Genomic DNA, 144179 nt, shown 5'->3' with positions numbered 1-144179 from the left:
CTGTTAAGACACTGTTATGTCTGGTTTTACATTTCCACTGTAAAACATCAGTATTCGAGTTGTAACAGACAATTGATTTATTTCGTATTATGAATAAAAGACTGATTTCTGAATTCTGTACTCTGAGGCTGGTTGTTTTCGAATGTAAATTTGAGAGCAACGCCGGTGTCAACCAACCCCCGTCCCGGGGCGTGACATTTTCCATTTGATGCATAAAATTATGGGGATCACAAATTTGCTTTGTCGTGCCTTGCAACAAAAATCTATTGATATCATAAGTACAATGGATTTGGTCTCTACGGCTAAAGAACTTTTCCTGACATTGAGAAATGATGGTTTTGATATTCTTTTTTTGTATGTAAAATCATTTTGCACAAGATTGGATGTCGATATACCGGAGATGAGTTCTCATTATGAGCATTCTATTCCTTCATGCCGGAAAAAGGATACCATCATAGTGGAACATCAGTTTCATTGTGATAAATTTAATGTTGCAATGGATTTTAGTTGGAAGAGTTAAACTCTATATTCAGTGATGAGACAGTAGAACTTCTAATTCTCAGCTCTGGTTTGGATCCAAAAGATAATTTTAAATGGTTCAACATTGAAAATATTTGTACTCTCGTTGAGAAGTATAATCCCGAGGACTTTACTGAATAGGAAATGCATTATTTGAGGTGTCAATTACAATATTATAAGCTCGATATAGTTTGTCATGAAGATTTTTAGAAAATGTCTATTATCTCATAATCGTGCCGAGGGTTATTTGAAACATAAAAGTTGCAACATTATAATTTGATTGACAAGTTGATCTGTCTAGTTTTAATTTTGCCTATTTAAAGGCAACTACGGAGCGTGCATTTTCGGCTATGAAACGTGTTAAAACAGTTCTTCGCAATAAAATGTGAGAATGTTTTCTGACAGATTCTATTATTATCTACATTGAGAGAGAGTTTGCTTCAAATATAGACTCATATTCTATAATTGATGAATATTATACTTCGAAGAATTGTAGATCACAGCTTCAATAGTAAGATTATGTCTATACATGTTATCTTTGTATATTTTAGTTTAAAAATATTTAATTTAATCATCTAGCATTAAATGAATGGTTTTAGAGATATTCATTTTATTTGATCTTCATTAATTTTTATGGCAGGACTATGGAGATATAATATTACATTGTCAATGTTTTGTCGGTTTCTGAATCTTACGAGTTCAATACCGAAAATATTGAAGATCTTGTTAATGAGAAACTTTTTGAGACTACGATGAACATGTATCATAACTATGATTTTAATTGTTATGGATTATTTTGTATCTCCGGTTAACAATTGATCGGATCTCTGTAGTTCACCCATCGGCGGTGACGGTGTTTCAAGTGCCTTGCTTGCATAACTTTCTTTTCCTCTTACTTATATATCCAATTATCAGTCGCAAGCAGTTGGAAAGATTCCCTTATAACTTGTCCGATTCTTGATCCTTATTGGATTTGTGAACAAAATTAAATTAAATTAAATCGAATAATAATATTTTTAAAATTTAATAGCATATTTATCAATATGTAATATATAACTAAATTTGATATTAATTCGACTTGATTGGTCAATATATATCTCATGTTCCTATATTGCTCTACTGGAAAAGTTTAAAATGTCATGTAAGCAATTTCTTCGACACCTTTAATTAGTTGTTATTATTATTTAATAACAACAACAATAATTGATGATAATTAATTTGTTTTACATCTTATTAATAAGCCTTAATTCCAAAATTATTTTAGTTAAAAACGAAAAAAAACAGAAACTTTCGCTACATTACATATATTAAAAGATATAATTAATTATTTAAAATAAAGAAAAAGGTTATAATTAATTGGTGACAATTAATTGCTAACGTTGCTAAATCAAATTCAATTTTTCTTATTCATGTGACACCTATAATCGGCTTGGTAGATGTGCTCTCATTCATACAGCACATGACATGTGTGTTGAGTAATGAGTCGTGATCACTAATAAAAGTATTATCTCTCATACTTGACCCGTTCGCTCTCTCGCTCGCTCGCTCGCATTCATCCCATGTTGTTGTACTTAAATACTTGAATTTGTATGGTTTCCATAATTTTTTAAGGGGAATATGAATCGTATTGTAGATATTTAATTTAGTCTATAAGCGATCTTCACAACGAATATCTTCGAGAAATGTAACAATACTTCGATGTTGTACATGTCTCATTTTGAGGTTACATATGATAATAAGGATGGGAAAAGAAGAATAAACTAAGCAAAGTGTCACTGGAAAAATCACTTGTAATTTTCTTCAGAGTGATACACTTGGAAATTGGCAAGATCCATGACCTGCATAAAACACAAAAAAAGAAAGAAAGGTAAAAGAACACAAATATCCCATTGGAAAATTTGAGATAATTAATCAAAATACACAAATCAAATATTAATTTCCAACCATGTTCAATTCAAATATTTTTTTTAAAAAAATTATGTATTAGATAAAATTTGAAGAAAAAGTACTCAAATTTTTTTATTTTTGTAACTTACTTGGATCGGTGGTGGTTTGGGTAGCAAGGCCATTGAAGTAGCAAGATGCACCAGAACTCCTGAACTTAGACCAGTATGAGCTGAATGCATAGTTTGCGTGTGCCATAACCGAGACTGGCTCGTAGCATGCTTTGCCTGGTGCGAGTGCATCGCATGTGCCATTGCCCTGCCTGCACGCAAAATCCAACGCTGTTTCCAAGTCCGTGAGATTCGGTTGGCTTGTCACTACGCACCATATTTGCCCTTTGTATGGCTTGTTACTCGATGGTGATGATGACAAACGGGTGCCCTCGTTTTCGGGGTGCTTCCCGGTTAAGTCTATCTACAAGAGTTTCGAGAATTTTGATGGGATGACGGTCAACATGTTAGTAAACAACTTCATATGTCATATTACATATAACTATAAATATACATATATATATATATATATGAGAATATTTTCGTGTCTGTGAATTAGTTACCTCATAAATCGGCTGCCCATTGGGATGTATTAATCCCCAGTGCCTTTCTGTTCCTGGCCCTGGTTTCAGATTCTCATCATACAAGGAGAAAATAAACGTCGGAATCACGACTCCGGGCTTAGCAGGTGTCCCGAGCGGTGGATCAGCTGTCATTTTCTTCACCAAATTCCGGTTATAAGTTGCTGCATTGTACGTGTTTGCGCCCACTTGATCAATATCACCTGCATTAGGCCAACCTGTCTCTGATACCGCCATCATGATATTGTCAAACCCGAGTTTCCTCATTGCGAATACGACCGAGTCCAGCATTTGGTCTAGAAGATTCGTGTAAACGAGGCCGCTTTTTGAGTCCAAATATGTCTGATTTCCACCCTCAAGCAATGCATAATCAAGATTGATGTTTGTTGGGTTTGAAGACCATGGAAAATAAGGGTAAACATCTAAGAAGAAAAATGATTTAGTCCCATTCAAGAATTTCAACAATGGTACCATAACTTGGCTTGGAATATCAGATCTAAATTTCCCACTTGAAGGTGGAAAACTTGACTCCAATACATCCATAGCCAATGGAGTCCCAACTTTTATGTTGTGAATATCATGTCCCTTCAAAGATTTCTTGATATTTCTCATGGCTGGCACAAGATCAAGCCACATTTTCCGATCATTGTTGCTTAGAACTTCGTTTCCAACAAGTATGAATCGGATCTGTGTGCTCGGGTAGTAAGCTAAGACGTTCTTTTGAACCCAATTTTCGGCCTTCGATTGGCTCGAAGCTATGCCCGAGATTTGTTCATTCGTGACCATGATCGAAACATGAAGTTTGGTTCCGGATAGGAGCTTTAGGACTTCAGGGTTGGCATCATAAAGTTTAACACGTCCGGCGTTCATGGATTCAAGAAAATTTATCGAACGGTATGGAGACGGGATATTCGTCCCTACTCGACCATAGTTTACACCGATCTTGCTTGAAATATTCGATGCATCTGCAAAAGAAAAGTAACACAAAAAATGAGTAAATTTGAACATTAGAATTATGCAAAATTAGAAATGTTAAATGAACTTACTAGTGGAAGTGAGAATAGAACATAAAAAGAATGCGAAAATTGCTTTGTTTGTGTACATTTTCAAGCTTATCGATCTCTTAATTGCAAAATAATTGTCATAAGGTGAAAGATTTATATAAGTAGTGAAATGGATCAAGAAACTGTTGAACTACCAAACTTAATATTTGATGCAAATTATGTTCTTCAATGATCTTTGTGGGAATTTGATTAAAGAAGAGTTGGTTTCTAAATTATTGTTGCTATAGCAAGAAAATGCTAATGTTGAAAGAAAAAAGGTAAAGATTATGAGAAGCCAACACAAAGATTTACGTGAGAAACTTGTAGGTCTCTTGTGAGACGGTCTCACAAATCTTTATCTATGAGACAGGTCAACCCTACCGATATTTACAGTAAAAAGTAATACTCTTAGATAAAAAATAATACTTTTCATGGATGACCCAAATAAAAGATATGTCTCCCAAAATACGACTCGTGAGACCGTCTCACACAAGTTTTTGCCAGAAACTTTCTACGAGAAAAAAGTCATGGCATAGTATAAAAATCATTATATCTAAATTGAGTATAAAATAATATATAATAACTTATGAATTACTGAAATGTATCATTAGTTCTAAGAATTTATAAAATACTTATCTTTGCCAAATGGGCACTAAGTAATACACATTGTCTTATCGAAATTATGAGTATTTTATCAAAAGCGGTTTTAAACTAATGCTTTGTTAAATAAAAACAAAATAATTTTATTTTAAATTTTTTTTTTGTTTGGTCATGTTAACGACCGGAGAAGATAGAAATGCTAACACTTGTAATTTTAAGTTTTCTTTCATTTTTCGATTATATATATGAGGTTGTATTTAGATAGATTGAAAGATTTAAAATTTATGGATTTCGATTATATTTTATTTTAAATAAAGTATTTTCTTTGAGTTATGCCGTTTAAAAACGAGAACAAAAATTTGTATGCAAAAAAAAAAAAATTAAGACTTATCTTTATTATATTATAATATTTGAGATCATTGAAGTAACCATTTTTTAATACATTGAAGTAACTACACCAAAATTTCTTTCCATTTTTGCCCTAATGATTTAACTCCTATACATTAGGTAAATCATTTTTTAAATTTATTTTTCACATCATTTAAGATGTAAAAAATTATAATTAAAATAAGAATTTAAAATTTTGAATTTTTTGAAAATCAATTTTTAATTTCACTCGCTTTTTTTATAAAAAAAAATCAGTTGATTCAGTTAACTCGGAAAAAAATTATTTCATTTAATTGTGAAAATTTTGGTTTGATCGGCAATCGAATTAACCGAATACGCTCTCGAGAGGCCCAAAATGCTTTCTTTATCGATTAATCATATTGGATGGGGCTTTCTTGTTGATGTAGTCCAGTGGGCCTATTTTGCATCAGCCCAATTCTCCATGTACTCCTCGGGCCTTGACTAGTTGTCACCCTAGTATTTCTCTGTGGGGGGTTAAATTGCATCTTGTATTTTTAATGGCAATCTATTTCCTTCATTTGATGTTTTGGTTTCTACTTGGATGGACGATTTGAAATGACTGATTTCAAATTCATTGAATAGTTTGGATTGATAAAACTCAAGTGAATTTGAATTCATTCGATGTCGAGTTAATTCATTCCAATAATAATTGTGGTAAATTTTAAACACACTCGTAATTTAAATTCATTTATCAAATTCTTTCTTAAATAAAATCCAACGATCCAAGCACGACCTTAGATTATATTAGAAAAAAATAACAAAATATTGAGAGGCGATTGCCGTAGTCTTAACTCTTTAGCTTTCTGATCACCTCAAGATTTTGATCAAGCAATCCCTATCATATATGAATTTTATGATTCTCAATAAATATTTTTTGTGTAGTTGCACTTACTAGCAAGGTTCTAGAAAACGTGAAGCGTTTCAAGAATAATTTTATACTAGTGTCCATATGCACGTGTTGCGTGCTTGTACATTTGATTTTCATAGAGTTTATTTCTTTAGTTTCATCAACTTTTGTAATTAGTTTGTGGAACATGACTAAATTTATAATTAATTTGTAGAAAATGGGTAAAATTGTGATATCAATAATGAAAAGAGATGTGAATTGGAAGAACAAAATTGGAAAATTTTTGTCTCTATGAAACTGATATTTGATGTTACATTCAATTCCCCCTAAGAAAGAAGAATGGAAATGTTTGGTAGATGACTTGACTACTTTTCAATTATTAAACTATATTATTGGAATTTAATTTAAAACAAAGGGTGGGTTCCATAATCTAAGGCGCTTATTAATGAACCACATTTATTTTGGCAGCAATTTGTGGAATTTGACCCAAATTGAAAATTGCTCCACAATTTCAGGAACTTGTTACTGTTCCATAATTTGACTTGTTGATGGTGAGATATTCATGACATTTAAGTTGACTCAAAAGTGAGAAATAGGGATGATGATCACATCTAACACTAAGCAAGTTTGAAAGAAAGAAGAAAATTCGGTGGGAATACTCATACCTGATAAGAAATTAAAATGAGAAAAATCATTTTTTCTTGTATTCATGAGTGAGCAGATCTCTTATGAGACGGTCTCACGAATCTTTATCTGTGAGACTGGTCAACCCTACCGATATTCACAATAAAAAGTAATACTATTAGCATAAATAGTAATATTTTTTCATGGATGACCCAAATAAGATATCTGTCTCACAAAATTGACCCGTGAGACCGTCTCACACAAGTTTTTGTAGAATTGTCATTCACACTCTCAATTCTTATTTTATCAACTTTTTAACTTAATTATTTTAACTCATATATTCATCGTGATGATGATAATATATATTATGATTACTATTTTAGGTACTTTTATTTTTATAATAATTATGATAATAAATAAAACAATTACTTAAGTCATTAATATTTAAGTCATTACTGAGACAAAACTTAAATATATGGTGAAAGTAGTGCTAGTTATAACAATTAGTTAATGTGTAAAACCATGAAAGATATATGATATTTATAGAGTTTTGGGGAGCTAGCTATCTTATCTTATAGGAGATGAACTCTTAGTGAGACAAGTCATCGAAATACTAGATTCATGGTGAAATTTGTTATGATTTGACCTTATCTTTAACAAATTATAAATTTTGAAATGTGTTTTGATATCTTTGAAGTCATATCTTTATCATAGAAGATTGTCCAGATGTTTTATATTAGCGGGACTGTATCTATATTCGCCACCATATTCATTTGGTCTCTGTTTGGACAACCCTGTTTTGAGCTCGGCTGCTCGGTCATTTCCATCTGGTGAGATATTTTTCTAAGTAGAGAATAGTTCGGACTCCGTATAAGGCGTTATTTCTTACTCTGACTTAATGGTATCTGATGCGATCCGAGAGATTTAGGTGAGCTAGGTCGGGGTAATCCACCGGATCTGACAAGAGTTTTGTTAAGCGAAAAATGAGCAAGGGGATATATCTTGTGGAGAAGATATATATCTCTAATATGTCTTCAGCTGTAACCTACAAACAAAGAAGTGAACTCGTAAATGGGTGCCGGATGGGTGTTCGGCGTGGCCACTCCAATATTTAAGTCAGCATGTGAAGGATGAAGAAGAAAAAAATGTACTATGTGAGTGAATATACGCGAATGCTCAAAAGTTCAGAATCAAAGAAAATGTCTCCCTTCTTACATAACATATCTGCTATTTATAGGAGAAAATCATATGATTACCTTGTTTTCAGTGCCCACCTGCTAATTAGGATAAAGTGGTTGCACATACCCTACCTCTGATAACTTCTCTGACATGCCAAACTCATGTGGTTCTGACAGTAATGATTGTCAAGCATAACGTAGCCCATATTGATGTACTTGAGTGAGGTGCTATTTTCAAGGTAATCCGGGTGGAATACCTCCCGGGGATTTGTATGAGAGCCCGGGCTTCTGGTAGCCCGGGGAGAAGATGACCCGGGCATCCACCTACCCGACTTCTGAAGAATTCATCCTGCAGATTGATCCTGATTTGGGATATCCATTTAATATCCTGGCTAATCTATGACCCGAGCTCTTATGGGAATATCACCACCCCAACCTCAAATAGTCGGGCTAGAGTCATACTCGTTGTCTCGATAGTCATGCTTGGACTCCAACAGAAAGATTATCAATCCTGGCTATAAAAGAATCAGGGGCTTCATGTCTCCCAGGGATGGGATGAGGTGTTGGGGGGTCTCATGTCTCCCAGGCTTGAGATAAGATGTCGGGGTCTCATGTCTCTCGGACTTAATGAATGATCGGGGTGCGGAGCCCCAAGCCAGAGTACGGATCCTTGAACTTACAGAATAACCAGGGTACGGAGCCCTGGGCCAGGGTACGATCCCTGGACTTAATGAATGGTCGAGGTGCAGAGCCCCGAGCATGAATACGGATCCCTGGACTTACTGAATGGTCGAGGTATGGAGCCCCGAGCCAGGGTACGGATCCCTGGACTTACTGAATGGTCGAGGTGCGAAGTCATGGGCCAGGGTATAGATCCCTGGACTTACAGAATAGTCGGGCCCTCATATCTCCCAGGCTTGAAATATGGTGTTGGGGCCTCATATCTCCCGGGCTTGAAATATGGTGTCGGGGCCTTATATCTCCCGAACTTTAAATATGGTTCTGGGGCCTCATATCTCCCAGATTTTTAACTTTTCTGCTTCTCCTGCTATATTAGTTTTATTAAAAATCAAATCACTAACCTGGAAATACTGAATCCGAGTTCATTTTCGGTAGAGTAAAACCTCTCTAATTGAGCTATATTAGGTGACTAATATAGATGTATGCTACTGAGTGCATAGTAAATACTTTTCCACGTCAATCCGGAATAGCTGTTGAGCTTCGAGCCCATATGAAAATCTCTATATAAAATCTGAGTACCGAGTTGGACGGACTTATTTTTGAATGGAAACCATATCTATGTCTTGAGCTCAATTTCCCACAGACGGCGTCAATGATGCGATCCGGGTGAATTGGACGAGCTAGGTCGGAGTAATCCATCGGGTCTCATAAGATTTTTGTTAAGGAAAAAATGAGCAAGGGGATATATCTTGTGGCAAAAATATATCTCTCTAATATGATTTTAACTGTAACCTACAAACAAGAAAGTGGACTTATGAATTGGCGCCAGAGGGGTGTCCGACGTGACCACTCTGATGCTTAAGTCAGCATGTGAATGATGAAGAAGAAAAACTATATATGTGAGTGAATATACGTGAATGGTCAAAAGTTCAGAATCAAAGGAAATGCCTCCCTTCTTATGTAAAACATATATGCTATTTATAGGAGGAAATCATATGATTACCTTGTTTTCAAGGTCCATCTGCTAATTAGGGTAAGGTGGTTGCCCATACCCTACCTCTGATAATTTCTCTGACACGTCAAAGCATTGTGGTTCTGACAGTAATGATTGTCAAGTATAAGGTAGCTCATACTGATGCACTTGAGTGAGGTGCTATTTTCGAGGTAGCCTGGGTAGAATGCCTCCCAAGGATTTGTATGAGAGCCCGGGCTTCTGGTAGCCCGAGGAGAAGATGTCTCAGGCATCCACCTGCCCGGATCTGAAGAATTCATCATGCAGATTGATCCTGATTTGGGATATTCATTTATATCCTGAGTCATTCATGACCGGGGCTCTTTTGGGAGTATTTACAACATATATGTGTGTAATGATGGATCGAGACCAGATATCGGTGAGAATATCGAAGAGTTTAATTTTTCTCTAATAATTTATTTTGAAATTATGAAGATTTTAATAATTTGAAGTGACTGGTTTTATTTATCTTATATTATTATCACAAATTAAAAAAAAAAAATTGACGCAGATTATATAAATTTGATTTATAGTTAGCATAACCACTCCACATGTCAATTATTAAACACCGAATATTTATTTTAATATCGTGTCATAAGTTTCCACGTGTCAATCATATGATGTTTGGTTCTTTGAAAGTGATTAAATAAAATTTGTATATGATTTTATTACCCTCAAATTATTATACTAATATAATTATTAAAAATTGCTACAAATCTTACAAACAGATCAGCACAATAATAATAATAATAATAATAATAAATAATAGCAATGATCTATGCAATCTGTGTAAATCTCGTGTAACAAAGTTAAACCAATTAAATTAAATATATTATTATTTATTCATCACTCTTCTTCTTTTTTTTTATAATGTGAGAACCGACGTACTACCCTATAAACTTTGTTACTCAGGTAAATCATATTGGAGAAACTATGGATGACAAGCTCTCTCAAGAAGATGTTGCAAAAATAATCGAACTTCTTACTATTGATCAAACTTTCGCTTACTCCAACTCGAACAGTCCTGCTATCTATCACTATTCTAGGTTTAATGAATTTAATAATTCCAATATTAGTTATGTATACATAATCCTATCGCTTCAAGTAAAGCAAAGATGGAATAAAAATCAATGACAGAGAGAGCAGTATATTTTACAATCTTTTCTCACTTTTATTTGTTTTGATTATTAATTATTCACAATATTAAAAAGATCTCTAAATTATTCTCGCCAAAATTTATATAGTACATTTTTCTTTAAATTCTTTATTTATTTTAACGGGACAAAAAATGATCATTGTATTTCACACACACAGATTTATTATATTTTGTTTATATATAATATTGGTGTATTTAATAATTCGTACAAACGAAACTTTTTTGAACAAAATATAGTATAATTTGAAATATAAAGTGAAATAAAGGACTCTGTTAGAAAGATAAATTAAAGATTAGCGAGGAAAAGGATAAAGGGCACGTGCCAGCTAACTAAACAAATATAATTGACATTTTTTAATAAAGAAATATGATGAAATCGCCATCAATTAATATGAGAATTAGGACATGCATACTATATTTGGAAATTAATTAAACCTTAATCTTTGTGTCATTATCAATTTATTTAATAATAAAATACTCTTTTTCTCGCGTTATGAAAAAATTTCTCGTTTATATAACACAAAAACTCACGTGAAACAGTTTCACAGATCAATTTTGTGATATACATATTCTATTTGGGTCACATATAAAAAAATTTACTTTTTATCATAAATATGATCGTGATTGACTCGTCTCACGAATAAAAATATATAAGATCATCGTCTTACAAACATATACATCTATATTTATATAAAAACAGAGTTTTTGCCAAAAATAGTAATTTTTCGCCAAAATGTCATTTCTAAAAAAGGAAATATATATCATAAATATTGAAATATGTGTACTGCAATAAATGATAATTTTATTTATTGTTTTATTGTTTGCATTGATTATATCAATTCATTTAGTTCAAATTTGAATTTAATTCATTTTTATATTAATTCAAATATAATTTATGTATTATATGTCTTTTATTATTATTTTATTCAAAATGAAACTAAACTCTATTAAAAACATAAACTACATTAAAACTTTTTCATTAATTATATCAATCAATTTAATTTGTGATATGATTTGAAAAAAGTATTTCTCATTAATTTTATTAAATTTGATTTAAAAATATTTATTTATCACATGTTAAAAAAATAATAATATATATAGTTTCTCAGAAATTAAAGAATTAAATATGTATTTAGGTTGGTGGTCGACATTAATATTTTAAACACGATAAGAACCATGTCATTGCCTTTGGGTAATACAATTAATCGACATACATTTTTATTTAAGAATTTTTTTCAAGATTAACGAAAAAATAGTTTTTTATTTTTATTTTTTTATAATTATATTATTTTTTTTCAATTTAAATATCTACTATTTTTTTATAATATCATCCCGTGCATCGCACGGGTTAAATACTAGTTATATAAATAACATGCTTACACAAACAAAAGGTAGAAAAAAGACAAAGTGACTCACAACATGTGAACCTCAAAAGACAAGTCTCAATCTTTAAAATTTATATTAATTTCTTACCCACATTTTTTCCCATCCCTATGAGTAGGGATATAATCGAGTCGAGTCGAGCCGAACTCTTGAATGTTTGAGCTTGGTTCGTTTATAATCGAGCCGAGCTCGAACTTTATTTAACGAATATATGCATGGCTCACGAGCTTATTCAAGCCTAAACAAGCTTAATAAATATGAATTATACATTTAAATTTTCATTAAATTAATTAAAAAATAAATTATATATTTACAGAAAAATATATTATTCTTATTAAAATTTGTAAATTTATTATAATAAATAAATTTAATAGATTTTTCTATATATTTCATATATAATATGCAAAATCAATAAATCAAATATCAAAACCAATATTATTCATCTACAAGATTACTCATGAACTTACCAACGAACATGTTCACGAGCTAACGAGCCGAATACTGTAAAGCTTGAGTTTGGTTTGTTTATCTTAACGAGCCTCATTAAACGAGCTCAAACGAGCTTTTATCGAATCGAGCTTCGAATAGCTCACAAACGGTTTGGTTCGTTTACATTCCTACTTATGAGAGATATTATGCATGAACTTATTATGTTTCTTATTATAATTACTTAAAAAAATTAAGTTTTTAAATATGAAATTAAATCTATATCTATATAATAATTACCTTCGAAACACAATCGTTTTTATCATCGAATTAATCTTTTTTTTAGAAAATATAATACAAGAAATAAAATTTCAAACAAAAAATTGATGTAAAAAAATATTTTAAATCTATTTTTATATAGATTATATTTTGTACTAAAATTTAATACATGCACTATTGTGTGTAAATATATTAACTAGTTGGGCACAAAGCAAGAGACTCTTTATTGATGTCTGCTACGTGGAATCTTTGTCTTTTCGTACCTTTTTTAAAATTTTAATTTTAAAAGAAAGACATCAGCAAAGATTTTTAAACTTTACAATATAATTTCTTTTGTTTTTTTTTTTAAAAAAAATTGGTTGTAATATCTTGCTAATTTATTCTGTTTTTAGATAATAAATTTTTTCATTAAAGGTAATTTGTAATTTTTTAATTTCCAAATTTAAATATATCACAAATAAACTCATGGCAAAAACTTGTGTGAGACGGTCTCAAGGATCGTATTTTGTGAGACGAATCTTTTATTTGAGTCATCTATGAAAAAACATTACTTTTTATGCTAAGAGTATTACTTTTTATTGTGAATATCGCTAGGGTTGATCCGTCTCACATATAAAGATTCGTGAAACCGTCTCATAAGATACATACTCTAAACTCATATCCTAAACATTATTCTACGCATTAATAGTTAAATCTAACGTTACCAATTAGCATATCTTCATAACACAGAAATATTAATTGTTGATCTAATAAATATTTAAAAAAAAAATTAAAATATAAAATACAAATTTTAAAAAAATTAAAGCCCAATATAATAATTATTATATCTGCTCACAGCACTCTATCGACCATGATAATAACAACAAATAAAGTCGATAGAGAGAAAAGCTGTACCAGACAGCTTTGTTACAGCAAATTCCATAAATTTTTAATTTTTTATTTAAAAAATAAAATATAAAATGTCAGACTGAATAATTTTCCCATCCCGCTGGCAAGAACAAAGGTATATATATATATATATGTGCTGACTTTTCTTCTACACACGGCTGAAAACTTTGTACATCTGTAAATTAGCAAGACAGACATACATTCCATTTAGAGAATTTAAAATTAAATATATATAAAATTATAAATATAAAATTTAAATGTATCAATATTTCAATTTCAAATGAAACATCAAATTTTCTTGCTCAATTCTAATGATAGGGGTAAGAAATTCATAAATTCATAAATACCAGTAAAAGATGCTCTTTTCAATTTATAAGAGTGATTCGACCTTAGATTTTTTTTATGTCAAATATGAAATGATTTGAGGTAGGTTTTAGTTGATTAAGAAAGATAATTATTAAATTAAATATTTTAGTATTCTCTAACGTAAATATTCTAAATGTCTCGCAATCAATAATATAATATAGATAGACCACAAAAAAGCAAGAAATTGTTCAACACCTCTAAATACTTGTCTTTCTTTCACTTTCTTGACCTTTCACAATCACAAGGTCTCACATTTGATATTTCAACTTGACAATCTATCTACTCTTCAACTTCCAAGACAATCCAATCAAATGCAAGAAAATATTCTCATCAACTCAGGTGATGCTACATTACTACAAGAAAAATGTCAAGTACAAATCAAGAAAAAAGAATAAATTAAATACAATTTGCAAGCTTAGTACCTCCGTGGTGTTGAGAACTCAACTCGATTCATCTTGCACCCGTCTCACACAACTTGTTTTTCAATATCATTTGTTCTTTCTCGTGCTACCTACAATCCGTCGAGCTAAAGCTGTCTACGAATCCGGAAGGTTTAGCTGGAATGCTTGATTGCGATTGGCTGTACGAAAGATCGTCGAACATTCTTGAAGTACCTTCATTATCTTGCCATCGTTGAAGGGCTTGAGGAAGGCTCATATGTAGATCAATGCCGAAATTGTCTTCTTCTTCGGGTTTAGAAGGTTTCCATTGTTCGACGAGCGGGCCCAGGATATTGACGGCATGCCCCATGTCAGGCCTTTGATATGGCTCGCGGGCTGTGCAGTGACCGGCAAGTTCTGCAGCTTTGCAAATGCTATCGTACGTTTCGTCGTCAGGCTCAAGAATAGGGTCGATAGACTTCCGAAGGTTGTCTTTGTTGATGAGGACTCTGCGAAACCAAGTGACTAAATGAGACCTATCGTCTGGCATTCTTTCGTCTAGCGCTTTTCGACCAGTGATGATCTCCATTAAAACGACCCCAAATGCATAAACATCCACTTTTGTTGTCACTCTGCCAGTAGCTGTAAATGGAAGTCTTTAATATCTTACATGACCAACAATTTACAAAGACCGACAAGACACTTACGGAAACTTGCAAGATAAGAAAGAAATAGCTCTAGTTGTACGCAATTTGTCACCAAATGCAAATAACCACCACTACAAGCAAATTTAGGTGTCATAGGCTATTCAAACGCTTATATAGCTTATTCTATCCCTGAACTTGAAAAAATGAAAGAAATGAAGCAAACAACTTCTCAGCCATATTTTCTTGAAACAAATGTTCATGATTTGATCGTAATAATTCAATATGTAATTGCCTAACAAAAATAACAGCCAAGATTTGGTGTAGAAGTTGCATAGGAAACTCTTACCAGCATATTCAGGTGCAAGATAGCCGAATGTTCCAGCCAACCGAGTCTCAAGCGAATATTTGCCATCAGGAGCATGTTTGACTAATCCAAAATCTGCTACCTTTGCTCTCATATCATCAGTAAGAAGTATATTTGAGGGCTTCAAATCTCTATGAATGAAACTTTGCTGAGCCAAGCTGTGAAGATACTCGACACCTCTACCGACGTCTAATGCTATTGTCACCCGCTGTTTCCAAGTAAGAGGCTGATAGCCAAGTTCTTCCCATTCAAACAAATGCTGGCTTAAAGTTCCCTGAGGCATGTACTCGTAAACCAAAAGCCTCTCGCTCCCATTAATACAGTAGCCAAGAAGAGCAACCAAATGCCTGTGCCTAACTTTGGTGAGAACCGCGATTTCCGCTTGGAACTCATTCATCCCTTTCGTACCCATTACTCCGGATTCCATTCTCTTCACAGCTATCTTCGTGCCATCGTGCAATTCGCCTTTGTAAACGATTCCAAATCCTCCTCTGCCCAACACGTTCTTGTCGCAGAAATTGTCCGTAACTTGCCTAAGAATTTGTATCGAGATAGCAACGTTTCCACCTTCAAAAATAGGAATTTCACTGTGATCACCACTGCAATTGCTATGTATCTCACTCGGAACTCCAGCATATCCTTGTACACTATCAGTTACATTAGTTTTCACCATTTCTTTCCCTAATTCAGATCCCTCAACCCTCCCAAACCTCTTATGGCGTCTCTTCATATAGCACTTATAAGAAACAAACAACAAAACTCCAATGAATAACACAACAGCTATTACCACCCCTGCAATCATACCGGCCGAGCTAGACCCTTTGGATGATCTGGATCCGTCCAACCCAGAATTCGATCCACCCCCTGGCGCCCCACTAGTTCCACCACCATCACTCACATTCTGTCCAAGAAACACATTCCCAGCATTATTAAACTTCACACTTGCAGGGAAAACAGGGATCGGGCCAGATAAATTATTATTAGACACATCAAAAGTTTGAAGCTTGGACAAAGTAGTCAAGACAACCGGGATTGTCCCGGTTAGGTTATTATCATTCAACATCAAAGTCCTCAAAGACGTAAGATTCGCAAATGCAGGCGAAATAGTACCAGAAAAACCTTGCTTCCCCATGATCACGACCACCACATCACCCTTGGTATCACAATTGATAAAGCTCCAACTACCAGGACAAGCATTATTTCCTGTCCAAGATTGGGCCAAAGACATAGGATAACCTAAAGCACCAGCAACATCTAGAAGTAGACTCACCTGCGGATCACAAGGGCCTGGCTGTTGTAAGCAAAAGCTATTAGTGGTGCCAATATTGGTTTGAACATTATCAGAAAACTTTGGATAAGGCCCTTGCAACTTATTATTCTGCAAAGTTATATTAACTAAATTTGGCAAAGTCATCAAAGAAGGTGGCAACACACCAGTAAACTTATTATCCCTCAACTGCAAATCAAACAAATTCACACACTTAGACAAATCAGGAATCCCACCAGAGAAACCGTTTTCCTGTAACCACACCTGAGTCACCTGGGCCATGTTAGATAGCACATCGATGGTACCAGATAACCCCCCTTGCTGCTGATTATTGAGCCAAAGATTTTGAATCTCCGATCCGGAAAAGGACTTCGGCAGGGTTCCATTCAAGTAGTTGTAAGACAACCTCAAGTTTTGCAAATTCGGGAATGACCCAAAAATATTCGGAATGATCCCATAGATACTAGCATTGCTGGCATAGAAAGTAACAAGATTTGAACTCCCAGTCAAATAAGTCGGGATCTCCCAAGGACCAAGTTTGTAATTTAAGCTCATACTCAAAGTCTGAAGATTTGTGAGGCCTAAAAGGAAGTTCTTGGGAACGGAGGTGAAGCCATTGTTGTCAAGAAATATTTGTTGTAAAGAAGTCATGTTCTCGAACGAAGGCAGAGTTCCGGTGAGAGAGTTTTTTTGAAGGGCGATGGATTCGAGCTGGGAGAGGGTGTTGATCTCCGAAGGGAGCGTGCCGGATACGGAGGCGGAGTTGAGGTTGATTCCGGTGACGAAAGAGCCGGTGGTATCGCAGTTGATGTTTGTCCACTTGCAAAAGTGGGTGTCGGAAGACCAGCCGGTGGGGGTGGGAGAGAGTGAGGAGAGGAGCATAGACATGGCAGCTGAGTCGTCGGAGGAGGTGAGGAGAGGGAGAAGGACGAAGAAGAGGTGGAGGAGGATTATGCGGCGGCGTAGGGGGGACGGGGTGGCCATTGGCATCGGTGGTGGTGGTGAGGAGAGAAGTGAAATATAATGTGTGGGGATTGGACAGAAGAGAACTAACCTAGTTCACAACATCATGTGAGCGGTTTCAACTTTTTATGCGTACAAATTCCATATGTACTAAGTTTTGTGTGTGTGTGTGTGTGTGTTAATTTGAAATAATTATATAAATATGATAATTTTATTTCCTTTTAAATTAAATTTTTTTGTATTTTATTTTACTAGTGATATAGTCATTTAAAAAGTTAAAAAAATATTATAGATAAATACATGATTTGATTTTAAAATTGAAATTTTAAATACAAAAACTTGTGTGAAACGGTCTAGCGGATCGTATTTTTTGAAACGAATATCTTATTTGGGTCATCCATGAAAAAATATTACTCTTTATGTTAAAAGTATTACTTTTTATTGTGAATATCGATAGGGTTGATCCATTTCACATATAAAGATTCTTGGGATCGTCTCACAAGAGGAGACATAGTCAATTTTAAAATAGAATTAAGGATCTCAATCTTCATCCACATCTTCATCATCGTTCGGTATTCGAATTTCATCATCATCATCTTCATATCCGTCGGAAGATCGGATATTCATACTCTACTCAAATATCCTATTACCATTACAATTGTTTTTTTTTCTTCCAAACTTGATTTATTTTGATGGAGTAGTAAATATTTAACAAATTGTTAAAATAACAATAACCAAAAAAATTAAAATAAAAATAATAAACTAAACATCTCAGAAGAAATTATATATAATTTATTTCTACACAATTATCGTACAAAAATAGCATCAGCTTTTATATTAATAATTTTATTCATTTCATTCTACTGTAAAAACATAATATATATATATATATATATATATATATATTTAATCGATATTTTGATTGACTATGAGTAATATCTTGCTAGACCAACAACTATCTCCGAACCTGATTACCTAATTAATTAATTGTATCCAAAAATCTCTATTTTACATTCGTATAAATAAGGTAATTTCAGATATGACCTAACATGGAAATAAGGTAATTAATTTACACCCTTCATTTATTTTAATATAATATATACAAAATCATTGCAAAAAATAAATAAAAGATTTTTCTTAAAAATGCGCTATTAAAATATTAATTTTTACTTCTAATTCTCCATAAATTTTTTTATAAAACGATTTTTCGTTATTATACTAAATTATAAAGTTTGAGATTTCTATACTAATCATTTTTAGTATAAAAAAAACACAGAATTTTTTTTCTTAAAATACCTATTCTTCATTATAGCATTACTATTATAAAAAAAAATTAAAAATGAAATATATTTCTACGTATAAACAAAAAAAAAAATTAAATATGACATCTCATTAGATTATTATTGAGTAGGTCTCTTGTGAGACGGTCTTACGAATCTTTATATGTGAGATGAGTTGTGGGGACCCGGACGCTAATCATGTTCTTAATCATCATTAGGACTAATTAATCAATTATAAAACAGGGTCTAATTTTTTTTTAAAATGCGGAACGTAGTGAAATAAAACATATATACATCTCAGTATAAAAGTACAAGTCCTGTACCACCTACATTTATTCAACTAAGGTTTAACAGCTAATATCACAGTGTCTAACCCTATCTCTAATCCAAGTCCGGAGCCTCCACTCTAATCACGATCTCTCTTCATCTTCTCAACCCTGAACATGTCCCACCTGTTGTCATGCACACATACAAAACAAGACAACAGCCGGATAACTCCGGTGAGAATAAATCCCAGTATAAACAATGTAAACATGCAATCATATAAAAACATATACAAAAGCATATAATAAATATCATTCACATGCAGCCAATCAACAAACATGTATGATATCAAAACTGTAAATCAACTAGTCGTATCAGACTTGACTCAAACAACGCGTCGTCTCAGACTCGTCTCATTCCTAATCTAGGGATCCCAATGTCTGGATATTGATAATTATATCGAATCTCAGTCGATATGAATGAATCAACCCTAAACGACATCGATATAATTCATATATCCAGTGTCTGGGCGAAACAACCGCAGAATTGACGAATCAGTCAAGAATTAAGTGAATCAGCCAATAATTAGACGAATCAGTCAGGGACTAGGCGAATCAGCGGATAGTCAGACGAATCAGCCGGTAACTTGGCGAATCAGCCAATGACTAGCAAATCAACAGTCAATACATGCATACAGTAACTAGGCGAATCAGCCGATGACTAGCGAATCAGTAGTCAATACATGTAGTGGCTATAAATCAATAGACTACAAACATCAATCTCATCAATTACAAATATCAATACAATAAACTAAGTATGTGATTTAGGGAAACTCGAGTCAAACCTCACTCGAGTTGTGCAATCCCAACTCAACATTAATTTATACATTTCTTTCTGATACTCTGACTCTGTCGAAGTCTCGAACTCAAAGCATGTCAATACTCAGTCTGACAATAACAATATCGAGGGTACGGTATCAATACACCACTCAAACAACACTGGATATAATCAGAATTAAATCAAATTCTGTTTCAACAATATAATGTCATAGTCTCAGTATATCCAGCAATACCATATCAGTCAGATATTAATTCTAACGTCTTATACTCGATAATCACTAAATCTTGATATCAATTCTTACTCAACTCAAAAAATCATAACAATTTCATATGGTATCTGTTTCTCAATCCAGTTTCAGTTATACGATGTCTAACATGACCAGAACATCATATAAGAATAATATCAGATTCTGACAATACCATAATTTCAAAACATATCAAAACGTAGCAAAACTTACGTCCAGTTGTAGCCTACGTCGATAGGAACTCAGTACCGCAGTCGGATTCAAAATCAGACGGACGGATCTTTCACAAAAGGCATAAGGATTTCTCACAATTCTCTGAAGCCCCTTCCTCGATTTAGCTGATTCTGAGGGACAAAATCGTTTTTGATATATATGTATTGCATGTGAAGGGCAAATGGCTCACCATACGAGCAACACGTCTCGCGCATAAGCGCGACCCTCTTCGGCGCATATGCGCGAGACATAATGTCTCGGCGTGTATCATGCACAGCGCCTCGTGCATATGCGCGCCATCAATCGGCGCATATGCGCGAGGTCCTTCAAATTTCTTCACAACTCTCGGGTTACCTCGCGCACATGCACGGATTCGTGTCGCGCATATGCGCGATGTTCTCTGCCCTCGTCGCGCATATGCGCGCATCTGTGCCGCGCATATGCGCGAGGCTACTATTCCTCGCACATTTTCATGCATTTCTCGTCTTTCCCGGTCCGATCCTTCCCGTCTATAAACATATCAATTATCCCCCAAATCATTTCAGATTACGGTAATCGAATTCTCGGGCCTTACATGAGTCAACGCTACCGATATTCACAATAAAAAGTAATACTCTTAGTATAAAAAGTAATATTTTTTCATGGATGACCAAAATAAGATACCAATCTCACAAAATACGACCTGTAATACCGTCTCACATAAGTTTTTGCCATTTTTATTATTATTCAACATAAAAGACAAATATTTTTTGAAATTTAAATCAAAAAACACAATAATCTTTTTCCCCTATTTTTATATTAGTATGGTACAAACGGTGTAATCTAAAAGTAAAAAGAATTATTATTTATTGCATTGGGTGAAACGTTACACTATTGTAAACAACAACAAATTAAAATTGTTCTTTGCGACGATAGTCAACTAGAGGCATGTGTTGCAAAAGCATCGAACACATGTTGCACTGTGTCAACTCATACAACACCACAGCAATTCTATCCATGTGTTTTTGTATATTTAAAACCGTCCGTTAAATGTGAAAGATAAAACATTTATTGATTAATTATTTTTATTTCGTTCGATGTTTGGGTTTAAATTGTACAAATGATTACTGTCATTGATCGTCTCGTCCAAGAACCAGCAATGTCATTAGAAAAATATATACATTTTTAGCAAGACCAAATGGTAAATAGACAACATTATTCAAGCAATGAACATCACTTCATCATTTTTTTGGGTTCCAAATAACCATTATACATCATTTTACAACATCACTCAAATGATATATTCTAGGCTAGATTTGAGGTAATACATCAAGATTCATCCAACAATGGTAAAAAGATACGCGTGTTTTTTCACGTTGTCCAATATATTACATCACGTAAAAAAAATGATGCGACTCTTTTCGTGTCTGTCAGATTTTTTCACGTTGTCCAATATATTACATCACGTAAAAAAAATGATGCGACTCTTTTCGTGTCTGTCAGATCAACCTTTATGATGACCACAAAGATAGCATCAAACTAACCTACTCAAACTATTCTAATCAAAAGTTTTATCTCTAACATGATGAGTGGTAGATTCTTGAATCAATATCTCTTTGATTTTCTAACACTTATTTATTGTTGAATGAAGTATATTGCACAAATAAAAACTATACAACTTAGAGAAAAATATATATATATTCTTTCAATTATTTCATATATATTTTTTATCGTATATATATATAGTACACCCAAATATAATATTTTTTATTTCAGAAATCTTAGAGGTGTTGAAAAGATATATATATATATCTCACCATATTTTACTATTTATCGAGCATCTTTTCACCACCTCTAAGATTTCTGAAATAAAAAATATTATATTTGGGTGTACTCTAACTCGTTATCCTTGAATGATCGGTTGCGTGGGTCATTTCTCAATCTATTTCGTATCTATCCAACGTGAGCCACACCATGTTGTATGAAAAAGAATGGCATGTGCTGTTCTACCTTTTTAACTACTATATCATCATTTAAAAATTTAATAATTTTTTTAATAATATTCTTATATATATTTTTTAATATGTTCTTATTGATACTTGACATTACTACATATTATTTAGAAGGCTAGACAACTTATATGGCGCATTAAATATGTGATTTGAGAATTACCCTCGACTCCATCACTCCAATACCAAATAAATAAAAAAAGGCGGTGGTTTGAAATAATTACTTGGCAAAAACTTATGTGAGACGGTCTCACATGTCGTAATTTGTGAGACGAATCTCTTATTTGGGTCATCCATGAAAAAATATTACTTTTTATGCTAAGATTATTACTTTTTATTGTGAATATCGATAGGGTTGACCCGTCTCACAGATAAACCGTCTCACAAGAGATCTACTCTTATTAGTTTGCATTATTATAACGCACAAGCCATATGTATTATCTTACGGGATTGTGTTTTTATCGCCTATTATATCTTCATCTATATTGAGATAATGTGTGGTCGTTTGATTGTTATTATTCAAATCTTTTTTGATATCCGTTTTTGTTTATTAATATAGGTACTAATCATGATCGCACATTTTCTAATTGGAGCCTCTATTGGTTACCTTTGTACATGTCCATATCATCTTTTCCGTTCACAAATCTTGAACATGATGATAACGCAGGGGAATCGAGCTCCTGACCAGTAGTACCGACAAATTTCGGTTAGATGGTTTATTTTAATTTCGACATTATACGAAGTATATATGCATTAGACTACAACACATTATAAAGAGGCAGTGCACATAAATCTGATGAAATATATAAAACATATTCTTCACCACACTTGGGTAGCAATAACAAACTCACCCTTCTAAATTCCAGTTATAACATTAATCTGGGCATGAAACCTGATCACACCACCACCTTTATTCAGCTTGATGAGTGTTGTTGTGATGGATGTGATGGATCTGTCGAAACGTCAAAACCAGGAGGAATAAAAACGACATCGTCCCACAATGCCGACGAGCTATCCTGCAATGCAAAGGGACGACCGAATAAGTTTCGGTAGTAGACTACATATCGCTATTCGATCTAAAATAGTGTGTCGTATAGAAAGGAAAAACAAATAGAGATTGAGTTCTAGATCTATCCTTCTTGCGAAAATGAATTGATTCACAACATATTATGGTGAGATAGGAAAGAACCAAATTGTGTCATATATTGATTACATTTTTCATATTCGAGCTCAAACTCTTTTAACTGACTCAAACAATGAAAAAATTAAACATTTTAGGCTGGAACTTGGGAACTCAGCTCAAATAAGAGCTCGATGCATATGGTTCAATCGTAATTATCAAGCTTTGTTAAATGCTTAAGATGTTATAATAAATAATATATATTTGAACATGTTCAAACTTAGCTAATATATTCAAAATTAGTAAATGGTTAAAATTCAAAAAATTTAAATACTAATCAACAAAAACTCAAGCAAGCTCGAAATGCGAGTGAACAAGCTCAATTTGTTGGCATCTCGACTGGGCGAGGTATTATTCTATTTACCCAAACAAAAGAGACAACAAGATTTCAAAGTTGATAGGGCACATACGAAATTGATAAGAATCCATCGACATAGATTTAAAGTTATAATGATTCCCTCACCTTCATCCCTTGTACTATCTCTTCAAGAACAGCAACCTAACAGAACATCCACTTGTCAAGTGCTATGAGAATGTATTGAAAAGAGATATGAAAACAATGTTTTGCAGAAACAGGAACCATAAACTTAACTTGAATATCACCTGCCCTAAGGGCAGGGTTCAACTGTTTTTGATCACGTGAAGCTCGTAAAAGGGACTTCTCAAGATCCTCCTGTTTGAGTAATGATCAAAATGAAAAAGGTCCATGTAAATAATTTGAAACAACTATGAGTTTAAGCTAACCTTTCTGAAGAAAACAGGGCGATATCTCTTATTTTGGCTCCTCAAAATCAAGCTTTTGGACTGCAAGACAATATTTCCGAGGGGATAAGATGATGGGATCTTCTCAAAGCACTTGTAATGTTGTATTAAAGTAAATCTAAGTTCACACCACATCCAATTTTGAGGCATGGTACAGTTTTGATTGTGAACATTTCGGACATGCAAATTTGAACCATTCAGAATTCAATAGAACTGAACATTTCACATGGATTCAGAAGATATGCATAATCTGCGAACTGAGAGAGTAAGGAACCTGAAAGACCGGAATCCCGGGAAAGCTCTCATCCTGAAGACCAGCCCTTTTTCTCTCCTGAAGAATAATATCACTAGTAAACCCAACAACCCCAAATACATACAAGATAAGAAGGAGAACTATTCTATCTATAACACAACTTCCATTACAGTTCATCCTGTATAGAGAGAACCGAATGTCTTTCAAAAGAATACACAAAAGAGCTGTTTATTGATAAATATCAACAGATGCAGTGGAACAAACCCAGGATTGATTAGTCAGAGTTAACAAATCTGAGTACTCGCAGAGAAGCATGACAAAATGATTTTAATTTTCTTTTGCACCATTCAGGCCATTGTAGTGTACTTTCTCCATATGCCACAATAACTCTCACCTTCAAGGCATTCTTTATCTGAGAAGCTTCGGGTATCAATCGCAATGCCACGCCTTCAACTTTAAGCTGAAAAATCTGAGTAAACCGGTTACCCGTTATCATTAGTAAAAACCATCCAAAGAAAAACAAACTATAATATATTATCACACTAAAAATATTCTTGTAAAATCATAAATCAAAATCCATCCTATGGACACAGTACTAAGACTCAGTAAGAACTGTAACACAGCTTCGACCTACAGGAAAAATAAAGTTCGAATTTTTCCACAGCAGAAGTATGTGATTGTAGTAAAGAGAATAAAAAATATTCAAAATTATGATGGACCAAACCAAAACTAAGGTCTACAAGGTTTGATTCTAGGCAGCTATGCTTTAAGAAACTACATAGCACGAAAAACTACTCAAACTTTCTACACATTATTCGTCCATCATCACATTGAACAAACCCATGAACATAATCTAGTAGGATTTGTCCCAAGGCCACTCACACAGAAACCAATATGAAAAAATTACATCACACCAGGTGCAGGCCACATATTCGAGCAAACGCGTCAACGAGTCCAAAGGCCACACACAAAAAAACCTAAATGAAAAAATTAGGCCACATATTCGAGCAAATGCGTCAACGAAAAAAGTACTTCAAAAACATTAAAGAGGCAGCAAATACCTTGCTAAGAGCAACAGCCACAACCTGCGAGTCAGAACTCATAGAAGAATCCATTTTCTTCATCTGATTTAAAAGGGCTTCAGCATCACCTTCACTAAAACAGAACAATCCAAGATTTTTCCCGGAACTTCCCGAAACCAAAACAAATTCTTGGGAACCATTGCTCAACGCATACACGGGTACTCCAGCTAGCCTCTCATCAATAGCCTCAGCAGGCATAGACTGATTCTTAATGCTAGTGCTGATACTCTGGTTTTCTGTCGAAATTTTGGCAAATAAAGAGGATTTAGAATGGAGGTTGGTTCGCAGATTGTTACAGAAATCGGAGACGTGGGTTTGTAGCGAAGTGAAGGCCTGGTGGAGGAATTGCTGCGGTGGAGATTGCTTGTATTCGAAGGAATTCATGGTTTCGGGGGTACGGTGGAGAGATTTTGTGGGGTTCAAGGATGATGCTCGAAAACTAGTCGACCAAATACAGTATGGAAGAATTATAGAAGCAAAAGTCTTCACTTCGTAATATAAAGTGTTCCTTTTGTAATATAATAATATAATCCATTATTTTTAAAATAGATAAATCATTTATGATATTTTATTGATGGAACTTTTCTTTTATTTTCTTTAAATAATTTTTTTTAATCCGATAATTCAGTCCTATTTTTATTTATAATTATAAAATTTTAGATAAATATATCACTCTTAAAACAATGTATAAAAATATCGTGTTTAGATAATATTAATTTACGACAACTAGTAATTAATTCTTGAGTAGATCTCTTGTGATACGGTCTCACGAATCTTTATCTGTAAAACCGGCAACTCTACCGATATTCACAATAAAAAAATAATACTCTTAGCATAAAAAGTAATACTTTTTCATGGATGACCCACCCAAATAAAATATCTGTCTCACAAAATACAACCCGTGAGACCGTCTCACACAAATTTTTTACTTGATTCTTTCATTAATCCTTTAGAGTAAGGCTTGAGACAGAGATAGCACACAACAGTCGATGACCAATAATTACAAAGTGCTTGCTCTCTTATTGCTTGAATGGGATAGAGCAAGACCTTCAAATCCTCCTATCTAACTAAAGATGATACCACACCAAGGATAGATCTTCGAGGGAGCATCCAAGTCCGTATGCCATTGTTCCAATTTGATAATGGCTTGAGTAGCAGTCTTCAAGGACAATGAAAGTCATCGAATGGGTGAGTCGTTTTCTTCTTATTTGTCCATTTTTAATAGAAATATGCGACATAAAAAAATCATGTACTATCTCTGTTTAGCCCAAATCAATTAAACAAGGACCCAACTTGGCTGGGAGCAATTTAATTAGCCAAAATCCATGAAGCCCAAGCCACAACCCAATAGATGAAGCCCAAGGAAAGTTGCAGTTGGCCCAGGTAAAGGAACGTTGCTGCCAGTTACGGCCATTACCCAAGGTGGAAGATCGTGGGATGATCGTGGAAAGGAGCAACTGATGGGCATAATGTGTCAAAAGAGAAGGGAAGGGAATCAGAAAAAACCCCCGACAAAATTCACAAAAAATCCATAGCAAACTCTCTGCAGAATTTCTCTCATTTGTCTGTTGTTTACTTCTATTTGCAGCAATCTTCTTCCATAGATTTTTAGTATGTCCATCCACGTTTCATGTAAAACCTTTGTTCGAATTTATAACAGCATAATGAATGTTGATGTTGTTTATGGATTCCTACCTTTAATTTCATTATATTCCTCATTCCGTGTTCATATTTTTGGAGCCATTTCGAGGGAATTAGAACGAACGATCAAATCGAGAATCGCAACGTTTGATAAAGAAGTCAGGTTATTCTACAATTTTGGCACGAACACGTGCCTGGCACGCCCCGCAAATTTCGTGATAAACAAGTTGGCACGCCCGGTGGGACCAAATGCTTCCAAAGCGTACTGAGAAGAATAAAGGAATTCCTCCATCACAGGGGAAAGATCATCGTTCACAGGAGGAAGAGACCGATGTTGATGGAAGATCAGTGGAACGACTGATACACAAGTTCGAAGAAGAGGCTGTGAAGGAAGGAATTTCATTTTCTGGTGGTGAGGGACTTTCAGCAACTATTATGTTGTCCATGTAGAAAAATATCCGTGAGGATCTCAACGAAATGACCAAAGTCTTTATTGCTGTTATGATGGAAGTTATGACAGAAATAAGGGAATGGAGGAAGTCTTTGAAGGAAGAGAATAAGTCACAAAAAGATGATAAACCTAAGGAAACTGGAACTAAATTGTCTGAAGACCAACGCCAGGGATCGGGGAATCCTCAAGCAGGTGAAAATCACCGCTTGGAGGAATCACTGACTCTCGGGTTTGTTGGGGAAGGAAGGTATACTCCTCCACACAGAAGGGAATATGAGTTGGATCCTAAACGGCAAAGTTATAGTAACGGTAAACAAGTAGCAGGGAATATGTTCGCTGTCACTTCTCCTAGCAAGCATCCAGAGATGTATGGTGATGGGGGAATGCATGGGTGTTAAGTTCCAGGTTCGGGGAATAACACTCGGGGGGCAAATTATTCCCCGCACCCATTGCGAAAAACTCCAGTCTTGGACTCCGAGACTATACATGATGTTATTCAAGAGTTGTATGGCCCGGGAGTGAGACCATTCAACCGACCAAAGTTTCATAAGCCATACCCCGATGTTGTTGATCGTGAAAATCCTTACCCACGAGGATATAACATTTCAGACTTTACTTTATACTCGGGGGAAGACCGTCAATCTAACGTGGAACATGTGGCGAGGTTTACAATACAGTGTGGGGAACTAGCAAATTTGGATAATTTTTTCAACTACAAGTTACGTTTGTTTCCCAATTCATTGACTAGTACTGCTTTTATTTGGTATGCCACACTGCCTCGAAAATGATGTTTGAGGTAACGGAGAACAAGACAGAAACTTTTCATGGAAAAGGCCGCTGTCACAGTGGAGATGATATGTATTATAGTTGGAGGAATATGAGGTACAGTAGGGGATCCATGGCCAAAAGGCCGGAGAACCAGCACCTCGGAAAGGTTTCATTTCATGGGTCAATGAATGGCGAGGGAAGGAATGACCCACAGTCATTTCAGAAGCTAATACAGAGGCCACCACCTCTAGACATCGATAATAGATATGAAAGAAAATCTCGTTTTGTTATTCCTCCCAGAGCAATCCCAATGGTGTATGGAAACGGGTGGAGCATCCAAAGTTCCCAAAACCGCTTTCTCGGACCCAAAAACAACGTTTGTTGAGAGAAAAAGCTGTTGAGCGCAGATCTAAGGTGGAGGAATCATTCAAAGAAAAGAAAATATTTGAGGAGGAATATGGAGGTAGCAAGGAAGAAGAGTTACAAATGGAGGATTTAATCTTAGCTCCGGCTCAGATGAAAGATCGACAGCCGGACAGATGTTTTATAAAGATGGAATAGATGAGAAGTATTGTACAAAGTAGGCTGGATAGCTACTTTGGCTAATTTTGAGATATTGACTCGTAGAAAGTTTCTGTAATATGCGAGGAATATGCTTTTAAGCCATTCCCCGCTGAACTTGTTTGCAAATAGTGATGGACCATCTGTGAATAAATAAAAAGAAAATTTGCTCATGGAATCCTTTGCAGCTGATGTGATTTTAATAGAATAATGTGTTGTCTTGATAGTCGAATTGATGACGTATAGAGCACGTTTATTACATATTTCGATACTTGATGGTGTTTGGAAAGTATGAGTGATAATGAGCAATGGTGATAACATGTTGTGATAATATTGAAGAAAATAGGCTATTTAGCCGTTGTTCTTAATTTATTTTATAGAAATCCGGGCAGAGTTTCCCCTGTAAACGTGACATCCCAGAAATACAAATACATGAAAACAAATCTCAAGCAGCATGTATAAGGTAAACAACATGTTTTCAACAACAAAATTTGGCTTTCAAGCTACTTTTCCAACTCTACACATCATAAAAGACACTTGCCAAACAATGGTAAACAAGTGCAAAAAAGATATTCATCAAAGCTTGGCAATTTTCTTTTGGATTGGCCGGCGGCACTACCATGATGATTTTTCATCTCCATTGATCTTTAAGAAATCCAAAAAATGGGATCTCATCCTCAGTGAATTTGGTGGAGCATCACAATTCCTTGTGCTGGTGCATTTCTTGTTAGTACATGGAAGATTATATAAGTTGCACAAGCTATAGACCAAGCTCTGAATATGCACAACAAGGAAGTTGCTCTGTTGAGGTGCAAGCAGTGAGCTCGAGTGACATAATTAATGATGGTCCGGAGAAATTGTTGGAAGCTTCTGAAATAGTGGAAATGTCCCAAGAGGAAGAATGTGCAAATTACGAAATGCCGATTTCAAGAAACATGTTGAAAAATATTGAAGACGTTGACGGTGGTGCTCTCTGAGATATTTTTAGAAGGCAAGATGTCTCAAAATTGGAGGAATATGTGAGGAAGCACTACAAGGAGTTCAGACACATCTATGAGAATCCCTTGCCACAAGTGTTGCAAGGTGTTGCTCATCAAAAAACTCATTCAAACATAGACACAAACACCTTGAGAGCAGCATGAAATGTGGCAAATTCTACTGTGTTTTTGTGATAGAGGATTGAGAAAAATGGTGAAATATACCTATCTTGAGAAGGTGTGGCTTGATGTAAAGAAGTTTGATGATGACAATTTTCAGAAACTTGGATGTCATCACAAAGGCGATGTATTCGGTAGTGATATGGGACATGGGATCTCCATGAGTGGTTGAGTAGTTGTCTCAAAGTGAAGGAATATTGGTTGTGAAAGGCAGTGAAAATGGGAAGATTTTGGGGGAAGAAGGCAAGGAAGAAGTTTATAAGGAGGAAAACCACACTGCTACTTTTTTTTTTCTCCTCATCTGTCTCCTCATCATATATGTCGTGTTAGCATTTGAGCCCAACTTATAAATGAGCCAATACATTAGAATTATTACACATATAGCCAAATTGACCCATGGGCCAAATTGGCTACGGGGGGCAATTGTTTAGCCCAAATCAATTAAACAAGGACCCAACTTGGCTGGGAGCAATTTAATTAGCCAAAATCCATGAAGCCCAAGCCACAACCCAATACATGAAGCCCAAGGAAAGTTGCAGTTGGCCCAGTAAAGGAACGTTGCTGCCAGTTACGGCCATTACCCAAGGTGGAAGATCGTGGAATGATCGTGGAAAGGAGCAACTGATGAGCAGAGTGTGTCAAAAGAGAAGGGAAGGGAATCAGAAAAAATCCCGACAAAATTCACAAAAAATCCATAGCAAACTCTCTGCAGAATTTCTCTTATTTGTCTATTGTTTACTTCTATTTGCAGCAATATTCTTCCATAGATTTTTAGTATGTCCATCCATGTTTCATTTAAAACCTTTGTTCGAATTTATAACATAATGAATGTTGATGTTGTTTATGGATTCCACCTTTAATTTCATTATATTCCTCATTCCGTGTTCATATTTTTGGAGCCATTTCGAGGAAATTAGAACGAACGATCAAATCGAGAATCGCAACGTTTGATAAAGAAGTCAGGTTATTCTACAATTTTGGCACGAACACGTGCCTGACACGCCCCGCATATTTCGTGATAAACAATCTCATTCAATTTGAAATCATATCAATGATAATACCCACATTTTCTCAAATGGAAGTGCCAAGGAAATCCTAACCCAGTAAAGAATGAGCAAAAGCAACCACCACTCAATTTTCCCTTTACAGCAAAAACCTCGTAAGCCAAAAACCAGTAAATTAATTTGAATAAAATAGTCGATAGGATGTTTACACGGAATTAACAAATATAAAGTCCAAATTCTTGTAATGTAGAATGGCCTCTAGTTTCAACTTTCAACCACATCCATAAAAAATTCAAATTCAATACAAAAAAGTGACTACTAGTGTTCAGGAAAGAATTACAACAGAACATGTAAAGAAAAATCAATCCATCCATATATATATCCCTAACCTTCTGTCATATTAAAAAAAGGAAAAAAAAAAACTTCTCTTAACTTAAAACTCAAGACTCTTTCATTCCCATACTACAACTTCATCAAGCCCCTTGAGCTTCCAAGACCTCTCAAACCCCACAAAAACAGAGTCTAATTACCACTGACATTGACTGCAAAAATTGACAATGCTTTTACCCAAGGAGCGCGAGGGTGGGAGAGAAATCTAAACTCACTTTTGAATTTCCATTTAACACGGGGTAATCAATTCCCAGGCATTTCACGCTTTTAAGAAGGTTGGACAGCCAGCTTCTGAAGATGATCAAGGAACACGTCAAGGCTAACATCATCCGTGAAGATTATGTCAGAGCCGGGCGCCATCATCTCATTTGAATTACTATAGGTGGCAGATGGATTCAACTTAGCCAACAGGAATCTTGCCTGCCAAAATGCCACTCTAATTATCAGAAACACATGAAAGTATCGCATTCAAGATAGCTGATTTTTTATGAACAATTGTTCTGGCAACATCAAATTTTTTCACATAAAACAACAGAAGGCATGCCTACCTATAAGAAACAATAACTAGAGACATGCATAGAAAGGCATAACCAATTTTTATCATTTAATTCATACTGGTTGATTCTATTTTCTCAATCACTTCAAGATAGAGTTAGTGTATTTGGGAGGGGTTTCTAGTAAAAAATCCCGAATATGAGAGAACGGTAACAAAATCACTCTCCTGAGAGTAGAGTAAGGGCTAGCAGCACGTTCCCAGCTAAAATCCTAAAATGATTAAGTTTGCTAGAAGCTAGGATTCACAAACGCGTATTCGAGGACAACCAATTTGTGGATCAGGAGGAATAATTTAATCGTAACAGGTAAAGTATTGATACACAGACATGATCAAACTACACATTTTAAGCAAAATTGAAGGAGAAAGGTTACCTGTGAACCATGCTGATCACAAATTACAAGCCTCGGTGCAGGAAATCGATCGCGAATTATCAATTGAGCATCATCATGTGGAGCTTGTAATAAGTGAGCAAAAGCCTATGACAAGGGAAAGAAGGCATATCTCATGAAAATTTTCAAGAAAAATTTCGAGTGTGTAAAAGAAACCAAAAAGATTCAGTAGAAGAAAGTATGTCGTCACTGCAGAAGGAGACCCAAAAAGATAATTCTCAGTTTCACAATAAATCGAAATAGCAAAAGCTAACACCCACGAGTGAAAAAACCAGCACTCCCGATGAAGACAAAGTCGTCACCGTACAAGACCAACAAAAAGAAAAACACACACCTGGTGCTCTGGCTGATTCTGGTATCCCATGTTTCTCCATTGAGCTATAGTCATTCCATGAAAAATAACTATACTAAAATATGCATCCAGCAAGAGAATACGATCAGCTCCAATTGATACTACATCCAGCAAAACTGGTGCGGGAAGCGAATTAAAGGAATAAGATATCAATGATGGTTGAATCATCACTGCAGCATTGCTCACAGTTTCTCGATTTAACAAAAGGCGGAAATAAGCAGTCTCATCCGGACTATTATTGAACACCTAATTGAAAAGCAAGAAATAAATTTTTAAATAAATATGAAAAGAACACTTTTAACGTAAATAATGAAAAGAACAGCACAGGAAAATAGCCACCACAAAAGCAATTTACTTGTACAAATTGTGATCTTCGCAGATTAAACATAAACTGAGGAAACAGAGAAAACCCAGGATTCAAGGTGAACGAGGATGGATCATCTTTGCGATAATCACCAAATTTGGAACACAAGCGAATTAGATTCCGATCTATCCACCTTGTGGCATCAAATCCTTCCTGAAAATCATGGACAAGATACGCTAAGAAAAGTAAAATGGCACATTATCTTTAAAAGTACAAATTTTTTGGCATGAGCTCCCTCCAATATTAATTTGATCTCAGTATCATTTAGATAAATTTATATGAAGCTGCATTATTACATAGATCACAGTATAGCGATGCAGTGTTCTACAAAACTGTAGTGACACACCAGAGGCTAGGGATTTGTGTTTGTCACATTGATCTGATTTATCTACAGAATACAATAATGTCAGTACCTCTGTTTCCATTTTATAAGAAGCTAATCTAGCAGTAACTACAGCAGCAACTTCTTGATCAAACCCTTGCACTAAGTCCTGCATGCACAAAAATTTAGAATCAACCTTTCAGAAATGCAACTTCATAAATTTTGCACGAGAAAGTAAACCAAGATTATTTATTATACAAGAAAAAATAACAAAAGCAGGGTAGGAAAAATAATGTGATATGATATCACAAGCCTGTTTTGTACAGGAAGATGGATCCATGGCAAATTGGGGTTTCTCATTATATTTTGAACATAATGACGCAATTAAATGGGGCTACAGGTTTGTTTTAACTTGAATACAGAGACCCAAAATAAAGACATTATAGCATTTTAAAGGCCTGGATTTAGACAGCCATACATGTTTGAGCAATTATCAACTCTACTTTTTCCATTTTTCCTATTAAGTCTATGATTCAAGCTAAGAGAGACGGCCTTCAGTGCATGACATGAAGTCTGGCTGAAATTTTGTGTTCATACTTCTGCTATTCTAGGAGTAACAATGAAGTTATGCACACCAGCCACTGACCATAAATCAGTAAATTGTTTATATCTCACAGGAAAAAACACAGGCTCCTTTCACTTTCTTTCTAACTTGCATTTCCAACGAAAAATACAGAATAATAAAACCCAGAAACAGCATCAATGGAATATAGTACACACTATTTTTGTACGTGTTTGTTGGCCTTTTTTGGTGGGGAAAATCGCCATGGTTTGAAGAAGATAATTCCTAATAATTTCCATAAATTGTTTTAATAATGATAAAAAAGAGGGGAAAAACAAGGCACTGTCATGAAACATCCTATACTCAAGAAGCACGCTATATTAATTGGAGAAGATCTTTCTGAAAGTTGTGCAAGAAAAAAAAATTAACAGCACATCAGGTAGAAACAAATAGTTATCTTACCTCGTTGCCCACTGTACTATCTACCCATCGTCTAGTAACAGTAGTGACTCTTAGCCTCATCTGGCCATCAGGGCTCTGATAACTGCAACCAGAGGAGAGAGTTGACATAGGGTAGTGCAGTGGGTACCTATTGTTTCAGAGAAGGGAAGTAATACTTAATATTCTTCACATACCTCGTAAGGAACTGGATGAATAATTGAGGATTTGTTCCTGCAGGATCAGACTTTTCGCTAGAAGAAACATCAAAGAAAACAGTTAAGCAAGTATTTCTGTCGAGTCCACACAATTTCCAAGCTGTAGTGTTCCCCTCGCCGATAACTGTGTTGGCAACTGACGGTCCTTTCTGCAACAGTTCCTCATCAGAATCAGAACTATGCCAGATAATTGCCATTTCTCAAATCCTCAATAGGCTCCGAATAGAATGACTTTCTAGTTGATAAATGACAGCATGTTCAAAAAAAAATTAATGAACTTGGAAAGAACAAACCTTCTCTAATGATGAGCATGGCCCAATGATCCCTTGGAGTTTTATATCCTTTGAACAGTTGATCTCAAGCGTACCACTAAAAAAACCAAGCAATTATCAATAAGCTTTATTTTCATGACAGGATCTCTTTGTCAATATGCACAAATTAATTAGAATGGCAAACAAAAAAAGACATTCATCCTCATAACATAATTTGATGTTTCCTTTTGTTACATGCAAAAGAAATCACCGAAGTGGAAACACTATCGTATAAGATCCAAATTATACACATCAAGAACAGCAAAAATCAAAGAAAGAGAACTCCTTTAGAAAAACAAAAAAATGTCAACAAAATTCAAAGCAGCAAAAATACTCATTTGACATAGCAGCAAAAATTTCAGATTTTTATGGTAAGAAATAAAAATAACAGAGATATTGAAAATTTGAATCATAGTATGAGATAAATAGTGTGTAAGGCAACTACAATTTCAAAAGTTGTCTATGCATTAGTTGATATACATTAATACAGTCATCATAACACATTCCCGGTAATTGTGGGGTCGGCAACATTGATTTTAGTTCTCCAAACTAAGCAATTTTTCCACGTGTCATCTCTCAAACCAAGATCTCATACATCCTCCTTAACTACATTTATCCAAGTTTTTAATGGTTTACCCCTCTTTCTACTCCTTCATTAACTTGTCAATCTAAGATACGTTAGATTAAGGCCGTGTTTGGTTTCATCTTCACATGACCAAATAATGTTAGACGTTTCTCCCTAATCTTATCCATGTTACCGCCGTCTTATGCAAATGTAGTATTGTAGTGGTCCAACACTCCGAGCCATAAAGCACAGCTAGTTGAACAATAATCTTATAACATTTTGTTTTTAATCTCGCAGACATTCTTCTATCACATAAGACTCCTGACGTTATCCTCTATTTCATCCACCCAGCTTTAATCCTATGGTCTAATGGTATATACCCAGTCTTTTGGATAATAGATCCTAAATACTGAAAAGCTTCACACTCTGAGATTTCTCAACCTTCAATAATAGGATGTTCTAAAATTTTATTAATGTTCTAAATTTCGGCCTATTCGGCCGCCTAAGCGTCGGCCAACCGCACCAAAAAAGTGCTAGTCGGCCAGCCGATGTGGTAAGGACGCCTAGGAGCCAGAAAAATTACCTTTTTCAAAAAGTTTTTTGGGCTTTTAATTGCAGTTAAAAAAATGAAAAGTAATTTTTTATAGGTTCTAAACCAAAATCAAACAAGAAATGAGATTTGTTGGCTTGACCTAACACACCAAATTTCATCTTATTATGCTGATATTGTGATCCGCCTAACCTGGTTTGACGTCTGACTAGCACCTAGCGAATTGTAGAACCTTGCATTAATATGACACTGCTATAGAATAAGAATCAAGAACAAACAAGAGATCTATGAATAATTTCTAGAGACCTATAGATGCGCACACAAGATATTGCAACACACGATCACAAAAAAATAGGTCTCTGTTAAATCTTAAGCAAACTTATGAGCATTGCTTTATCTACTACTCCTACTGTGAATCAGACTTTCCAAAATTAACATCAAACAACCCCTAACAAGACTCAACATAGAATAATTCAGAGGGGCTGTTTCAGTGACTTGATGAAAGTTTTTTCATGGAATATCAGGGGCAGACTTAGTTGTGTTGCAGGAAATAAAAAGAGAGATGGTGGCTAGGAGTTTTATAGCAAGTGTTTGGAAATCAAGGTTTGTGGAGTAGGTTAGTTTACCTACAGTTGGTCAATCAGGTGGAATCTTGGTTATGTGGGATCCAAGAGTGATTTCGGTTAATGATAACTTGATTGGAGAATATTCGGTTTCGGTTCAGATTCAAAGAGATAATGACATTGATTGGTGGTTCACGGCAGTCTATGGTCCATGTAAACCGAAGTTGAGACAATTTCTGGGACGAATTGGCAGGATCGAGGATTATATGTGGCAATAGATGGTGTTTGAAGGGAGATTTTAATGTTGTGAGATCATTAAGCGAAAAAATTAATAGCCGATCCCATACTTCGAGCATGCTTTGCTGTGATACATTGATACAAGAATTGGAGTTGTGCAATCCACCTTTATTGAATGAAAAATTTACTTGGTCGAATTTGAGGAGCTCATTCATATGCTGCAGATTAGACAGATTTTGTTCACTACGGGATGAACTGAAATTTATCAACTTTACCGACAAATAATCATACCAAGAATCACCTCTGATTATTTTCCAATGGTTTTGGATTTGGAAAAAATGCAAGTGGGGACCAACGTCTTTTAGATTCGAGAATGTGTGGATGAGGCACCAAAACTTTAAAAAATTGGTGTTATTCTGGTGGAACAATGCGCAGTTTCAAGGATGGGAGGGATATAAGTTTATGAAGAAACTCAAGGCATTGAAGGGTGACATTCGAAGATGGAATGAAGAGATTTTCGGGATGGTGGATATGAAATTGGCAGAGTTGAGAGGGAAGATAAGCAGGCTGGATGATTTAGAAAGTGAGGGTCGAGGATCTGAAGTAGTATATAACGAAAGAAGAGAAGCAAAATGGTTGTTAGAAGAGTTGGTGTGTCGAAAGAATCAAATTAATAGCCAAGGTCAAATGGATTAAAGAAGGGGATCACAAAACAAAAAAATTTCACTCGTTAAATCATCGGAGAAGTAAGGCCAACATTAACAGACTGGAAAGAGACGATGGATCGGTTACTAGTGATGAGGATGAAATTGTTTCCATTATTGTGAAGTTCTTTAAGGAGTTGTATAGTAAGTCAGATTCGAGAGGTTGGGGTATTTGAAGGAGTGGAGTGGTGTTCTATTGCTAGAGATTTGAGTGGTGATTTAGAAAAACGCTTCTCGGAAGAGAAGGTTAAGAATACAGTTTTTGAGTGTGATGGATGTAAGAACCTGGGGGCGGGCGGTTATACTTTGGCATTTTTTCAAGAGTGTTGGGAAATAGTCAAAGGAGATTTAATGAAGGTTCTCGATGAGCTTTTTGAAAGTGGAATCATAAATGGTGTAACCAATGAAACGTACATTTGTTTGATCCGGAAGAAAAATGAATCGATCAAAGTGAAAGATTTCAGACCAATTAGCCTTGCAACAAGTTTGTATAAGATAATAGCAAAAGTTTTAACAACAAGGATTAAGAATGTCATAGCAGAAACAATATCCGAATCTCAGAATGCGTTTGTTGAATGAAGACAAATACTTGATTGTGGCTTTATTGCGAATGAACTACTGGAAGAGGGTAGGAGGAAGAAGAAGAAAGGATGGGTATTGAAGATGGATTTCGAAAAGGCAAATGACAATGCGGACTAGGATTTCTTGGATTTTGTTTCGAGGAAAAAAGGGTTTGGAGAGAGATGTAGAAGATGGATAAAAGGTTGTGTCAAATGTATCATTTTCTGTTATGATTAACGGAAGGCCAAGGGGTAAATTTAATGCTTACAAAGTGCTTAGACAAGGTGATCCGCTCTCTCTTTTTTTTGTTCAACTTGGTAGTGGATGTGTTGGAGAGATTGATTGATAAAGCCAAGGACAATAATTTAATAAGAGGGATCGAGGTTGGAAGAGACAAGATAGAGATATCCCATATTCAATTTGCAGATGATACACTTTTCTTTGTGAGGGATGAGGATCATATTAGGTTTTTGGTGCAAGTTGTGAGATCATTTTGCGACATGCCTGGATTAAAAATCAATTGGGAAAAGAGTGCTTTGTTGGATATTCACGTTGAAGAAGAAGAATAAGTCAAACTGTTAGCACAACAAATTGGAAGTAGTATGGAGAAGTGGCCGATTAAGTCTTTGGGTGTGCCTTTAGGTGGAAATCCATTACAAGCATCGTTATGAGAACTTATTTTGTCTAAGATGTCGAAAAAATCGGCAAGTTGGAAAAAAACTTTTTTGTCAAGAGGGGGAAGATTAACTTTGATAACAACTGTTTTAAATGCACTTCCGATGTACCATATGTCTCTTTTCAGGGTACCTAGAGGTATAGCGGAAGAGATGGAGAAAATTTCAGGGAACTTTCTATGGGATGGAGCGGATGGTAAGTTCGTAACCACTTGGTTGCGTGGGAACAAGTGTGCAAACCCAAAGAAACAGGGGTATTGGGTATTGGGTATTGGGAAAATTATGTTGAGGAACAAGGCTATGTTAGGGTAAATGGTGGCGGAGATTTTACGTGAAAGAGGGGACGTTGCGGAAGAAGGTAATAGTGAGTAAATATGGGTTAAATGAGAATGGGTGGGATGCGGGTTTAGTAAGAAGCGTGACATTTAGATGCCCATGGAAGTTTATTTCCCGAATATACCCAACTTTTCAGCAACTAGTTTCGATTAAGGTTAGAGGAGGTAACAAGGCTAGATTTTGGGAAGATAGGTAGTGGGGGGATTACTTCTTTAAAAAACTTTTTCCGGCCTTATTTCAGGTTTATGTGGTTCACAATTTGCCTATATCACACGTTCATTTTGACAATTCGCTGTCTACCCAATCATGGGATTTGCATTTTAGAAGGGTCGTGAGAGATGAAGAGCTGTATTACAGTTGACGGAGTTATTAGGTTCTTAGATAGGACTAGGTTGGTTGAAGGGGTTGGTTGAAGGGGTAGATGACTATCGAGTGTGGAGTGAGGATCTTTCTGGCCTTTTCTCGGTAAAATCTTTCTTTGAGTCGTTTTTCCCACATACTCGCTTTCCTGATTTTTTTTTTTCCATGTTATATGGAAGGTTCCGGTTCCAACAAAGATTCAGATATTTTCGTGGATAGCAATTTTGGGTAAGCTACCGACCTCGGAGATGATGCAAAAAAAACGGCCCTCAATTGCTATGAGTCCCAACAGGTGTGTTGTGTAGGAATGAAGCGGAAACGCAGGATCATATGCTAATTCATTGTGCATTCACGAACGGCTTGTGGACTAGAGCTTTGAAATAACTGGAATTGGTATGGGTGGTGCCTAAGTCAACGACTGATGTATTTGCTATGGATCTAGGACAACTAATACTTACGAGGGGAAGAATATTTTGGCAAGTGGTGGGCATATGCTAGACATTATGGGTAGAAAGAAATCGTATAATTTTTGAAGATAAGGAGGACAATATAGATCAGTGCTAGGATAAAATCAAGACAAAGTTGCTTTGTAGATCGGCATTCATGATAAATTCAAGAACATGACGATCTTAGATATTTTGCAAGATTGGGCTTATGTGTATCATTGATACTGCTTTGATATTATGTAACTCCTGTTGCTAGTGGACAACTAGTTCACTGTTGTAACTAACTCTAATCATATCATTAATAAAATATTGTTTCTTATTAAAAAAAAGATTTAGTTACAAGATAATGATGAAAGGCTCTCGCGTTAATACATGCACTTCCTTCTATTCGATTGACGTTGACCAACAACTTGCCTTCATTGACAAGTATAGGTGTAATGAAGACGTCTGCCTTTAAGTTTTGGGAATTAAGTGGTCTTAGATTGGCACAGACCAGCATCACAAATTTTTGTAATATTTTTATAATTAACGCTACCCACTATTTTTTATTTCTTTTAATAACAACTTTTTCTTCCAGATCATGCTACTAACTAGCTACACTGTTTCTTAAACAACATTATGTTGCAAATAGGCAGAAGGATTTAAAACCTAATTTTTTTACACCAGCACCTGTACTTATTCAGGTCGTCCATACACCAAGAACAGGCTTATCAGATAAAATGAAAAATTTTAAAACTTAAAATTTTCTACACCAGCTCCTGATCTTATTCAGGTTGTCCAAACACCAAGAACAGGCTTGCCCAAAAAGGACAAAACCAGGAAAAAAACATGCAAGGAAAAAGAGTATTTCATCTCTAATATTTTAAACTCACTTGAATGAGAGCCCAAGACTCTGTTCCCCGTCTTCAAAAATGTGTTTGAATGAATCCTTGAAAACAGAGTGGCCAAAACTTTCAGCTAGCACAACGAGCCCACCAGTATTTTCAATGGCAACCTTCATCTCAGCAATTCCAACCTGAAAAACATATCTTGTAAATTGATCAGTACAAAGGGCTGTGATTGAAAATTAAGCATATCTTAAATCACTTGTCACATGACCCAAAACTCCTAAATGGGTCCAGAAACAGTATACAGATGATCCGCTTTCCTTCTCCTATACTCTAATTGAGCATAAACATTGATAAAATCAAGAGTCGACCAAACTATTTGAGCTGACAATAACACACCTGATCAAGGGCAGAGGCAAATACATCCAAAACATGTCCCTGACTGACCAGCTGTTTTCCAAGTTGCTCGTAGAATTGAACCGATTTTTTAAAAAAAGGTGCTGAGTCCTTGTCAAGATCCTTGTGAGAACGAACTGGATCAGACAAATCTTTTGATCCGATCTGCAAGGAAAAATACCAGCCATTTGCACTAGCTCAATGACTCAAAAATCAAGTAAATTAGCATGTTGACTTTAATATTACATTTTTTACAACAGTGAAAAACATATATGACTATGGACAGATTGTTAAAACAGAAATTAGGAAATAAAGAAGTTCTAGGTCATGAGACCTGTACTGAAATAACAACCAGGCCTAACAAAAAACAAAGAATCTAGGAAAAAAAAAGAAGCTAAAATATGTCCCCTCTTTTGCTCGGGATAAAAATCGACATTTCACTGGCAAAAACAAAACACAAAATTTATTTAAAAAAAAAACTCCAAATAGAGTGTTCCAGGAGCATGAAAAAGACTTTACTACAAACATTTTTTATATAGTAAATTCTCAACGACAGAAAACTACTGTTTTGTTAAATTAGGACAGATAACCACTCTTCAATCCCCAAACAGCTATATGAGTGTTGGTACAGAAGAACTGAATCGGTGAATCCAACTCTTTATAAAACTTAAATTCAAGAGATTTTCATCAAATGTTTGATGTGGAAATTTTCGAAACCACAGAATACGTAACACTAAAATATCCTGCATGACTTTAAAAAGCAAGCCAAAGAATTATGGCGAAAAGAGTATTTTTTAGAATGCTGCAAAGATCACACGGCTCAATTGTTCCCCGATAACTGTGTTGACTTATGGTTATAACACCATACATCTTATGCTTCAACCATTTACACTTTTGAATCAAGACGTTCCACAGTTTCAAATGAAAACTTAAGTTGAAAAGCCAAATTTTTTTAAATCCCACCACTTAGGAGATACAAGGTGCAAACTAGTACATGCAAAATAAGTAGCAAGTGCAAGATCAATCAATATCAAGCCCTTAGGAATTGCGATTGATGATAGTAATGGCAAATATTTCAAGGAATGTACATGTTACGAGTTCTTCGGCAACAATTGAACATCTTTTTCAGGGTAAACTACTGAGAAGTAAATTACAGAACTGATTTGAAATAAGTCGGGGTTTAGAATCATTTGTTAGTAAGAATTCCTGGAAGACTGAGAACATAGTTTATTAAAAGTGACATTCCTACTTCATCATCTCATGAAAAGCTGAGTGTCAAAAAACTCAAAATATTCATCCAATAAAATAGCAAAACAAAAAATATCATATGCAATGTATCCAGCATTCAGCCAAAATTACTCCATGGAATCTCAGTCTAAATTCATATCACAGTCACCGTCGACTAATATCACAACTTATTCAGATACAAGAAGGTAAATAATGTTATAACAAAACAAACTACAACCTCCAATCTAAACAACATAGAGTAATGAGAAAGTCTAAGGCTTTACCGCTCCTGGGCCTTCAGTACATGGACCTCCTACTAATGCAATAATTCGTGCACCGGTACCTGTAGTGCATGCCCCCAGTAATCCAGCGGCAACACTCAATGCAGCTCCTGTACACCTCAACGCCCTGTTTCCTGGTGCCACAGACCACTGGTCTGCTCCCAGCTCATCCAGCAACTACACCAAAACAATCAAATAATATAGGGATCACAATCGATAGCCCAAAATTCAACTGCCCTCAAAATGATCAAACTTCTTATTGCAAAGTAAAATCTTTTATTTCTCACAGTTTCAAATCCAATAGAGTCAACATACAAATAGAACCACATTTTTCCACAATTATGAAGTAGTTAATCACCGAATCAAATGAATATTCACACTCAGAAGCAGGCAATAAAAATCTATTAACGCCAGCATTGGGAGTCGCTCCCGCCGTAGGACTCGGACCACCACCACCCATTGGTCTGATAGGTCTTCCACCAGGAGCCCCAAGTCCCAACTGCTCCAAGACCTGATCTTTTGTCAACTCCTTGGATCCTCTAAATACATAAACCTTGGACATCTCCGAAAACCCCAATTCATGCACCTGCACCTGCGTACCATACGACACAAACCCAACCAACGCGTTATCCGGAAGAATCCCGATCGCTCGTTTCAAGGCAGATTTCGCAAACTCCAGCTCCTCCTCCCGCATGCACGTATCCAAAACAAACAAATAAATAGGGGAAGGGTTGAAATTCGGTAAATTCTGGTAGGTAGGGATTAAGTACTCGATGGATGGGAAATTAGGGTACAATTCGGCAGGCATGTTCGTCTGCGATATCGACGAATAATGCGGCGGGAAATGGTTTCTTTGGAAGCAAAAGGGGCAGATCCAAATCAGGGCGCCGAAATCAACGCGGCAAAACGGGTTCAACACGGCGGTGCAAGTTTTGCATCGGAGAGGAAGATAAGGGACCGCCTGTAGATCGACATGAGGACGGATTGGCTGGATCGTTGCAGCGATCGGGACCACGCATTTTGAAGCTTCGACTTTGGATCGCGGCCAGTTGAGCCATGTCATACGGACTCCTTCAATGCCTTCGGGATCGCTTTGAGCATATTCCGGCGCCGCCATCAGTGAGAAGAGCTAGGGAATTGGGATTCGAAATCGGGCGGTATTTTGACGATTTTTTGGGGAAAAATTTTGCAATTGGGCGATCCCCGACAGTGGGAAAGGGGATCACAAGATCGAAGGCAGGGAGGGCAACCAAGAAGATTTATTGGCACATATATTTGGCATATATTTATATTATTGTATATTATATTGATTTAGTAATAGATTTTATTAGATTAATTGCTTCTTTGTTCACGAGTTTAATTAGGAAAGCATTTGTAATGCTCGAGATTTTATCATTTTAATTCGAGATTATTTAATTTATGAATTTTGGAATCATATTCCATGGTGTTACAATTCCATAGAATTGAAATTGAATTAAAAAGAGTTGTGAGGACCAAATTTCAAATAGTAAAGATTTCAGGGGCTAAAGTGCAATTAATGAGATTTGAGTGAGACACTTGTCTTCACCATGGAACTTAAATGTTAATCTTTCATTTCCAACTTCAGAATTCAGCGGAGAAGGCACCGAGATTCCATTGAAAACCCTCAAGCTTCATTTTATTTTAGAATCATGATTTTGAAAGATCTGGTTATCAGATTTTTTATCCGAACTCAGTTCTGTGATTCTCTCGTCGACAGCTACTACAAGACGTAAGTTTTATTGATTTCTGATATGATTTTGGAGAAATTGTGATTTGATTGTTATTATGTGTTCTGGTGATATAATTAATCGTATATTCGAAGTCAGATTGAAGAACAGATTGTTTATGTAATTGTTATGATTTTCATAATTGATATGATTGAGATATACAGATTTGGTATTGAAATTGCGATTATTGATTAATTATGGATTGTATTGGCTATTGGTTATGAATTGTAATTGATATCTCGTATTGTTGAGTTACCAGGGACATCATTCTAGTGTCGTTATGCCGTTGATTTTGAATCAGATTAAGATTGATCAGAACAGATTTGATTTGGATGGTATATTGATATTGTACCTGTCGAATATGTCATTTCAGATTGTATTGACAGCTTTGAATTCAGAACTTCCATTTCTTCAGACCGAGACTACGAAAAGAAAGGTATAAATCAATGTTGAACCCCGGGAGAATGACTCGAGTGAGATAGAACTTGAGTTTCCCAAAACCACATACTTATTTGCTATTGTTTTCAGATATTTGAATTCATTGCATTTATATATGCTTGTTCTATTGATTTATAGAAAGCATGGATTAGACGATTGATTTGAGATAGAGAGTCTTTGGCAGATGTGCCAAGTCGTGACAGAGTTATTGGCAGATGTGCCAGGTCACTGGAGGTTTGGTTTATATCGATGTTGCTTAGAATGCAGATTAGCTTCTATTGTAGATATTTGATATAGTGTACCAAAGTCTGGGAATAAGAACGTACCACCATCTAGCTGAGGAGAGTGGGTGAATTGTTGTGTTCTTATTCAACCGGGATCCCTAGAATAGGTCAGATTGAGTCGAGTCAAAGAATAAGAGTCAAAGCTTGATTTACAGACTTGTATCGATTATGTTTCATAGATTATGTTACATGTTTGTATCGATTTATGTTTCAGATTATGATTCATGCTTTTAATAAATGTTTATGATTTTATACATTGCATGTATACATTGTTTATACTGAGAATTCTATTCTCACCGGAGTTATCCGACTGTTGTTGTGTTTGTATGTGTGCATGACAACAGGTGGACAGGATCAGGATCAAGAAGAGAATGAGAGATGGTGATTAAAGCGGTGATTCCGGACTTAGAAGTAGAACTAGTAGTTTATCACTGGTTATGTGATTGAGATGACACTAGTTTGTTTATGATTATACTTTGAACTGATTTTGTACTTTAGATCATGATGTAGATATTGCATTGATCGTGTATTTAAATAAAAAGGAATATAACTTGTTGTATAGATTTGTACACTTGTTTATACAGGGCCCAATTAAAAAAAATAAATTTAGACCCAGTTTAATTAATTGATCCAATTATTCCCAAAGAACGATTAAGAAGATGATTAGCGTCCGGGTCCCCACAACAGGTGGTATCAGAGCGATAGATCCTTTAGATTGAGATAGAATAGAGTGAGCGGGCTAGATTGAGTTTTCTTTCCTGCTTCTGAATGGCTAGCATGTTTTATTACTTTAAATATTACATGTTTACCTGATTATCTGATTTGATTGGTAACTTGTATTATTGAGAATGAATCAGAACCGATTCTTGATCAGAGGAGGACTGAAACATATTTAATATATATATATATATTAATATATATATATATATATATATATATATTGATTACTAATCATTTTGATAATCAGATATGTCTCCTCGAAGAGCCGCAGTTTCTTTGCGTCCTTTACTAGAACAGGGCAGTACCTCTGCGAATCCGATGGATGTGATAGCAACACCGATGGAAACATTGCTAAAGAGATTTCAGTCATTTCATCCACCGACTCTGAAGGGTAGTGAGACTTCAGTTGACTGCGAGAGCTGGCTTGATGATATTGAGATGTTATTTGATTCACTTGACTATACTGATGAGCGCAGAGTTAGACTGATTGTGCACCAGTTGCATGACGTCGCAAAGAATTGGTGGCTCACAACAAAGAAGGCCTTGGAGTATCGAGGTACAGTGATTACTTGGAAAGTGTTTAAAACTGAATTTTATCAAAGATTCTTTCCAGTATCGTACAGAAAAGACAAGGGTGCAGAGTTTGCAAACTTGAGACAGGGTCAATTGAATATTGAAGAGTATGTGGCCAAGTTCTCTACCCTATTACGATTTGCTCCACACGTAACTGAGAATGACGAAGCTGTTGCTGATCAGTTCATTAATGGCCTGAATCCTGAAATCTTTACATTGGTGAACACTGGGAGACCGAATAACTTTGCTGATGCCTTGAACAGAGCAAAGGGAGCCGAAGCCGGTCTGATTAGACAGAAAGGAGCTTCGTATATCACACCAGCACCGAGACCACAACAACCACCCTCAATGCAGTTCCAACAACCCCCTCCCAGATTTGAGAGTGGCAGCAGCAGCAGTGGCTAGAGAGATCAGCTGAAAGCCAGAGGGAAATAGTTTAAGAAGTCAGGGAGCAGATCATCTAGCTCCAGTGGTTTCCAACAGATTAAACAGGGGCCTATTGCAGAACTTGTGGTGGAAGACATCCCACAGAACAATGCCGAGGAGTTTTTGGCGTTTGCAACATTTGTAAACAGCCAGGATATTTTGCTAGAGTCTGTCCACAAAGAGATTCTCAGAGATCCCAGGGTGCAGAATCATCTAGATCCATAGCTCAGACTGGTAGACGACCATATGATGTTCACTCTTTCCAGCCAGCACCATCTACCCAGTAACAGCCGAGGCCTGGAGGAAGCCAGACTGTTAGCCAGCCTCCTAGACAGCAGGCCAGAGTTTTTGCTTTGACTGAAGAATAGGCCCAAGACGCACCTGATGATGTTGTTTCAGGTAACTGTTCTCTTTGTAATTATCCTGCTTATGTATTGATAGATACTGGTGCATCTCATACATTCATATCTGAGCGATTTGCATTGATGCATTCCTTGTCTGTTGAGTCATTATCTACTGTAGTATTTGTCTCTTCGCCTTTAAGGAGAGGTCTTATATCAGTGACATCTGTTAGATTTTGTATACTGTGGTATGATGAGCATGAGATTGAGTTAGATTGTATTGTACTTGGGTTGTCTGATTTTGATTGCATTATCGGTATTGATATGCTAACCAAGTACAGAGCTACCGTTGATTGTTTCCATAAGATTGTGAGATTCAGACCTGACATGGCTGATGAGTGGAAATTCTACGATAAGGGTTCTAGAGCTAGAATTCCTTTGATATCTGCGTTATCTATGACTCTATTATTACATAAAGGAGCAGAGGGATTCCTTGTGTATTCAGTAGACGTACTGAAATCGAGCCCAGCATTGGCAGATTTGCCAGTGGTATGTGAGTTTGCTGACGTCTTCTCAGATGAGATTCCTGGCTTGCCTCTAGTCAGAGAGATAGACTTCAGCATCGAATTGGTACCAGGTACCGTTCCGATTTCTAGAGCTCCATACAGAATGACACCGATAGAATTGAAAGATCAGTTGGAAGATTTACTGGCCAAGGGTTACATCAGACCGAGTGTTTCTCCTTGGGGTGCTCCAGTACTGTTTGTGAGAAAGAAAGACGGTACAATGAGACTTTGCATTGACTACCGGCAACTGAACAAGGCTACGGTAAAAAACAAATATCCCTTGCCTCGCATTGATGATTTGTTTGATCAGTTGCAGGGTTCTTCTGTATATTCCAAGATCGATCTGAGATCTGGATATCATCAGCTGAGAGTCAGAACTCTGATATCTCGAAGACAGCTTTCGGAACCAGGTATGGACACTATGAGTTTATTGTCATGCCATTTGATCTTACAAATGCTCCAGCTGTATTTATGGGATTGATGAACCGTGTGTTCCAGAAATATCTTGATGAGTTTGTGATTATTTTCATTGATGATATTATGATATATTCGAAGAATATGATTGACCATGCTGAACATTTGAGAACATTGAGGGCTGAGAAATTATATGACAAACTGTCCAAATGTGAGTTTTGGTTGAGACATGTTGTATTTCTGGGTCACATCATATCTGGTGATGGGATTTCTGTTGATCCTAGCAAAGTCGAGGCCGTGATCAGTTGGCCGAGACCGACATCTGTGCCAGAGATACGAAGCTTTATGGGTTTAGCAGGATATTATCGACGATTCATTAAAGATTTATCCAGTATTGCTAAACCTATTACGCAGCTGAATCAAAAGAATGCTCCATTTGTTTGGTCAGAGAAGTGTGAATCCAGTTTTCTAGAGCTGAAGAAGAGATTGACCAGTGCTCCGGTGTTGACGATTCCTTCAGGTACTGGTGATTTCGTTGTTTATTGTGATGCTTCTCACAGAGGATTGGGTTGTGTTTTGATGCAGCGAGGGCATGTTATTGCATATGCTTCGAGACAGTTGAAGCCACATGAGACTCGATACCCGATTCATGATCTTGAATTGGCTGCTATCGTGTTTGCATTGAAGATATGGCAACACTATCTGTATGGTGAGAAGTTTGAAATATATTCGGATCATAAAAGCTTGAAATATCTGTTTTCACAGTCTGAATCGAATATGAGGCAACGAAGATGGCTTGATTTGTTGAAAGATTTTGATTATGAAATCAAATATTATCCGGGAAAATCGAATGCAGCAGCTGATGCACTGAGTCGAAAGGTATGTTCTTTATCCTTATCGACTATTGGTGTTTCAAATTTGATTGAAGATTTTTGTCTTTCTGGATTAGTATTTGAGACAGATTGTCAATCTTTGAGATTGTATGCTATTCAAGCTGAGCCAGAACTGATTGTTAGAATCAAAGAAGCACAGAAAGTGGATCAGAATGTTCAGAACTCGATGTTGATGGTCAGATCAGGTCATCAATCAGAATATCAGATTCGTGATGATGTACTGTATGTGAATAATCGTATTGTTGTGCCGGATGTTTTAGAGTTGAGACAGTAGATATTGACAGAAGCGCACAGCAGTCGATTTAGCAATTCATCCTGGTGGCAGAAAAATGTATAACGATTTGAAAAGACAGTTTTGGTGGAAATAGATGAAATCAGATTTCACAGATTTTGTATCTAAATGTTTGAATTGCCAACAGGTGAAAGCAGAGAGAAAGAAACCAGGAGGTCTACTGCATAGCTTATCGATTCCAGAATGTAAAATGAGATCAAATTTCCATGGATTTTGTGATGCAGTTACCGCGATCCTCCCGAGGTTGTGATGCGATTTGGGTCGTTATTAACAGATTGACCAAATCAGCATGTTTTATTTCGTACAGAATGGCGTACAGATATGACCAGATGGCAGATATTTATGTCAGAGAAGTGGTCAGGTTGCATGGTGTGCCGAAGTCGATTGTATCAGATCGTGATCCTCGATTTACTTCACACTTTTGGCACAGTTTGCAGCAGGCTCTGGGTACTACATTGCATTTGAGTACTGCATATCATCCTCAGACAGACGGTCAGTCAGAGAGGACTATCCAGACATTGGAGGATATGCTTAGAGCTGTAGTGCTAGATTTTGGCACTAGTTGGCAAGATTCTTTGCCACTTTGTGAATTTTCTTATAACAACAGCTATCAGACGAGTATAGAGATGGCATCGTTTGAAGCGTTGTATGGCAAGAAGTGCAGATCCCGTCTCTATTGGGATGATATCTCTGAGGTACCTGAGTTTGGACCCGATATGATTAGAGATATGACTGAGAAAGTGAAGCTGATTCAGAAGAGAATGAAGACAGCTCAGGACAGACAGGCCAAATATGCGAATATTCGACGCCGACCTCTAGAGTTTGAGCAAGGAGATAGAGTATTTTTTAAGATTTCTCCTTTCAGAGGCGTTATCAGATTTGGCAAACGAGGGAAGTTGTCTCCTCGTTACCTTGGTCGTTATGAGATTCTGGAGAAGATTGGTACTCGTGCTTATCGACTTGCTCTTCCGCCTTCTCTATCTGTAATACATGATGTCTTTCATGTATCTATGCTGCGGAAATATCTCCCTGATGATTCTCATACTATTCAGCCAGACAAGGCCGAACTTGATGAAAGTCTGAGTTATGTTGAGAAACCTATTCAGATTCTTGATCGTAAAGAAAAGCAACTCAGAACGAAGACTATTCGCTTGTGAAAGTCCAGTGGAGTCGTCATGGCATTGAGGAAGCTACCTGGGAGACTGAATCAGATATGAGACAGGAATTCTCACAGTTATTTCACTGATGTGTGTCTTTTATTTTAGCTTTTGTTATATCTTCTTATCTTATGTGATTTGATTGCCTGCGATTTCGAGGACGAAATCATGTCTCAGAGTGGGAGAATTGTAAGACCCGAGATTTTATCATTTTAATCCGAGATTATTTAATTTATGAATTTTGGAACGTTGAGTCATATTCCATGGTGTTACAATTCAATAGGATTGAAATTGAATTAAAAAGCGTTGTGAGGACCAAATTGCAAATAGTAAAGATTTCAGGGGCTAAAGTGCAATTAATGGGATTTGAGTGGGACACTTGTCTTCACCATGCAACTTAAATGTTAATCTTTCATTTCCAACTTCAGAATTCAGCGGAGAAGGCACCGAGATTCCATTGAAAACCCTCAAGCTTCATTTTATTTTAGAATCGTGATTTTGAAAGATCCGGTTATCAGATTTTTGATCCGAACACAGTTATGTGATTCTCTCGTCGACAGCTACTACAAGACGTAAGTTTTATTGATTTCTGATATGATTTTGGAGGAAATTGTGATTTGATTATTATTATGTGTTCTGGTGATATAAGTAATCGTATATTCGAAGTCAGATTGAAGAACAGACTGTTTATGTAATTGTTATGATTTTCAGAATTCATATGATTGAGATATACAGATTTGGTATTGAAATTGCGATTATTGATTAATTATGGATTGTATTGGCTATTGGTTATGAATTGTAATTTATATCGATGTTGCTTAGAATGCAGATCAGCTTCTATTGCAGATATTTGATATAGTGTACCAAAGTCTGGGAATACGAACGTACCACCATCTAGCTGAGGAGAGTGGGTGAATTGTTGCGTTCTTATTCAACCGGGAACCCTAGACTAGGCCAGATTGAGTCGAGTCAAAGAATAAGAGTCAGAGCTATTTACAGACTTGTATCGATTATGTTTCATAGATTATGTTACATGTTTGTATCGATTTATGTTTCAGATTATGATTCATTCTTTTAATAAATGTTTATGATTTTATACATTGCATGTATACATTGTTTATACTGAGAATTCTATTCTCATCGGAGTTATCCGACTGTTGTTGTATTTGTATGTGTGCATGACAACAGGTGGGACATGATCAGGATCAAGAAGAGAATGAGAGATGGTGATTAAAGCGGTGATTCCGGACTTAGACCGTAGAACTAGTAGTTTATCACTGGTTATGTGATTGAGATGACACTAGTTTGTTTATGATTGTACTTTGAACAGATTTTGTACTTTAGATCATGATGTAGAGATTGCACTGATCGTGTATTTAAATAAAAAGGAATATAACTTGTTGTATAGATTTGTACACTTGTTTATACAGGGTCCAATTAAAAAAAAAATTAGACCCAGTTTAATTAATTGATCCAATTATTCCCAAAGAACTATTAAGAAGATGATTAGCGTCCAGGTCCCCACAGTACTGAAATAGTTCTTAGGGTCGAATCAAATCGAATCGAATCGAATGTAACTAAAATTTGAAGGTTCAAATTATACACGAATTAGTTCTATTCGAATTCGATTCAAAATTCGAAAATTTTAAAAAAAATTGTTCAAAATTTGTCTCGAAAAATTCGAACATGTTAGCAAACTATTTGAATTATTACTCGAAAACAAATAATCGAAAAACTCGAAATTTATTTATTTAATATATAATTATATTATATTAATTAAACACTAAAACTCGTGAGCGGCTCTCAAACTATCGAACAAAATAATTTGAGCTCGAGTTTGACTCGAAAAAATTCGAACATACTCAAATTCACTTCAAATTCGATAAGCTCGAATACAAATCAAATATTTTTTTAATCGGCTCAAAAAACTTTTGAACCAACTTAGTTCGTTTACATCTATATTTTATCTCATTTAATCTACTGTACTAGAAGATATTGTTTCAATAATAAAAGGAAAAGTTATTGTTTGTTTCAGTTTGTTTACCGGTCCAGTCTCAAATGATTCCTTTGGGGAATAGTACTAAATGTCATATATATATATTTTTATCAAATTAGTCATTTTGTTACTTTTGGTGCTTTTACCGGATTCAAAGGTTGAGACAGAGGTAGGTTGATTTAGACGACATTCATGTTGGTTCATATGTATATATACTTTGTCCTTTCTTCATCGTTTCAGTGGGTTTCTTCTATCGTTCTTAATGGTTGACTAACATGTCGGAAAATATATGGTTGTTTGTGGTTGAATCATGAGGTTATATATTTTGTTCCTTTCGCTCCCTCGTTTCTTATCGTTTAAAGATATGAGAGAGGTCTATGAATGTATTAGCATCGGTTTGAGACTTCCTTTAAAGTGTTTTAAGGTCGGATTAACAACCAATGAATTTATTCTTGATCTAAACTCATCGATCAAGTTACTTTATATAAAAGTGCGGGAATAACTCAAACTTATATAGTGAATATTTTGCTTATGTAGTGAATATTTTGTTCAAACTTATAACAAAGCATGAAAACTGATTAGAAGTGTGTGTATGTCGGAACTAATTATGTAAAAGCATATAAATAAAAGAAGAAGTTTTTTGGAAGTTCCAGAACCAAATCTCGCAATGTCTTCCATTCCTCTGGTTCCTAAATATTTGGCTAGACGACTTTGATTTATACAAGTATGTTATACAAACTCGCTCCATTTGAAGTCATACTCTCCGTCAGAATTCCTTAGCATACTCAGTCAATCAGGACGGCAAGCCCTAACTGACCCACTACTAATCAATCAGACGATAAGTCTGGTGATATGCTCTTACTTCAACAATTGTTATTCTTCTTTATTTGAACAGATGTGGAGGTTGAGTCTAGGCGCAACAACATTGTTACAGGACGAGCATATTGAATGATCAGATATAGACATTGGTGTCGTGATTTGATACTCGAAGCTGCTACTTGGTTGAGCAGATAGGCCTATGAGGCGTGAGCATATATGTAAATGTTTTTATGCTTGAGAGATGGTGCATCGATGGTGATATGAGAACGATGATGAATTCTGATAATGCTAATAAGTCATTTGTATTCTCTATCACTCTATTTTCTTCTTTGGATTTGTATCTTTCATAGAAGCCCCTTCCAACAGTAATGTCTGATATGTTGGAATTTTGATGCTTAATGAATGAAAATTAAGCAAATAAATCAATGTGTTTGATTGAAAAAATTTGAAACGAAAAACGAAGCTTAATGAACGAATATTAAGTTCGGTGGTTCTGAATTAAACTCGAAACGAGTTCATCAAATGTTGAAAGAAATTCAAACAAGTAGTCGGACCATGTAAGGGACGAAAACGAAAAAAAAAATTGGTCGTGAACAGTAGCAGTCGCGCACATGCACGCGGGTCCGCGCGGAGCTGCGCGCATGTGCGCTCTCGCTGTCGCGCGCTGCAGAGAGCGCTCGGCAGCGTGCCCGCAGGGGCGTCTGCATGCGACCCTTTGTGTTTTTTCATGTCTCTTTCGGATTTTTCTGGTATTTTTTCATTTTCTTGGCATTGTTTGATGATTGTGGTCAGTTACAATGGCCAAGGGACACCATTATGAATGAAAGATCATGTCTTCTCACATGAAAAACATTAAATATTTGATTTATTGAAAATCAAAACCACATACATAACATAATATCATTTGCATATTGTTCTTCTTCTTTCTTCAACAAGAGAGAGTTCATTCATTTTCTTGTGATAGAACTTGAATATTTGAGTGCTCATTATTCAAGAGTTGTAGTTGTATCTTGGGAGAAGATTACCACAAACCTCTAGCACATTGTGAGGGGCAAATTCTTATTAAGGAGAAAGTGTTCAACACTTGTCTCTATAAAGCCATTTCTTTGTTTTCTTCTTGCTTCTCCTCTCAAATTTGAATACCATAAACAACAATCTTAAGAAGATTTTTGGATTTTTAATCATTTTAAGAAGAATATCAATGGCATCATCATCTACAATACCACATGCAACCGTTGCATAATGAGAGAAACCGGAGAAGTTTTCTGGTACAGATTTCAAAAGATGGCAACAAAAGATGCTCTTCTATTGACAACCTTGAGTTTGTCAAGGTTCTTGAAGGAGGATCCTTCCACCGTTGCTGAAAACGAGACAGACACCAACATGAGGGCCGCTTTGGATGCATGGAACCAAAGTGATTTCTTGTGCAAGAACTACATCCTCAATGGACTTGACAACGCATTGTACAATGTGTATTGTCAAGTCAAGACCGCCAAGGAACTTTGGGATATGCTTGATAAAAAATACAGAGCGGAGGATACAGGCTTGAAGAAGTTTATTGTTGGGAGATTTCTGGACTACAAGATGGTAGACTCAAAGTCCGTGATGAGTCAAGTGCAAGAATTACAACTTCTCTTGCACGAGATTCATGCGGAAGGAATGAGTCTAAGCGAGTCTTTCCAAGTTGCTGCTTTGATCGAGAAACTCCCTCCGTTGTGGAAGGACTTCAAGAATTATTTGAAGCATAAAAGGAAGAAGATGAGATTGGAGGATCTCATTGTGAGATTGAGGATAGAAGAGGACAACAAGAGCACTGAGGCCAAGGCAAGTAAAATGGCAGTAAGGGTGAACATTTTTGAATCAAGTTTCAAAGGGAGGAAGAGTAAGTTTGAGAAGCAACCACAACAAGGCCAACAACCACCAAATAAGAAGAAGTTCAAATGCACTTGTTATAACTGTGGAAAACCGAATCACATGGCTAAGGATTGTAGAAAGCCAAAGAAGGGAAATCCTCAAGCCAACGTAGTTCAAGAAAGATCGGTACCATTTGATTTTTCTGAACTTGATTTATCTGCAGTTATTTTGGAAGAAAATTTGGTGGAAAACCCCAATGAGTGGTAGGTTGATACTGGAGCAACTCGACACATATGCTCCAACAAGGGATTGTTCTCCACACACTCCATCGACCGGGAGAAAACTATATATGGGGAACTCCGCTACATCTGAGTTGGTGGGCACCGGAAATGTAGTACTGAAGATGACATCGGGTTTGGAAGTAACCCTTGTTGATGCACTACATGTACCAGACATAAGAAAGAACCTCGTGTCGGGGTCTCTGTTGGTCAAACACGGGTTTAGACTAGTATTTGAGTCTAACAAGGTTGTATTGACCAAGAATGATCATTTTATTGGAAAAGGATATCTCGATGAGAACCTTTTTAAGTTGAATGTAATGGCTATACGCCAAAATGTTGTTGAAAGTAATAAAGATAAAAGTTCTATTTACTTGCTTGAGTGTTCTCATTTATGGCATGTTCGTTTAGAACACGTAAATTTTAATACCTTGCAACGTTTAATGAAACTGGAATTATGCCTAAACACAGCGTCGATCCAACACACAAATGCGATATATGTGTTGAAGCAAAAATGACCAAATCGCCTTACCACTCGATTGAAAGATGTACAACTCCTCTAGAACTAATACACACCGATCTTGGTGATTTAAAGTTTGTACAATCTAGAGGAGGGAAAAGATATTACGCGACATTCATTGATGATAATACAAGGTACTGTTACGTATATCTTTTGAGGTCGAAAGATGAAGCTCTTGAAGCATTCAAAGGTTATAAGACTGAAGTTGAGAATCAACTAGGCAAACAAATAAAGAGGGTTCGAAGTAATAAAGGGCGCGAATACGGAGCACCGTTTGATGAATTCTGCACATCTGTGGGTATAATTCATGAAACGACTGCACCCTATTCACCACAATCGAATGACATTGCCGAAAGAAAGAATCAAACTCTGAAAGATATGATGAATGCTATGTTAATAAGTTCAGGGCTACCCCAAAACTTGTGGGGGGAAGCAATACTATCGGCTAATCACATCCTGAACAAGATACCCCACAAGAAAAATGACAAGACACCTTACGAATTGTGGAAAGGTCATAAGCTTTCCTACAAGTACCTTAAAGTGTGGGGGTGTCTAGCTAAGGTTGAAATACCAAAGCCTAAACAAGAGCGAATTGGACCAAAGACGGTCGACTGCATATTCATCGGATATGCACATAATAGTAGTGCCTAAAGGTTTATAGTGCACAAATCTGAAAATGCAGAAATGAATACGGGCATGACATTTGAAGTCTAGAAATGCAGTATTTTTTGAAAATATATTTCCTTGTAAAGAGAGGAAAGAAAATGATTCTAGCAAGCGAAAACTTGAGACGGAGCATGAAGGTCAAGTACCTACACATGACCCAACTCTAAATAAAAATGCTATATCATTGGAAGGCTCTTCAAAGGAGCAAGAGCCAAGAAGAAGTAAAAGGGCTAGAATCTCAAAGTCTTTTGGTCCAAACTTCCATACTTTTATGTTGGAAAATGAACCAAAGGACATACAAGATACTCTGGCTAGCCCTGAAGCTCCATATTGGAAAGAAGCCATCAACTCTGAAATGGATTCAATTTTGCAAAACCATACTTGGGAACTAGTGGATCTTCCACCAGGTACCAAGCCATTGGGATGCAAATGGATATTGAAAAAGAAAGTGAGAGTTGATGAAATTATTGAAAAATACAAAGCCAGGCTTGTGGCCAAAGGCTATAGACAAAGAGAAGGTCATGATTTCTTCGACACGTATTCACCAGTTTCAAGAATAACATTCATTCGTGTACTCATTGCTATTGCAGCTTTACTTAACCTTGAGATACATCAAATGGATGTTAAAACAACATTCTTGAATGATGAACTTGAAGAAGAAATATATATGGAGCAACCTGACGGATTCGTAGTTAAAGGACAAGAAAGAAAGGTCTGTCATTTAATTAAGTCACTATACGGACTTAAACAAGCGTCCAAGCAGTGACACAAAAAATTTGACAATGTAATATTGTCAAATGGATTTAAGATTAATGAGTGTGACAAATGTGTTTACATTAAAGGCACTCGAGAATCTTATGTGATAGTATGTCTATATGTGGATGACATGCAAATAATGGGGAATATCCAAGAGTTAAGAGTTGATTAAGGGTACAAAGAAAATGTTTACAAAACATTTTGATATGCAAGATATGGGTATTGCTGATGTAATTCTAGGGATTAAAATCTTTAGAACTTCAGAAGCAATAGTCCTATCTCAGTCTCATTATGTAGAAACAGTGTTGAATAAGTTTAACGCTTATGACTCTACCCCAGTAAAAACGTATTTAGACATAAATGTTCATTTGGCGAAGAATCGTAGAGAACCAGTTTCTCAACTGGAATACTCCAGAATTATTGGAAGCCTTATGTACATCACTAACTGTACTAGACCTGACATCGCTTGTGCGGTTAACAAGTTAAGTTGGTTTACAAGTAATCCTAGTGATGCACACTGGAAGGCGTTGACAAGGGTACTTAGATATTTAAAGCACACCTCAGAATATGGACTAAATTACACAAGGTATCCTGCAGTACTTGAAGGATATTGTGATACAAATTGGATTTCTGACACCAATGACTCCAAATATACCAGCGGCTATGTATTTAGTATTGGTGGAGGAGCAGTCTCTTGGAGGTCATCGAAACAAACTTTCATTGCTAGATCTACTATGGAATCGGAGTTCATAGCGCTAGATAAAGCTGCGGAAGAAGCAGAATGGCTTCACAACTTTCTAGAGACATTCCATGTTGAACAATTCCAGTGCCAGCAATCTTGATACATTGCGACAGTCAGTCAGCAATTGCAAGGGCACTGTACAATGGCAAGTCTCGACACATTCGTCGAAGACATAATACTGTGTGACAGTTGATCTCTAATGGAGTTATATCCGTTGATTATATTAAATCAAAGGATAACTTAGCGGATCCTCTTACAAAAGCATTAAATAGAGGTCAAATGTATTGTCTGTCAAGAGGAATGTGTTTAAAACCTACCAAATAAAGTTTTCATGGTGGCAACCCAACCTTGTTGATTGGAGTTCCCAAGATCTTGGTTCAATGGGACAACTAATTTATGAGAACTTGAGGAATCACTTCTCATTCCTAAGACGATGAGTGAAGTTGCCTACAAAGATAGTGAGGTTAAGTATTGTACTTTTAATGATTCCGTTGCTTGCAAAAGCGAGGTAAGTAGGATACCTTTTTACAAGGAGATCACCTATGTGCGTGTGAGGACGGGCCACCTCGATGAAACACGTATGAAGCCAAGATGTGTTCCGTGGCCAAAACGGACACAACCAATAAAACAAAATGAAAATGAAAGAAAGGTTATCTTGTAGGTACAGTTGTCTGGTTTTACATGAACCGCCAAGAAGTTCAAGACATAAAGTTCACTTTGTGGCCTAGTAAATCCGATTGTATTCCACTAGGGAAGGTTCAAAGCCAAAAGCTACCTCTCCTGATGCGATATCGTATATACTCTCTCTTATGCATCACGAGCATTCATGCATTAATTTCATTCATGTGGGGGATTGTTGGAATTTTGATGCTTAATGAATGAAAATTAAGCAAATAAATCAATTTGTTTGATTGGAAAAATTCGAAACGAAAAACGAAGCTTAATGAACGAATATTAAGTTCGGTGGTTCTGAATTAAACTCGAAACGAGTTCATCAAATGTTGAAAGAAATTCAAACGAGTAGTCGGAACAAGTAAGGGATGAAAACGAAAAAAAAATTGGTCGTGAATAGTAGCAGGCGCTGCGTAGCGCTGCCGAGAGCGCTCGGCAGCGCGCGCGCAAGGGCGCCTGCACGCGTCCCTTCACGTTTTTCCGTGTCTATTCGGATTTTTCTGGTATTTTTTCATTTCCTTGGCATTGTTTGATGATTGTGGTCAGTTACAATGGCCAAGGGACACCACTATGAATGAAAGATCATGTCTTTTCACATGAAAAACATTAAATATTTGATTTATTGAAAATCAATACCACATACACAACATAATATCATTTGCATATTTTTCTTCTTCCTTCTTCAACAAGAGAGAGTTCATTCATTTCCTTGTGATAGAATTTGAATATTTGAGTGCTCATTATTCAAGAGTTGTAGTTGTATGTTGGGAGAAGATTGCCACAAACCTCTAGCACATTGTGAGGGGCAAATTCTTCTTAAGGAGAAAGTGTTCATTACTTGCCTCTACAAAGCCATTTTTTTGTTTTCTTCTTGCTTCTCCTATCAAATTTGAATACCACAAACAACATGATCTTCCAAAGACTCCGTACCGGAGCCTATTAAAAGCTTATGTCATTTGTCTTAGATTGCAATCACATTAAATATTTTTTTCCTTTTCGTTCAACAATTATATAATTTTTTTAAAAAACCATCGATTTTGGCTTGTTTGAATTTTTAAAACTTGGAACCAATTACTTATCAATGAAAGATTTCCGATTTTATCAGTTATTTGTTTACATCAAACCTAATCTATTAGCATGTATATGCTAAAAGGGTAAATGACAAGGTGATCATTTTCCTTATTCTTATAAAATTGAATACATATTATTTGTTTACAAAATATTGTAAATAAGACTATATATCCGATCTTTTTTTCAACTATAAAAATGGCAGAATGATTGATTTGTGACGTTCAAGTCTATTTTGATCCAAGCAACAGTGAAGGTTACTTTTAATAAAATAATTTTTCATGAAAATGCATATCTTTAAACCTTTTTTCTTTTTATCATAAACATTTTCTTTCATCATATACGTATACGTTTTCCCTTTTTATTGAATTCAGATCTTTAATTGTGACTTATGTATCAGCTGTAGGTCGATAGATCCATCTACGTACAACTAGTATAAGTCGACGAGGACATCAACGACACTCTCACCCGTCAACTGAGCCTTGGTCTTACATATCATCATAATCATCATATCATCGTATTAGTCACAATGAAGTCACCTCCTTCAACTTTTCTTTATTCTCATCACTTATAAAATTTCATGCATATATATTATTTTTCTTATAAATCAAGCACACAACACATCTTTTAGCATTATCGTTTTTCATCATAAAGTTCCATAAACTTTCAAAATTGACATTTTAGCATTCATTATAGCATTCAGGGCACTGCTAGGACGTCTAATATTTTTCAGGTATAAATGATCGTTTTGCCCTTGAAACCCTAACTTTTCCAATTTATCCTTAGACCTTAATACGACGACCCAAATCCATTCAAACTTAACATAACATCTTAAAATACACCCATAAATATTTCTCAGACGTAAACTTACGATCTTCGACTAATTTATCAATTCTTTTTAAAATTTAAACGTATGTCTCGGTTTTAACCTGAATCGACTCGAAACTTAATCAAACTTGAACCATAATTTATTAACGCCTAACCATATCCTATAAAACCCCAATCAAACTATTTATAACCCTTGAACAAGCCTAAACAGCTAATAAAAATTATGCACTCATTTATTCAAAAACCTAGCTTAATCAACCATGAGTTCCTTCAATCCTAGACCCTAAATATCATGACCAGACCCTAACCAACCATCCTTAGACCCTACTCGAGCCCTTAACAAGCTACTAGACCAGGCCTAGCACTCCAAGCGTGCCTAGCCCTTCAAGTCGTGCCCTAGGAGGCTTGCGCAACTTCTTGTTTGCACCTACCGTCCTCTCCTCGCTCTAGGTACCATATCAACCGTCCAAGACAATAACTCAGCCCTCCTATAACCCATGAACACGTCCGTACAGCAGCTAGGTGCCTTGCCCTTCTAGGAACCCAAAGCTAAAAACCCTAGCTATCCTTAATCCAAAAATTGTGCAGCCCTTATCCTCTCGCGTTCCAGCCTTGAATCGTGCTTCTGTGGACTCTTAAACATGTTGAAAAACGTCCCTTCCCATAGCCGTACCATGGCAGCCCTTTTGTGCATCATAAACATGAATTTTAAAAGATGAAAACTCTAGTTTTGTTCATGTTTTGTCATAAAAACAAAAATATATGGTAGTGTATCATAACTTTCATGCAAACATGTATCAATACATATAATATGATATGAATGATGAGTGAAGAAAGATCAAAGCGTGCATTTGCGTATTTTACGCACGAAAAACAATTGCGATGCAAGGAACGTTGGCAGAGAGACGAGAGATGAAACCTTGCTGGAATTCTTCTTCAAACTCACGTGAAGTGCTTGAAATTTAATGTGTGGCCATGTGATGGCTTCTAGGGAGAGTCCTAATATTTTTTTGATGTGTGCGTGTGTTTTGAGGTGTAGCTTAGGGTTTTGGAACTCTAGTTGTGATATTAATAATAAGATACAAGTTTAAATCAAATAATCTAGGTATAATAGGCCCATTAGATAGTAGGAAAATTATTTTGTTTAGAAAAATTTTCGAAAATATTAGTCGAGTTCCCAAAAAATCCCTATTTTCGTCAAAAATCGGTTACTGATTTCAAATACGGCTCGACGCGTAAAAACATATCAAGAAGCACCATTTTTGAAAATACCATTAAAAATATATCATATATTAAATATTAAAAATAATCATTTAATAAAAATATTTTCCTTTTATGGTCCTCGGTCTCCGTTCCTCGATCGCGTCTTAAATAACCTTTAAAACACAGCTTTATGTATTCTAGTAGAAAATCATATTTTAAACATGTAAACATGCCTACCATAATCAATAAATGCAATTAAAATAATTTAATTAGTCATTTTTTTCCTACATTTGCATGCAGTTGAATTACATTATCGCATTTTGGACATTACATCAAGACTCAAGTCATTTTTTATATCTTTAAAATTAACTTTATCGATTGCTAACCCAACCACGAGGTACATCTAAGAGTCTCTAAACGATCCTAACACATTTATATAGTCATTTTTATATCTTTAAAAAATAGTGAACAAAATCAGGATACAAAGGAATAGTCAAACAAATTGTGCTTGTACATAAATTTGAATATGTTGTGAAAAAGTAAAAATTTATGGTAAAAAGTAAAAATCTCAAACTCTCAAAATTTACCAAAATACACACTTTATAATATTTTTCTCTCTACTCAATTGTGATTTTCTTCACAAATGAGAGATCTATTTATAGGAAATCTTTACAAATAATCCAAAAATAAAATACATCATTACCTACATCATCACACACTAATTTTCAATATTTACAACTCTTATTTTCAACATTCAAATATTCAACATTCAAATATTCAATACACACATTTTAAATATATTTTTCAACACTCCCCCTTGTGATGATGATCATAATGATTGTCTTCATTACGTGTTTTTATACTGCCTCGTTAAAAACCTTACTAGGAAAAACCCATTGGGATAAAAACCATAGCAAGGGAAAAAGAGTGCAGTTACGTAAACTCCCCCTCATGTTGACACGAACAATTCTTCACAAATTTCGTAGATTATGCATCCCAATATTATATATATGCTTTCTGAATATTGACGTAGGAAGCGCCTTTGTGAAGAGATCTGACGAATTTTCACTTGATTGAATGTGACGAACATCAATACATTTATTCTTCTCAAGCTCCTTGGTGAATGCGAAGAACTTAGGAGGAATATGTTTAGTTCTGTCGCTTTTTATGTATCCTTCTTTCATTTGAGCAACACATGCAGCATTATCTTCATATAGTATCACAGGCTTCTCGTCGAATGATAATCCGCATGAGATTTGGATATGTTGGGTCATTGATTTTAACCACAAACATTCACGACTTGCTTCATGTAGTGCAATAATCTCGGCATGATTTGATGAAGTTGTTACGAGCGTTTGTTTCTGTGAACGCCAAAAAATTGCAGTGCCTCCACGAGTAAAAACATATCTAGTTTGGGAACGTGCCTTGTGTGGATCAGATAAGTATCCAGCATCGGCATAACCAATTATACTTGGATTAGCATCTTTTGAATACAAAAGTCTCAAGTCTGTCGTTCCTCGTAGATAACGGAATATATGTTTAATTCCGTTCCAGTATCTCTTTGTTGGATATGTGCTAAATCTTGCCAACAAATTACGGCAAAAGATATATCAGGCCTTGTACAATTTGTAAGATACATAAGGGCACCGATAGCACTTAGATATGGTACTTCTGGACCAAGAATATCTTCATCTTCTTCACATGGTCGGAATGGATCCTTTTCTATGTTTAATGATCTAACAACCATTGGAGTACTTAAAGGATTTGATTTATCCATATTAAAACGTTCAAGGATCTTTTCTGTATAATTTGTCTGGTGAACAAACATTCCACATTCTTTTTGTTCAATTTGTAAACCCAGACAATACTTGGTTTTTCCAAGATCCTTCATTTCAAATTCTTCCTTTAAGTATGACACAACTTCTTGAATTTCCTTATTCGTTCCAATGATGTTTAAATCATCAACATATACATCAATAATTACGCATCATGAAAACACAAGGGCATATTGAATTATTTACATATCCCTTTTTCATCAAGTGATCACTTAGTCGATTATACCACATTCGACCAGATTGCTTTAACCCATATAATGATCTTTGTAATTTCACAGAATAACATTCTCTGGGTTTTGAACTTTGTGCTTCAGGCATCTTAAATCCTTCAGGGATTTTCATATATATATATTACTATCAAGTGATCCATATAAGTAAGCTGTAACAACATCCATAAGACGCATTTCTAAATTTTCAGATACCGCCAAGCTAATCAAATACCGAAACGTAATTGCATCCATCACGGGAGAATACGTTTCTTCATAATCAATTCCAGGCCTTTGAGAAAAACCTTGTGCAACAAGCCGAGCTTTATATCTCACTATTTCATTTTTCTCATTTCGCTTTCGAATAAAAACCCATTTGTATCCAACAGGTTTTACACCTTCAGGTGTAAGGACTATAGGTCCAAAAACATTACGTTTATTTAGCGAATCCAATTCAACCTGGATGGCTTCTTTCCATTTTATCCAATCCTGCCGATTTTTACATTCACCAAAAGATTTTGGTTCATGATCTTCATTATCATTTATGATGTCGATTGCCACATTATAAGAAAATATATCATCAATTTTTTCTATATCTTTTTGGTTCCATATTTTTCCAGTATTAATGTAATTGATAGAGATTTCATGATTCTCATCAGTTTGTGGTTCTGACAGAATATTTTCATCATCATGTGTTTCTTCATGAACACCATTCTCTATTTTGTGATCATCAAGTATTTCTTCAGGAACATCATTCTTTATTTTGTGATCATCGTGTTTCTCTATAAATTTTCTTTTTCGAGGATTTTTATCCTTGGAACCAACTGGCCTTCCACGCTTCAGGCGTTTAATGACATCATGAGTATCTTCAATTTGTTTATTTGGAATTTCAATTCGAGCAGGGGCATTTGCAGCATGTATATATGATTTAGTTACCCCTTTTGTGTCAGCAAATGCATCTGGTATTTGATTGACTATTCTTTGCAAGTGTACAATTTGTTGTACATCTTTTTCACATTGTTTTGTTCTTGGATCCAGATGTAACAATGATGATACATGCCATGTAATTTCCTTTTCGGTATGTTTCTGTTCTCCCCCTAACATTGGGAAGATTTCCTCATTAAAATGACAATCAGCAAAACGTGCTGTGAACACGTCGCCTGTCTGAGGTTCAAGATATCGAATGATTGATGGACTATCATAACCGATATAAATTCCAACCTTTCTTTGAGGTCCTATTTTCTTTCGTTGCGGTGGTGCAATAGGCACATACACCATACATCCAAAAATTCTCAGATGAGAAATGTCTGGTTCTTTACCAAATGCAAGCTGTAATGGGGAGTATTTATGATATGCACTTGGTCTGATGCGAATTAATGAAGCAGCGTGTAAAATTGCATGTCCCCATATAGAAATAGAGAGCTTTGTTTTCATAATCATTGGTCTAGCAATCATTTGCAGACGTTTAATCAATGATTCAGCCAATCCATTCTGTGTATGTACATGAGCAACAGGATGCTCAACAATGATTCCCATAGACATACAATAATCATTGAAAGTTTGGGAAGTAAATTCACCAGCATTATCAAGTCTAATTTTCTTGATTGTATAATCGAGAAATTGATTCCTCAATTTTATTATTTGAGCAAGTAATCTTGCAAATGCAACATTTCGAGTTGACAATAAACATACATGTGACCATCTGCTGGAGGCATCAATCAATACCATGAAGTATCTGAATGGTCCACATGGTGGATGGATTGGTCCACAAATATCACCCTGAGTACGTTCAAGAAACATTGGTGATTCAGTTTGGATTTTGGCTGGTGATGATCTTATAATAAGTTTTCCAAGAGAACATACTTTACATTGAAACTTATTATTCTGAAAGATCTTCTGGTCTTTCAGCGGATGACCATGTGTATTTTCTATAATTCTTCGCATCATTGTTGAACCAGGATGTCCCAATCGATCATGCCAATTGGTTAATATTGAAGAATTATCAACTACCATGTTTGATTCAATCGGACTTATATGTGTATAATGCAATCCAGTAGGGAGCATTGATAGTTTTTCAATCACATATTTCTTTCCTGATTTATATGTGATAAGACACATATATTTCTTATTCCCTTCATTCATTGTTTGAGTATCATACCCATGAGAATATATATCATTAAAACTCAACAAATTTCTTTTCGATTGTGGTGAATATAAAGCATCATTGATCAAAAATTTTGTACCATTAGGTAACAAAAATTGTGCTTTACCACATCCTTTAATCAAGTCTACAGGACCTGATATTGTATTCACCGTTGTTTTTGTTGGTTTTAGTTCCAAGAAATATCTTTTATCTCGGAGGATAGTGTGCGTTGTACCACTATCGGGTATGCAAACTTCAGCTTTGCTCATAGCATTTTCCATTTTTTGAACTTCAAAAAAATATGCAATGAAATAAAATTACTGGCAATATATATTTAAATATAACACATATCATAATTATACAATAAAACATTATATGGATACATGAAAAATAAATTATTGTACATTTATATTCTACCACTATATTGTTCATTTTCAGAGAAATCATTGAGAAAATCTGCAGCATCAATATTGTTCATTTCTATCCCACCAACATATTGATAATTTCCAGAGAAATCATTCATAAAATCACCAGCATCAAAATGAGTTGAATCACTCAAATGGTCACTGCGTTCAGTGAAGTTGGTCTCCTTTTCTTTCCCCTTTAATGATTCTTTATAAAGTTTACAAAAGGTGTTCAGGGGCTCGACAAATTTTGGATTAATGTCCTGGAGTACCACATCTGAAACAAGAACTTTCATATCTTTTTGAGTGATTCTCATTAACACTTGCATTTTCATGATGCCTTTTCTGTGGATGGTTTGGGACGCTCTTTTGAGATGAATTATAAAAATAACTATCTCTATTGTTTTCAAAACCACGGCCTCGACCACGACCACGGCCAATTCCACGTCCACGTCCATGTCCACGACCTCGACCTCGACCTCGACCAAAACCTTGTCTTTGAATTTGATTTTGGTTTCCAGGTTTAAATTCATTTTTACTTACAACATTTACTTCTGGAAATGCTGTTGATCCAGTGGGTCGGGACTGATGATTTCTCATTAATAGCTCATTGTTTTTTTCCGCCACAAGAAGACATGCGATGAGTTCAGAATATCTCGCAAATCCACGTACTCTATATTGTTGCTGTAGAGTAATATTTGATGCATGAAACGTGGAAAATATTTTTTCAAGCATTTCCGATTCTGTGACCTCATGTCCACAAAATTTTAGCTGCGAGATTATTCGATACATCGCTGAATTATAATCGCTGACTTTCTTAAAATCTTGGAATCTTAACATATTCCATTCATCACGGGCGGTCGGAAGTATAACTTCCCTTATATGTTCAAATCTTTCTTTCAATCCTTTTCACAAAGCCATGAGATCTTTTTCAATTAAATATTCACATTTCAATCCCTCGTCGAGATGTCGACGCAAAAATATAATGGCTTTTGCCTTTTCTTGTGATGTCGATATGCCATTTTCTTTTATTGTCTCACTTAGACCCAATGACTCAAGATGCATTTCTACATCGAGAGTCCATGGCATATAATTTTTTCCCGTGATGTCGAGCGCAACAAATTCGAGCTTTGTCAAATTTGACATGGTGGTACTAAAAAAAATTACGATGCATTTTATTAGTTAATAAATATTGCAATACAAAGTAATGGATAAACAACAAGTACAAGCATTTGTAAAAATAAAGAAAACACACGAGGAGGATATTCTCCGATAAATAAAAGACTCGTGAGTATGATAACCAAAATAATTAAAAATAACCTTGAGAAAGCCATCTTCTTTTTTCTTCGAAAATTTAGTGAAGAATAATTTTTAGAGAAGAAGAGAAAGTTGGAGTGATTGAATGTGTTTATGAGATCATATTTATAGGGCAAAAACTAGCCGTTTTGTTACCGTTTATGACCGTTGGTGTATAAAAAAAATAAAGGTATGTATTTGTATAATTTTATGGTAATAATATGATGTATATAATATTAGACATATTTAAATAATTATGTATATCATATCACATTATTATAATGATGTATCATAAGTTATTTTGTTTAAAAATCTTATAGGCTTTTATACTTGTCGTATCCCTTACCGGGAGTGTGGGATGTCGTCTTAACATCCTCCCAGGATTTATAACAAGTTTTTGAAAAATTTATTTTTATTATTAATAATAACATTATATTATATATTAAATATATACACAATAAATAAATAACAGTAAAATAAATATTATTACTTTTGTTACCTTTTTCTTCTGTTTGGAGCTTGGAAAAGGATGGAGGACTTTTAGAGCTTCGTGCTGATAACGTGTTGTGAAAAAGTAAAAATTTATGGTAAAAAGTAAAAACCTCAAACTCTCAAAATTTACCAAACTACACACTTTATAATATTTTTCTCTCTACTCAATTGTGATTTTCTTCACAAATGAGAGATCTATTTATAAGAAATCTTTACAAATAATCCAAAAATAAAATACATCATTACCTACATCATCACACACTAATTTTCAATATTTACAACTCTTATTTTCAACATTCAAATATTCAACATTCAAATATTCAATACACACATTTTAAATATATTTTTCAACAGAATCGATCCAATCTGTGAGTTATTAATGGTTTATCGATGAGGCTTAAGAACACCCACTTTAGTGCATTATTTGGTGATTAATAATACCAATTAATATGTGAGCAACAATGTGAGTGAACCAAAAATTCAACTCAATGAGTCCTTTAATTTGTAAAAAATGTAAAAATATTTGCATTAAATTGCGTGAGCAGACGCCTTGTTGGAGCGTGAGGGTAAAACACAGCAGTCCCAACCTCACATTCCCCCAATTAAATTTTAATAAATAAAATTTAAAAATTAACAAAAATAATCGTTTGGCTATGTTACCATTTAATTTTAATTTTTCAAATCATGAAAGAATGTTTATTTTATTATAAAATATAAAAAATTCTGAACAACTATTTCATTTAGTTAATTTTTTTTAAAAAAAATTAAGATTTAAGTAAAATTTAAAACTGTAACGGCTAATTTGATAAAATAATAATTCTTAATGTAAATATTAATCAATTTCTACACATTCATTCATTCATCCCAACACATTTCTACTGATCAATCATACTCAATATCTCTTATCTAGCATTCTCATATTCTCATTTTCATTTTCTATATTTATTTCTTGAATCCTAACTTATTTCCAAATATATCTTTCGAACATCTCTAGCTCAACAAGAGAAGACGGAGTACAAGTTGAAGTTCATGATGAAGTGTATGATCCAAGAGAATAAATGATGTTTGAGCATCCACATTGGTTCAAGTATAATACCTATTGTCTCTTCAAAATTTGTGAGGTCCACGTGCCACATACATGTTATATTAATTACATCTATTCTCTCACATTAATTTTAATATTAACACTCATTATTTGTAGGTTTCTTTGTCCATTCATTCATATTTATTTTTATTTTACACAATTTCAAATTTATTTACACAATTTAAATGATTATTACTTAATATAAATAATAATATTATTTTTAAATATATTTATTATGTAAAATTATTTTATTTTATTAGTTTCATTTATTTAAAATTAAAATTTTATTAAAATTTGAAACGAAGGAGTATAACAAATAAAAATAAATCACATTTGCATAAAATTTTAAAAAAACAACATATGAATTAAACATGAAGAAAAGCTGTAAAATATTAATTCAAGGATTGTTGTTGTATTTTGATCAAATATGTTCAATTAAGTCGGTACGAAGTGATACGAATCCTCGTACGAATGAAAGGCAAGCACGAATATATAAATCGCACCCTCAATTCAATAACAAACAAGGAACGATTATTTTGTCCCGATCTTTTGAAACAAGTAACGATTTTGTGATATTCACCTCTAAGCGATTATAACTTAGCAACAAATATCAACGATAAAACAATTGAATTTCAAACGAACCTTCAAAGAACTTGTTTTGACAATCCGTGCGAAGAACAATCGACAAACGCCACAAAGATGAAAATCTTTGATAAGTTTGATTTGGTTTTCTTCTTGTGAAGAACAAAGCTAAAAGCTTTGAAAATTGAGAGAACTCAATGTATTTGATATCAATATTCAATATTCTCGTTTTTGGTCATTACAATGCATTATATAATTAATAAAACCCATAAAAAGTAGTGTACAAAACATTAAAGAAGATAACTAGAAACTTTGACACGGAAGTTGACAATAGACCGCGGGTGCGCTGCATACTGGACCGCGGGTGCGATGTGGCTTTGGCTAAGTTCGAATAAAAGGACCGCGGGTGCGGTCATTGTAGGAGCGCGGGTGCGCTTGCCGTCCGCGGGTGCGATCCTTGCTTGACCGCGGGTGCGGTATAGCTTCGGCAATATTCTCTTAAATTTGATTATCATGGACTGCGAGTGCAGTCCCTGAACTGGCGCGGGTGCGCTCCACCTTCAGCAATTGCACTTGAATAACATTCCAAAAACCTCCAATATTATTCCCATGATTCCCAACCTCCTCTAATTTAGACATCCAACTTGTAGGACTTTCTTGATAGCTCATCATGAGTCCTTGAAGTGCATCTTTAAACTTCTTACTTCGTCCCCTCGTTATAGGTCCTTCGGGCAACTCCAACGACTCCCATGCTTTCTTTGGTGCTTGATCAACCACGTTTGCATCATTCTCCCCTTCTTGAAAAGGATTTGTCCTCAAATCTTGATCATCTCCTACATCAAACAACGAAAGATCACTAACATTAAAAGTAGAACTGACATTATACTCACCTGGTAGGTCTAATTTGTAGGCATTGTCGTTGATCTTTTCAAGCACTTGAAATGGTCCATCACCCCTAGGTAAGAGTTTTGAACGTCGCTTTTCTGGAAATCTTTCCTTCCTTAAGTGCAACCACACCCAATCTCCCTTTTCAAAAACCATCTTTTTCCTTCCCTTGTTGGCTTGCTTCGTGTATTGTAAATTCTTCTTCTCGATGTTATCCTTGACCTTCTCATGCAAACTTCTAACGAATTCAGCTTTCTTCTTTCCATCCATGTTCAACCTTTCACTAACAGGTAAAGACATCAAATCCAACGGAGTCAAAGGATTAAAACCATATACAATTTCAAATGGCGAATAATTTGTAGTAGAATGCACGCAACGATTATAAGCAAACTCAACAAAGGGTAAACAATCCTCCCAATTCTTTAAGTTCTTCTTGAGTATAGCACGCAAAAGTGTTCCTAGAGTTCTATTAACAACTTCAGTTTGTCCATTCGTTTGAGGATGACATGTAGTAGAAAACAACAATTTTGTACCAAGTTTAGTCCATAACGTTTTCCAAAAATAACTCAAGAATTTAACATCACGGTCCGAAACAATAGTCCTAGGCATGCCATGCAACCTAACGACTTCTCTAAAGAATAGATCCGCAATGTGATATGCATCATCAGTTTCGTGACAAGCAATAAAATGTGCCATCTTAGAAAATCTATCCACAACAACAAATATAGAATCTCTCCCCTTCTTTGTCCTAGGCAACCCCAAAACAAAGTTCATAGAAATATCAACCCAAGGTTCACTAGGGACGGGAAGTGGTGTATACAATCCATGTGGTTGTGTTCTAGACTTAGCTTGTCTACAAGTAATGCATTTTTCACAAACACGCTCAACATCACGTTTCATATGTGGCCAATAAAAATGCTCATGCAAACAACTCAAAGTTTTAGCCACACCAAAGTGCCCCATCAAACCACCACCATGTGCCTCCCTCACAAGTAACTCACGAATTGATGACTTAGGAATGCACAATCTATCTTCTCTAAATAAAAACCCATTATGCAAATAAAATTTGTCATGTGGACCATGCATACATGTTTCAAATATCTCCTTAAAATCCTCATCCAACAAATACAACTCTTTCATATGTTCAAATCCCAAGATTTTCGACTCCAAGGTAGAGATTAATACGTACCTCCGTGATAGTGTATCAGCCACTACATTATCCTTACCTTGTTTGTATTTGATTATGTAGGGAAATGTACCTATGAATGCCACCCACTTAGCATGCCGCTTGTTCAGTTTCTGTTGTCCCTTAAGGTACTTTAGAGACTCATGATCGGTATGGATCACAAACTCCTTAGGCCTCAAGTAGTGTTGCCACATCTCCAAAGTCCTCACAAGCGCGTACAACTCCTTGTTATACGTTGGATAGTTCAGCGCTGCTCCATTGAGTTTCTCACTAAAGTACGCCACTGGTCGTCCTCCTTGCATCAAAACACCACCAATACCTACACCTGAAGCATCACATTCAATTTCAAAAGTATTAGAAAAATCAGGCAAAACAAGTAAAGGTGCAGTAATTAATTTTGTTTAATAATATTAAAAGACTTCTCTTGCTCCTTGCCCCAATGGAATGGAACGTTCTTCTTAATCACCGCCGTCATCGGTGCCGCCAGTGTGCTAAAATCTTTTACAAACCTCCTATAGAAGCTTGCAAGACCATGAAAGCTTCGAACTTGACTAACATTAGCAGGTGTTGGCCAATCTCGAATAGCACTTACCTTGTCCTCATCTAATTGTATCCCCTGCGAACTTACCACAAAACCAAGGAAGACAAGTTTGCTTGTACAAAAATCACATTTCTTTAAATTAGCATATAAATTTTCAGCCCTTAGTGTGATTAGCACAATTCTCAAGTGATTAACATGCTCATCCAAGTCTTTGCTATATACTAGGATATCATCAAAGTAGACAACAACAAATTTTCCTATGTATGCACGCAAGACATGGTTCATTAACCTCATAAAGGTGCTATGAGCGTTAGTTAAGCCAAAAGACATGACCATCCACTCATATAACCCGTACTTGGTTTTAAAAGCCGTTTTACACTCATCACCTTCTCTTATCCTAATTTGGTGATATCCACTTTTCAAACCAATCTTGCTAAAAATACAAGCACCATGCAACTCATCTAACATATCATCTAGTCTAGGTATGGGATGCCTATACTTAATGGTTATGTTATTGATTGCCCTACAATCTACACACATACGCCATGAGCCATCTTTCTTAGGAACTAATAAAACAGGTACAGCACAAGGAGACATGGACTCATGCACGAAACCCCTATCTAATAATTCACTTACCTGCCGTTGAAGCTCCTTGGTCTCCTCCGGATTGCTTCTATACGCTGGACGATTTGGTAATGCACTTCCGGGCACAAAATCAATTTGGTGCTCAATCCCCCTCAATGGTGGTATTCCTTGAGGTAGCTCCTCCGGAAATATATCATCAAACTCCTGCAAAAGGGAAACAACAATGCTCGGAAGATTTCCGGCTATATCACTTGTGTTAAAGAGAATCTCTTTGTAAAGAATCAACACAAGTGTATCATGTGTGTGCAGCAATTATTTCATGTCACTCTTTTGGACCATATATATTTTCTTTTTGGTCTCTTTCCTCTCATTTTCTTTTTCCTCATTTTTCTTTTGTATGGCTATCTCAATTTTTTTATCACTTTTGTTTTTAGCCATTTCATTTTTCTTTTCAAAGGCCATCTCACTTTTTAATTCACTCTTTCTTTCGGCCTCATCTCTCTTCTTTTTTTTCAATTGGTCCTCCAACACTTGTTTTGGGGACAAAGAAAGTAAAATAATGGGTTCTTTCTTGAGTACAAAAGAATATTTATTTCTAAACCCATCATGTGTCACTTGCCTATCATATCGCCATGGTCTTCCTAACAAAATATGACAAGCATGCCTTCGTACCACATCACACAATACCTCATCAACATACTTCCCAATCGAAAATGCAACCAAAACTTGTTTGTTCACCTTCACTTCAGCACAGTCGTTCAACCACTGTAGCCTATATGGTTGAGGATGTTTCAAAGTAGGCAAGCTCAATTTTTCAACCATCTCAAGACTAGCAACATTGGTACAACTTCCTCCATCTATAATAACGTTGCAAACTTTGCCACTGACAAAACATCTAGTATGGAACAAGTTTTCCCGCTGATTCGTCTCCTCTTCTTTGACTTGGGCACTCATGATACGCCTAGTCACTAATGCCTCACCCACAACTGCTTCATATCCCTCATCAGGATCCTCTAATGCAGACATCTCATCTTCATCCTCTCCATCATCTCCCTCACTATGAGATTCATACTCCCCATAATTATTCAACACCATCACCCTTTTATTGGGACATTGGCTAGCAATATGTCCAATTCCTTGACACCTAAAACATTTAATATCTCTAGAACGATTAATAGGAGTTTCAGGTTTACCTTGCATTCCCTGCTTAGGCGCCTCCTGTTTAATGTCAAATTTGGGCTTGACCACTACCTTGCTTTCTTCACGTTTAACAATGTTGGAACGCCAAGGTGTTGATGTATTCCCAGTTTGTGTGGTACGACCAACTCCTCTCCTTTTGAGTTGTTGCTCCACTTTTATTGCCATTTGCACCATTTCATCTAGATCCAAGTAATGTCTAAGCTCTACTTGGTCTTGAATTTCCCTGTTCAAACCACACAGAAAACGAGCCATAGTAGCCTCACTATCCTTATCTATGTTTGCTCTAATCATGACTACTTCCAATTCTTTATAGTAGTCCTCAACACTCTTCACACCTTGTCTCAAAGTTTGTAACTTCTTAAACATTTCTCTATAATAGTGATTTGGTACAAACCTCTTCCTCATTACGCTTTTCATCTCCGCCCAAGTTTCTATAGGCCTCTCATTGCATCTTCTCTTAGTGGTCACTAATTGATCCCACCAAATAAGTGCATAATCAACAAATTCAACCACGGCCAACCTAACCTTCTTTTGTTCGGAATAATGGTGACAATAAAACACAAATTCAACTCGCTTTTCCCATTCTAAATAAGCCTCTGGATCCGACTTCCCATGGAACGACGGAATTTTCATCTTAATGCTACCTATGTTATTATCTTCCTTATTCTCATCATCGTACCTACCACGTAAGGCTTATCTTCTTCCCCTACCAAATCCTCTACCTCTTCCGCTTCTATCCCAATTCTCGTTTTGGCTCTCCTCTTCTCCTTCCAAATCATAATCATTCTCTTTTTCATCCACTCTACCCAAACCTTTAGGCTTAGATTTATTTTCACTCGTACTAACTTCAAGCCTATCCAACCTCTCATATAAAGGATCCAACTCGGCCCTCAACATTCTACTAAAATGCCCAAATAACGCCTCCATTTGAACCTTAGATAACCCTTGGTTCGAACTCTCTCCTACTTTCCTCTCCATTTTAATTTCAGATTTTGTACCTGCAATAAAATGTTAGTAGAAATAAAAGATTTTCCTCACCCAAATTCTCACGATCACTCCAAAGAAATAACACTCGCACTCAAATGTTTTTTCACTAGAATTTGATAGTTCTCTCAAAGGTGTGCTCAATCTTTATATATATATTATTTTTTTTATCAAACAAACAAGATTCAACTTGTGAACACTTGCAACTGTTTCACATGGATTGCACAAAAATAAGAACGACAGAATAACACAGAACAAATTTTTCGGGAATTCTGGATTATCAAAAGATGATAGAAATAACGCAGATCTTAAAATAGAACAAAGGATAACACAAAAACAGAACAAATTTTTGTTTTTGTTTTTGGTAGATATGACAATAGAAACAAAAGGATACCACAGATATGAAAACAGAATGAAATTTGAGACAGATCTGAAAAATAACAACAACGATACTTACTTGAATTCAATGAGCCAAAGCTCTGATACCAAATGATACGAATCCTCGTACGAATGAAAGGCAAGCACGAATATATAAATCGCACCCTCAATTCAATAACAAACAAGGAACGATTATTTTGTCCCGATCTTTTGAAACAAGTAACGATTTTGTGATATTCACCTCTAAGCGATTATAACTTAGCAACAAATATCAACGATAAAACAATTGAATTTCAAACGAACCTTCAAAGAACTTGTTTTGACAATCCGTGCGAAGAACAATCGACAAACGCCACAAAGATGAAAATCTTTGATAAGTTTGATTTGGTTTTCTTCTTGTGAAGAACAAAGCTAAAAGCTTTGAAAATTGAGAGAACTCAATGTATTTGATATCAATCTTCAATATTCTCGTTTTTGGTCATTACAATGCATTATATAATTAATAAAACCCATAAAAAGTAGTGTAGAAAGCATTAAAGAAGATAACTAGCAACTTTGACACGGAAGTTGACATTAGACCGCGGGTGCGCTGCATACTGGACCGCGGGTGCGATGTGGCTTCGGCTAAGTTTGAATAAAAGGACCGCGGGTGCGGTCATTGTAGGAGCGCGTGTGCGCTTGCCGTCCACGGGTGCGATCCTTGCTTGACCGCGGGTGCGGTATAGCTTCGGCAATATTTTCTTAAATTTGATTATCATGGACCGCGAGTGCAGTCCCTGAACTGGCGCGGGTGCGCTCCACCTTCGGCAATTGCACTTGAATAACATTCCAAAAACCTCCAATATTATTCCCATGATTCCCAACCTCCTCTAATTTAGACATCCAACTTGTAGGACTTCCTTGATAGCTCATCATGAGTCCTTGAAGTGCATCTTTAAACTTTTTACTTCGTCCCCTCGTTATAGGTCCTTCGGGCAACTCCAACGACTCCCATGCTTTCTTTGGTGCTTGATCAACCACGTTTGCATCACGAAGTTGGTGATGCACATGACTGTCACGTATTTTGGAATTTGTCCGGAAATAATCATGAAATTCTCGGTTTGAGCCCTGGACGAGTTATGTGGGTTCATCACTTTCATCGTTGTACCAATTTTTCATACGACCCCCCTCATCTTCAACAATCATGTTGTGCAAAATAATGCATGTTAACATAATATGTTTTTAATTTTTTCTGTACCAATAACGAGCTGGAACTCTGACAATTTTCCATCAAACTTGGAGCACCCCAAATGCTCGTTCAATATCTTTTCTTGTAGCTTCTTGTCTTTCCTTAAACAACTTCTATTAGGATCCTCCGGGCAAGAAAAAGTCTTCACGAAAGTAGCCCATTTCGGATATATTCCATCTGTTAGATAATATCTCTTTATATATTGAGTTTCTTTGGCTGTGAAATCATTTTCTGGGCCATTTCCTAGCAAGACGTTATTGAATATGGAAGAAACGTGCTTGTATACTCAGTAAACTTTGCCAACATATTGTCCAAGTTTACTGTAATACACTACATGTCCAATTTCGTTTTGCTTTTTCCCTTTCTTTTTACTGTCTTCTGACCTATTGACCGAGTTTATTCTTCGTTTAGATCTACATGTAGACTCACATCTTGGTTGGATGAGGTGTTGCTTGCTTCCGACTTCGAGGTCTTTATCTTCTTCGTGCCAACAAGGTGATCAATGGACTCTGGAGTAAACATCGGATGGTCTTTTACAATTCTCCACATATGCTCGAGAATAAATCCGATGCCGTTATTTTCATCGTGATATTTTTTATACGCAAGCCGCAGTATATCCTCATCAATGTGGACGCTACGATACACACTATAAATGATATTGTAACTTGCGGTGAAGTGATATACTTTTTTTTGGATGGTATTGTACCAGTGATATCGTATGACATTTGCACTTCTTTTGGGTATACCTGCGGGACGAGCATGACGATTGTCATTGTAGAAGCTTGCAACACGTCCCAAGAAAGCATCCGCCTTTTGATCATTGCCGATTATTGGGTCATCGCTGATAGTGAAAAATGATTTCGCTAAGACCTCGTTTTCAACCTTTTTCTAGGTTGACTGTTTTTTCCTACCTTCAGAACCAGCATCCACCTTCCCCGAATTTGCGAGTTTAATTTGGGATGTGTTGCAAGCTACAACAATGACAATCGTCATGCTCGTCCCACAAGTACACCCAACAAAAAGTGCAGGAAAGCATCCGTTTTTTGATAATTGTCAATGATTGGGTCATCGTCTATATTGACAAATGATATCGCTAAGACCTCGTATTCAACCTTTCTCTATGTTGACAGTTTTTTCCTACCCTCATTACCAGAATCCACTTTCTCCAAATTTGCGAGTTTAATTTTGGATTCATGGTCGGATAATTGAGTCTCCGGGATGAATGTCGGAGTGGCCAGTTCATTTACGTCCGAGATGTAAAAGGCATATCGGTTGTATATGGATTAGATTAATAACTTGGTGGATATGAATTATATGGATAATTTGGTGGATATTAGTTATGTAGATAATTTGGTGGGTAAGAAAAATATGGATAATTTGGTTGAATTTATGAATTTTGGGAAGAAACATTTTATTCCAATATTTTTGGATAATTCAAGAAATTTCTAAAAAAACCTGGTTTATTTTCATCCATTTCGGAACAAAATATGATTTTAGAAAAAAAAATATTTAAAATAAAAACCGAGATGATGAAAATAGTAAATAGAAGATTTTTGAAGTGATTTATGATGTAGAATAATGTGTTTGAATGTTTGAAATAATTTGTGGAATGTGATGAATATTTATATATGAATATTTTATTTTTTAAATAAAATAGCCGTTAATTAGCCATTCAAAAAATTTAATTTTTTTCTAAAAAATTCAACCACTAAAAATGTTCCATAATTTTTTTCATTTTTTACAAAAATTATATTAAAATACTTGAATTAATTTTTTTAAAAAATAAAATAAAAGTTTAGATCCGTACACAAAATGTTTCATGGGCATTCAAACAATTGAACGCTTATGCTGGTGTGGCCAAGTGGTTGGGTGATTAACACCCACCCACATTGGTTCGAACACAAATGGTTTTGAGCACAATGTGGTGGTTCTTATACATGCTTCAACTAAGAAGACAGATACATGAAGCATATCAAAGTAAGAATAAGGTTCATCCAAAGAAATCGTGAAGCCGGTCAATCGAAGCTCGTCTATCATTATTTTTCCACGAACTCAGTGTATCAAGATCATATATTTCGAAGACGATTTCGGATATGAAGAGAGTTATTCCTTCGCTTTGTGAAATGCACTTTGGGCTCATTCAACGTATTTAAATATGATTAAATTATTTGTTGATCGATGTTTGAGAATGTCAAATGCTGATGATGTTCAACATCTTCTTCAAATGCATGAAAGAGAGGCACAGATTCCCTGACATGTTGGGTAGCCTTAATTGTATGCACTGGCAATGGAAAAATTGCCCAATTTCTTGGAAATGCCGGTTTACAAGAGGTCATGGGTCACCGAAAATAGTACTTGAAGCGGTCACATCTCAAGACTTCTGGATCTGACACGCTTTCTTTGGATCATGGGTTCATGTAATGATATTAATATGTGGTACGGATATTCAACAATGTCTTACAAAGAAATGCCGCTAGATCAATTTCAAGGTTAACGACACTCATTATACGAAAGTCTATTATCTAACAATGAAATATATCTAGAATGAACTACTTTTGTGAAGATTTTTCTTTGCTCGGAGGATCCTAAAATGAGGTTGTTTAAGGAAATACGGGAATTTGCAAGAAAAGATGTTGAACGAGCATTTGGATTGCTCCAATCTCGATGGGCAATTGATAGATGTCAAACTCGTTATTGGTACAAAAATAATTAAAATATATTATCTTAACATGCATTATTTTGCATAAGATGATTGTTGAATATGAGGGGAGTAACGTGACAAATTGGTCCAACGATGAAGTGACGAACCTGCACAACCCGTCCAGGGCTCAAACCGAGGATTTCATGATTATCTCCGGAGAAATTCTTAACTACGTGACAATCAAGTAGATCACTAACTTCGTATCGACTTAATTGAGCACAATACAACAACATTCCATGAAAGTTAGTTTATTACAAATTTCAAAACATTTGATTTATATGGAGTTTTTAATGTTATGCAACTGTTTTTTTTTGTACTCCTTCATTCAAATTTATAATAAAATTTTAATTTTAAATAAATAAAATTCGTAAAATAATTAACAAATTTTTTTAAACATTATATAATTATAAAACGATAATATTATGTTATTTTAAATAGTTATAATTTATAATTTTAAATAATGATAGCAAAGAGCCGTTGATATTAAATGAATGTTAGTCTGTATTAATAATGAAAAGATGTTAATATAATGAATATGTGACATGTGGATCTCACGTTTTTTGAAGAAGTTGAAGATAAATTAATGTAGATTAATATACACCAATGCAGGTTCCCTAAACGAGTTAAAAATCATAACTTTATAGACCACCTTGGCACGTGATAATTAAGATTGACCGATCTGAAAAGACCTTTGAACTATAGGAATGAAAAATAAGAATTTCCCCTTTTTCGACTGACTATGAGTTTTAATCCCTTAATGAACTTCGTCTCTAACTTGATTATGATCCCAGTTCTTGACAATGTCATTTCCAATTTAATTATGGTTTGAACTGATTTAAATAAAATTTAAACCTCTAAATTTTAAAGGGAAAAAAAGTTAGTGGTACAATTGTAAGGTAATCAAACTAATGAGGGTGATTTTTTTAACTGTTATATTACAAAATAGTATGAATATTTATTTTTTATTTAAAAAAATGATTTAATTTAATTTACATAAATTAAATTGTCTATAAAACGATTTTGGTTACGATTTCATATAATTTTGGTTTCTTATTTTTAGTTATCGGAACTGAATTGCAAATACTAAGTTCCAGTTTCGAAAGCGATATTGAAAAACACTTTTAATTGAAGAAAAAATCAGTTTTATCCATCTGGTTTGGATTCATCACAACTCGGAATCGCAAAAGCGAAACCTCATTGATCAAATATTTGAGTTCCAACTTCTGAAAGGGTTGACATATTAAAAACGAACCATAGAAAAATTCATTAACGAAATATCGTTAATTTCGCGGCTATCGCAGAAATTTGATTTTCTAAATTATTAAATATCTTTCCAAATATTTTCAAAAATTTTATTTTTATACCAAAAAAAAAAAACACTACACTTATCGTGAACGTTCTATGAAATATCAATAGAATCAGAACAATAGCCTTCACAATGATTTCATTGAACCATGGTTCCACCTAAGAATTGGGAATGATCACATTGCCTACTTGCAATACCATTCTCTATTCTGCTTGAATTTATAAATTTCTTGAAACTCAATTTCTGGATCATTTTCCTTCTTAATTTTGTCTTTTGATTGAGTTTGATAGTCAATAGAGTAAATTTGCTTTAAATCTCTACACCCAAACTTAAATTTACATTCTGTCCAAATCAGAAAATTATGTATTTACACTCCTTGATCTACAAAAAAATTTTTCGGATCAAAATCGGTACAAAGCATTAAAATATGATACTAATATATGCTATTTAATTATTAATTATTTCAGATATGGTAATAATATATGACTAATGAGTACTTAAACATGTATAACAAATATTAATATTAATGACACATTTGTCTTTTCAGATGAAAATCAGTACAAAACATTGAAAATATGATACTAATATATGAAACTTGATTACCTAGTATTTCAGATATGATATTAATATATGATTTTAAGTACTCAAACATGTATAGAAAATGCCGATATTAATAAGTTGTTCATATTTTATACTCAAAATCTTATCTTTTGTATCAGATATAAAATAGTTGATACTCAAATATTATATATTAATGCCATATTTTAAATGTTCTGTACCAATTTTCATACATGAAAAACATGTTGGCCTGAGGAGTGTAAAAATACTTTTTCGTGGATCGGAAAGCACAAGCACATATTTTTTATAACAGGGACTGAACGCAAAATTAAGTTAGATTTGGGATTTAAAGCAAATTCAACCTTGTCATTATGTCTATATTTTTTTTCAATGTCTTATATGATATTGCATGATGACATGCCATAGTTAGATTATAGATTATTTACGATTTTGTTTGAGTTATTTGTTCGAGTTTTATTTCAGTGTTAGTTTTGTTTAGGTTTAGTAGCAATTTGATTTGTGATACCCCATGGATGAGTCCATCCCAATCGAGCCCACACCGGATCATGGGCCTCGGCCCATCCCTAACCAAGGTAGAAGGACCATGACAGGCCCATGTATTCTCCTATAAATACCAGGTTTGAGTATCCAACTCATTCATATTCATTATATTATTTTTTCAGCAGCACCCTTAGCTGCTCCCCACTTATATACTCAGTCTCTGACTTGAGCGTCGGAGGGGCTACGCCGAGACACCCTCCCGACCCCCTTCTAACGGTCTTCTTCGTGATTTAAAGCTCAGAGCAAATTCAAAGCATGCGTCTGGACTAGTGTAACTTGCTGGAATCGGACCCTAAATTTCAAGTGAGTATCACTTGGCGACATCTGTGGGAAATTTGAGTTGAGACGTAGAGATGGTAGGCAGAAGAGGAAGCAGAAGAACTAACTCAGTATCATCGCGTCCTTAGATGGGACCCGAACAACCTCGTCTTGAGACGAGACATAAACAACCTCATCATGAGGCGAGAGCTGAACAACCCCGTCACGAGACAAGGTACGAGCAACCCCATCCCAATGAGAATGTGGGGAACTTGACCCTGGAACAATTGAGCCAATTTATTACCTGGACAGTAGACGAGGCCATGAAGAAAAACAAAGAGTTTATGTTTGTTGAAGAACATGCCACTCGCCAGGAGCAAGAGGAAAATGCTGATGGCTACCAGAGTAGGGTGGAAGAGACACAATCCCTCCCAAGTGGGGAGAATATTGAGATGGGAAAGATGTGGAAGGAAATACGAATATTGAGGCAGCAGTTGGGAAGCAGAACGCCGGCAACCAAGAGAGGAAGTCTTTTTTCACTTGCCATTTTGGAAGAAGGGCTTTTTCCAAATTTTCGACAGTCAAACGTAGGAGAGTACGATGGAAATACTGACCCAGAAGAACATTTGGAAGGTTTGAGAATGCTGCTCTGTTGCATCAGTATTCAGATGGAGTCAAGTGTAGGGTGTTTCTGGGAACGTTGGTAAGGTCAGCCCAGCAATGGTTTAACACCTTGCAGCCCAACTCCATACGATCTTTCGAGGATTTTTCCGCTGCTTTCTTGCACAGATTCTCCAGTAGCAAAAGACACCAAAAAAATTATTTGAGCTTGTTTGTGATGAAGCATCAAGTAGCTGAAACTCTATGAGAATTCGTTCAGCGCTTCAACAATGCTGCGCTGGAGATACCAGCGGCTACCCATGACATCATGATCAGTGCTTTTACCCAAGGTCTGAGATGAAGGGAATTTTTCAAGTCATTGATCAAGAAACCTCCATCAAGTTATGATTATCTATTATCTCGGGCGGACAAATATATAAATATAGAAGATGCCCAGCGGCATAAGAGGATGAAGCAGCGGCCTGTGGGAAGTAGAGTTGAGGGAGTGGAGAGGGGAGGTAGAAAGAGAGGTGCGAGCGAGAGGGAGGAGAATAAGACTAGGGGTAGGAGACAATTCTCATCCCATGTTCCTCTGAATAAGAATCGCGACAAGGTGATGGATGTGAGAGAATCAGAAGGAAGGTGGAAGAAGTCACAAAGGGTTGAGATCAGTGCTAGATTGCCTCTGCGGGACAGACAAGAAAGATCCTCATCCGGGAGTCGACCGAGGTCTCGCCCCTCCCCCCGATGAGGTCGAGGCCCTCCATGGATAGATCAGAGGGTTGGGGAGCAGAGAAAGGAATGGCGAGATCAAGATGTTCCTCGAGAGCCAGTCAATCCGAGGAGGAGAATGAATGAAGACAACTCTCATACGAGAAGAATGATTCATATGATCTTGGGGGTACTACTGATGGAGACTCCAGACGAGATCGAAAAACACAAGGAAAAAGGTTGGAGAACTTTGAGATATACAAGGATGCAGACTTACCACAAGATCCCGTCATCAGTTTTTGGCCGGAAGACCTCCGAGGCGTTGTGGCTCCCCATAATGATGCCTTGGTGGTGACGGCCACCATTGCCAATTACGACGTGGCAATGATCTTTATTGATAATGGATGCTCCGTGAATATTTTATTCAAGAGAACGATGAATCAGATGAAAGTGGAAGGATCTGAGTTCGAGCCGGTCTCTACCCCTCTGTATGGGTTCGCGGGACAAGTCATTCAGCCATTGGGTCAAATTGTTCTTCCCTTATCCGTGGGGAGTGATCCTCGGAGGATAACCAAAATGATAACCTTCGCGGTAGTAGACACTCTATCATCGTATAATAGAATCTTGGGACGGCCATCTCTAAAGGATTTTAGAGCCATAGCTTCCACATGTCATCAGAAGCTTAAGTTTCCCGTGGGAAAAGTAGTTGGAGTCTTGTGCGGAGACCAAGAAGTCACGCGTCGGTGTTAGGAAGGGGTAGTGAGGGAGGAGGGAAAAAGAGCGCGTGTGGAGGTTAACATGATTAGGAAAGGAAGAAGTGGGTGACTAGGTCCTGGTGAAGGTACAAGAAGAGCAGAGGGGAAAGTTGGACCCAAAGTGGGAGGGTCTTTTCAGAATGATCGAGAAATTTAAATGTGGACCTTATTACTTGGAGAATGCTAAAGACAAGGCTTTAAAGAGGACCTAGAATGCTTTCACCTTAGCAAATATCATTTGTGATTTTATCATTGGTATTTCATTTTTGAATGTGTCATACGTAATCAGTTGAAATTCAATAAAGTCATATTCTTCTATTCAATTAATGGATGTTGTATTATAAGGGTGATATAAATTAAATTTTCCTACAAAGGCATCGCCTAGTAGAGGAGCAGAGTGGAAGAGAAAATTCAAATTTTCCTGCTAAGGCATCGTCTAGTAGAGGAGCAGAGTGGAGGAAGAAAATTAAGGCATCGACATAGTAGCAGAGCAGAGTAGAGGAAGAAAATTAAGGCATCGCCTACTAAGGCATACCTACTTGGACAACGACTTGTAGAGGAGTAGAGTAGAGGAGAAAAATTAAATTTTCCTACTAATGCATCACATAGTAGCAGAGCAGAATGGAGGAGAAAAATTAAATTTTCCTTCTAAGGCATCGCCTAGCAGAGGAGTAGAGTTGGGGAGGACAAAAATTAAATTTTCCTGTTGAGGTATCGCCTAGCAGAGGAGCGGAGTTGGGGAGGAGAAAAATCAAATTTTCCTGCTCAGGAATCGCCTAGCAGAGGAGTAGAATGAATGAAAAAAATTAATTTTTTCCTTCTAAGGCATTGCCTAGTAGAAGAGCAGAGTGGAGGAGAAAAATTAAATTTTCCTACTAAGGCATCGCCTAGTAGAGGAGCAGAGTGAAGGAGGAAAATTAAATTTTACCTGCTTGGGCATCATCTAGTAGAGGAGAAAACATACATTTTCCTACTAAGGCATCGCCTAGGAGAGGAGCAAAGTGGAGGAAAAAAATTAAAATTTTCCTACTAAAGCATCGCCTAGTAGAGGAGCATAGTGGAGGAGAAAAATTAAATTTTCCTACTAAGACATCGCCTAATAGAGTAGTAGAGTGGAGGAAAAAAATTAAATTTTCCTTCTAAGGCATCGCCTAATAGAGGAGCAGAGTGGAGGATAAAAATTAAATTTTCCTGCTAAGGTATCTCCTAGCAGAGGAGCAGAGTTGGGGAAGAGAAAAATTAGATTTTCATGATAGGGGATCGCCTAGTAGAGGAGTAGAGTTGAGGAGGAGAAAAATTAAATTTTCCTTCTAAGGCATCGTCTATTAGAGGAGCAGAGTAGATGAGAAAAATTAAATTTTTCTACTAAGATATCGTCTAGCAAAGGAGCAGAGTGGAGGAGAAAAATTAAATTTTCCTGCCAAGGCATCGCCTAGTAGAGGAGCAGAGTTGGGGAAGAGAAAAATTAAATTTTCCTGCCAAGGCATCGCCTAGCAGAGAAGCAGAGTTTGGAAGGAGAGAAATAAAATTTTTCTGATAAGGCATAGCCTAGCAGAGGAGTCAGATGGTGCAGAGGTAAGAGTTTTATTTTTCTGCTAAGACATCGTCTAACAGAGGAGTCTGAGTGTGCGGATGTGGAAGTTTTATTTTTCTGTTAAATAATCGCATAGCAGATGAGTAAGGGGTGAGGAGGTCAAACTTTTATTTTCCTATTAAGGCATCGCCTATCAGATGAGTCATAGGGTGAGGATGTGGAACTTTTATTATTCGGGCTATGCCTAGAAGAGTAGTTAGGTCGAAGGCGAGGTCGTAAGGGGTTTTTCATATTTCCTGCTAATGCTATATCAAACAAAGGAGTTATGTGGGGAGACAATATGGTAAGTATCTTTCATTTTTCCTGCTAAGGCCCGGCTTAGCAGAGGAGTTACGAGATGAGGAGGTGAGAGTTTTATTTTCTTGCTAAGGCTGAAGTCTAGTAGAGGAGCTTGGGGTGATGAGGGTGAAGGTTGGATCCTAGTAGATGAGCTTGAGGTTGTGAGAGTGAAGAGATTGAAGTGAGGAGAGTGAAGTGTTTGAAGTATGGAGGGTGATTGAAGTACTCGTTTCTCCTATCTAAAGCTTAGTAGATGACCTTGAAGATGGGGGCGAGGAGGACGAGCTATGGCGTGTAAATGTGGCGCGATGAAGTACGGGGCTGGAGTGGCGAGGCGTGCTGTGTGAGCGGAGCACGAGGGCATGCTGGCGAGCGAGGGCATGCTGTGTTACAACAATTTTCATAATTATTTAGTTTGTCAATAACGAAAAATATTTACCGCTGTAAAAATTACCACTGCGAAAACTACACAATCATTCACAAGGGGCAGAGTGCGAGTCTGGAATGGCGAGCACGGGCGTGAGGGCGAGCATTAGTGTAACGCCCCGAAAATTTAAAGGTCCATGAGAACCACATGCATGCAATTATTAAATTCTATGTGTATTTTAATTAAATATTTTAATTGCATGGATTAATTATGTTGTGCATATCTACATGTTTTAAATATTTTGTTCTACATTGTTGCATTAAAATGTATTTTTAAAAGGTTATTCGAGTTGCGATCGAGGAACGGAGACCGAGGGCTGAAAATAGAAAATGTTTTTATTGGTTAATTGTATTTAATTATTTAAATTAAGGGTGATGCTTTTTTCTGATTTTTTGAAAATATGGGGTTTTGAGGTGATTTTATACGCCGAGACGTAAATTTTATCGGTGTTGGTTTTTCAACAAAAATGCGAACTTTTTGGCAACCTGGCTATTAAATTCACAAATTTATTTTAACCAAAAATATTTTAATATTTTAATTAAATCCTAATTAAGACTAATGGGCCTAAATTGTTGGCTTAATAGGCCTAAAGCCTTGTTAGTATTTAATTAGTATTTAATGTACAAAACTCACCCTAAACCCACACTTTATTCATGCTCACTTTTCTGAAATTGCATACCAATCACACGGCACACACCATCATCAATATTGAAGGAAAAAATCGAGAAAGCTCAAGAAAATTCAAAGCCAAGGTCCTGCTCCGTTCTTCGCCGTCGTCAACGAATAATTGTGCGTTAAATACGCAAAGACACGCCATATTCTTTCCTTCAAACATCTATCACACCATAGTATTTATTTAATTGTGTTTTGCATGAAAAATATGGGAGCCTTGATTATAATTTCGTTTTTGCATCAAGGAGGATTTTTAAGTCATGTATGTTGATCCAAAATTTGTGTTTAACATGATCCTAAGGGGCTGCCATGATTAGGTAAGGTCTAAGGGTGGGTTCTATGTGTTTTAAAGGGTCCTAAGTCACACAACATAGGCTACACAGGCACACATCAGAAGTAGGGACAGAATTCTGGTGTGGGTTGTTCAAAGGGGTCCGGCTTTGGGGCTTGAAGGCTTGGCTTGGTCTGGGCTTGGGGCCAGGGCTAGCTAGGGTCATATATGAGTCAGGGGTAGAGTCCTAGCCACGCTAGGACTCGAACATCTGGGATGGGAAGGAGTCCTAGCAAGCTAGGACTCCAACCCGTGAGTTGCAAGGGAAGCAGCGCAGGTTTGCTGCTGGTGCAGGGAAGAGAGGGGCTCGGCCAGGGGGTCTGTGCTGGGCTAGGCTAGGTCCTTAGGGTCCTAAGAGGGTGCACAAGGGTCTTGACAAGGGCTGGTGCGGCTTGGGTGGCTGCTGGTTCGAGAGGAAACATGAAACGAGAGGGAAGTATTTTGGTGCGCAGGCTGCTGTTCTACTTCAGGCGGCTCGTGCGCACGGTCCAGGGGCTTGGGCTGGTTGGTGATGGTCTGGGCATGGTCCATGGGTAGTTAGGGACAGGAGGGCTCGGTGGTGGCTCGGCTAGGAGAGTCCTAGTTGGGTTAGGAGTCCTAGACATACAAGGAAGCACACTCACACACATGCAGAAACATGGGTCGAGTTCCAGCAAGTTTTTGAGCGGGTTAGGTTCATGTTTTTTGGGCTGGGCTTGGTCAGGAGGGTGCCTAGATGGGTTGGCTAGGTTTTGGCTCAAGGTGGCTCGGGCGTGGATCGAGTAAATTAGGAGATGGCTCGGTGTGTTCGATAAGGTGTCTATTTCGAAAATTAAAAGGCTAAAAATGAATCCATGGGTCCAAGGGTGTGGCTCATGACTTGGAAGGGTAGAATAAATCTTAAAAATGTTATGTTTAAAATTTGGGATCAAAATAACGAGTTTTGGATTTATCCGGGATTTTATCGCCGCACAAAACGCTAATTAACGAATTAATTGAAACGCCTAGTTTTAAGCTTCATAAATTATGAAAAATTATATTTAAGCTTAAATAATTATTAAAAGTCTAAGTTTTTAATTTGAGAATTTTATATTAAGTTTTGGTTTAATTCGAGATTAAAACGCATTAATACATCTTATTTAAATATTAATTTAAAAGTCCTCGATTTAAGCTAAATAAAAATATGAGAAAATTCATGTAAGCTTAAATAATTATTTGAGACATGTTAGAGTCTATGGAATTAAGAAAAGTCAAAAACGTGAAATTTTACGTCCAGGGGTAAAACAATCATTTTACACCTAGAAATTAGTAGACGTCATGGCAGTGCCCTGAACGCTTTTTTATGTGCTAATATGATTATTTTCAATGGTTATGGATTTTTATGGAATTTTACATGTTAAAATGATTATTTTAAATGTTTATGGAAGTTTTATATGTTTAGAGATTGTTATGTCGAAAGGTTTATTTTAAATGTTTATGATTTAAATGTCAAAATGAATATTTTAAATGTTTATAATGTTGAAATGTTTATTTAAAATATTTATGGATTTTTACAGGTTGAAAGGTTTCTTTTAAAATGTTTATGGATATTTATGAGGAAACAATAACGTTAAAAGATATGTTGTATGCTTGTTTTTAAAAGGAAAAGGATATTAAATGCATGCTTTTTATAAAGTGATGAAAATGTAAAACGTTGAATGAAGTGAAGTAATTGTGACTATTGAGGATATGAGGATAAGAATGGAGATATCGTGAGGGAAAAGGCCCCAGAGGGGGCCTATTTATGGGAGAAGGCCCCAGAGGGAGCCCGACGATCGTATTTCCATTCAATGAGGATAGGACAAGGCTCAGTGGACGAGAGATCGTCGCTGATATCCCCGCCGCCCAGTACTATGGTTTCATGTAGATGGATCCATCGACAAATGGGGATATGAGGATATGATTGAGGATAGGCCAATGCTCAGTTGACGATCTTATGTCGCTGATATCCCCGCCGCCCAGTACTGTGATTTCATGTAAATGGATCCATCGACTTTTGAGGATTGAGGAAAGTCACAATTAACGATCTGAATTCAATAAAGAAAAGGAAAATGTTTATGGTCATGATGAAATGATTTATGTTATGAAATGAGGAAAAGGAAAATGTTGAGGTTCATGTTATGTATGTTCAGATGAATATGTTTATGAAAATGTGTATGAAAATGTTTATGCATAAGATTATGAAAACGTTTATGTTTAAAGTTTTATGCATCATGAAAATGTTTACGAAAATGTTATGTTTTAATTTTATGCATCTTCATGAAAACGATATTTTAAGTACAAGTATTTTTCACTGTTATATGTTAACTGTATTACGTATTACTTGTTATCAAGGATATGACGTGTTGAGTCTTTAGACTCACTAGGTGTGATGGATGCATGTGAGTTTGAGGGAGGTCTTGATGGTTGATGTAATGCCCGAGATTTTTATCTGTTAATCTGCGAAATGATTTATTATGATTTGATATGATTATGAAGGGCCAACCGAGACACGATTCGAAGTAACGTGAGATATAGAATGTGCGAGGACAGTACACCTCGCGCATATGCGCGATCAGTATGCGCGCATATGCGGGGGATGGGAGTGGAAAGTAAGATTTCCTGAAAGCTAAGGGAAAGCAGTTTAAGAGATCTGGAAGTAGTTCATATAGTTTTAGTGGCTCGAGACAGACTGGTCAGGGCCAGAGTTATACAGGACCTTACTGTCGCACTTGTGGAGGGAAGCATTCCACTGAGCAGTGGCGAGGAGTGTTCGGCAGTTGCCGTATGTAGGCAACAGGGACATTTTGCCAAGAGTCTGCCCCCAGAGAGATTCTCAGAGATCACAAGGTGCCGAATCATCTGGATCAGCGGTACAGACTGATAGACGATCAGCCCCTGTTCATTCATTTCAGCCAGCGCCATATCAGTCACAGCAGAGGCCAGGAGGTAGTCAGACAGTTAGCCAGCCTCTTAGACAGTAGGCCAGAGTATTTGCTTTGACAGAGGAGCTGGCTCAGGAGGCACCTGACGATGTTGTTGCAGGTAACTGTTTTATTTCAGGTTATCCTGCATATGTATTGATAAATACTGGTGCATCGCATACATTCATATCTGAGCGATTTGCATTGATGCATTCATTGCCTATTGAGTCATTATCTACTGTAGTGTCTGTCTCTTCTCCTTTAGGGACAGGTTTGATATCAGTGAAATCTGTTAAACATTGTATGCTACAGTATGATGGGCATGAGATTGAGTTAGACTGTATTGTGCTTGGGTTGTCTGATTTTGACTGTATTATCGGTATCGATATGTTGACCAAGTACAGAGCTACTGTTGATTGTTTCCACAAGATGGTGAGATTCAGACCGGATATGGTTGATGAGTGGAAATTCTACGGTAAGGGTTCTCGATCTAGAATTCCTTTGATATCCGTATTGTCCATGACTCGATTGTTATAGAAAGGAGAGGATGGATTCCTTGTTTATTCAGTTGATCTACTGAAATCGAGTCCATCATTGGCGGACTTGCCAGTGGTGTGTGAGTTTGCTGATGTCTTTCCAGATGAGATTCCTGGATTGTCTCCGATTCGAGAGATAAACTTCAGTATTGAGTTGATGCCAGGTACAGTTCCGATTTCGAGGGCTCCGTACAGAATGGCACCGATTGAGTTGAAAGAATTGAAAAAATAGTTGGAGGATTTATTGGCCAAGGGGTATATCAGATCGAGTGTGTCTCATTGGGGTGCTCCAGTACTGTTTGTGAGAAAGAAAGACGGTTCGATGAGACTCTGCATCGATTACCGGCAACTGAACAAAGCAACAGTAAAGAATAAATATCCCTTGCCTCGCATTGATGATTTGTTTGATCAGTTGCAGGGTTCATCTGTACATTCCAAGATCGATCTGAGATCTGGATACCATCAGCTGAGAGTCAGAGATTCTGATATCTCGAAGACTGCATTCAGAACCAGGTATGGACATTACGAGTTTATTGTCATGCCGTTTGGGTTGACGAATGCACCGGCTGTATTTATGGGATTAATGAACCGTGTCTTTCAGAGATATCTTGATGATTTTGTTATTATATTCATTGATGATATCTTGATTTATTCGAAGAATATGATTGAGCATGCCGAGCATTTGAGAACTGTGTTGAAAATTCTGAGAGCTGAGAAACTGTATGCCAAACTGTCGAAATGTGAGTTTTGGTTGAGGCAGGTTGTATTCTTGGGTCATATTATATCAGGAGACGGTATATCAGTTGATCCCAGTAAGGTTGAGGCAGTGATTTCTTGGCCTAGACCGACATCAGTGCCCGAAATTTGCAGTTTTATGGGTTTGGCAGGATATTATCGACGTTTTATTAAAGATTTCTCGAGTATTGCCAAGCCTATTACTCAGTTGACGCAGAAAAATGCTCCATTTGTCTGGTCTGAAGAATGTGAGACCAGTTTTCTTGAATTAAAGAAAAGACTGACCAGTGCATCGATACTGACTATCCCATCAGGTACTGGTGGTTTTGTAGTTTATTGTGATGCATCTCATCGAGGATTGGGTTGTATTCTGATGCAGCGAGGACATGTGATTGCTTATGCCTCAAGACAGCTGAAACCACATGAGACTCGTTACCCAATTCATGATCTTGAATTGGCTGCCATTGTCTTTGCATTGAAGATATGGCGACATTATCTGTACGGCGAGAAGTTTGAGATATATTCTGATCACAAGAGTTTGAAGTATCTGTTTTCACAGTCCGAGTTGAATATGAGGCAACGAAGATGGCTCGATTTATTAAAAAATTTCGATTGTGAGATCAAGTACTATCCGGGGAAATCTAATGCAGCAGCAGATGCACTGAGTCGAAAGGTATGTTCTTTATCCTTATCGACGATTGGTGTTTCGAATTTGATAGAAGATTGTTGTTTGTCTGGATTGGTATTTGAGACAGATTACAGACCGATGAGATTATATACTGTTCAAGCCAAACAGAGCTGATTTTGAAAATTAAAGAGGCACAGAAAGTTGATCAGAATGTGCAGAATTCGATTGCTATGGTCAAAGCTGGACATCAATCTGAATATCAGGTTCATGACAGTGTTTTGTATGTAAATAATCGTATTGTTGTGCCAAATGTTGCAGATTTGAGACAGCGGATATTGACAGAAGCGCACAACAGTCGTTTTAGCCTTCATCCTGGTGGCAGGAAGATGTACAATGATTTGAAGACACGATACTGGTGGAAACAAATGAAAGCTGATATTGCTACATTTGTATCCAAATGTTTGAATTGCCAACAGGTGAAAGCCGAGAGGAAGAAACCAGGAGGATTGTTACAGAGTTTGTCCATTCCTGAATGGAAATGAGATCACATTTCCATGGATTTTGTGACGCAGTTACCACGTTCCTCCAAAGGTTGCGATGCGATTTGGGTCATGATTGATCGATTGACCAAATCTGCATGCTTTATTCCATACAAAATGACATACAGATATGACCAGATGGCAGAGATCTATGTCAGAGAGGTGGTCAGATTACATGGAGTGCCGAAGTCGATTGTTTCAGACCGTGATCCTCGGTTCACTTCGCACTTCTGGCAGAGTTTGCAGCAGGCTCTAGGTACGAAGTTACCGCTTGATTTTAGCACTAATTGGCAAGATGCATTACCGCTTTGCGAGTTTTCGTACAACAACAGCTATCAGACGAGTATTGAGATGGCTCCTTTCGAAGCGTTGTACGGAAGAAAATGTCGATCCCCTCTTTATTGGGATAATATCTCTGAGGTTCCTGAGATTGGACCTGACATGATCAGAGATATGACTGAGAAAGTGAAGCTGATTCAGAAGAGAATGAAGGCAGCTCAGGACAGACAGGCCAAATATGCCAACATTCGACGTAGACCGTTGGTATTTGAGGCAGGAGACAGAGTATTTTTAAAGATTTCACCTTTCAGAGGAGTTGTCAGATTTGGAAAGAAAGGGAAATTGTCTCCACGATACGTTGGTCCATATGAAATTCTCGAGAAGATAGGAGATCGTGCCTATCGACTCGCATTACCGCCTTCATTATCGGGGATACATAACGTCTTTCATGTAACTATGCTGCGGAAATATCTTCCTGATGATTCTCACACTATTCAGCCAGACGAGACAGAACTTGGTGAAAGTCTAAGTTATGTTGAAAAACCGATCCAGATTATCGATCGCAAGGAAAAGCAACTTAGAACGAAGACTATTCCTCTTGTAAAAGTTCAATGGACTCGTCATGGCACTGAAGAAGCTACTTGGGAGACTGAATCAGATATGAGATAGGAATTCCCAGCATTATTTAACTGATGTGAGTTTTCTATTCAGTATTCTATTATATACGTTTCCTTTTGATATGATTTGATTGCATGTGATTTCGGGGACGAAATCATGTCTTAGGGGGGAGAAATGTAATGCCCGAGATTTTTATCTGTTAATCTGCGAAATGATTTATTATGATATGATATGCTTATGAAGGGCCAACCGAGACACGATTCGAAGTAACGTGAGATATAGAATGTGCGAGGACAGTACACCTCGCGCATATGCGCGATCAGTATGCGCGGGATGGGCAGAGGGCCTCGCGCATATGCGCGGAGGGTGTGCGCGCATATGCGCGAGCTGTGCGAGAATTAATGAACAATTCCAGAGAACCTCACACATATGCGCGGAGATGAGGCGCGCATATGCGCGAGCTGCTGAGAAGTGAAACGCGAAGACCAGTAGGTCTCGCGCATATGCGCCGGTTGATGTCGCGCATATGCGCGAGACGTGTTAGACAAACATGAAGCCACTTGCCCCGTACATGCATGATATATATATATGTATCAAGTTTAATTCCTCAGAAACCATCAGAAAAGAATCGAGAAAAGTTTCTGTGAATGTGTTGAAAATCCTTACGCCTTGTTGTGAAAGATCTGTTCGTCAGAATTTCAATCCGACTTCAGTACTGTGTTCCTATCGACGCAGGCTACAACTGGACGTAATTTTTATTAAGTTTTGATAGGTCTTGAAATTATGATATTGTTAGAATCAAATATGATTCATATATGATGTTCTTGGCATGTTAGACATCGTAGAATCGAAGTCAGATTGAGGAACATATTGATTATGCAATTGTTATGATTTTTCAGAATATATCAATTGATATTGGACAGATTTGGATTGTTGATTGACTACCGATTGTATTGGATATTGGTTATGGATTGTAATTAATATCGGTTGAGATTGTATTGACAGGAATATCGAGATTATGCCGTTATGCCATTGATTTTGGGTTGAATCCAGATTGATCAGATTGGTATTGATTTGAGCAGTATATTGATATGGTATTATTGATATTGTCATTGCCAGATTGAGGGTTGACACTTTGAATTCCAGACAGGGACGCCGTCAGAACTGCAATAAAAGAAAAGTATAAGTCAATGTGGCATTGGGAGATCGACTCGAGTAGGATATACTTGAGTTTCCCTAAATCAAATAATTATTATTATTATTTACATTGATTTGAATTGATATGCTTGTTCTATTGATTTATAGAAGCATGTATTAGACGAATATTAGACGAGTGATCTTGTGACATAAGTGCCGATAGTGATGGAATCGTCACTGGCACATTGCACCTTGTCACAAGATAGTGAATGGGCGATAGTGCCAAAGTCTGTGACGGAGAGCTCGGGCATGGCGGCTGGGCGTGGGTGCTCAAGGAGGGCCGAGAGCTCAGGCGTTCACTCGATGAGGAGGACGAGGGAGCGAGGGTGCAGGGTGCCTAGGGCGTGGGCGAGACGAGATTAGGATATGGGCGGTGAGGCGGGGCTATGGTGAGGCGGTGTGGGCGAGAGGCTACGATGAAGGGGCGATCGTGAACGAAGCGGTGAAGGAGGAAATTGGGCGACGCCATGCAAGGTGAGGCGATGGACTGTGGGTGAGGGAGAGATACTGTAGGCGAGGGCAAGGCGCACGGTAGGAATGCGAGGGGTGAGGATGCGGCAAGAGGGCACAAGGGCGAGGCGCTGGTTGCGGGCGAGCAGCGAGGAGATGGGAGTGAGACGAGACTGCGGGCGTGGGGCAAGGCAACTACAAAGAGGCGAGACAGGCGAGGGCTGCGCGAGGGTGTGGCTGTGAGGCGAGGCCGCGAGGCTATGGCGAGGCGAGGATGCCATGATGGTATGCGGGCGTGGGTGTTAGCAAGGGAGAAGGGCGGGGACGAGGCGAGATGGAGGCGAGAAGAGGCTGAGAGCTAGACAAGCGAGAAAGGAGGTGCGGCGTGGGCGCGCGAGAGGAATTGGCGTAGGCGAGGCGACGAGCGCAAGGGGTTGTGGTTGGCGAGTATGGGAGCCTAACAGATCTGGACCTTCAAATAGGAAGGTGGTTTAATTTATTTCCAAATTTTTGGAGACTAATGAGCGGTATGAGAAGAATACACAACTCACATGTTGTAAGCCGAGAACCATGCAAGTAATCGAACTTCGAACCTGCGATTCAGTTCGACTTGGGGTGGGGGGGGGGGGAGACTGGTGATACCCCATGGATGTGCTCATCCCAATCGAGCCCAGACCAGATCGTGGGCCCCGGCCCATCCCTAACCAGGATAGAAGACCCGTGACAGGCCCATGTATTCTCCTATAAATATCAGGTTTGAGTGTCCAACTCATTCATATTCATTATATTATTTTTTCAGCAGCACCCTTAGATGTTCCCCACTTATATTCTCAATCTCTGACTTGAGTGTCGGAGAGGCTACGCCGGGACACCCTCCCGACCCCTTTCTAACGGTCTTCTTCGTGATTTCAGGCTCAGAGCAAATTCAAAGCCTGCGTATGGACTAGTGTCACTTGCTGGAATCGGACCCTAAATTTCAAGTGAGTATCAATTTGTATGTTTTGTTGTCTTCATGCAATAATTTTACGTCTTTCAATCGATTAACAATTTTATCAATATCATAAGTTTGTTTAACTATATATTATCATGGTCTATGATATTATCGAAAAATTTGTGGGACATTTTGGTTTTTCCAATTTTATTTGTTTGATGGAGCTTCAATAAGTTTTTATTAAGGTTGCATTTGGATGGATTGATTTGAAATAAATGGATTTCAATTATTATTTTACTTTTAAGAATGAAATCTTAAATCGTGCATTATTTATTTACATATTAATTACACAAAGTATAATGTATTTCAAATGTTTTCATTATTGAGTGAACTTGAAATTCATTATAATTAACATGAAACAATATATAAACATGAAATAGATGAATTTTAAGTTTATTGCCTTATTTCTCTAAATATAATATATATATATACACACACACACACACACAAATATATTTCAAATCCATCAATCCAAACACAACCTAAATAACGGTTAAAATTGATGATTTTATTATTAAAAAATATCGATGATTTCATCTCTATATCACAAAATCATTTCTTTTTCTCTTTTGTTTTGTATTTTCTTATATATAAATTTTTTTATGATACGGTCTCACATTTTAATTTTTTGAAACGGATCTCCAACCAACTGCATTAATGAGAAAAAAATAGTTTTTTATGATAAAATATTAATTTTCATTTTAATTATGAATCGAGTTAATCTACATCACGGAAATAGATCCGTAAGATGAACTTAAAAAAAAAAAAACTTACTTTTTACGTCCATCGAGGATGTTTTCCACATATCTCGAAGCCAGGCCATGTCATATGTTAGGGGCCAATAGGCTTGGGCAAAAATTTAACTATTCACTTATAAAAAAATGTAAAACTTCTAATTTTGAATTTCCTATTTGAAAAACCACATAATGATAAAATAAACAAATTTCATTCAGTTTTGTTTACCTAAAAATAATTTTTAAAACATAATTTTTAAATTAAATGCAGGATTCTAAAAAAAAAAAAAAAAAACTCGATTAAACGATCCCAACACAAGATTTCATTAAATTTTTTGAATGAATATTTTTTATAAAAATATATTTATATTTATATTAAATAAAAAATAATGAACATAAATATGAAATACTAACTGGTAATTAGTTTATTTTTATTATATTATTTTGTAGATTTGTAGTAAACAATTAATTATACTTTTATGGTCTTTAAAATTTTAAAAAATATTTATTTAATATTAAATTTATGATAATTCTATCGAATTATTTAAATTTATGATAATTCGATTGAATTATTTAAAATAATTTAATTATAATGAAAATTGAAAATATTTGGCTTAAATTTGATTTTTTTAAAAAAAATTTAAATTTTTTTTGAAACTATTAATTAAAAGTTTAAATAAATACCAAACCAAACTCCACTCGGGACCGTTTGAGAGTCACTCATTCGAGCTCTCCAACACCTGAGAACTTTCTAGAGCCAAACTGCTTCCATAAGCCCGCAGAAGAAATTCTTGATTCGGTTCTCCTGCATTATAAAATCTCGAGCAGATACTATTTAGGTTTAATCTCGAAGGTTTTCCGTTATGGACGATGATCTTGAGTTTCCAGCTGCTGGGAACTACGATATAGGAATGGACGACGATTCTGATCTTCCAGTTGAAGACCCGGTTCCCAAAGTTGGAGAAGAGAAAGAGATCGGAGAAAATGGGTTGAAGAAGAAGGTTCTGAAGGAAGGTGAAGGGTGGGAGACTCCCAATTCTGGAGATGAAGTTGAAGGTATAAATATCGACGATTTGTTGTTTATCTTCTTTATATATTATTGTTAGTAAATTTTCTTGATTAATTAGATTGCAATGCAATTGCGTGAAACCCTTTTGAGATGTGAAATATAGATTGGCGGATTAGCCAAATCTTGTGGCGTTATTTGGAAATCTTGTTTGTCAATCTTGATGCAACTGCTCTAACTGTTGGTCTGTTGGACAATTTGATACCTAAGTATGAATGTTGCTCGCATTTACCGACTGTGATCTTTGGGAAAATTCACTGGCATTGCTTACATTATTGTTTAACAAATTGACTTATGCCATAGGTATTACTGGAGTTCCCATTATCTGCATCAATCTGTTACATTTTTATAGTGGGGATACTATGTAATTTAAGTTGGATGTTTTGTGGTCTGTTGGTTGGTTAATTTTTTTTTTTAAAAAAAAATTAGTACTTGGGTGATTTTTTTAACATTTACAAATAAGCATAATTGATTTTTGATTTTTTGCAGTTCATTATGTGGGTACTTTGCTGAATGGTGAACAGTTTGATTCGAGCATTGACCATGGCATGCCTTTCAATTTTAAGTTAGGACAAGGTATGTTTCTATTCAGTCAAATGTTTCTTGCTTAACTAATGAGGAATATGAATTTTAGTCTCAGTCGCTCGTGGTCTCTCTTTAACTGAGAACATCTATTTTTTGAGGCATGCAGCAGAGAAATTCCACTTTATTATTGGAACATTTGATTCAATAAAATTTGAATCAGAATGCCGATCACAATCCTCAAAAAATGATTAAATGCAAAATTAAGAATGATCCAGGTGAATTGGTATTGTTATGCAATATTTTCTATAATTTTGTAGGACATGTGATAAAAGGATGGGATGAAGGTATCAAGACAATGAAGAAAGGGGAAAAGGCCCTCTTCAGTCATCCCACCAGAGCTGGCCTACGGAGAGTCTGGATCCCCTCCGACAATACCTCCCAATTCTACTCTTCAGTTTGAAGTTGAATTGCTCTCTTGGATAAGCGTCAAAGACATAACCAAGGATGGAGGAATACTGAAAAAAGTACTCAAACAAGGAGAGGGTTGGCAGAATCCTAGAGATCTGGATGAAGTGTTTGGTGGGTTATCTGTGCATATTTTGTTGGTCACTCCATTAATTAAATCGGGTAAGTGATTCATATCTTCTGCAACCCTGTTATGAATTGCAGTCAAGTACGAAGTTCAACTCGAAGATGGAACACTTGTTTCAAGCAAGGATGGGGTAGAGTTCACTGTTAAAGATGGTATATTTCTTCTGATTATTGTTCTTTGCTCTCTAGTGAAACTGTATATGTATTTCATATTGTATTTCGCAATCAGGCCATCTCTGCCCTGCTCTGTCCAAAGCTGTGAAGACGATGAAGAAGGGAGAAAGAGCACTGCTCAGTGTTAAGTCAGAATGTAAGTCTACTTCATTTCATGTGTTATTTTTCTAAGGCTGCTCCATTTGGTACCTGATCATCAGTAACTTTGGCAGATGGATTCGGAGAGAATGGTAGTAAAGCCGTTGGCGATGAATGTGTTGTGCCAGCAAATGCTACACTTCAAATAAATGTGGAATTGGTCTCATGGAAAAGAGTTTCCGATATTGTCCATGACAACAAGATTCTGAAAAAGATCTTGAAGGAAGGAGAGGGTTATGAGCATCCAAATGACGGTGCAACTGTACAAGGTAAGGCAGGTTTTGGAAAATGCTGAAAAATGCATGGTTGAATGCTAATGACCCAAAATTTGTACTAAATATATTGGGATAACACAAGGAACTAGGGAAGGATATATCAACCGATGTTACTCTTATGTTTAAAGCGTCATAAACTGTGAGAAAAATTATCTATTTCTTAGAATAATTATGGCCTTTGTAAATTCCGTGGCAAGTTGAAATATAATTATTTATAGTGTACATGTGCGTGTTAATGTACCATATCAATTTGTAAACAAAGAATAGCAGTAATTAGTGGAGACTATCAGATCATGATATTAATCTATTTGGCATACAATTTCATTATATCTTAATGCATTTTATGATTTTAAGCATTTGAACATCACAACACATATTGTGGGCCACAGCCTCCAGAATCTCTATTACCATGTTTTGCACATGTATGCTGAAAAATCATTATGTGTGACAGTGAAATTGATTGGGAAGCTACTTGATGGAACTGTTTTTGTAAGACAAGGTCATGATGAGGAGTCGCCATTTGAGTTCAAGGTTGACGAAGGTAATATTTTCATTGCTTCAATGCAGAAAATATGTGACATTCTTAGGTCTCTTTCTAATGGTATTCTAATTGTGGCTCTATCATTTTACTTTTTCTACAGATGAAGTGATAGAAGGGATAGATAGAGCAGTGAAGACAATGAATAAAGAGGAGGTTGCACTTCTGACAATTCAGCCAGAGTTTGCATTTGGACCATCTGAATCTCGACAAGAGCTAGCTGTTGTACCTGGCAATTCTGTTGTATATTACGATGTTGAGATGGTTTCCTTTGTGAATGTTGGTGACATAACTGTGTCAATTATATATTAAGTCTATTGTCTTGAATTGGTAATTTGAAGCTTCAATCTCTTCAACATTTACATTATGTTAGGAAAAGGAGTCCTGGGAATTGAGTAAGGAGGAGAAAATACCTGCTGCAGGAAAGAAGAAAGAGGAAGGGAACAGATGGTTTAGAGCAGGAAAATACAAGCGAGCCTCAAAGAGATATGAAAAAGTATGCTTGTGATTTAACAATGTAGCACCCTCTGTGTATGTGGAGCACAGTTATGAGAAGAAATTACATTCTACTTCTGAGGTTCACAACTGTGACACACACATACAGATTTGAACAACTGCAACCACTGCCTTAGGAATTGTTCATTTTGGTTTTGGACCTATACAGCTTGGGACTTAAGATATTAGGTTACTGAATATTTGGAACTTATGTTTGAAAGGTCAACTATACTTTTGAGATCTTGTATTAATCCATTTCTTGGGAGATGTTTTCACGACAAAGCCAAACCTCTCTTCTTGTTACTTTTCTAAGTACGACTTTCTTCCATTCTCAGGCTGTTGCGTTCATTGATCATGAGTCCTCTTTCAGCGACGAAGAGAAAGAGCAGGCAAAAGAACTCAAAGTCACCTGCAATCTCAACAATGCAGCTTGCAAGCTGAAACTTAAGGAATTCAAAGAGGCAAAGAACCTGTGCAATAAAGTGCTAGAAATTGATGTTGATAATGTTAAAGCTCTTTACAGAAGAGCACAGGCAAATATTTTTCTGGTTGAGTTGGAGTTAGCAGAACTAGACGTCAAGAAAGTCCTTGAACTCAATCCAGACAACAGGTTAGATGCCTCAAGTTCTTCCAGGTTCTGTCTTGACTATCATTATATCTCACCTTGTATGAAAATAAAATGCATATTAAAGGGATGTGAAATCGGTGTACAAACTTTGGAAGGAGAAGGTAAGAGAATACAACAGGAAGGATGCCCAGTTTTATAGTAACATCTTTGCAAAAATGAAGACATTGGAGCAGGTAGAGGCTACGGTAAGTTGAGAAATTTAATACTAATTGGTTTCTAGTTCGATTACGTTATGGGTAAAAGAAATTTTTCCTTGTCTTAATGCAGGATACACCCGCAAGACGTGGGGGAGTTCGAATGGCTGTAGAGAGTAAGGCGTAATTTAGTCATTTCATTTTATCTCCATGAACTTGCCTATGTCAATTTTTATCATTTTCTAGTTGCCCAACATAGAACCTTTTGCCGCTGTAAAGACTCAATTATCATTGTTTTTCATAATATGTAAAAGCTTATTGGTAGTGAGTTTTCTTAAGCAGTTCAAAAGTGCTGAGACTGATTGCTCCTAAATTTTTTTGCCTGGTTCCTTTGTAGTACATTTTAAAATTTTTTCCTCTTGTGTTTCTGTCAATGAATCTCGTAACAGAGTTGAAATAGTGCTTTTCAATCCACGAGTTTGAAATTTACAATCATTTGGAAAGAAAAAGGGGTCATGAATTTCAAACCATCATGTTACTATGAGATACCTTCTATTTTCTCACATAATCTTTTGATTAGGAATTCCAAATTTATAACAAAATAATTATCCTGAAAACATGAAAGAAATTTAACCTGATGACATGCTTCGAGTCACCTTGAGAGCATTTGTAACTTGAAATATCCTATTCCTTCTCAGGATTGAAGGGAGTTCTACCATTTTTATCCGGAAAAGACCTCCAGACTGCAGCTTTGGGGAGCAATGATAGAGCCGTTCATTCTGCGAACCGTGCAAGAGCTTTCAGAGTGTGGCTAATATCCCTACTAACCATACTTGTTGCAGTATATTGGTCAGTGTTCAAGAAAAAGTAACAACATGATTTCCCTTCCTACATGTGCATGTTAGGGAGTGAAGTCTGTGATTTGAACAATTGCCAAGTAATATGCATCTTTTGTACTCCAATGACTTTGTGCAAGCAGTATACCATGCATTTGTACCATAATTAGTTCAACATTTGTTCTTCAGTCGATTCTATGTTCTTGGAACTTCGTCACATTCACGGTTTATTGAGTTAATTTTTATGAGACATATTTTCTATTTGAGTAATCATAAAATTTTTTATTTTTTATGTCAAAAATATTAATTTTATTGTAAATATAAACATGATCGACTTGTCTCACTAATAAAGATCCGTGTGACTATCTCACAAGATAGCGACTCTTCAAAATAAATAAGAGCACAAAAGTAAGTCTAATATAATATATGAATATTATGTATCGATAATCCATTTTATATCCTCAACAATTATACAATTCACGAACGATTGACAAGTACCCTTGCAAATTACACTAATCTAAACACAAACAATTGTGAGGATTAAAGAACATGATAAAAATAAGATAAAATTAAAAATAAAAATCTATGGAGAGAGAGGATTTGGAGACGATTTGATTATATTATACCTAACATATATAACTAATAACTATATTCTCCAGAAAAAAAAAAAACGAAGATACGTTTTATTTCACCAAAACATTCCCCCGATCACTTTCTCAAAATCCTTATCCTAAACTCACACCATGAGATCAAACATTATGTAAACATTTGATTGTGTTACGATCAAGCGATTACTACTAAGTCAAAAGATATAGTTGTTGTTAGCCAAGACACAATTTTATTTTCATATACTCGTGCCAGCACAGAGTGCACCTACTTGGGTGCTAATGGGTCAGGCTGTTAGGTGTGTGAGTTCGGGGAATTGGGTGTCAATTTGTTGGTGCTGTCTCACATCCCTTAGAGATCAGTCTTACCTTTTATCTATCGTTGGTCATGTCCCCAGTAGAGACAGTATTTGTTAAGATATGATATCAGTCTTTTATGACCACCTAGCCAACCAGATCACGCGACGCAACATCAGCAGCTTGACGTAGAAAATTTCTCAAGAGGCCACTCATCACAACACCACTCTCTTTCATGCACAATTAACGATCAGATTGTTTATTTATGCAATAATTATTTTCTTGGTGCTTACAAGTAATTATTTATATTCAGCTAAAGTGAGTACTACTATGGAGAAATCCCCTCCTATCGTTTCCATACCCATCGACGTTCCCTCCTAGAATCTATGGACTCCGGGTCTAATGACCAAGTCTTCTGCATTCAGATCTACTGATTTCTATCTGCTGGTTCTGGTTTCAGACAGTAGGTTTTGATGCTACTGTTTTTCGGTCTACTGGTTTTTGTCTACTGTTTCAGTAGTCTATTACAGTGGTTAATTTTCAGAAGTCTATTAGAACTTATTATTTCTAGTTCCTCCTCCTCAGATTATGAAACATGGTTTGCTCTGATACCACTTCAATGTCACGCCTCAGGGATGAGGTTGGTCGACACCGGCATTGCTCTAAAATTTACATTCGAAAAACAAAGGGCCTCAGAAGTACAAAATTCAGAAACCAGTCTTTTATTCATAATACTGAATAATTCATTGTCTGATACAAACTCACATAACTAATGTTTTACAGTGGAAATGTAAAACCAGACATAACAATGTCTTAACAGATGCAGCGGAATATAAAAAACATAAATTAGAACTGAGAGATAACAGTCTTCTTCACCAGCCCCAGAACTGATTCTGCTCTTCTTCTTCTTCTAACGTTTCTTCCTCGTTCTTATATGAGATGGGTTTGGTGGGTGAGTGATATGGTCGTCACTCAATAAGCAGGAGCGGGAATAACTCCCAGTTTTCGAATCCATTTTCAACAGAAACAACAACTACAAATAATAAACAGAAACTTTTACTTTCAGAACAGGAATCAGTATTCAAGAATAACATGTTTCAGAACAGATTAAAATTTATTAAGCAAGCACTGAGCACGTTTGTGAATTTCATGGCTAAACTGATATCAGTCCCCTATATGTTCTCTCCTCTAAGGGGTGAGACCAGTAATCAGGAATCAGGAATGTTTCAGTATATATATCCCTACCATTAGTTCACTAGGTTTCAGTGCTTCAAAAATCAGAGATCAGAAATCAAAAATACATATACTTTACTTCAAAACAGACACTATCAAACTGATTTCAAGATATTTATACATAAGCCCACTTACAGTAATTTGCTAGAAATTTCGGTTGAAGTCTGGAATCTGCTTGTTCTTGCTACTGGATTTTACAGCTCGAAAATGGCAATCTCTTAGCTCGAATTTCAAGTGACAACTCAAGATTTGTGTAACACCATTTCAGAGAATTGAGATTGTTATTTATATGCAAAATTCTGACTGTTAGCCTCCCAATTAATAGACACAATCTGCCATGATGTGCCATTAACAGCCTTTATTCCATGTTAAATGCTTCAGTTACAAGTCATAAGTAGAATCAGTAGCCGTCTGCTAGAATCTCGTGCTACTGAATTCTTCTGCTGCTGGATTCTATCTGCTGGAAAAATACCAGCTTCTAGAATGTCAGTTGCTGCTGGAATTTTTGCATTGCTGCTTAATCTTGCTAGCTACCGCTGTAAATTTGGGTTTTCACAAGCATAATCTCACAAATCAATAAAAACATAATGAAAATCATCAAAATAAAAAAACGTAAATAATTGAATTTCGTCACAAAACAAATATATTAAAATAAATACAAATTATAATGTAAATACTAATATATGCAAGTAATAATTATGATTGGATTGAGTAAAAATCAGTCGAAGAGCCAAATAAGAATATTACAAGATTATAGAATCCAGAAAACCAAAAACCAAATAAATTAAAATTAAAACATCAACCGCAACATATAAATAGACAAGAAAATCCCATTCAAAAAAACCAAAACGGTATATAATTAACACAATTTGAGAAGCCTAAACTTAGCTTGCCTCCCTTGGATGTATAAGAATGTATTTTCCTGGTATTTTCATTGGTTTTGTACCTTCATTTTGGTGTTGAATGAAAAGTGTCTCTCTGGATTTGAATCTCACTAAATCAATTATTTATAAATCGACATACATGCTGCGTATATAATAGGCTTGGCCATTATTCAGAAGAACCGCCGATCCGATGGTTCAAAAAATTAACTTGATTTTTAACCATAACATTCTTTAATGGTTCTAGATATGGTTCATGAATCGCCAATTTACTGGATCTCGATCCTCTGCTATACCGAGGACAACAGCACTGTGCTGTGCTATGTTGTGCTATTATGTTTTTTTTTTCGTCTTTTATAATTTTTTTAAGTTTTTTTTCTTGGGCTTGCAAAACACGACCCAAATTTTATTACTATTAAAATTAAAAAAATCAAAAAATAAATCAATGATAAATAATTGACTAACTTTACTTGAAAAGCTAAACTAAAGGAAAAATTTAATTAAAATATAAATTTTTAATCATACATGTATATATATATATTAAATTAAATTAAATTTATGTTTATAGGAAATAATGTAAATAATTTATTTCTAGTAAGTTAAATTAATTATTTTAAAATTAGATTTATTATATTAGTAATAATATTTTTCTTTGTTAACAAATTTTTTGTATCACGAAAATATTCTACCCCTACCTTAAAAAATGTTTACTTGTTAAAAAAAATTCCATACTTGTTAACTTAAAATTTTTACACACAAAAAAATTCTAAATATCAAATTCAAGCAATAAATGTGTGATATTAGGAGTCGTTCTACTAATATTTTCAATAAAAAGCTGCATTTGGAAAAATACACTTTCATGAATCTCGTGAAATTATTTTATAAGTATAAGAAAAACATTTTTACTTAGTGGCATATAAAATTCTTAACCATAAATCACGACGTTATTTATTTGGAAAATGTATAAAACCTACAAAAAGTACGAGGAGCATCTGATATTTTCTTAAATTATATCCTACTTAAATAAAACAATATTTAAGATAATTACACAATAATGGAAATAACTACAAAAGCGGTTGAAACAAAGCAATATTTAGATTGACAAATGAAAAGTATTCTGAATTTCTAATAAAACAACTTTGCCAGTTTATACAAAAAAAATTATTCATACATTTTGAGCATTCAATTCAAATAATGGTATTATACCTTAAAAAAAAAAGACAACAATTCAAGAATATGTGTTAGATATATCTTCATTGAAATCCATGGCTTCAAGAGAATATTGGGGATGGTCAAGTGGTGCCTACGTTAAATAAGAATACATATCATAATAAACATTTTCACCTTACAAGAAAGAATTTTTTTTGCTTAAAATTTTGACACACCAAAAAAATTATATATATCATTCAAGTTTATACCGTCAATAATTCAGTGAAATTTAAATGACTCCCAGTTACTTGAATATATGCATGAGGTACTGATTGTACTGAAAGATAGCTGCAATTGGAAGATCGAGTTTCGTTGATTTGTTTAGATTAAATATGTTATGATAGAACAACACACCTAATCTATCGCTACTCATGTACCAATCGTTCATGACAATTACGAATCATTGAATTCATAGATAATAGTAGAAAATTATATATCGAAATAAATTGTCAGATTAACCAACATACAACTTTCATATAAATAAATCATAAATCAACAAATACTTGAACAAAACATGAATATTAAATTAAAGTGCAAAAAGCCTCACAACGATAAATCAAAATAGTAAAAATATCTCATTAATCAAAAATAAAACTTAGCCTAAAGGTGTGGAGAGAGTTGGAGAGAAAATCCTTGAGCCGCTTTTTTCTTGAGCTTCACGTGAGATGTTGGTGGAAGGTTGTGAGTTAAGTTGTAAAATTGTGCAGCCTCCTATTTCTTCACGTGATGGTAAGTTGGGCCTAAAATTAAGCTAAGAAGCCCACTGATTTCTTAATTAACCCTAAATCTTAAAATATAAAATAATAGATAATATCTTATCTAGAGTTTCTCTCCAAGAATTTCCACTAAACCAGAAACCATAATTAATTCTTTCAAATCTTGCATAATCTTCACAAAATCAGATTTTTCACTTCTTGCAATTTTAGGTAGCTGAAACATAATCACAAGGCGTGGCCACGCCTTGTTCCAGGACCTCTTCTGGTTTGACCATTCTCTTTCAAAACTCTATCTTGGAAACTTCAAATGTGATAAACATCACATTTTTAACTCAAACTTGCTCCAAGACTGTAGAAGTTCCTCCTACAATAAAATTACACAAAAATGTATCAATTAAACATATCAGAGGTTGGAATAATGAGAAATATGAAAATAAAAATACTAACTATTAGGAGTGTATCAATAAGATATAAGCAATTCATCATGGTTTCCATTGTCCTACAATAATCGTAAAAAAAAAGTAATTTAGGCAATTTTGGTTTCCATAAACTGTCAATAGTAATAAATATATTTACCTTGACTTTCAGATTTGTTTTTATTCGTTTTGATTGAAGTTGTACCAACTCTTCAATTGTTTCGATATTTTCACATCAATTTTTTTCTTGAATCCTTTTGCTTGTACCATAGAATGTTCTATTGATGATGTCCTGTCAAAATCATTGTTGTCTTGGCTCACTTTTGTCAGGCGCATTTCTATGACCTGCTTGGTTAGATCACACACCGAATTATGCACCAGAGAAAAAGTTGACGGGTGAACGGATACCTCGGTCGCCAGCCTTACGAGCATCATAAAAAGTTTTCTATATCGTTCTGTACTTTCTAGTTTAGGATATTCTTTGACTTCGTTGCTCATATAATCGTGTACCACTCCACTCATAACTTTTCTCGTCCACCTATTCAAGATATAATGCTCTGGAAGTATTTTGACATCCATGACATCATACTTTCATAGCATGACAACACAATAATCCATTCATCTCAAATTTTCAGCAACTACATGAAATCATCTTAGTGCTAAGATTTAATGTCACTCTCCATTCTCCATCCTTATCGATTAGCCCAACAACATATACAAATAATGGTTGGGTTTCATTTTTATATTTTATGTAAGCCGTTGCGAACAAAACAAACTCCATATTTAAATAAAGGTTGGGTTTTATTTTTATATTTTATGTAAGCAGCTGCAAACAAAACAAACTCTATTTGAAATAAATTAAAGACCATGGGGGTATAAATCTCATAAAGTTGACGCAACATAGGAGAACTCTCTAACTTTAATCTCGGTAATTTTTGGCATGTCTCAAATTCACACCTTAGCTCATTGTATCGTTTGTTCTCTAAGGCCTATTCGAAGTGCTTAAAAAATTGAATTATGTCTAAGTCGGGCTTCATATGAATCTTGATATCAGAATTGATGCTCTTACTAAGTCGTGTGCTCCTTATACCAAGCGTAAAAGCCTTCTTCGTGTAACAAGATGCCGATTTCTCCTTTATACTGTAAGTGGATTGTAGCCATGTGTTTTCATAAATATTATTTTGTGCTAGTAGGACAATCCATGCCTCCTCAAACCAGGTCTCATCATCAATACCATACACGCACCTCTTAAAATCAGTTAAGAAATGAGAATCACTCTTCATCAAGTTTCCCAAGTGCTTGATGATATTTTGAATTAAGTGCCATGTGCACAATCCATTGAATATCTCAGGCATCACCTCCTTCAAAGCCTTTGCCATAGCTTGATTTTGTCTGTGAAGATAGTGAGAGGTCTTTTTTGCTTGTGTGCTTCTAAAAATGTTTCGAACAACCATTTAAATGATGTTACAGTCTCATCATACAAAAGTGCTGCACCAAAAATCATCATTCCTCTATGATGATTGAAACTTGAGAAGATAGCAAGTGGTTGGTGTGCACGGTTCGTACAATACGCGGTATCAAGTGAGACAACATCACCAAAGTACTCATAGTCAATTAGCATTCTTGCATCTGATTAGCATGGTAAAATGATGGTTTTTTAGATAATTTTTGTTGACAATATCACATCAGACAACCAACTTCCCCATGTACCATATTTCTTGTCTTTTGGATCGAATATATTTTTTAGCATCCAACATGGTATAACCGAGACCTTCTCTTCCTTCTGCATGTTCACTCATCAATTGAAAAGTCGATTTTTGTTTAAGCCCAACATCATCTGCCAAATCAATCTCATAGGCCTGAACTTCTGTAATATTACGTTGGGAAGCCAACATGTGAATTGTCTCTTGAAAATGAAGCGGGTGATTATGTTCTTCGATAAATTCAGTAACTTTATACTTAAAAACATCTTCAAATGTCACTCCCAATCTTACTTTACAATTTGTTCGAGTCTCAAGCCGAGGATCGAGTGTCAAAGAATCTCTTTTGTCTTGTTTACGAACGCCCTCCTTGCAACAAACATATTTATACGAAGTTATAAAGTTAGTGTTCTTGTTCTTGTTAAATAATGCTTCCTAACTCCAAATCCAGTTTTCCCACCATATTCAACCCGATACTTCCAAGTCTCCATCTAAGCTGTCAAATTTCATATCAATCTTAGGCTTGAATTCAATATCTGAACCACAAGCCATCAAGAAAGCTGAGCTCAGCGCTTTTACAGATATGAACAAATCCAAATAACATATCACGAAAAATGGTGCGAAATGATTTTTAACATCTTAAGCAAAAATGGAAAATTGAAAAATATAAAATTGATTTTGTTGCAAGCTAAATATTTGAACTTGAATCCACAGCGTGAATGTATAAGAACTATGCAAAAATGTCGTGTCGTGTATTTATAATACTTAGCATAACGATTAAAATGCATATAACTAACCACATAAATCAAAAACACTAATTTGATTTGAGGCACGGTGTATCAACAATTTCAATTTATAACCATGACAAATATAACCAAGTTTTTTAAAATATTAAAGTTTGCTGCAAGAAATAACCTTTGGTGGTATTATCAAAGAATATTGTCCTTTGAAAGTACGACATACATTGTTGTTGTACTCTGCACAGCAGACGATCTGGTCCCCAATTTACTATCACGGTTAACCAATAGTTGCGATTAATGAGGATAATTTAGGTATATAAAAAAAAATCACGATCCACAACAAATTAGTTAATCTAAGGTTTCTCCATTAACTAATAGTAATAGTTGATGTATGGGAAAGCGTACGTGCTCGTGTTTAGGACATATAAGTACTCGTCCAAAAATTATTATTAAAAATCATATATATTTGAAAAATCATATGAAAATTAATCTATATAGTTTTTCATTTTAATAAAATCTGTAAATTTTTTACACAAAAATAACTTGACACAACTAAAATCCCTTAAAATACTACCTTAATCAGTTTAATAGATCGACAAAAAAACCCTCTCTTTCATTAATAAAAAATATTTTAAGAACTTATTTCGTAAATCCTAAAAATAACTAAATATTTTTTAACCGCAGTAAAAAAATTTAAAGATGTAAAAAATAAATAATTAGGTTAAGACAAAAACTTATGTGAGACGATCTCACGAGTTGTATTTTGTGAGACAGATCTCTTATTTGGATCATCCATGAAAAATCATTACTTTTTATGCTAAGAGTATTACTTTTTATTGTGAATATCGGTAAGGTTGACCCGTCTCACAGATAAAGATTTGTGAGACCGTCTCACAAGAGACTTACTAATGTTAAAGATCTTTGCACACTGGTTATTTCTTGAGTTGCTAATACATACATACATACATACATACATACATATATATTGTCCATAAAAATAAGAACTTATATTAATCAAAATAAAACTTCACCTCAAACTCAACCCCATTATAAAATTCCATCACAAATGTATAAAACTCAAATCAAATATAAAAAAATTCGACCCCAGATGTAAAAAATTCGACTAAAATGTAAAAAACTCGAACTATGCATATATGCCACCCCACAAAACTAGGAAGTATCCGAGTTTAGGAACAAGTATCTCACAACTTTTACAGCTCAAATAATCCACAAAGATCAGGGATGACAATAAGTGAAAATCCTAGATTTTACAGATTCCCTTGTTAAACAATATTTTTTGATAATATTTCAATAGGTAAAATTAATCAAGACAATGTAGTTATTGACGATTTTCATGTGGGGGCAGCGGCTTTTTAGGAGTAGGAATGTTTCTTGTTTGATGGTCTCACAGATTTTTATCTTTGAAATGAGTCAACTCTACTCATATTTTCATAAATAATACATTTGGCATAAAAGTAATATTTTTCATGAGTGGCCAAAATAAGAGATTCGTCTCACAAAATTTTTGTGCATTTTATAACAGAAGGTAAGTGCACTACATTTAAGAGGTTATATATGGTCATTATAATTTAAATTTCATTGTAAAACAATAACATATTCTTTAATGAAAAATGTTGGTCTTTTATGACATAAAATAAAATAGAAGAAAAAATAATTCAAATGGCTTGATTTTCATATGTTGCACCGACTCAGAATTCGCTGCAAGAAAGGGACTTCTGCCTCCTATATATATACCTACAAAAATCGTAGACAGTAAATGAACATGAACGAAGTGGCATACCGGGGTGGTATATCTGTTGTACAGAAAATTACGATATAATATTTTTATAGTGATATCGTACCGAAACATGTAAACAACGTAGCGATTATATCGAAATTGTACGCTACACTGAGATTTCAGTATTTTATCGATCGGTATATACCGTTTTTTATCGAAAAAACCTTATATTTTTAAAATTTTATAAATTTATTGTTTAAAAATATTATATATTTTTAAATTTTTATATATTGTTTCCGTATTTCTGTATTCTGGTATATACCGAGATTTTCAAATTTCATACCATTACAATTTAGAAAAATTATGTCTCGTTATCGTATCGTATCGTATTATATCATATCGTACCGAAAATTCGGTATTTTTGGATAATGTAATATCATGGTATCCAAAATTCAATAAATTGAAGAATGTTGATCTTTCACAGCACATGCCGAACTTCTTCATCATCACATGTAAACTGGTTTACTTCTTGTCGCATCTTAGTCAACTATTTTAGATCGTATTTAGATTTTTTAAAGCAATTTAAAGCACTATAATTATAAAAATATTTAACTTTTTAAATGTAATTTATTAACTCTTTATTTCAAAACATTCTTTCTTCTAAAGATCGGCAATTCATGTACGTGAAAAAGTTTAAAACTGGCTAGCCACTCGTGAACTATTGAACAAAAAAATTCATTAAAAAAATACTAAAAATAGGATCAATTTACTAAAAACGAAAAGACTTTAAGAATGAGAACCATGATTAATTTACTAAACTAAAATTGCAACCTCAAAACTTACGGGTTTTTACAAACGAAAAATGGATATTTTGAATGATCAAAATTGTAATCTCCTCATTTTAATCAATACATGGTCGTGATATGTATATGTCGGGCTCTATTTAATTCTGGTTCAACCACAATTTTCTTTGGATTGAGGTGGAGAAAATGGGAACTGCGTAGAGCTGTGACTAACCTGATCCAGAAGTAGATATTGCTCGATAATTACCGTTAACAAATATGTAAATTTTGTATAATTGTTTTGGTGAGGACAAATTGTAAATTGTTTTGGTTTTCATAATATGTAGGTCAAAGTATCTCCTATATTAAATTAATATTTTATTCTATTATCTTATATATATTATAATCTTTTTTTTTTTTATAACTTTTTGAATACCAACCATGTTAATGGTTATGGAAAACTGAAATTTCATTATATTATTATGCTAAATTTATCACACTAATATCCTCTAAATTAAATAGTGATTACTATATTATATTTTAGTAAATATGTCGAGATTTTCGTGTTTTTGTCATGTCCTGAAATTGAGTTGTGACATCGACGTTATTTAACAATTTAAAATTATAAAACAACAAGCTACATAGTACATGAAATAGCTAAAATCCACGTATTACATAGTTTTTACAGCGCATAACATATTTGCGGAAGCGATGACGTAAAGAAAAATAAAACTAAAATCGATGCTTGAAACTTCATGTCTCGAACTTGATCATCAACCCGAAAACATGTATTGTTTATCCTCTTCCAATTGATCTTCGCCCATATATTGGGAGGAAAGTAAGGATGTGTGATCGAGCAAAACTTGCACTGTGGAATCCTTACTAAAAATATGGTTTTGTATGCTCAAAATTAATCGCAAGTGCACGATGTCAAGTAATAGTATAATGTACGTTAGTACGAGTATCGTTCCACTGAAGACTGTATTTGACAATTATTATTTTCAGTTATTAAATCTTTAGCAACGAAAATTTGATTGATTGATTATTACTACTAACATTAAATAAATATGCAATTAAAAAGATTTAAGACTTAAATAATGAGATTTAATATCTAGAATGATTGATTTAAAATTCAATAAGAAATGAATTTGTTGGGAATTTCAGTTCACTGTCCCTCGTTAATTAACTAATTCGTTCGATAGTGATTGTATGCTTCCGACAGGATTTCCTATTCAATTGAACACACTCTCTCGAGCTATGCCAAACTAATTCTACTAAGTGAAGTAATTAAATGTCTTTAATTATTTATCAAGAGTGAATCGCATGTCGATCTCTGAAATCCCCTAGTTTTCGCCCTACCGGACTATGACTATCGACGCGTATCCAATTTCATATATCTATGTAAATTGTAGATCCACGGACTATTCTACTCGTTGCTATTACAAGCTATTCTTTCGAACTCACTCGCAATATAAAAACGTTGTTGAAGTTAGCTACGCTCTAACAACACAATGAAAAACAGTAGTACATTCAAGAACAAAGCGACAATCGAAATATAAATTAATTAAATCAAAGTTTGGGGTAGGATCCCCTTAAATCCCAACAAATATTTTAGTTTAGCTACTAGAATTCATAATAAAAATAAACGCAACAATGTTTCAAAGTTAAAAACTAAGTTAGAAATACTAGATTTGACGAAAAACGCAAAGACAATGCCCGGAAATCTTCGAATCTTCAATCCAACCGCGAAATCCTCTCCAAAGCTTGTGGTGACTGCTGAATGATGAATGAATTTTCGTGCCTAGGTTTTCTCCTTTAGCCATCCACCTTCCAAATTGAATAAAATCCAAAAAGGAAACTTTCAAATTTTTCTTCGCGCTTGACTGCCCCAGCGCGCGACCTACTGTACTACTGGTGTTCCAAAGCCTCTCGCGCTGGGGCGGTCAATCGCGAGGTCTTCTGTTCTTTTTCTTCAGCCCCTCGCGACTTGACCGTCCTAGCGCGAAATCTTCTGTCTCCATCCTTCTCTTCCAATTGCTTTTTTTCATTTTTCTGCACATTAACATACTTAAGTGAGCGGTGATCAAATGTAATAAAATAAGAAGAAATAGACAGAATGTAGACTCTAAATAACTTAAAACAATGCAAACTAGACTCACACAATATATTAAAACACGTAAATATTACCTCTATCAACCCCCTCATACTAATCTTTTGTTTGCCCTCAAGCAAAATAGGTTACAGATCACAAACAACACGTGAACCAAACCACAAAGTGAAAATACTAAACACAACTAAACTGATGGCGAAACAGCAACTTGGCATCTTATGCCTCAACGGGTTTTTGAACTGCAGCCAATTAGTCAACTCACAACATCTTTCAACACCCCCTTTTTAAAGCACCTTATAGTATTTTGATTTGACCAGAAAATGTGGTCGTGTGTGTGTGTTGTGGGTTTCACCAGCACGTGCTTCAGATAGTTTCATTCGCGAATCATGCAAGTCACCAAATCAACAATTTAACGCAAGTTTCTCTATCCTGAGTTCTGTTTCTGTTCGTGACCAACCAGTAAACACACAGCGACAGAGTTTCACAGTTGTCCAACAAGAATTAGGGAGTCAATATCCATAACTGTTTCAAACGGTTCAAAAAGGTGGGGAGTATACTGATCATTTTCATTGTGCACTTGTCAGCATTTTTAGCTGACATTCCTCAACGCCTTACATCTTCATCTTTTTAGCCTCGGGATAGAATTTCATCCCTTTTGGCTCCCCCATACCTTACATCCCTTTTTTTCTTTTTTTTTTCACATTTTTAGTGCATAATTTTTTCATGTATACTCCCCGGGCTTTGAATATGCAGTATTTTCATTTATTTGGCTAAGGGGCGACTTTTGAGGTTCGATGCATGATTGAGATGAAGATTATTCCAAGGGGATTAAGGTTGTCTACTCGAGTGTGTACCACTGGTGTGTCACGACTGTCAACCAAAATTCATTCAAGTTCTACTCGCATATCATGTTTTTCTAGTTTCCCCGCAGATTTTTAAATTCAACTGTCATTTACATTACTGCCAAAACCCACTATGTGCGCAAATACAAATTCATCATTTGTCGGGGATTCATAATGAGTGACAAGACTAAGCAACATGCAGTTCATCGAACTTAAATTCATCATTGGCTACCAATTCACTTGTTGCACCATCAATTGATACACATGCACGACACAACTAAATGACCCCCTCATGCTAAGAGTGTGCCATGTCCCCATTGCACAAAGAAAACAAACCGAAACACATAAACGAACGTATGAATGCAGAACATAGGTACAAATGCAAAACAAATGACGGAAAAAAACAACACTAAGAACCAAAAATAGAATGCAGTAGAAAAAGACAAAGAATTGAAATAACAGAAGGGGAAACAGTGAACTCCCCTGATCACATCTCATCTTCCTCGTCCTCGGGTGGTACCACGCCAAGCTTCCTCATCGTCAGCCTGTGGATAAGCATACTGGAATGGGAATGGAGGCGGGAACTGCCGATGGTGGTGGGTAAGTGGCGGTGTCAAGGCCCATGTTCGATGCCATCCCGCATACTAGAGACTCTATCGATGCCATGTGTGCACTGTTGACAATGTTACTGATCTTGATGGACCGCAAATGCACATAACTCGTCAATCTTATCAAAATGGACCGTCGGCGGGGCTGTGGGGGTACTGGTGGGTGGTTGGCGGCTGCCTCCTCCTCAGGTACCTCTGGGAAGTCGATAGCACGCTTGCCTCTCTTTGTCTTCACCCACGAGTCGTCAATGGGCCTCATTGGTTGTAGCCATTCGTCCTTCACATTAACGACTACCCCGGCTCGCACACACAGGTTGGTAATAATAGTAGGAAAGAATAGGGCGATGCTTGAGCTGTGTATGGACTGCTGTATCTGAGAAAAGATCACTCGGCCCACATTAATGGGAATGCTCTCCATTAGTGCGTACACCACGATGGCGCGATCTTTCTGAACAGTCACTGGTATGTGACACTGGCATCAATCGTTTTGATAGGAATGCATACCACATCGCGGGTTTCGAACAACAAATATTTTTCCAGAAAGCAACTCGGAGTCTTCCACCTAGCCCCCGAGTAACATATAGATTGCAAAATGACTTCGAAATTCGGATTGGCGATTAACGCCTCTAAATCAGACTCATCAACTACAGGGGTAGCCAATAATGCATTTAACGTGGTTGAGTCGAAAGAGACTAGCCTACCCTGTACCATAGCCACTCCATCAGTCCTCTCGGCGGCGTTGGCGTAGAATTCACGCACAAGCGAACCACCGCGGCCTTAGGTGGCGTACAAAAAGATTCCCATCCCCGGTTCGCAATAGCAATCATCAAACCTAAGGACCTAGAAGATAATTCAAACCCTCGCTCTGGAATGGGGCGCCTATGAACTTTGGCATGTTCATATCTCTGTCGGGCTTCCTCAGGTGAAAAATTTATCTCGAGTACCAGACGATGAGGAGGAAGACGCGTGTGTTACCTTTGATTTCTTTGGGGCCATGTATGAATGTGGGTGTGGAAGATGCCAAGGTTAATCCGCGTGGCTGTCCAGAATTTGAGTGAAGAATGGAGTCACCGACGGTTTGAGTGCTCTGGGAGTGTAAGAACCCGAGTACCTGCAAATCAAGAGGGAGAAATTTGAAGGTGAGGGGCGATTTTGTAGAGATTTCGGTGGGTGGGGGGGGGGGGGGGGGGGGAATTGGGGCACGCAGAGTAAAAAGGGAAAGGGGAGGGGGCGTTTAAATAGCGCGGCGCATTGGGGCGGTCAAGTTTGACCACCCTAGCGCGCTGCGTTCTGGTGAAAATCAAAAGGACTCGCGCTGGGGCGGTCAAGTTTGACCGCCCTAGTGCGACACCCTCTGTCCCCAGCATGGCAAGGGCTCGCGCTGTGACGGTCAAGTTTGACCGCCCGAGCGCGATACCCTTTGATTTTTTTTTTTGCAAATTTTTTTAAGTAAAACAATAAGAAAATGAACTAAAAATCGAATTTAATGCAAGATAAGAGAAACAGAGGTATTTCTCAATTTATAGTCGAGAGCTTGAATGTCGGTCAGTTTCAGTTCGGATTGTCTTGGAACCGGGTGATTCCAAGTTGTGGCTCAACTGTGCCACCCATGTAGTGCTTCAGTCGCTGGGCATTGACCGTAAATGTCACATCCTTTCCATCTTTCAATTCTACAGCTCCCGATGGGTAAACTTTAGAAATCACGAATGGACTAGACCATCGCGACTTTCAATTTTCCGGGAAACAGTCGCAACCGGGAGTTGTAGAGTAGCACATTTTCGCCTTTTTTGAATTCTATTTCAATGATCCGCCTATCATGAGCCCTCTTTGTCTTTTCCTTGTAAGACAGTGCGAGATCAAATGCCAGATTCCGGAATTCTTCCAACTGATCCACTAGCAACAGACGTCGTTCACCTGCATTAGTAAAGTTAAAGTTTAGTGCTTTTTTTGCCCAGTATGCTTCGATGCTCTAACTCTACAGGTAAATGACATGCTTTACCAAACAGTAGTCTACATGTTGTAGTGCCTATAGGTGTTTTGAACGCAGTCCTATATGCCCAAAGAGCTTCATCTAACCTCATAGACCACTCTTTCCGACTGACACCTACTACCTTTTCCAAAATCCGCTTGATCTCTCGGTTCGACACTTCTACTTGACCACTCGTTTGGGGGTGATAGGGAGTAGATATCTTATGTGTGACACCATATTTGCTCAAAAGTTTTTCAAAGAGTTTGTTGCAAAAATGGGTGCCACCATCACTAATGATTGCTCGCTGGTGTCCCAAACCTGTTAAAAATATTTTTCTTTAAAAATTTCAGGACCACGTGAGCATCATTAGTGGCATATGCTTCTGCCTCTACCCACTTAGACACATAGTCGACCGCCACCAAAATATATTTTTTTGTGAATGAGCTGGGAAACAGTCCCATGAAGTCTATTCCCCACACATCAACAACCTCACACTCAATGATATTATTCAAAGGCATTTCATGACGGTTAGAGATGTTACCTGTCCGTTGGCATTTATCACAGGCTAACACATAAGAACGAGCATCTTTAAAGAGGGTTGGCCAATAAAAGCCACATTCAAGTACCTTAGATGTCGTCTTTGTTGGTCCAAAATGACCACCTACCTCACGGTCATGGCAGTGGTTGTGAATTTGACAAAACTCTTCCTCTGCAACACACTTTCTGATCATAGAATCTGCACATATTTTGAACAAGAAGGGTTCCTCCCAAAAATAATATTTCACGTCCAAAAAGAATTTCTTTCTTTGCATACGAAGGACAATGTCTCATCTCAAACAGTTGCTCATCAGAAAACCAATCATTGATAGCATGATCTACACAGTCGTTACTAATAAGCTCCAGTCTAGACAAATGGTCCGCCACCACATTCTCAAATTCTTTTATTTCTAAGTAAAATTCTTGCAACAATAAAATTCACCTAAGTAGGCGTGGCTTTGCATCTTTTTTAGCAAGTAAATATTTCAATGCAGAGTGATCTGTGTAAACAATTACTTTGGACAACAAAACAACGTATGAGTGAAATTTGTCAAGCGCAAATACTACGGCAAGTAATTACTTTTCAGTTGTTGCATAATTTAATTGAGCCTCATCAATGGTCTTACTTGCGTAGTAAATTGTATGAAATACCTTGTTTTGACGCTGGCCAAGCACAGCCCCCACCGCAGTATCACTGGCATCGCACATGATCTCGAAGGGCAGATCCCAATCTGGTGCCACCAAGACAGGAGCCGTCACCAAGCGCTCCTTCAAATCCTCGTATGCCTGTAAACGGTCAGAATTGAAATCAAAAGGCACATCTTTCATAAGTAAGGAAGATAGAGGTTTGGCAATTTTCGAAAAATCTTTGATAAACCGCCTATAAAAACCGGCGTGGCCTAGAAAAATTCTAACTCCCTTTATTGAGGCTGGTGGTGGTAGGTTCTTTATGACTTCTATTTTAGCTTTGTCCACCTCAATCCCTTGTTCCGAAACCTTGTGCCCTAAGACAATTCCCTCTTGTACCATGAAGTGGCACTTCTCCCAATTAAGTACCAATTTCGTCGCCTCGCACCTCCTCAACACGGTTCTCAGATTCTGCAAACACTCATCAAACGTTGCACCAAAGATAGAAAAGTCATCCATAAATATTTCAAGAAAGGTTTCAATCATATAATGTAATATAGCAGTCATGCAACGTTGAAACGTAGTAGGGGCATCACAAAGATCAAAAGGCATACGGCGGAAAGCAAAAGTTCCATAAGGACAAGTGAAAGTGGTTTTTTTCTTGGTCCTCAGGTGCAATAGTGATTTGATTACACTCCGAATACCCATCTAGAAAACAGTAAAACTCATGCCCCGCTAGTCTCTCCAACATCTTATCAATAAAGAGCAGGGGAAAGTGGTCCTTACAGGTGGCATCATTCAACTTCCTATAGTCAATACACACTCTCCACCCCGTAACATTCCTCGTGGGAATAAGTTCATTCTTTTCATAAGTGATCACCGTAATCCCACATTTTTTGGGCACACACTGAACATGACTTACCCATGCACTATCTGAAATAGGATAGATAATACCTGCATCGAGAAGCTTAATGGTTTCAGCCTTCACTACCTCTTGCATCTTCGGATTGAGTCGTCTTTGAGGTTGCACGAGGGGTGAGTACTTTTCTTCCATCAAGATTTTGTGCATGCAGATTGATGGACTTATTCCCTTGATGTCTGCCACCTTCCAAGCAAATTCTTTTTTGTGCTCTTTGAGAACTTGCAACAATTTTTCCTCCATGGCATCTGTCAAAGCTGCAGAAATAATGACAGGTAAAGTGTCATTCTCACCCAGGTATATGTACTTTAGGTGCGGAGGCAATGGCTTGAGCTCAAGCGTCGGTGGCTCCTCGATGCTTGACTTTGGAGGGGTCAAATCTCTTCGCTCTCCTAAATCCTCCAGTCTCATTCTCATTGGCTTTCTCCATGGATGATTGGCATTAAAGTATGCCACTATTTCAGCTTTGTCTTCGTCCAAGTCATCTTCTCTCATTTCAGTAGTGAGAATGGCTTTCCAAATGATCTCTAATAGCACCCTGCACATAATTAGACACAAGATCATCAAAAGCATCAATTCTATAACAACTATCAGAATGTAGTGTGTGCTTAAGTGCATTAAAAACATTGAAAGTAATCTTCTCTTCTCCCACTCTCAATCTCAACTTCCCTTCTTGCACATCAATTAAGGTCTTGCCAGTTGCAAGGAATGGTCTTCCTAAAATCAAAGGCATCTCCACGTCTTCCTCCATGTCAAGTACCACAAAATCTGAAGGAAATATGAATTTGTCCACCTTTAGCAAGACGTCCTCTATGACTCCTCGCGGGTATTTGACAGATCTGTCTGCTAGTTGCAAGGACATCCTTGTTGGCTTAGGTTCTCCTAATCCGAGTTTCTTAATATAGATAACGGCATAAGATTTATACTCGCACCAAGGTCACACAAAGCTTTATGAAATACAATATCACCAATCACGCAAGGAATAGAAAAACTCCATGGGTCCTTCAGTTTCGGTGGGATCTTGTTTTGTACCAATGCAGAGCAGTTCTCAGTCAGATTAACCGTCTTGTGATCCTCCAATTTTCTCTTATTAGCTAAGATGTCCTTCAGAAATTTGGCGTAGGCATTTGCATCAAAGCATCGGCAAAAGGAATATTGATATGCAATTTTTTAAATACCTCAAGAAACTTACCGAATTGTGCATCTAATTTCGCCTTTTTTAGTGCTGCAGGAAAAGGTGGAGGGATAACAATTTTAGATTGTGCAGTGGGTGCTGGTGTTGAGTTGGAAGACTTACCTTTTGATGACTCAGTCTGTTCATCCTGTAATTGAGTTTTTTCTGTTCCTCTAGCCTCTAAGATCTTTCCACTCTTCAACTCGATGGCCTTCACTTGCTCTTTTGGATTGGTCTCTGTGTTACTTGGCAAGGTTCCCGGCTCTCTACTTGCTATCATCTTCGCTAACTGCCCAATCTGATTCTTCAGCCCTTTTATCGATGCATCTTGATTTTGGAGTCTAGTTTCAGTGGACGAGATAAACTTAGACATCATCTGCTCTAAATTGGACTTTTCTTCTCTAGGAGGGTCAGATCTATACACCAGTTGTTTTCCATATTGTTGTCCTCCTTGTGGTCGATTCTGACTATTTTGACCACCCCATGAGAAGTTGGGATGTTGCCTCCATCCAGGATTATATGTGTTTGATTACGGATCATTCCTTGGACAGTTTTGGACTCCCACTTGATTCACAGGTGCCCCTTCTGGCACATAAAAAAGACCACTGTCTTGACAGTCTTTAACATAGTGTTCTCCTCCGCATTTTTCACAAAATATCTCTTGCAGACGCATAGCCATACATATTCAAACCATCCAGTTTCCTGTTCAAGACATCAAGTTGTGCGATAATAGCGGAAACGTCAGTTACCTGGTGAACTCCTGCACTTCTTCGCTAGTTGTTCCTTTCAGATTGAGGATGATAGCTGCTAGCAGCCATCTCCTCCAACAACTCATATCCTTCCTCAGCAGTCTTTCTCAGTAGGTTTCCACAAGCAGCAGCATCTATCATAGTATGATTAGGAGTAAGCAAGCCATAAAAAAATTTTTGAACGACTAACCCAAGTGGTAGTTCGTGATGAGGACATCTTCGTAATAGATCTTTGAAGCGCTCTCATGCCTCATATAAAGACTCTTGCTCGAATTGAACAAATGTGGTGATGTCTGCCCGCAGCTTCATCGTCTTAGATGGAGGAAAGTATTTGATGAGAAACGCCTTCGCCATATTATCCCATGTGGTGATTGAACCTACAGGCAAACAATTTAACCATGCTTTAGCTTTATCGCGTAAGGAGAAAGGAAATAAACGCAATCTAACATCATCATCAGAAAATCCATTAAATTTAAAAGTATCGCAAATTTCAAGAAAATCTGCGATGTGCGTGTTTGGGTCATCTACTGCAGATTCTCCAAACTGTACTGTATTCTGAATCATCTGAATTATCGCTGGCTTGATTTCAAAGAGGTTTGTCCGCACAATAAGCCTTACAATGCTGGGGCGTGCTCCATCCAAAGAATGCTGGGCATACTCTAGCATCGGTATGCGGCGTGGCATCTCAACATGTCTATTATCATGGTGTTCCTTCTCATGCTCGTGCTCGTGCCTCTCCATCAATTCCTTCAGTCTCTGCTGCTGTCTTCTCCTGCGAAAAGTTCTTTCAATTTCAGGGTCAAACTGTTCAAGCTCCACGTCAAGTGATTTTGGCATGCACTGAAAGAGATATCTGTAACGGAATATGGAGTGTTAATTTAATAAAAATGAAACAATGCTAAAGAAAATAACTAAAAATAAAATTGTGAATTAACAGTCCCCGGCAACGGCGTCAAAAACTTGATCGAGCAAAACTTGCACTGTGAAATCCTTACTAAAAATATGGTTTTGTATGCTCAAAATTAATCACAAGTGCACGATGTCAAGTAATAGTATAATGTACGTTAGTACGAGTATCGTTCCACTGAAGACTGTATTTGACAATTATTATTTTCAGTTATTAAATCTTTAGCAACGGAAATTTGATTGATTGATTATTACTACTAACATTAAATAAATATGCAATTAAAAAGAAGACTTAAATAATGAGATTTAATATCTAGAATGATTGATTTAAAATTCAATAAGAAATAATTTGTTGGGAATTTCAGTTCACTGTCCCCTCGTTAATTAACTAATTCGTTCGATAGTGATTGTATGCTTCCGACAGGATTTCCTATTCAATTGAACACACTCTCTCGAGCTATGCCAAACTAATTCTACTCAGTGAAGTAACTAAATGTCTTTAATTATTTATCAAGAGTGAATCGCAATTCGATCTCTGAAATCCCCTAGTTTTCGTCCTACCGGACTATGACTATCGGCGCGTATCCAATTTCATATATCTATGTAAATTGTAGATCCACGGACTATTCTACTCGTTGCTATCACAAGCTATTCTTTCGAACTCACTCGCAATATAAAAACAGTTGATGAAGTTAGCTACGCTCTAACAACACAATGAAAAACAGTAGTACATTCAAGAACAAAGCGACAATCGAAATATAAATTAATTAAATCAAAGTTTGGGGTAGGATCCCCTTAAATCCCAACAAATATTTTAGTTTAGCTACTATAATTCATAATAAAAATAAACGCAACAATGTTTCAAAGATAAAAACTAAGTTAGAAATACTAGATTTGACTGAAAAACGCAAAGACAATGCCCGGAAATCTTCGAATCTTCAATCCAAGCGCGAAATCCTCTCCAAAGCTTGTGGTGGCTGCTGAATGATGAATGAATTTTCGTGCCTAGGTTTTCTCTTTTAGCCATCCACCTTCCAAATTGAATAAATCCAAAAAGGAAACTTTCAAATTTTTCTTCGCGCTACACCGCCCCAGCGTGCGACCTACTGTACTACTGGTGTCTTCCAAAGCCTCTCGCACTGGGGCAGTCAAGTTTGACCGCCCTAGCGCGACATCTTCTGTCCTCAGCCTTCTCTTCCAATTGCTTTTTTTTATTTTTCTGCACATTAACATACTTAAGTGAGCGGTGATCAAATGTAATAAAATAAGAAAAAATAGACAAAATGTAGACTTTAAATAACTTAAAACGATGCAAACTAGACTCACACAATGTATTAAAACACGTAAATATTACCTCTATCAATGTGAGTGTTTGAGAAACACTCAGTGTACAAGAATATCGAAATATACATATAATATGAGTTCAAAAGTTAAATTTAACAAAACATATTGCTACATGAATCAAGACATGAGACAAACGGAATACGGAACAAGGTATTAAAACAAGGCATTGATATTCATCTATTTATCAATGGTACACTGATTAATCCCTAATTATTATTTCTCTTAGGGGACGATGCCATATATCGGTTTTTACGACCAACCGCATCAGGGCCTTATCTCATCATGTCCCGAAAATTTCCTTACCACTTTTAATTCGAATCATAACAGTAAGTTTTCAAGACATCATATCATATCAGCGGAATCATGCGGAACGAAACATGTATGAATTAAATGACGTGAAACGAGTAATGTACGGTTGAGTTTTCAAAAACAGGAACATCATTATTTTAAAACAAATATATATAAGTCCACTTACTTGATCTTAAGTTGAGAATAACGTGAACAAAGTTGTCAGAAAGGTTGCTAAAGTTGACAAAATTTTTGGACAACAACTCTTCTTTGAAAACTCGAATGTGGTTGTCTTTCCTCAACTAAAGTGAACAGAACTTTGCTTGTAAATGGTTACTCGAAGATGGGAAGAAATCAGTCTTAGAGAATGTAAATCACCTTCCTACCCGAGTTTAGACAAATTTTTAGCTCCGAATTGGCAGCACACTTGCTTAAATATGTTGACGTAGGGAAACTCGAAAATGGGGAGAGAAAATCCTTTGTGTTTGGCATTATTTACTTCGGCTTTGGGGTGATATTTATAGGCTAGAATGCGAAATCCGATGTTTTTTCAGCCTGTAATAATTACCATATTAATGACCTTAAACCCTCATTATTTTGTTATTGCATGCTGACCAAGAAGCAGTACAAAATTCAGATTTTAAGGGTCATTAGTGGTTGTTAATGATGGTCAAATTGTGCTTCAAATTTTCGAAATGAATCTTGATGGGCTGTAGGTTTGTTTGGAAGGTCAATGTAAGTAATTATTGGGCTGAAAATGTGAGGCATCCATGAGTTTAAAGGTTGCAAGTTTCTTGAGCTTTAAGTTGATCTTATTTTGTAAATGAAACTTGATGGGTCTTCCCAGTTTTGATTTCCATGTGATAGGTGGAATAGTTTGCAAAAATGTTCAAATATTTCGAGTCGAACTTGAACTCAAGCTCAAATACATCTAATTCAAGTTTAATTCAATCTTTAAAATTTCCATCATATTCAACTCAGTTCGGTATTTAAATACTAGTATATTTATATTATAAGAAAATTGTTAATTTACTTAATGATATTTAGTTTTATTAACATAATTAAAATAATCTTATTTTATGTATCATGTATCACATAATTGTATATTTAATTTGTGTTCCTACTCACCACCACATAATGACTTAGCCGATTTTAAATTGTGAGGGATTTTCGTAAAATGCATCCAACAAAGTAACATTTTAATTAAAAGTCACATTTTTAGACCCAAAACATGCCAAAAACAAACTAACTGCTGAATTTTTGAAAGTAATACTAAGCCCACATATGTCATAAAGGTAGGTTATTTAGTATAATTTTATGGTTTAGCCACCTTTTATATATGTGTGTATGTATATATATATTTAGACAAAAACTTATGTGAGACCGAGAGACGGTCTCACCGGTCGTATTTTGTTAGACGAATCTATTATTTGGGTCATCCATAAAAATTATTACTTTTTATATTAAGAGTATTACTTGTTATTGTGAATATCGGTAGAATTGACCCGTCTCACAGATAAATATCGTGATACCATCTCACAAGAAACCTACTTATATATTTATCCCTGATTTAGTATAATATTTAAGGGTGGTAAATGGGCTAGATTGAGATTCACATAATGGGCCCGCCCCTACATATGAACATGAAATTAGGGATAAAATGGGTGTGTGTGACCAAATTCGAGATCGTCCAAAAAAAATTGAGTTGGGTACCGCCCATCCTAATTGTCGCGGGTTTAACCTAGGTTGAACCCACGAAACCCGTCAAGTTCACATGTTTTTTTTTTTTCAAATTTGAGATCTTTTAATACTTCTACACAACAAAACAGAAATAAATTACTTAATATAATAAAAATATTAAATAAATTATTGATTTAGTATACCAAACCCGCTTTTGGGCCATTTTGACCGGGTCCTAACTCACTTCGCTACCCGTTTGGCAGGTTTAGATCTCGCCACAAATACAATGTGTTTAATGTAGGGATGACACAAAAAACTGAAAATCCTAACCCAACTCGAATCCCACTCCAAAAAAAATCCAGATCTACATCTTTCTCGATCGGAGTTGTCGAGATTTTTGACTTCTCGATCAATGTCGGGAGAGGGATCGAGAAATTAATATCCACCAGACAGGAATCCCGACCCGATCCGATTATTTTAATAACTTTTAATTTTTTTAAAATATTATAATATTATTGTAAGGTCCAGGAATTTAATTCGCGTAACATAAATGCATGCAATCTAGGATTTTTATTTTTTTATATCTTTAATTTTTTTAATGCAATTTATGCATAATTCATGCATGATAGGATTTATTCCCTGAAATTTTAAAAGGTTACGCATTAGGGTTTCTAGGTGCATTCTCGCTCGATTGAAGAATGGAGACCGGTGAATTTTCAGAAAAATTATTTTATTTCACGTTTATTTTTATAAATTAATATAAGGTGTTTTTAACTGTATTTTTCAAAAATGAGAATTTTTGAGTATTTTCACCCGCAAATTTTATTTTTTTACGGTATGTAAATTTTATCAAATCGGGAGACTTTCTAAGGGTCCGGCTATTATTTTAAAACTTTTTCAACACGAAATATTTTTCGGGAGTATGATTAGATTTAATGGACCTATTTTTAAGCATATTAGGCTTAATTAACTTTTTAAATTCTTAATTTTCAAATTGAGGTCCATTATCAAGGCAAAAACTTGTGTGAGACGGTCTCACGGGTCGTATTTGTGAGACGGATATCTTATTTGGGTCATCCATGAAAAAATATTATTTTTTATGCTAATAGTATTACTTTTTATTGTGAATATGGGTAGGGTTGACCCGTCTCACAGATTAGGATCCGTGAGACGATCTCATATGAGACCCACTCCATTATCTATTATGCAACCATTTAATTAAAACAAAAACTTGTGTGAGACGGATATCTTATTTGGGTCATCCATAAAAAAATATTACTTTTTATGCTAAGAGTATTATTTTTTATTGTGAATATGAGTAAGGTTGACCCGTCTCACAGATTAAGATCCGTGAGACGGTCTCACATGAGATCCACTCTTTAATTAATCCTAAACCTTATAATTTAGGACATCTGCATCCATAGTCATTAATATATGTTATTAACTTTCCATCTTTTAAAAAAGTGTGAGGTCCACGAGCCACTAAATCATTATATTAACATTTTCCCATTATTAATACACACTCACATTCATTTAATATCAACCTTCATTATTTATGAGTCTCACTGTCCACTTATTCATCTTTTTTATTTATTTTACAATAAATATTATTGAAAATAAATATTATTATTATTTTAAAAATAACTTAATATCAATATTGATTAAAATATTATTAAAAAATAAAAAATGTCGAACTCTTTGATATCATTCTTTTAACTTATAAATTATAATTATTTAAAACATAATATTATTTGATTTATAATTAATTATATATATATATATAAAGAGCCGTTTGACCACATTACTTTTTAAAAAAAAAAACGTAATGTGAATTAATGAGATTAATTCTGATGAATTTCTTTGTTGACATGACAACCAAAATTAATAATCTACATATCCACATTGGTGCATAAAATATTAATTGGTTTTAATAATTATCCATTAATACATCAATGTGAATGTTTTTATACCTAATTACCTCCCATAACTCCCCACTAAACCTACTTACGATTCCATAGCCGCCCACCTCCTCCACTCAACACATCCCTTTCGGCTTCAACACTCCCCCAGCAACACCGAACAATCTTTCAAGAAAACTTCTCTCGGATCTCCAATTTTCGCATCGTTTTTGGTTCTCCCACTCATCAAGGCATGCTTTTACTTTTGTTTCTCATCATATGCGCCCTAAATATTCTGTCAAACATGTATGCATACGTTCAGATCCCGTACTTGCATGTGGGTGTGTTTTCGGTGGGTTTTATCGTGAAACTTGCATCATATTTGCTTCAACTACTCACGTTTTCTGATATGTAGTGCAAGGGGCTGTTGTGTTGGTTTGTCAAGGGCAGGGACAGATCGGCAGTGAGAGCTGTAGGTGCAGGAGGGTGAATTTGATCAAGTTTGGTTTGAAAGCGTGAGGGCTATGCAGATCGGGACTTGGTGCTAGTGGTTCGGTCCTTGAATTCTTGTACACCAGCAGCGTGAGGAACTTCTCCAGCCCTGGAACAGACCCTGAGGGGTCTGAGGTGGGGGCTGGAATGACTCGAACGACGCTGGGGTCAAAGGATCAAACAACCGAGCCATGTTGGAGAGGGTAGTCTCGGTATATGCGTTTTCTGGAATTCCTAGTGGTTAGGAGCGTGCATGGGGTCATTGTCTTGGTTTTGTTAGGTGTCTTAGAGTCTGATCGAGGTCCTTAGTAGGCTGGATCATGGCGGGGGAATTCGGTTTAGCGTGAGGCGTGAGTTCTAGGGGATAAGTGCAAATGACTTGGTGAAATGTGATAGGACCGAAAATTTCTGTCAAGTTCTGAAGATTTCAGCCGTGGATTAGCAGTTTAATGAAATTGATTTAGGACCTATTAAGTGTTTTTAAGTTATGGTAAAAGTTGGGGAAAATTTGGGTAACGAATCGGTTAAACTGTAATATGGGCTCGAGTTTACGTCTAGAAACGCTTATAAATATATTTTGGGGTATTTTAAGAAGTTTGGTAAGCTTCAGGTCAATTTTAGAGGTCCAGGGGTGAAACGAAAATTTTTGGGTTTCAGGGGCAAAATGGTCATTTTGCACCCAGGGTAAGATTTTGGTCCTGGCAGCGCCCTGAGCACAAATTTATGATAATTTAAATATTTATGCATCACGTTTATGATTTTTACATAATTATGATAAAAACATTGCATGCTTGATTTTAAAGAAAAGTTACACATATGCATGTTTTTATTAAGTGATGAAAATGATGATATTTTTGAAGGATGTGAATTTGTTGTAACTGACGATATATATGTATACGATGACATGAGATATGATGAGCTGAGGCCCAGGCTCAGTGGACGGTAATGCTGTCGCTGATGTCCCTCGTCGCCCGGTACTGTGGTTATACGTAGATGGATCCATCGATAGAGCTGATACGATTGAGCTGATACGAAAGGCACAACTAATGAACTTAATTCAATTAAAAGAAAATGTTTAACTTTATGCTGATTTGATGAGCTGTTTTGACATGTACATGATGACATGAGATGACACGATATGATTTTCCACGACACGTTACGTTGCGTTTTTAAGTTCATGAAAGTTATGTTAAGAATGATATTTTTCACTGTTGCGTGCTACTTATATGTACTTGTTATTACTGGTACAGGTGTGTTGAGTCTTTAGACTCACTAGGCGTGTGTGATGCAGGTGAGTTTGATGTCGAGGAGACTGGAGGTGCTGGACTCTGAGTCAGTGGACCTGGTGGGCGACACGACCCGATGACCTATGATTTTTCCGCACCATTATGATTTCATGTTTTGAGAGGATACGAGTATTTTTATGCTGGTTTATCTTACTGTTGGATGTATGATTTTTCTCTTGTTTTTACCCCGTTATATTTTATTGGTAAATATTCATGATAATTTTTAAATAATGTTTTTATGTAGGATTGCATGCATGCGATTTATTTAAATGTTTATTCCCGAAACGAGAGCTTTAAAAAAAAAATTATCCGCATTTTAAAATGAGTAGTCATTACAATTATTAACATATTCGGTTGGAAGATTGTAATTTTAAATAAAATATTATTGGATCGAAGCCCACATAGAAAATGGTTAACCCATTTAAAAAGGGTTAACCCATAGATGATGATTATAGGACTTAAATTAAATGTTCAACTAATTCATCCAAATAAAATAAATTCACATAGACAAATATTATAATTAAAATAAAATTATACAAAATAAAAATATAGTTTATCATCAATTTCTCTCTTTCAGCCTAAACTTAGAAGAATGAAAGGAACACATTGTTGTTATCACCCATATATTTATCGGAATATCATCTCCCTACACGATGAGATCCTGAACTTTAAGGATATCCTCTCTTTTCCCGATTTGGGATCCCGGATATTCGGGTCCTGATATTGTCGAGTACGGGATCATGATGAAAAAAAAATCTTAGTTCTTATCAAGACGAAAATTGGTTACGAGATGGGTGCCAACCTGATCCCACACTTAGTTTAGTACGAGATGAAAAAATATACATATTATCATCCCTATATAGTGTATGTGTTATTCGATATGTACTATATATAATGTAACTATAAATGATTTAAACTTGAGTTTTAATAAGGTGTAATTTTGTTAAATTTGACAGCCAATTTTTTTAACCGATATAACAAAATCGATATGCTATAAAAGAATCTCATTAATAAGAATGTTAAAGGTTACCAGGTCAAAATACTTTAATATATTTTTATGTTATACTATTTAATGTATTAAATTTAAATATCAATTTAACAAAAAAGGTCAAAAACAATTTTTCAAAATGTAACTAATTTATTATCGTTAATAAATTATAAAATTTTAGAAAAAAATATAGAGCTAAGAAGGCATAAAATAATTAATTTTTGTATAAAAAATAATGATTTTTTAAAAATTAAATACATGTTAAATAAACAAGGAGCGTAGATAGAAGATTTTAGTCTGACGGCATTATTTTTTGAACTACACAGAGTTAATTTCTCCTTCCACCACATACTAAAACATATCCCATACATTTTATTATCTCTTTTTTCCCATTAAATAAAATTTCAGAATATTTTCTCTATTTTGGAAGGAATTCAAACATTTAAAATATAAGCAAATCATCTCCCAAGAAAACAACAATTCTAAATTTTTTTATCACCTTTTTCCCCTCAATTCATCCATTTTATTGAACCATAATAACAAAGATTCAATTTTTTTGCTCATTTAATCAAACTTTGAATAATGTTGGAGATTTTAGTGATTGTAAATCCCTCAGGAATCCTGAAAAAGATAATACATATTGAAGTAGAATATAACATTAGAACCCACCAACTCGACTATTAAAGCTTTTAAAAAATATTAAAAAAATTTGTTTTTCTACTCGATTTCCCACTAGTCAAATTAAATGTGGCCACATGGCTATACTAAATGTTTTTCTAACGGTGTGCCTAGATTCAATTAGTCGACACCGGCATATTCCATTTTTAATATCTTCTTATCGTACATGTTTCTCATTTTATCAAGTTAATTTATAGTTTTAATCCATTAATTTGTGATTTCTTTCAATTTTAATCCTGTATAATCAAAGTGTCGACGTGACTGTAAAATCCAAGATTTTGGTTTAATCATGATAATATTTTTTTATCTTTAGGATACTAAGATTTTCGCAATCGTCGGGTATCTATCTCATTTTAAGATGTAAGATTTGCAAGATCTTCTAAGTTGAGTGATAATTTTATCGTGTGCAATATTTTGAACTCAAGATTATATCGTGTATATATTTTCGAACTGATAAGCAGATAAGATCTAAGATTTGAGTTGATATTGAGATACCGGGATAAAAATCAAGCAAAGGATAATGTGATCCCCTAGATTTCGAAATTCATGGGTATAATTTTAGTGTAATAATTTCGAAATATTCACTAGATGGGGATGTAGATTTCGGTTATCACTCAAGATCACGGATAGATCATGATTCTAGATAAAGATTTGATTCAGAGTTCAAACGCAACGATAACACTCGATCGGGATAGCAGCCAACCCCTATAAATAGGAGGGCCCTATAACTCGAAATTCACACCTCATATTCTCTCCATATTTTCGAGTTGTGTCACCTTAGGAATTTTCGAGATTTGCTCTCGTGGTTCTGCCGAGTACCGAAGCGCTGCTGCAGTCAAAACCAAGGAAGGAAATTCGAAATTTCCAGTTCAAGAAACCCCTAGTCTTTCACGTTTTCTCAAAGGATCTAAGGTAAGTGGGTTGTTTTAAGTGGTTAAATTTTCGGTTTATGCATGTGTTAGTTTTTTGAAAAATCGGTCGAGCACCGTCCGTTCTGTCTCTACGTTCTTAAAATTTTGGTACGTTTACGTGTTGGCACTGTGATCATTCCCTGAAAATGGATGGAATTCCAACATATGGCTCTTCACGGTGGGATAGAACCGTTTTATAGCCTCGCCCCCTTAGAAGATTAAAACTTAGGGACTGATATCAGTAAACCAAAGAAGGTGAAAAAATCGCAGTGCTGTTATGTTTTGAATACGATGTTACGTTACGAAAAATATGATGTATGTGTGTATTGTTTTTTTTCGAAAATGGTGTAAATACATTTTTTTTATATTGTGTTCGATACGTCCCCACTTGCTGAGTATTTCCCAAAATACTCACCCTTTACTCTCCCCTCCCCAGATTTATCCGAAGAGCAGGTTGAGGAAGAAGAGTTCGAACAATTTTGGGGCTGGTGATTCACTAGATTTTTAGTATCCATGTGTTGCTATTTCGAATTTTCGATTTTTTATTATTCTTTGTTAGACGTTTCCGCATTATTTCAGTTGTAAAGACATTGGTATCTTTTTGAGAATTTATGAAATAAACTGGTTTCGATTTATACTGTGTTACGAAGCTGGTTGTTTTTAGATTGTGTGATTGATGAACAACGTCGATGTTGACTAACTCCGGTCGCGGGGAGTGACATTCAAGTGGTATCAGAGCCGTCAGGTTCATAATCCGAGTGGAAAAAAAAAGTTTCGGTGGAATTTTTACCCGAGGCCGACGCTGTCCCCTCCGAAATGGCCCAACGAGCGATTTACATGACTTTGTCGTGAGGTAGGGGTCGAAATCGTCAAATTTCTTCGTTTAGGCCTCTGAAACCTCGTTTTTGCCGTTTTAGGAAAGTTTTGTAACCCCTATAACTTTTCGTAGGAAATTCCGAATTCGATTCCGTCAACTATCCTGGAATCCTCTCGACATATGCTTCGAATCCATATGTCTATTTCAAAACTTTCCATTTTTGGAAATTTTCGAAATTTTTTTTCCTGTACCTTACTATATTTGACCCTAATATTTTATTCTGCCATATTTATGATATTCTGAGCATTTCTTTTTTCTTTATTTCAGGAAATGACCCCATCAAATCCACCTAGATTCCGCACCCGTGCCCAAGCTATCATTCACATGAAGCAGCTTGCCCTTGATAATCAGTTGCGCCTGATGAAGCGACTTAGAGCCCAATTAGGCGAGAAGAGACGAGAGATTAAGACTCTAGCCACGGAAAAAGAGGAGATACGGGTCCAGCTCAACCAGGCGATCTACCAGGGAGAACTGGTGAGAGGGGACAACATGGACCTGAGAGACGTCATAGAGAAAAGCCTGTATTGAGAGGGAAAGCTGCAGGAAGATATAGAACGGTACCGTAAAGAGTTGGAAGAAGAGAGGCAGCTAAATGCCAGAGGCAAGAGGAGACTGGAGAATTCATGTGACGTCATGAACAGCCTTGCAGGTGTGACCCACCGTCTGACACATCAGGATGACACTCTGAAGAACCAGGGCAAACAGAAGAAGGCGGAGCATGAGCAGCGCCAACAGCATGCCGGTGATCTGTTGGACGAGGCAGAGGCAGAGATCCAGGAGTTGAAGACGCAAGTGGCACAACTTACTGAAGAGAATACCCAGCTCACTCATATGGTAGAGCTACTTCAGGAAGAGGAGCAGGAGGAAGAACCGGAGGAGGAGGAACCTGTAGAGATAGAGGCGGAGCCGATAGAGGCCGTTGGAGATGGAGATATAGTAGAGTAGAGCGTTTTAGTGGACCATTCTTAGTAGTTTATTTTCATTGTTGCTACGTTTTCTTTTCAAAAATTCAGTACATTATTTATTTCTCTTAGATTGGTCATGCTAATTTCTTTTGAGAAATCAATAAAATATTTTATTTGTTCCATTGATTTCAATTAATTTCAGCACAATCTATTGCATGAACTCTACTCGTACTGTAAATTTTTAGAACTTGCAATTGTAGGAAATGGCCGACAGACCCCCGAGACAGAACCGCAACCCGTGTTATGCTAATACCGACCGCGAATGCAGACATGAGAATGGACCGCCGCCTGCAGTCAACCTAAGCCGAGCTGATCTCATGGCCATAGCAACTATAGTGGCGACAACACTGCAAGGGTTGGGAAACCCGAACGCCAATCAACCACCTCCACCACCACCACCACCACCTAATGGAATCAAATTTCATTACGAGTCCCTCCGTAAGAACAGGTGTCCGACATTCAGAGGGGACGCCGATTTTGAAGTTGGCTAGAGTTGGCTAAAGAGTATCGAGACTCAGTTGAGGCTATTGGAAGTTCCCGATGCACTCAAAGTTGATGTGATTGTGCCTTTCTTGGAAGACAAAGCAGATAAGTGGTGGGAAGCAGTCTCGCCAGCCATGACCGCTACTGGACCAGTCACATGGCGAAACTTCCGAGAAACATTTCTGAAACAGTTACTATCCGGCGGAAGTCAGATTGCAGAAGTTGAGTGAGTTTGAAAATCTCACTCAAGCCCCAGACATATCAGTAGTGGAGTATACATCTCTGTTTAACGCCCTTGGGTCATATGCTCCGAAAATTATGGCGGACGAAGTTTGAAATTGCACTGGCTTTAAGAAGGGGTTGAACAGCAGGATCCAATCAGCTCTAGCAGTCTACCAACCTTCGAATTTTTTAGACCTGATGGGCGCAGCTATCTGAGCTGAAACTGACATCCAGCGTAGGGAGAAGGAAAATAAGAACAAAAGGCCTATGAATAGTCAGTTCACTCATAACAGTCATACTTTCAAGAAGCCTAACCAGTCCAGTGGACCATCTAAAGGGCCTTCGCGTACCTCAAGCTACCAAGCTATTAAGCCTTGCCCAACTTGCCACTTACGACACCTGGGAGAATGTCGTAGAGCGAGCGGCGTCTGCTTTGGATGCGGGAAACCAGGAAACTGTATGGCAGATTGTCCAGACGCCACCAACAGAACAACTGGATCGGGTAAATGAGACGGGTCAAATTCAGGGGTGAATACCAATAAGCCACGGGAGAACAAGCCTAACGCCAGGGTGTTCGCCACGAATCAAGAAGAGGTGGACGACGCCAATGAAGTCGTGTATGGTACCATATTAATTCAAAAAGTACCTGCTTATGCATTGTTTGACTGTGGTGCAACACACTCTTTTATGTCTAAGAGGTTTGCTAAGAAATTAGGACTTAAGCCCGAGTCACTAGCGGAGCCTTTTAGAATAGCCACACCTACAAGTAAGACCATCGAAACTCATGAATTTCACAGGGATTGTAAGATCAGTATAGCTAATCAGGCTTTAAGTGCCGACTTGATACAATTAGTTATGGTCAACTTTGACATCATTCTAGGGATGGATTGGTTAGCCAAAAAAATGCAATAGTGGATTGTAAAGGGAAAAGATTTAAGCTCCGAACCCCAAATCAGAAAGAGATCGTGTATCATGGTAAATCCAAAGAACGGAAATCACTCCTTTTTGCTTCCCAAGCATGGAAGGCCGTGAAATCCGGAGAAGACATCTACCGAGCAATGATCAACGAAGTGCAAGGAGAAGTCTAACTGAGGATAGAAGACATCCCAATAGTATGTGAGTTCCCGGATGTTTTTCCAGAAGAACTCCCAGGGACAATCTTGGACCGCGAAGTTGAGTTGGAAATTAATCTGGTTCCTAGCGCAGCACCAATTTCGAAAGCACCTTACAGGATGGCACCAGCTGAACTCAAGGAGTTAAAGGAATAACTCCAAGAATTGCTGGACAAAAAGCAAGTTCGACCGAGTGTGTCCCCATGGGGAGCTCCAGTACTCTTTGTAAAGAAGAAAGATGGGAGTATGAGATTGTGCATCGACTATAGAGAACTGAACAAGATCACTATCAAGAACAAGTACCCTCTACCAAGGATAGACGACCTATTTGATCAGCTGAAGGGAGCCGCAGTCTTTTCCAAATTGGATATGAGGAATGGATGCCACCAACTGAAGGTCAGGACTGAAGATATCCCCAAAACAGCTTTTCGGACAAGATATGGGTATTATGAGTTCACAGTGATGCCTTTTGGGCTGAGAAATGCGCCTGCAGTCTTCATGGACCTTATGAACAGAAGTGTTCAAACCATTCCTGGATCGATTCATAGTGGTGTTTGACTGACATCCTCGTCTATTCTTCAAACGAGAAAGAGCATGAAGAACACCTCCGCCTTGCACTACAGACTTTGAGAGAAGGAGCTCTATGCTAAGTTTAAGAAATGTGAGTTCTGGCTGAAGAGTGTATCCTTTTTAGGAAACATAATCTCTAAAGCAGGGGTATTAGTGGACCCCAAGAAAGTCGAGGCAATTACAGAATGGCCAAAACCTAAGAACGCCACAGACATCAGGAGCTTTCTTGGACTGGCAGGTTATTACAGAAAATTCGTCGAAGGTTTTTCTTCAATCATCATACCACTGACTAAACTCACTCAGAAGAATTCCAAGTTCATCAAGGATGAAGGTTGCGAGAAAAGTTTTCAGATATTGAAAGAAAAGCTCGCATCCACGCCAGTGCTAATTTTACCCACTAAAGATAAGGAATTCACCATCTACAGTGACGCATCTAAGGAAGATCTGGGATGCATACTCATGCAAGAGGGAAGAGTGATCACCTACGCATCAAGGCACTTGAAACCGCACGAAAGAAACTACCCTACGCATGATCTTGAGCTAGCAGCAGTAGTCTTTGCCTTAAAAATTTGGAGGTACTATCTCTTATGGCGCCAATTGTGAAATTTTCACAGATCACCAGAGCCTCAAGTACTTGTTCACCCAAAAAAACTAAACATGAGGCAAAGGCGGTGGATTGATCTACTGAAGGATTACGACTTGACTATAAGTTACCATCCAGGCCGATGCTCTGCGTCGGAAAAATAGAGGCAAGATCACTCTAGCTTCACTCTCCGCTCGGCCATGTCTACAAGAAACCGTCAAGTTAAACCAGGACCGAGACCCCGAGCTAAACAAACTTAGGGGACAAGTCGAGAGCGGAAGGCCTCAAGATCTACAAATTGATGACAGAGGAGTCCTATGGATGAAAGGACGACTGTGTGTACCAGACAGTGATAACTTTTGCCAAGACTGAAAGGAAATGAGAGCATATCTCCATGGACTTTGTGGTAGGGTTGCCGAAGTCGAGACAAGGTCAGGACGGAATATGGATAATTGTAGATAGACTTACAAAATCTGCACTCTTCCTACCCGTCCGTTGAACTATAATCTGGACAAGTTAGCTACACTGTACATGGACAATATGGTACGACTTCATGGAGTACCAGTGAGCATCCTGTCTGACAGAGACCCAAGGTTCGTCTCACGTTTTTGGAAGAGCTTCCAAGGGGCCATGGGAACGAAAGTTACCCTTAGTACGGCCTGTTGTTGCATATTTTCACTACCGCAAGTGTACGGTGTCAAGTTTTAGTACTGGTTTGAGTACAGATATCGATCCCACGAAGAGTGATTATTTAAAATTGTATATTAATTACCATAATTGACATAACTCAACTTTATTTAGACAAATCAAATGGTTGGTTTATAACCAATTCAAAGAAAATAACAAATCCTGTAATCTTAACGCGCAGTAGAAATTCACTGAGTAAATAAAGCTAGAGATATGATTTCGTCTGGTTTCTTTATGCTAAATTAAAATTAACTAACATGTCATTTAATTGCATCATGTTTACTAACCAAGAACTCGTAAGTTTTCTATTTCCTTTTTCAAGTGTTAAATAGAATTGTGTTACCTATTATCGATTTTAATATATCTATTCAAAATCAAGTAACACATAATAAATGCAACCAAGGTTCTCTTATGGATTCGCCAAAGTTTTACGTCTTTTGCACATTATAAACATCTGACGATGCGATTTCCCCTGTCCTAATTTCGATCACCTCTCTCGAGTGTTAGATCTCAATTATTAGATCAGTCGAATTATGGCCAGTAATTCAAAAGCATTAATGACAAGAAATCACAAATAAACACGATGAATTAATTAGATCAAAAGTCAAAAAATCAATAACATAAGGTAAACCAAGACTACATCAATATCTAGAAAATAGAATTAGCTCATACTCGAATTTAAATCAATACAAAACCTGTTTGTAATCATTAAAAACGTAAAAGTAAGAAACCGAATTAAGAACGTGTTGACGAGAGATGAAAGTGCGTCTCTGTGTCCGGATCCAGCGTTTTCTATCTCTGTTCTTCACGCTCCGTCGTTGGCTCTCGCTTTTCCCTTTCACTCTCTGATGTCGGCTGCATGTAAATTCTTTTTTCGGCCCCCATTTCTGAACCCTTGTCTTTCTTTTATTCCCCCGTCCGGGCCGTAAGTTGAAGCCCATTTAGTCTTGTTTCATCGCCATTAGCACTGCGGCGCTAAGTAAGTGGCGCCTAGGCGCCCGTCGTTCTTGAGCATTAGCGTCGCGGCTCTTGTACCTTAGCGCCTAAGCGCTTAGCTTTAGGCATTGAGGCGCCGCGGCGCTGCTTGTGCAGCGCCTAGGCGCTTGTCTCTCGGCCCTGCTGGCGCGGCGACGCTTATCTTGTAGCGCTGCGGCGCTTCTGTTTCGCACATTGTGGCGCTGCAGCACTTGTTGTGGCGCTGCGGCTCTGAGTCTTTCACTGTTTTACGCTCAAAAACGTCTCTGATTGCTCTAACCCATCCCATAGTTGCACATCCCCTGCACTACAAAAAAACAACAAAACCAAGAATAAATCTGTTCGAAACCAGCATAGATCAAATGGATTAACATATAAATTAAGTGCAATTTTTGCACTTATCAAACCCCCTGCAAACTTGAACTTTTTGCTAGTCCCGAGCAAAAATAAAAGCAAAAATAGGGATGCAGACTCAAGCAAGAAATAAACGCTGACAACTATAGTCATGGATATGCAAAGAGTGGAAGTGGCCTCAGATCTATTTATTTTCATGTGATTAGTATTTACTCGAGAGTCACGTGCGTGTGTGGTATGTCAATGTTTATTTACCTCATCGATTGCGCAAATAGATTCACAATGCCAAATAGCCTTAAAAACTTAAGAAATCCTCAGTTCGGTGCAACTTACACTTCATTAAAATACACATTTACTTACACAGATCACAAAGGACTTTATTGGTGATTGTTTGGCTCAAAAGATAATATCACAAGTATACCAAAGCTGAAGTCACACAATGAGATGCTTGCATGCTAATGATTAAAGTTTATACTCGTTAACCATGTTTTTCAGGTATCCATAAGCTTGACTTGAACAACTTTTCTCCACTAGTATATTGGATAAATGTGACAATGTTAATAGGTCTTGTAAGCTTGTAACGTTAGGCTACGGCTCATGGCTACAATAAAGGTATGGAGATCAAAATTTGAGCTTCATCAATTTCACTCATTTTCATTCTCTTTTCACTCACCATCCACTTATTGTTTTCCTCTCATTCATATCCTTCATTTCCTATATAAGTTCTTTTTCACCACTTTTGATTCGTTCTTTTCATTGTTTTTCTTCCTTTTGCCTCTTTTTTTATTTTTTATAATTCAATTTTTTTTCCAAGGAGTATTTGAATCATTCCAACACCAATGAACTTATTTATCTCAAAATTAAGGTAGGACAATAGGTGTATAAGCTTCATTAGGTAGTCATTGTGGGATGTAGAATATATACAAGTGGGGGCTAATTGTGTGTCATTGACACACACCACTTGATTTTTAGTAGGCTCAATGTGGGAGAACGAAAATTGAAACTCAAAGGTAAAACAGAGTGCATGATAGTGAACATACGTGTATTGTCCCCAATGTACAGTAATAAGGCAAGAAAAATATGGAAACACGTACCTCATACAGAGCTTTTCAGGAATCGTTGTCCTCACCTGACATCTCTGTATCCTCGTCATCATAGTACTCCTCGTCATCCTCGATAGGTCTGTGTGAAAATGCCGGTGGCTGGGGAAATACGGCTGCAGGGTGTTGCTGTGCGAGCACCTGATGAAAATCGTACACGTAATCCATATGCTCTCGTGTCATCCGCCACTGTCGCCTCGTAACTCGCTCGATGTCATCGAGACTCTCGTGCGCTGTCTGTCCCCTCCATGCACGTGCCTGTGGGACGGGAGATGGCTGCACTTCATTCCCTGAAGCCTCTCCCATAGCACTCATAATCTGTCTCTGTCTCCGATCCCGCAGCAGTCTAGCAACCAGTGAGACGTCGCAGTGGAAGTGGAGGAGCCGCGGCACTTGCTTCTTAGGTTTCTGAAAAATGATGTCTCGGATCCCCTTTTTTTTCCATATAAAACGACCTAGCGCCGCGGCTCTGAGTAAGTGGCACCAGCGGCGCTTAACCTTCGGCTTTCAGCGCCTAGGCGCTGATTATCTAGCGCTGCGGTGCTTCCTTTCTCGGCTTTTAGCGCTGCGGCGCTTCTTGTATGGAGCCTAGGCGCTATTCAGTTGCAACTCTTGCCAAAACGAGTTCGTTCCTTGTCTTGTTTCAACTTGTACCTACATAAAAACGCAAAAATCAGTATCTAATCTTCACATGCCAAATTAGATAAAAAGAAAATGTAAAAGCAATTATACTACTGAAAATAAAATAAAAGCGAATAAAGAAAACGAAAGCTATAAAAGATACTGGTTCGGTTGCCTCCCAACAAGCGCTTGGTTTAACGTCGTCAGCCCAACTGTCACTAGACTGCTCTAGGTGGGTCGTATGAGTTCTTGGATGCCCTTATTGCCACCAGTTGACCTTCAACTTCCATGGTCATCTTTCCTCGTTTCACGTCAATGATGGCTCCAACAGCAGCCAATAATGGTCTTCCTAGAATGACGTGAACGTTCTGACTATTCTCCATGTCGAGTACCAAGAATTCTGCTAGAACTTTCAATTTGTCAATCTTCAGTTCAACATCTTCCACAATACCCAATGGCATCTTCACCGATTTATCTGCCAGCTGCAAGCTTAATTCGGTGGATCTCATCTTGCTCAATCCAAGTTTCTCGTAGAGAGAACTTGGCATTATATTTATACTTGCTCCTGAGTCACAGATAGCTTTTTCTACTAAATGACCCCTTATTTCACATGGTACAATAAATTCACCGGGATCTAGCAACTTCTGAGGAGGATTTCTTCGTGTTCCTTCGGTAACTTCACCTTCCACCTGATCTACATACTCATTATTAGTGTGTAAGTTCTTGAGATCATCAAGACCTTTTTTCTTTTGAAATTCAGCTTGTAATTGTAAAAATCGCTGGGGGTAGGGAAGTAAAGAAATATCAATGCATTGATTTAAATCACACCTCTCAGATTTATTACCTCGGGCTCTTTTGGTTGGGCTTAGCTTTTCATCCTGAACAGGTGTGAGTTCAACCTCCTTCTTTTCTCTGCCTACCACACAAATCTCTTCATGATGTATAAAAATGGCATTCACCTCTCTCAGATTTGGGTTCTGCAGTCTTTTGAACTGCGCTTGACGGTTGAGACGTTAGTTGCTTCGTTATCTGCCCCACTTGCGATTCAAGGATTTTCAAGGTAGCACCAATACTTGCCATGTGGGTTTCTAGGTTGTCAATCCTAGACTCAGTCCTAGCCATTCTCTTGCCAGATTCAGCAACAAAAGTCCCAACTAAATCCTCAAATGATGGCTTCCCTTCCCCATTTGATGTATTGAACCCCGGTGGAGGATTCAACACATTCTTATTATTTGCATAAGAAAAATTTTCATGGTTTCTCAATCCAGGGTGATAAGTATTAGGGGGAGGGTTACCTCGATACCCTTCATAGCCTCCAAAGTTCTTGTTGTTGATGTATTGGACTTCTTCAGGAAAATGTGATTATTCAACAACAACCGGTGGTCCCTCAGTGTTTGATGTACCCACTTTATTCATAGTCGCTATCTGTGTAGTCAATGCTTATACTTGCGCAGTGAGTGATGTGATAGGGTCCACAACATACACTCCAGCAGTCCTCTGTACTCCTGACCTCTCAGACGGCCATTGGTAGCTGTTAATAGTCATCTGCTCAAGCAAGTCGTAGGCTTGAGCAGGAGATTTGGCAAATATCGTGCCACCTGCTGCTGCATCCACTGTTGTCCGTGTCTGACCATTCAACCCGTTATAGAAAAGCTCAATCTGGACCCAGTCTTCAAAACCATGATTAGGGCACCTCCGCAATAACTCTTTGTACATTTCCCACGCCTTATAAAGCTGCTCAAAGTTCAGTTTGCCTGAAAGTACTGATCTCAATCTTCAATTGCGTAGACTTAGCTGGGGGAAAATATTTAGAAAGAAATTTCGTCGCCAGCTCTTGCCATGTAGTGATACTTCCCAAAGGAAGTGATTGGAGCCATCCTCTCGCCTGGTCCCTGAGAGAAAATGGAAACAAGCGCAATCTAATAATATCATCAGAAACATTATTAATTTTTACCGTATCCGTGATCTCCAGGAATGTCCTTAAATGAACATGAGGGTCAGAAGTGGCAGTTCCAGCAAATTGGTTCTGTTGAACCATATTTATCAGTGCAGGATTCAACTCGAAATTGTTTGCGTTTATGGTTCATCTTGCAATACCAGAGTAATGATTGTTGATCACTGGTCTGAAGTAGTCTCTGATAGGTATGGCGTCTGGCGGGTTATATCTCGCGTCCTCTCTGTTTTCAGCCATTGTTTGGATTTTTTCCCCTCTCGCTTTTCTTAGTCTCCTCGCAGTTCTTTCGATCTCCGGATCAAAGATAAGCAAATCAGGGCTGTGCGATCTTAGCATGCACTGCGAAACAGAAAAGATTCTAACGTAACGAAATAAATAAATAAAATAAAATCTAAATTAAAGTCAAGACTACTTATTAACGATATT

The 144179-nt window shown here is 36.5% G+C and overlaps 6 protein-coding genes, 1 non-coding gene and 2 pseudogenes across 7 annotated transcripts; 3 read left to right on the top strand and 6 right to left on the bottom strand.

Annotated features, from left to right (window-relative positions):
* Nucleotides 1-2172: 2172 nt before the first annotated feature.
* LOC142544994 (putative glucan endo-1,3-beta-glucosidase A6) lies at nucleotides 2173-4149 on the bottom strand. Its single transcript, XM_075651988.1, has 4 exons — nucleotides 4081-4149; nucleotides 3017-3999; nucleotides 2556-2877; nucleotides 2173-2357 (listed from the first exon to the last, which is right to left on the bottom strand). Exons 1-4 carry the CDS (start codon nucleotides 4136-4138, stop codon nucleotides 2320-2322), a joined length of 1401 nt encoding a protein of 466 aa, XP_075508103.1. The 5' UTR covers nucleotides 4139-4149; the 3' UTR covers nucleotides 2173-2319.
* A 10083-nt stretch (nucleotides 4150-14232) lies between these two features.
* LOC142547603 (receptor-like kinase TMK4) lies at nucleotides 14233-17674 on the bottom strand. Its single transcript, XM_075655967.1, has 2 exons — nucleotides 15299-17674; nucleotides 14233-14947 (listed from the first exon to the last, which is right to left on the bottom strand). The coding sequence occupies exons 1-2, from the start codon at nucleotides 17571-17573 to the stop codon at nucleotides 14433-14435; spliced, it is 2790 nt and encodes a 929-aa protein (XP_075512082.1). The 5' UTR covers nucleotides 17574-17674; the 3' UTR covers nucleotides 14233-14432.
* Nucleotides 17675-23115: 5441 nt separating this feature from the next.
* LOC142547602 (protein TIC 22-like, chloroplastic) lies at nucleotides 23116-26133 on the bottom strand. The gene is made up of 7 exons (XM_075655966.1): nucleotides 25632-26133; nucleotides 24965-25039; nucleotides 24592-24648; nucleotides 24300-24359; nucleotides 24148-24228; nucleotides 24019-24054; nucleotides 23116-23391 (listed from the first exon to the last, which is right to left on the bottom strand). The coding sequence occupies exons 1-7, from the start codon at nucleotides 26034-26036 to the stop codon at nucleotides 23290-23292; spliced, it is 816 nt and encodes a 271-aa protein (XP_075512081.1). The 5' UTR covers nucleotides 26037-26133; the 3' UTR covers nucleotides 23116-23289.
* A 5257-nt stretch (nucleotides 26134-31390) lies between these two features.
* On the bottom strand, nucleotides 31391-44130 carry LOC142547601 (protein transport protein SEC23 E-like). Its single transcript, XM_075655964.1, has 12 exons — nucleotides 43222-44130; nucleotides 42867-43040; nucleotides 41359-41520; nucleotides 41005-41147; nucleotides 35119-35194; nucleotides 34805-34974; nucleotides 34632-34713; nucleotides 33699-33776; nucleotides 33277-33438; nucleotides 32904-33167; nucleotides 32552-32656; nucleotides 31391-32044 (listed from the first exon to the last, which is right to left on the bottom strand). The coding sequence occupies exons 1-12, from the start codon at nucleotides 43978-43980 to the stop codon at nucleotides 31892-31894; spliced, it is 2328 nt and encodes a 775-aa protein (XP_075512079.1). The 5' UTR covers nucleotides 43981-44130; the 3' UTR covers nucleotides 31391-31891.
* Nucleotides 44131-57819: 13689 nt separating this feature from the next.
* On the top strand, nucleotides 57820-58446 carry LOC142544440 (secreted RxLR effector protein 161-like). Its single transcript, XM_075651488.1, has one exon. The coding sequence runs from the start codon at nucleotides 57820-57822 to the stop codon at nucleotides 58444-58446; it is 627 nt and encodes a 208-aa protein (XP_075507603.1).
* A 206-nt stretch (nucleotides 58447-58652) lies between these two features.
* On the bottom strand, nucleotides 58653-75306 carry LOC142544439 (uncharacterized; annotated as a pseudogene).
* Nucleotides 75307-77542: 2236 nt separating this feature from the next.
* On the bottom strand, nucleotides 77543-78139 carry LOC142544438 (glutathione S-transferase T3-like). Its single transcript, XM_075651487.1, has 2 exons — nucleotides 78058-78139; nucleotides 77543-78009 (listed from the first exon to the last, which is right to left on the bottom strand). Exons 1-2 carry the CDS (start codon nucleotides 78137-78139, stop codon nucleotides 77543-77545), a joined length of 549 nt encoding a protein of 182 aa, XP_075507602.1.
* A 20095-nt stretch (nucleotides 78140-98234) lies between these two features.
* Nucleotides 98235-103179, top strand: LOC142547600 (70 kDa peptidyl-prolyl isomerase-like; annotated as a pseudogene).
* A 19799-nt stretch (nucleotides 103180-122978) lies between these two features.
* On the top strand, nucleotides 122979-123084 carry LOC142547882 (small nucleolar RNA R71). The gene has a single exon (XR_012820775.1). It is a non-coding gene; the product is annotated as a small nucleolar RNA R71 (small nucleolar RNA).
* Nucleotides 123085-144179: the final 21095 nt, after the last annotated feature.

This window comes from Primulina tabacum, chromosome 5 (genome assembly GCF_025594145.1).
Source record: "Primulina tabacum isolate GXHZ01 chromosome 5, ASM2559414v2, whole genome shotgun sequence".
Taxonomy (NCBI): Eukaryota; Viridiplantae; Streptophyta; class Magnoliopsida; order Lamiales; family Gesneriaceae; genus Primulina; species Primulina tabacum.
This window is presented reverse-complemented; position numbering and strand designations above follow the sequence as displayed.

Excerpts from the sequence above, each read along its gene's own strand:
- LOC142544994 (XM_075651988.1), bottom strand. The coding sequence starts at position 4,138 with ATGTACACAAACAAAGCAATTTTCGCATTCTTTTTATGTTCTATTCTC. Across the intron at positions 2,878-3,016 it reads ATGGGCAGCCGATTTATGAG|ATAGACTTAACCGGGAAGCA; the intron begins GTAACTAATTCA and ends AAACTCTTGTAG. Across the intron at positions 2,358-2,555 it reads CCAAACCACCACCGATCCAA|GTCATGGATCTTGCCAATTT; the intron begins GTAAGTTACAAA and ends TGTTTTATGCAG.
- LOC142547603 (XM_075655967.1), bottom strand. The coding sequence starts at position 17,573 with ATGCCAATGGCCACCCCGTCCCCCCTACGCCGCCGCATAATCCTCCTC. Across the intron at positions 14,948-15,298 it reads TCTTGCACCTGAATATGCTG|CTACTGGCAGAGTGACAACA; the intron begins GTAAGAGTTTCC and ends TTCCATTTACAG.
- LOC142547602 (XM_075655966.1), bottom strand. The coding sequence starts at position 26,036 with ATGAATTCCTTCGAATACAAGCAATCTCCACCGCAGCAATTCCTCCAC. Across the intron at positions 24,649-24,964 it reads AGATAAAGAATGCCTTGAAG|GAGAGAAAAAGGGCTGGTCT; the intron begins GTGAGAGTTATT and ends ATTATTCTTCAG. Across the intron at positions 23,392-24,018 it reads AGATAGTACAAGGGATGAAG|GATAGCTCGTCGGCATTGTG; the intron begins GTGAGGGAATCA and ends TTTGCATTGCAG.
- LOC142547601 (XM_075655964.1), bottom strand. The coding sequence starts at position 43,980 with ATGGCGGCGCCGGAATATGCTCAAAGCGATCCCGAAGGCATTGAAGGA. Across the intron at positions 43,041-43,221 it reads GTGAATATTCATTTGATTCG|TTGCTGGATGAGCTGGGAGC; the intron begins GTGATTAACTAC and ends GTTTTGGTGTAG. Across the intron at positions 34,975-35,118 it reads CATGCTCATCATTAGAGAAG|AAAGGACCGTCAGTTGCCAA; the intron begins GTTTGTTCTTTC and ends GAACTGTTGCAG.
- LOC142544440 (XM_075651488.1), top strand. The coding sequence starts at position 57,820 with ATGGGTATTGCTGATGTAATTCTAGGGATTAAAATCTTTAGAACTTCA.
- LOC142544438 (XM_075651487.1), bottom strand. The coding sequence starts at position 78,139 with ATGACGATTGTCATTGTTGTAGCTTGCAACACATCCCAAATTAAACTC. Across the intron at positions 78,010-78,057 it reads GGTGGATGCTGGTTCTGAAG|CGAAATCATTTTTCACTATC; the intron begins GTAGGAAAAAAC and ends ACGAGGTCTTAG.